Here is a 144,179-nt window from a genome sequence, read left to right as displayed (position 1 = left end):
ACAAACCCCCAAAGCATTCAATGTTATTAATGACCCTGGGAACTGGGTGTCAATACTCCACGTTTACAATTAAGGCAGGTCTGCTGAGGTCAAGGCCCACGTTCTATTTCCCCATTGCTGTGGCCCTCATCTGAGCACTTGTTCTCATACTGCCTTGCACCATTACCAGACTGTGCATTTGTGGAGGCCATGATAGCCCTAAGTAAATAACTGTTTGAATTAAATGCATGAATGCCTGTGTTTGTAAAAGGAGAGGAAATGATTTGAATTTGAGAGACAGCAAAAGTACTTATACCAGAGGCAAATAGATTAATTCATTTAGACAGTTAATATTTACCAAGTATTCACAGGGTACCCAGCCCTATTCATGCTGATTCCACAATTTTGGATACCTGGAGGGCATGGGGAAGGTAGGGCAGGGTGACTGGAAGAATGGGGAAGTTGGTCTAAAAAAGTCTGAATTACAATTAATATCCTTCTTTTCAGATAATTATAATCTTCAAGTTGGGTTGAAAAAGTATTGTTGGATTAAGTAAAAAAATGCTAATATCATTTACAATAGCTATATTAGTTATTGTTACGGGAAAACATTTCTGCCTCTTCTATCCCCAAATCCTAGTTACATGAATACTTTGCATAATCTCACAAAGCTAGTAATTTTAACTGTAAATTAGTATAGAGGCCAAGTGAAGTTTTTTATTGGACTCTTCCTATGGGCAGAAAGTAGTTAAAAAGAAGACATCATGCTAGAATCAGGGGACAAGATGCTGGAGAGCAGGACTTCTTGTCTTGAAGATGGTTTATGATCCCTGACTTGGTCATTCATTTGATTTAAGAACAGGACAAGTAGCACAGGTGGGAATCCCAAAGGTCACAGGCATCTGCAGTCAGTTTTGGGGAACATTGCCATTGCTATGAAGGCTTGATGCAGTCAGGGTTGTGGATAGATTGGTGAAGTGAGGGGAAGACATGGAGGATTCCAGGGCTGAGAATCCCTCAGTGTGGGCATCTGCAGGTTCAGACAGGTAAGAGAACAGACAGGTTAAAGCAGGTTGGATCACAGATGACATGGTGAGAAAGGACTCATAGGAGCAGGCCCCAAGCATCAGTTCTTGAAAGTAGTGTTAAAATCAGAGTGAGATGAATCTGGGGACCTCAGTTCTCTTGCAGTCAATCTTGAGTCATTAAATGGATTTTGTTTGATGCAAAAAGGGGACTTATGAAGGCAGCCTAGTAACGTGCCTCCAAGCATATATTATTTGAATCCCAATCTGTCACAAGCTGACTGATAGCAGTAAAGTATGTAATCTTTGGGCTTCCACTACCTCATTTGTAAGGTGGGGATGACAACAGTACTTGCTTCATTTGGATGTTATGAGGATTAAATAACTTGGCAAAGTTCACATGCTTAGCAGCACCCAGCACCTGGAAGGTGCTCAGTACCAGGCAGCGATGATTATTATGAATGTGTAGGACCTAGACTTGCCACATTTGGTTTGTGAATTCCTCAAGGGCAGGTTCTATGATTTTGTCTTTAAGTGCTCATCAAATTACTTAGTTCATCACCCTTATTGTCATTAATAAAATAACTCTCAGCTGCTTTGAAACATGGCTTCTGCTTCCAGTGGTGACTACTGTCTGATACCAAGCAACCTCTTCATGGACCTGGAACCAACTCTTCGAGATTATTTCCACCAGCAGCGAGATAGCTGAGCCATAGCAATGTGCACAAGCTATCACGTGAGTGATCCCTGTGCCCATCACATACCGCTACACTATTCCCTGGACCTCAGATCCCAGTAAAGGCAACAGTAGGGAGTACTTCTGAAAGCAGAAGTAGAGAATTGTGGACTCAGAGGGTTGGAAGGGATTTTGAAGGTCCTCCAGACCAACCACCGCACAATAACAGTAAGAGTAATTAGAGTAACGACAAGCAGGAAATGGAGAGTAGTGAAGGGAGGAAGAAGGGAGTCCTCCAAGAAAAGGCAAATGTAAAGGTCCTATGGTGGCTCAACGAAGCCTTGCTTCTAATGATGAGGTTATCAACTATTCTCCTTTAATGTGGGTGGTCTAGGATCCCTGGGGAATAGACAGGCCATTTCTTCAAATACTGAGGTCTCTGGCTGAGAATTACTTTGCAAAGAGGCAGCTAGCATCTCTTGTGGATGTTCTCATCAGATAATCTTAGTTAAATTATGGAGATTTATAACTTTTTTTAACCCTACTCTCTTTTGTGTAGCTTTCTTAGTATGTAATGCATGTTACCATCTTTCTTTCTTTGCAGTTTTTAAACGTTAAGCCTCTCTACATCTCATACATTCAGAGTAGACTTTTTAAAAAAAAAACTCCCTTCATTTTCTTATTTTCTCTACTTTGCCTCTTCAGTTCTTTATTTTCTGCCCTTTTGCCATTCTCTTCTTTATTTAGTTTCTTTTCTGTCTTATTCTGAGTTCATCTTGCTCTAATATTGCACATGAGTTTCTATTCAGTGAAGGTTTTTATTGGACTGTTGCTATGGGCAGAAAGTAGTTAGAAAGTATCTTCAGCTCAAGACAACTCCATCTGTTTATAGAGAGGGAAAGCTGGAGGTTCACCCTTGACTGGAAACCAGGATTCTGGCCCTTCCCTTTTTGTGTGACTCTGACATTCCCTTAGTGCTTTCCATTCTTAGGTCTTAGAATTGAAAAGAGAGAATAAACGAGGGCATTGCTCAGTAATGCGCTCCATGGATCACCTTTTTATGAAAGTCTTAGAAGACACAGCTTCACCATTCAAGGTGCAAGATGTTCCAGGCTGATATTATGCTCCCAGAGAACTAGGTGTTCTGGCTGAAGCCCAGTCTCTGCTGCTCTATTGCCCACAGGCATTGTGACACTTTGTAATTCTGGGCAGGCTTTGCTTTAGAATCAGAGACATTGTGGGAAAGGTTCTTCAAAGTCATGCAGTCCATCTAGCCATCTGATGTCTGAATCTGTGAATCCAGGGAAGGGAAACTCACTACTTCCCAAGGCAGCCCGATTCATAACATGGCCAAATAATAAAGCTGAATTTTCAAAGAAAACATCTCTATGTGGTTGTTTGCTTAGCAGACACTCCTTCCATTAATTACAAGGTTATCAACTGTTCTCCTTTGATTTGAATGGTCTGAGACCCCTGGGGAATAGATAAGAGGTCTCTTCTCCAAATACTGAGGTCTCTGGCTGAGAATCACTTCTGCGAAGAAGCAGCGAGCACCTCTTGTGGATAATAACTATTCTTAATTTTTAGTAGCCATGGCTCATTTCCTTTCTGTTAAGGTTTTTGCTGGGTGCAGTGGTGCCACTTGAGCCCAGGAGTTTGAGTCCAGCCTGTGTAATAAAGAAAGACTCCATGTAAAAAGAGAGAGAGAGAGAGAGAGAGACAAAGGGCTTTAAAGTTATCAGAATACTGGATTAGTATTGCATTATTTTTCTTAAATTTAGATATGGAGGTAAAAATGTGTCTCTAGTGCATGGATCCATGCCCATCATCCTTATCATGTCAATGATAATAGCTAACACTTCTATAATAGCTTCCACTTCTATAGACACTAACAATTCTAACACTACTATGTGGTAGGCACCATTCTAAGCATTTTGCAAAATTAAATCAAGAAAACATCATTTTTCTAAACAACTTTCCTTATTTGCTTCCCTTCAGGGGCCCAGAATATGATGCCACACCAACAAAAGAAAGAATCTGATGTCATCTAGTCCAATACCAACTGTCCAGATAAGTGTTGGGATATGTATCTCACTGAAGGCCACACAGCTATTAGGGGCAGTCACATCTCCTGGCATCTGGGCCAGAAAATATCCTGAGCACTTCAAACATCTTAACAAGAACAAGCTAACTATTCATAACCGGGATCAAGTAAGGTATTCTAAGAACCTGAAATTCTTTTATCATAAGAATTGGTCTCATTTTGCTCAACATATGTGCAATACACTTCCACAAGATGGCAAAATCACCTTTCTATTTTTCTGAATGTTTTATCTTTAAAAATAAGCCCTTCTTTGAATTTCCCTTTAGGCCCTTGTATCATCTCTTTCTATTTCCCAGGCTCTTTAAAAACCTTCTGAATGTAGCCCAGTGAATTTTTATTCAAGTTAGGACAGGGGTTTCTGGATTGGGAACAAAATAGTCATTCGAATTTCTCTACAATTGATTCTCTTATCAGAACTGACACACACAGTTTGGTTGACCTATTCAAGATCTGTTGCATCTTCCTCCTGTGTGGCTTGTGGTGAAGGACGTAAGAGCAGTGCAGGGAGGTGCCAGAGAGAGGGAAACCCTGGGTAGAAGAGTGATGAGGATAGCATCTTAGCTGGCTGCATAATGAACAGAACACCTCCCTAGAGGGAGAGAAGAGCTGGCTCCCTGGCTGTTTGCTTCCATGGAAATCCATCTGATACCTGCTTCTGGGGCTGACCAGGAGCACCATATGGAAACTCCCTGACCAATTCTGCTTCTGAACATTTCCTCCCAAGAATCTCTGCCTGTGCCCTGTCCACATTTGGAACCAGGCCTGGCAACATCAATGAAGACGAAAGACTTTTGTCTTCTCAGAACATGGGGATATTCTAAGTTAACAGCAGCTTTTCAATAGCGGTTTGATGAATCAGCAGTATGTGGATTACATAGAATATTCTAAAAATCATATTTGCCTGCAAGAAGTGACAGCTTTATAAACAGCATGGACATGGATGAATGAGTCAAATTCACTTTAAAACATATGCTAAGACAATATCAAAATGATTTTGTTGTATAAGATATTGTCCAGAATGTATGGGTTTGAGCTTCTTTTAATTTTACAAAGAAATTATTATAGCTATATTTGTTGGGGAAAAATACTGAAGATAGGTTGGTTGAGTTTTAGTTAGGTTTGGGCAAAACATATGTTTTCTCTAATTATCTGAACTTTTCTCCACTTTAGTAACTAGCAAGATGGGATTTGTATGGGTTTTAGAGTCACACACACCTGGAACTTACAATTGTGGGAGCTTGTTTATGTTACTTAACTCTCTGAGTCTGAGTCTCTGCCTTCTTACATGTGATAGTACTTACCTCACAAGCCACGGTGGGTTTCAAATAAGAAATTGCACATAGAATAAGTTTGTACAGTACTAGGTATACAGATGCTTGGTAAAGGTTTCTCTCTCTCTGTCTCTCTGTGCGTGTGCGCGCGCGTGTGTGTGTGTGTGTGTTTGGAGAGAAGAGGAGGAATTGAGTTGATGAGTATGAATTGGAGGACCATTCCATAAATAAAGGATCTGTAAACATCATAAGTAACTAAAAACCAAATACAAACCCAGAAAGGAACAGAGATGAGAAATGGAAAAAAGAAGTTTGGAAAAATGCTGTCAACAAAAAATATTTATTAAACACCTGCATTCAGGGTCCTTTGCCAGGTAACCTATGTATGGGACTGAAGGATAGTTCTTGTCCTCGAGGAGTCTTTAGTCCATTTGAGGATGCAAGACTTATTCATGTGCAAAAGACTTAATTAAAATGCAAAGGAATCATTACTGTTACATTTGAGAGGAGAGAACATTCTCTGTATTTATCATGTCTTTGGAGACCATATAGAAGTTCAAGGGTGCTGTGGGCAGAAGGAAAGGGCAGATGTGAACATTTTGAAAGCACCAGCCATATGAGTCTGATGACAAAGACTCACAAATGTCTACACATTTAGTTTTGTTAAAACAGCAGCGGTGAAAAATTATCTTAACAATCTTGGAAACAACAGAAAATCTCCAAACAATGCTAAGTGGGGCCTGGTAACCTCGCTGCACTTATGCCAAGTGGGAGGGGACGGGTGGACAAGCTGAAGATGTTCAGTGCATACTCCTGGCTTCCTTATTCGGTCTAAGAGACACCGACACCGTTTGTAGAGTTATTTACCCAGATCCTCTTTAAGCTCCATTTCTTTCTCTTCCCAGCAGATCCCTGGAGAGATGCCCTTTCAACCCTCCATCTCTGCTAAATGCCTGTTGGATCCCAGCAGTGGAGCCTGCTAGATGGTTGGATTTACTTAGAACAGACTATTATGAAGGTCTGTTAGGGTTGGTGAAAAGAATTCTAGACAAATCTTCCAGGTTAGAAGATAAATGACAGCTCTTCCCAAAGGTATTCTCACGAGAAAGCACAGCAACCATCCTACAGAGGGTTAATAGTCTCCCCCCTCTCCAACCCCCAACTTGCTGTCAGAGATCAGCTAATCTGATAATTACGGCAACAAACACAGTTTAGACAAACAAGACCTGACCCTGAGGGTTTGGAATGAAAACATTTACTCTCTCCCTCCCCAGAGAGACGGTGCCTGGAGCATACACACAGAGAGACACTGGGAAAATACCCTTGTGCTGGAGCAACAGGGTGAAAACATCTGTGTTCCTGAGCTGCTTAGGAAGATAAAGTTGCTGGGCAGGCGGCTCGGGTGGGGGAGGCAGGAGGAGCGGGGAGTGGTGCAGTCCAAGGGTGTGCATGTTTGGAGCAGATGGAAAATGTACCCCCATAACTGGAGATGTAAGCAAATTGTAATTGATTTTATAACAGAGACAGAGTGAGAGGAAAGGTACAAAGGAGACCCATGCAGGATTTGAGTGAAAACCTGGGGAGTGGCTAACAGAAGAGAAACAACTTAAAACACCAAAGTAGGATTTATTCCCGAGAGCAAGAGGGGAAAGATATTCACAGCGGTCTTGATTCTAAGTGAATTTAATATCCGCCTGCCAGCGAGGAGACCCAAGCTCTAACAGTCTAAGCTGGCCAGTCATCCTCTTCCCATCCCCTAGTTTGGCTTCTAAACTGAACAACATGCCCTTTCCCTATCCCTGCCAGGCCTCAAAAATTATCAAGCAATTTTTTCCCCTTTTACTTATAAAAGCAGCTTCCTAGAAGAAATCTTTCTGGGTTGCTGAAACCAGAGATTCTGACTTGGATCTGCCTCAACCTGGAATTCCAACAGTTACTCCTTTCTCAACTCCAGCGTGAAGTTTCCCACACATCCCCGTCCTAGTGGCCACACATCATTTTGGTTTTGCCCATGACTGAGGGTGAGTCAGCCGGCAAACACTCCTTGCCCTTTAGGATTCTCCAAATTAGATCTAGGCATCCACATCCTTGGGGCATTTGCAGATCGCATGTATGGATGCACCAAGCTAAGAGGATAACTGCTGTGATTGATGATAGGATCAAGATTTTAAATGAATTCCATAAGCTGAAAGATGGTCTCAAATCAATAAGAATGCACCAGGAAAAAATGCAAAGCACTGCATTTAGACCCAACAATCAATTGCACAAATATAGGATGGAAAACAAAATATAGACCTACAAAACAACAATGTATGACAAAACAGACCAGTTCTTGTTCGGCAGTTGGCTCAATATGAGACAGCAATGAATCTATCTGCTTAAATAGTGAATGCAATCATGGTAGGCATTAATAAAAGTATTGTGATCACATTAATAGTTGCCTATGTTCTTAACAAGGGAAAGGTAGGATAGGACTAAACAAATCCTTTTTTTTTCTTCCAACTTTAGCTGTTGGCTGACCAAGTACGTGGAGTCCTGTAGGTTGTGCAGAGCAGTTTTGTTTTTTGTTTTGATTTCAGGTTCAAGTCCCCTATTGCAATCTATACAAGGTCCACCTTGGCAATTGTGAGTGGCTCCCACATCCTGTTTATCCTGTTTACCCCACTTGCTCCTGTGTGTTGAGGCTCACTTGGCTGCTCCTCTGCTGGTCTGTTGGAGAGTCCCCTAGTCCCAGAGAGAGACACCTCTTTCCAGACAGAACAGTCTTCTCACTGTTCCTCACACACACCATGGTCATTTGTTCGTTCATATATCCATGGAACATCCACTGTGTGCCAGGCACTGTTCCAGGAACTGAGGATTCAGTGGTGAACAGTAAAGACAGAGTCCTTGACCTCATCAAGCTTCCATGCTCATGGAGGTAGGCAGGCCCGAAACAAAAACTTTAAAATGTCAGAAAACAAGAAGGTATGAGAAGTTACCTGGTACTTGAAAAGCCTTACACCTTCTGCCTAGACTTTTCAGAATGTGACTTCCTGCTTCCTAACCCAGCTCAAGTTCCACTTTCCCCTTGGAGGCAGAGAACTCCTCTGAGCCGTCATCCCGAACTGTTGCCCAGGGGCTTGTACCACATAATTTAGCACTCAACCGTGCTCTAATTGTTTCCCTAATGCCAATTATGCTTCCCCAACAGACTGTAGGAGACTGTTAACTCTTTGAGGTTATAGGATATGCCTTCAATTTAAATACATTTAGTCAAGCTCTAGCTGGGATGCTCTTTAGAGGGAAATGAAAAGCACAGTTCAAACATGACTTTAGGTTTTTAAGCCGATTCCCAGATAACAAGAGAACTTCTTCCTGTGCTCCCGAAATCCTCTAAAATAAGAATGTAAAGTTAGGACAATAGTTTGTTTATTTGTTGAACTTACATCCCCCAAAAAGTCCTAGACTCTGTAAGGAAATCTTTAAAACAACAAACATACCTTAAATCAGGCAACAGCAAGATTAGAGGGACCAGCAGGAGAGAAATATCCAACAGGCTCAGAGAGGGAGGAAAGGTAAGTACAAAAAATGTCAAATTCCAAAAAATGCTTAGTTTAGAGTTTAGCCCAAACAATATTCTTCTGGGCCCCCTCACACTCCGTGGAATCCAAGCAGGCCAAGAAAACCCAGAAACAATACAAATGTCATCAATAAAAGACTGGTTAAAGAAGTAATGGCGCCTTCATACTGTGGGCTGGTATGTGGAAAAAATAAAGTAGGTAAAGCTATATACACGGACATAAAAAGTTTGATCATTATATAGTTTAAGAAGCAAGTCTCAGAGCAATATAGATAATAGAATCCTTTCAATTTAAAAGTTGTATGTATATATGTATGTGTGTGTGTGTGTGTGTGTGGGTGTGTGTGTGTATATATATATGTACACCAAATTGTTTGCCATGGATATTTCTGGTAATGGGGTTACAGGTAATAAGTTGGGGGAGACAGGTAGGAGAATTTAATAACTTATTTTTGCTTTATACATTTGTGAAATGTTATATATCCTACATTTGTTTTATTTAGAATGAGCATGTATTGTTTTGATAAAACAATAAACAATAGAAACAACCAGAGCATCCATTGATCTTTGTTTTGGAGAAGACACACATGTTGTAAGGAACATGATCATTACTACTGTTTGGTTTGCTCCTTGGAGAATTGTCGGTGCCTTGTGTACCTGTGGGAGCACTTCTGGAGAGAAATCCTAAGCATTTGTCAATGGACTGTATGTGGTTATCCCTTAGGGGACACTCCTAGGGGGAACAAAAGCATATCCAAACTGAAGACATGGCAGGGCACACCAGGGGAGAAATGTGGAGGCAGCTAGAGGCAGGTTTCACAAGTTTGCTTCCTAATGCAACTCAAGGATGCACTCAACAAATGCCTTGACGATTTTTTTGTTGTATAAATGAATTCCTAGAAAAATATGTATAAGTAAAATTTTATATCAACTGTAATTTTAAGCAGTAAGGGAAAACAGTATTTAAGAGATGTTGAGGTTAGGAGCATGGCTTTGGAATGTTACAGATGTTTTGAATTCTAAGTTTGTCACTTACTAGCTTTGTGATTTGGGGCATATCGTCACCTCTCATGTTTTCTTACTACCTCTCTGAGTCTCTTTTGGGGACTCTTCCTTCTCTTTCCATTCCTGAAATGCTGGCACTTCTCAGGCTGCTGGCCGAGGCCCTCTTTGGTCTTCTCTGGGTAATGTCATCTTCCCACAGCTTCAGTTCCCACTGCATGCCCATGGCACACATCAACTCACGTCAAATCTCCTCAGCTACATGCTTTGACTAATACCTAATGAATCTCCATAGACACACAGTAAAACCCTTTAAGATATTTTATAGGGTGCTTCTAAATCTGGGTCCAGTATATCTTTTTAAAAATTGATACAAAATATTTTACATATTTATGGGGTACATGTGATATTTTGTTACATGCATGGAATGTATAAGAAGTCAGGAGTATTTATTATTTGTAAGTGTTGGGAACATTTCAAGTCCTGGCTTCCAGCTATTTTGAAATATACAATACATTGTTGCTAACTATTGTCACCCTACTCTGCAACTGAATATTAGGACATATTTCTTCTAACTGTAAGTCTATATCCATTGACCAACTTCCCTTCATCCCCCTGCCATCCCACACACCCTTCCCATCCAGTGTACCTTTTCAGTCTTATTGCTGAAACCTCTCTTTCCTCTCCACTCTAAGCATATCAAATCACTTTTCAGTTCTTTGACCGTGTTATATGCTCTCTTAACTCTAGGGCTTTGCAACTGCTATATCCTCAGCCGTGAGCCCCCTTTCTCCTGCTTTTGTGTTGGCTAATTCGTGCCCATATTTAGATCTCAGCTTAGACCTCACTTTTTCTGAGAAACCCCTCTTGATCCTCCTTGTCTAGGCTAGTGTGTTAGCACCTAACCTAGCAATTTCCTAGAACTGCTCTCCTCACACTGCAAGGAATAGTTCATTTATACATTTGGATTGCTCTCAAGATTGTTAGTACCATGAAGGCCAAACAGCTGTGAGTCCCTTGGTATCTGGGGGGAACTGGTTCCAGGACCCCTGCAGATACCAAAATCTGGAGATGTTCAATGCCCTTATATAAAATGGCATAGTATTTACATGTACATTCTCTCATATACTTTAAATCATCTTTAGATTGCTTATAATGCTTAATACAATGTAAATTCTATACAGATGGTTGCTATACTGTATTGCTATATTTTTATTATAATTTTTAATTTTTTTGTCCCAGATATTTTCAATCAGCATTTGATTGAATTCACGGATGTGGAAGCTGCAGATTGGGAAGACCGACTGTATTTGTCTTGTTTGTCGCTGTATGCTTACAGCATAACCCCTAATCTAGCACTTAATAGTCCCATCATAATTGTTGTATGAATTACTGTTATTACGAATATGAGCAAGGTGATACAATGGTTAAGAGTTGAACTCTGGTTTCAAATTGGCTAAAATCAGCAGCTACTATGACAAAGTCATGTGTCAGCATCGGGCTCAGCAGGGACTTTATTGGGAGTTGCCTTCCAGATGGGCATCCGAGAAGTTGGCACTGGATGGTCTCTGGGAGATGCTTCTGCTTCAGGGAGTGGTCTCTGGGGACTGTTGTTATCTTCAGAAGAACCCTGAGGATGAACTGGCTCTACCTTTAACAGGAAAAGCTGCTGAGAACCAAGTCTGGGCTTGGCAGCCAGTGGGGAGGGGAGCTGTCCCCAAGAGGTGCTGCTTGAGGATGCTGTTAGGAACCCTGGCTGGAGGTGCTGCCCTGGGCAGCTGCAGGTAGTAGCATTGCTTCTCAAAGGGGCCCCAGGATTACCTGCAGCTAGATTCACCTAGAGAGTTTGTTAAAAATGTCTATTCCTTGGCCCTGCTCCAGATCTTCTGAATCAGGATCTGTATTTTAAACATCTTTTTAAACATCATTTTAAAAGTCTGCTTCACAGATTTTTCTGAGGTACGTTAAGGTTGGAGAACCACTAACAGAGGCTGAGTTGAGGAGACCTTGGGATAGCAATGCATCCCAGCCTCTGCTGTCTGGAGTGGAGAGGCATTTTTGTTTCATTACACTCCCCTTTCTGAAAATCCAGCAAAATTAGAGTCCCAGGCCCTCTTTGTGGAACTTCAGACTGACTTCTCAGAACGTAAATGGTCGCCAGCCCTCAAAGACCAGCTGGAGGATGTAGCCTGGAAGAGATGTTTGTAAATCAAAGTATAACTTTCTTTGAATTATTAGGCATTATATGTACTTTTCTGAGGAGAACTTGAATGAGCATTTGGTTTGCAGCAACTGTCTTGTTAAAAATGATTTTCTTTTGCGAGAAATCTCAATTATGGTAGACGAGCCTTGGTCTGGATTCTTCCTTTTGGGTCCTTTGAAGGCGACAGGGCCATCCTGGCACACTTGGTTCAGGTGAGTGAAATGTTTTGTAGGTGACATCTACTCTCTGTATCTGTCAAACAAAGATGGATGAGCAGGGCCTCGGCTGCCGCGGGGGACATTACCGCCTTGGTTTTTCCATCAAACTCTGTCAGGCTTTGTAACTTGAAGAAATGAAACAGGAGCTGGAGAGGGACAGTTCCTAACGAGCTGTCAGCAGGGCTGCCACGGGCTGGAAGCCTCCCTCTCTGTCGGCCTGCCTCGGCCCTGACTTTGTTCCAATGCCATTAGGGCAAAATCCTTGATTTTCTCCTAGAGAAAAAGAAATGGCCTGGAACTGAGAGGCACAGATTTATAAGTAGTTTCTCTCATTATGCACTTCCAATGCTTAATCACCATTTCAAAGAGGAAGAGCTATCACAGCAGACTTCGAGGATTTCTCCTAGACAGGATGCAGATCCCTTCTCCTGCAGCTTAATCAGTGTACTTTTCTCACTTGCCTGAAATGGAGGCGACCTAACTCTCAGCGAGGCTGAGTTGTAGATGGCTGTCTGTCCCCAGTGATTTTTAGGGCTGGACCAAAGAAGAATTTACAAAGTACTAACATCAAGATCCTCCTAGAAGTACAGTGCTTGCCTGGGTGAGTTTTCCAAGGAACCAGAGAGGCTGTTAGAGTCAATGCTAAGCATAACGTTGGATAGGGAGGGTGTCCAGAGAAGTCAGGGAAATACAGTCCCAGGCATCTGAGGGTCAAGAAGTGACAGGCTCCATAACAAAAACCCCGCGTGTCCTAGGAGCTTTTGTTTTGAGTTTATATTTAGATTTGCTTTTTTTGTCAACCACTATATTATTTATTATAGAATTATTCATTCAAAATCGTAATATTAAAATAATAGTTTAAATAGTCTATTATCCAGGATTATAGATGGTATGACAGCTGACAGCCCTGGAATATGTTTTGAATAGTTACGCAAGTAGTACATGAATATGTTTTTGTTGTAAAATGTTTAGAGGTTTACATAGCAAAATGTCCCTTTCCTTCCCATTCCTATTCCCAGATGTAACCACTGTCAACAATTTGGTGCACGTCCTTCAGTAATCTTTCTAGACGTTTATGTATATGTGCATGTATATATGCACTAGCTTTTACATCAATGAGTTCATGTATCACATATTGTTATGTAACTGTGTTTTGTTTTACTTAATTATATATCTTGGAGATGTTTCCACAGCAGTACATATAGGTCTGCCTCATTAATTTTAACAGTGCAGTACTGCGTCATATGGATGTGCCCTACCTATGTAATCACTCACTAATTGGTGGACATTAAAATTGTTTCCATTATGTTTGTTATTACAAACAATGTTGCCACGAGCCTTCAGGCACATACATCTTTGTACAATATTTTGGCAGGACACATTCCTGGAGGTAGCCTTGCAGGGTCAGTAGCAAAGCTCAAGCGATATTTTTCAAGCAATTTAGAAATGCTAAGCCCCTTAGCATTTCTGTGTTTGCTTATTACACAATGGATCTAACTCTGCTCATCTCATGACTCATCACTATCAGTGGTTTTCAACTCTGGCAGTATGTTAGATTCATTTCCACTGAATCAGAATCTTTTGAGAATAGGGCTCAGACTTTGGACTTGCAGAAAAATTTAGAAAATTCTAGTGTAGCAAGGATTGAGAATCATTGATCTAAACAAAATAAAATAGAACTCTAGAACATTTCAAGATAATATTTAATATAACCAATTATGGAAACAAATAGTCATTGATTAATCTTTGTTTACTCTAAAAAAGTTTGAATAAGTCAAATTGTCCAGGTGCAAATACATTTGGTATTTAATAATTCTATGGCACTTTTATCTTTTGAAAATGATCTCTTTATTTATTTATTTATTTATTTTTGAGATGGAGCCTCACTCTGTCACCAGGCTGGAGTGCAGTGGTGCGATCTCGGCTCACTGCAACCTCTGCCTCCTACGTTCAAGTGATTCTCCTGCCTCAGCCTCCCCAGTAGCTGGGACTACAGGCACGTGCCACCATGCTCAGCTAATTTTTGTATTTTTAGTAGAGACGGGGTTTCACCATGTTGGCCAGGATGGTCTCGATCTCTTGACCTTGTGATCCGCCTGCCTCAGCCTCCCAAAGTGCTGGTATTACAGGCATACCTCGTCCAGCCAAAAACAACAACAACAACTACTACTACTACTACTACTACTACTATTTTTTTAAGTCTCAGAGCATCTTCCCTTCAAAGCTGTGAGCAGGGTGGATCAGGAATGACCTTGTCCATTTTACAGTCCAGGAAGCTCAAGGGGATAAAATGATGCTTCTTAATTTACTGTGCTTGGGTAAAATCTGAGGATCATCTTAAAACACAGATCCTGATTTAGTAGGCCCAGGGTGGGGCCTGAGATTTTGCATTTCTAACAAGCACCTGGGTGGCGCTATACTGCTGGTCTGAGGACCAATCTTTGATTAGAGCACCTAGATAAAAGTCAGCTCAATACAAGGAAGAAGGAAATTCCCTAGAAGAAACTATATGTCATTGAAATGATAAATACTTGCCATAACAAAGGAGAAGGAAATACAGGGTCGGGAAGGGTGGGAGACAAAGAAGCCCTTCCTCTACATCAGCTAAGCAAGGGTGTCCTTCATCTTAGGGTCCCTTGCCCTAAACAGGGGCATGTCCTGAATATGGCATTAAAGGCATTCTAAGCTGTTGGTTGTCACACCATCTATAATTCTGGAGCTTTTCCAATATTGTTTCTTGCCTCTGACTATATATAACCTTCCCTTCTGGGGGATGCTGATGGAGCTCATGGACCCTTTAGTTCTCATTGCACTGCTTTCCATGCCTCACTCACAGCCCAGTCCTCCCTTGGGGGAACCAGAGGCCCCAACTCTGAGCTTGACCTGTCTGTGCCCATTACCTGCTCTTTTGACACAATGGTCTTCCAGAGGAGAATCTGCTGCCTAGCTCTGGCCCCCATGCCCATCACACATGAAGGAGATGCTGCGTGTCACTCGGTGGTGTCCACGTACCACCAATGACAGGGCTGTCCTCTTTGGGCAGTGCCAGTATGTTTTCCTTTTAACCTTTGGAGATTCTTGTCCTATGTAGAATAAGAATAACAAACACAAATAGATGTTTCTGGTTCTACCTTCTCTTGATATTTGTGTCTTTAACTTGATAAAAATCTATGTTATTCTTACAGGAAATGTCTCATTCTTCACATTTCCCAACAGAAACACAAAGATAAAAGTACTTATATCTTATGAATGCAAATTAGATTTTTAAAGTGATATTTTTGTCTTTTGGGAAAAAAGCTAGAAGCAATAATAAAGTGACAAGACAATAAATTAAAAATATTATTTTTAATGGGCCATTTTCTCTTGAAAACATTGGCTGCCAACATGGACTCCAGAACTTTGTCATATGTGCAAACTGTAAGGTCTAAGAGGTATAGCTGGGGTAGGAATTAGAAGTGGAATACTATCCGTGCTGGGTGGAAGATTCTGAGGGGTAAAGAACTGGCCTCAACTAAATTAATTCCCTCTATTTTATGCTTTCATGGACTTTTTCCATGAAGATATGTGGCACTTACCATGGCTGTATCTTAGTAATCTCAGATTACTAAGATCTGTAGCACTCATATATGGTTACAGTTTAGTAATCTTAGTATTTTACTTGTGCAATACTCCTATTGTTTTCCCATTAGATTACAATCCGTGAAGAAAGGGATTTTGTCTTTTCGTTCACTATGTTATTCTTAGCACCTAGTGCAATGCTAGAGCATAGTAGATGGCCAATAAATATTTATGGAATGAATGAATAAATGAATGAATGAATCATGAAAAAAAGAAACACTGGTATTGTTATGGAATGGAGTTAAACTAAGGTTAAAATGAAAACTGGCTGGGTGCGGTGGCTCATGCCTGTAATCCCAGCAGTTTGGGAGGCTGTGGGCGGACCACCTGAGGTTGGGAGTTCGAGACCAGCCTGACCAACATGGAGAAACCCCGTCTCTACTAAAAATGTAAAATTAGCCGGGCATGGTGGCACATGCCTGTAATCCCAGCTACTTGGAAGGCTGAGGCAGGAGAATCACTTGAATGCAGGAGGCGGAGACTGCGGGGAGCCGAGATCACACCATTGCACTCCAGCCTGGGCAACAAGAGCAAAACTCCAACTCAAACAAAAAAAATACCAAAAAACGAAAACTAGCCAGCAGGTGGGTTGTGCTTATAATCCCAGCTACTTGGGAGGCTGAGGTAGAAGGTCTGCTTTTGCCCAGGAATTTGAGGCTGTGATAAGCTATGATCACGCCACTGCACTCCAGCCTGGCAACAGAGACTCCATCTTAAAAAAGGAAAAGCCTACAAAGCTTAGATACAAAAAAAAGATTATTGATTGAAAAAGTTGGAGACTCATTTCTTTAGTCACGCAAAAGATTAAAAGACACACACACAACCTTACCCCTTTAAACAATTTTGACATTGTTATGTAATTCTCTGTAGGCCCCATGCCTCTTCCATTTCTAGAGCAAGATGTTTCTGTGTTTGGAACTTGGAACTGTTGTCATGGAAATGAATATGATGTCAAAAAACAAATACTGTGACTTTATCACAGGAACAATGACCTCCCATGTTCTTTTTAAACACAACTAGTAAACCAGTAATATACTAAAACATGATTTTAGAAATATGCTCTACCTCAAAGGGAGTTGTGGGAATGATTTTTAGGCATGGTTTGGTATAAAATATTCTGAGCTCTCTGGGGCAAAAGCATAATGTAATTTCAAAAACAGTAACATTTTATTCATTCTTACATTTAGTAAGTTTTTACCATGTGGGATGCAATATGGCACCGTGGAGAAGTGACCCTGGAGGCAGACTGTGTTCATATCCCCACCATTGTCTAGCTGTGCCATCGTGGGCAAATTACTTAATTGTTCTTTGCCTCAATTGCCTCATCTGTTAAATGGAATAGACCACCTACTTCACTTGATACAACTTGAATGAGTTAGTGTTTGTAAAGAACTTAGAACAGTACCCAGCATATAACAAGCACTATATAAATTCTTTTAAATAAATAAAACTTTGTGATGTGTTAGGCAAGTATAAGTAGTGAACTAGTATCTATTAAACACTTGTTGCAGACCAAGTAATAGTCATTAGGCAATTTTACATCTATTCTTATAAAAACTCGGGTGCAAATATCCTCATTCATCCCTTCAGCCAATATTTATCATCTGTTTGATGTCAGGAGCTATTCTAGGACTTTGGATCCAGAATTGTGGTAGTCATTTTTTTTCTTCAACTCTTAAGTTCAGGAGTACATGTGCAGGATGTGCAGGTTTGTTACATAGGTAAATGTGTACTGTGGTGGTTTGCTGCATAGATCATCCCGTCACCTAGGTATTCAGCCAAGCATCCATTAGCTATCTTCCTGATGCCCTCCCTCCTCCTACTCCCACCCGACAGGCCCCAGTGTGTGTTGTTCCCTCCATGTATCCATGTGTTCTTCATCATTCAGCCCCCACTTATGAGAACATGCGGCATTTGGTTTTCTGTTCCTGCGTTAGGTTTTCTGTTCCTGCGTTAGTTTGCTACAGATAATGGGGATTCATATTTTTTTTTTTTTTTTTTTGAGACGGAGTCTCGCTCTGTCGCCCAGGCTGGAGTGCAGTGGCGCGATCTCGGCTCACTGCAAGCTCCGCCTCCCGGGCTTACGCCATTCTCCTGCCTCAGCCTCCCGAGTAGCTGGGACCACAGGCGCCCGCCACCTCGCCCGGCTAGTTTTTTGTATTTTTTAGTAGAGACGGGGTTTCACCGTGTTCGCCAGGATGGTCTCGATCTCCTGACCTCGTGATCCGCCCGTCTCGGCCTCCCAAAGTGCTGGGATTACAGGCTTGAGCCACCGCGCCCGGCCGTGGGGATTCATATTTTTAAAAATTATTATTTTATTAACTAAGGAGCGTCAATAGCTCCCCAGGTTTCCAGATCAACTCTAAACTATAGCACACCACATTGTTCTTTATTTAAAAATAGTTTCTCATAATATCTGAAGTTTTAAGTTACTACACACATACATACTTTGCTTTGGAGAATTACTTTTTCCTGTCTGTTCTACTTCATTATCATTGATAGAAACAGTCTTAGTTTTCTATTCCTGTGAAGTGTCTCTCAAGCCTGTTTTTTAAAAATTTTTATTTATTTTTGTTGACTCAGCAGGTGAGTTGTTACACATGCCTTAGTGGATTCCAACTTCCATGGCCACTGTCCTGCTTCAAACCTGTCATTTTTTCTTTCAGTAAAAACTTGATTTTTTTTTTAGGTTTCAAAAATAATACGTGTTTACTCTTTTTCTATTAAAGCAAAGCTACAATGCATAACTGTATGCCTACATACCTATCTTTGAAAACTTGTATAAATTTATTTAGGATAGACTCCTAGAGGAGAAATTGCTTGGTCAAATGGTATCATGTGCATTTTAATTTTGACTGTTATTACCAAAATGCACTCTAAGAAAAGGCTTTATTGATTGACAGTCTCCCCAGTAGTGCATGTCAGTGCTCTTTCCCCTCAACACTATTTTTTCAACATTTAAAATGTTTGTCAGTCTAATGGGTAAACATTGATAGAGTGGCTTCAATTTAATAATGAGGATGATTTTGGGTATGTTTATTGGTTATTTGTATTTATTCTTTTCTGAATTTCTTTATATCCTCATTTTCCACCAATACAGTGAAGCTCTGAGTATATAATAGATGTGACTAATAAGCATGTTGCAAATATTCTTCCATGTTATCACATATTTATTTATGGTGTCTATAGCCATGCAAAGTCAATTATTTTCTTTATAGCTTCTGAGACTGTGCTATGATTAGGAAAGTCTATTCTACCCTAATACTATGTTTCTAAAATATTATTTTCCCAATATTGTTTAAAATATTTCAATCTATACATCTAGAATTTATTTTGTGCAAAGGAGAAAACCAATTTTTAAATATATCAAACAAATTTGACATAATTGATAGTCACGACATCAGATGAAAATCTGTGCTTGAAAAGGTGCATTGTTTTTAAGAGTTAAATACAATCTTGCCATCCTGAGCATTCCAGAACTCTCTACAGCCAATGCAAGGTCCTTTTCTGGGACAGTTTTCCTCCATACTCCAGGCCTCACACATACCGGCCAAATAAAAATGCTATTGTGATACCAATAGTGATTAGAAATAATACTTTATTTTCAGTAATTAACAAAAGGCAGATATCCTGAAAATCAAATAATTGGCAAGCGAGTTTATATTTTAACCTGATAATTTCCTGCTCATAAATGTTTAATTGTATGTTAGACATAAATCACTCATGAAAGCATTTTATAGCAGCACCTTCTTTTCTGGCATCTATTTTCAGGTTTATAGAAAATGGCTAGGCCAGGTATAGTTGCTCAAGCCTGTAATCCCAGCACTTTGGGATGCTGAGGCGGGTGGATCACTTGAGGTCTGGAGTTCCAGGCCAGCCCTGGCCAACATGGTAAAACCCCATTTCTACTAAAAATGCAAAAATTTGCCAGGCATGGTGGCAGACACATGTAATCCCAGCTACTCAGGAGGCTGAGGCAGGAGAATCATTTGAACCTGGGAGGCAGCAGTTGCAGTGAGCCAAGATGGTGCCACTACACTCCAGCTTGGGCAACAGAGCAAGACTGTCTCAAAAAAAAAAAAAAAAAAAAAAAAAAAAAAGAAATCTGGACGAAAAAGTCCTAGAGATGTGTTGCACAACAATGTGCATATAGTAAACACTAATATACAGTATACTTAAAAATGGTTAAGATGGTAAATACATGTTTTTAACCACAATTTTAAAAAGAGTTAATTATGTCTTGCGGTTTATGTTTTTAATCAACCAACAAATATTTGAGTACCTAGATACCTTGTTGTGGAGGATACCAAGAAGTGCAATTGATGGTTTCAGTTCTCAAGGAACTAGCAACCAAGTTGGGAGAAAATATTAAGTATGCATAAAAGTTAATTAACAATCTCAGGCAATAGAATGATACCAAATGAGAAGAGTCATAAAGTCTTCTAGGCAGGAATCTTTTTCAGCTACAGGGATAGAAATATTTGTTAGGTACTTAAGTGGCTTTCAAACCATTTTAATATATATTTTCTAAATTGACCCTTTTAATAAATCTAGGAGGTATTATCTCCATTTAACAGGCGAAATAAAAGCTCAGAGGTTGTAATTTGCCCAACTTCACATGGTAGAGCTGGGAACTAGACTCAATGTCTTTCAGTGCTTATTCCTAGTGGGATTTATCTAAATTGGCATTGAAGATTTGCTGCCAAAAGTGTTTTCAGGGTTAAACAGAATCCAAATGTGCTAGAATTACCATGGTTTTATATTTGCTAAAATTAGAATTATTCTGTCATCCTGCTAAAGAGCATCAAGTAACTTTTAGTACAAAATAACAGATCTTTTTTTTTTTTTTGGCTATTTACTGGTTAGGGAAACTCAAATCATACTGTGATAGAATGAGGACGAGCATACAAGGCTTCAATTTCACTATTTATACACAGCCATTTAGCCATCTGCAGTCCCATGAAAGACATTCCTTACCCATCATGTCTGACACCATTTCTTAAAGTCATAATACACATACTGTATTTGAGATAGTTCTGACCTGACCCATGTATAACAGAGAGCAACACTAACACAGCAGAAAGGGCTAAGACTATACGAGTTACACACATTTTTTAAAACCACATCCTGCTATTTCAGTAGATTGACTTCTATCCAGAAAGTGCAGGAGCATTAAGTCTGTTCATACGATAACCCTATCTGATTACCCAGGGTCAAGCTACTGTTTATCTTTGCTAGACAGAACCCATATCCTGAGTGGGGGACCTCAAACCTTCCGTGTTTTTCGCATTACCTGGTGTACCACTTCCAGGCAATCCAGGCTCTGACATTCTTTATACATCATCACCTAAACCATAATAAAAATACTCCAATTCTTTTTTTTTTTTTCTTTCTTTTTATGGTAAAAGTAAACACAGATAGAGGGGTCAGGAGCTTTGCCTTTCTTTTCCTTCTCGAGTGCGCAACATTTTGCAAAAGGACAGTGCTGCCCTCTACTGCTGAATGTTGAAATATTATTAATACATGAGATTTCTACTAGCTTTGTGTACTAGATTACCACAATCTATTACATTGTTCTAAACGAACCCTTTAAGAGTTATTTAAAAGACTGTGTTCTTGGCAAATACATTGAATTTGTTTTCTTCATTATCTCTTCATATACCTTCATCTTGTACCATCTTGCATCTTAGGACATGATGCAACCAAAAGGACATTACAACTTAGGGGAAAAAGGCTTAACATGGCTCTAGAAGTAAGAGACTGTACTGGTGATCCATTTAAGGAGAAACAGGGCAAGGAGAGGAAATTTTCTTCTGACTTCAAGGTCTGTAGCTTTCCCATTCTTCTGTTATTTGGAGTGTCTTTATTTGTTTTTTTGCTAAGGCAATTCATTTCCTTCTTTGTGTTTCTTTGGAGAAGGCTGCGGCCCCAGGATGTGGAGAGAATAGTGTTTCTAAAACATTTTCTATTATTCAGAAAAAGATAATATAGGTATACAAAGGGCTATCATTAACATTTACATTTTAATTATTAATAAAGTTGTCTTATTACCTTTAAATTGCCTTGAGATTTTATAGATCTCTACAAAGACTTCTCGGAGGCCTCTAGATATTTTGAAAATTGTGTTCTCTGCCTTCTTTTCCATTTGAAAAATATTTCGGAGTACATGCCTGCAAGAGGCCAGATCAAGCAGACTTCAAAGAGAGTTTGCCTAACCATTACCACCCTCCAGCAACCCAGGGGCTAATTTCTTATCTATGACAATAGTAAAAATAATAATTTCCATAACTGTGTTAAACGTGTGTATATCAACACTAAGCAAAATCCTTTTAAAAATAATTTACATATAAGAATATTAAAACTCAGACACATCAAGTAATTTACTCAAAGTTTCAAAACTAGTAACAGGCAAAGCTAGAATTTGATTCCAGGCCCAAGCCTATGTATTGTTCTACTATGCCGCTCATAATTTAATAAAAAAGCTAAACAAATCTCAAAGGCAAGTGCTTGTAAACAACATCTGTAATGATAATGATGGGCCCAGTTAATATTTGAGTACTAAGTGTCAAGTACAATTCAGAGTTGTATGAAATCATTTAATTAAATTAAATAATTTAATCCTCATAGCAACCCCATGAGGTAGAACTATTATTATTCCCAGATGAGGAAACTGAGGCATACAGAGGCAATCTAGTTCCAGAGGCCATGCTTTTAACCATTAGGCTAAACTGCTTCTTAAGCAACATACAAAAACTATACAGCACAATTTTAAAATGGTGCCATGGAACTTAATCACGTTCAACAAGTAGGTAAAACCATCAGTTTTCAGTCCTATTGATCTATCTGTTATACAAAAATTTCAGCAGCTTTACATAAAGTTCTGCATGTGTGGGTACTCAGTTCAGGAACTAACCTTAGACCCTGTCTACTCTATGCCCTTCTATGAGGTAGGAAGCAGATAAATATCCTCACTTGGTTCAATCCATGTGTGTGGATTATGGGAGGAGTCATACATAAGGGAGGGAAGGAGAGAACTGAGGGAAGAGGAGACATGGTTCCATGAAGGCACACTCAGGAAACAAGCCAGTTCATTTGAGAGGAGAGGTTGATAAAGGATCACTTTCCTTAGCAAGAACAGTAAACTCATTACAGTGGGAGAACAGCACCACCTCAGGAGCCCTATGCTTATCTTATAGCACACTATTTAGCCACACTGTGACTCTAGAACAGATCTCTTCATACAGCTTTGATTTTTAAAGAAGTATTTGCTCAGCACACAACTCAGCTTCTAAATAATATCCTACTCATAGTGCAAGCACTCACCCAAATATAACGACTCCAAAGCACTTTGTGCTTGAGTGCAAAGAATGATAAACTCATCCCTCCCCTGACTTTTTCCTAAGTTTAGGCCTTCTGGGTATTCAGGGGCAAGACTGAGTAAAATAAGCATGTGTGGCCTGGTGCAGTGGCTCATGCCTGTAATCCCAACACTTTGGGAGGCCGACTGCTTAGCCTAGGAGTTCGAGACCAGCTTGGCCAACACAACGAAACCCCATCTCTACAAAAATTCATTGCGCATGTTGGTGCACACCTGTGGTCCCAGCTACTTGAGAGGTTGAGGTGGGACAATCACCTTGGCCCAGCAGGCGGAGGTTGCAGTGAGCCAAGATCGTGCCACTGCACTCCAGCCTAGGCAACAGAGTAAGACTGTCTCAAAAAAACCCAAAAAACAAAAAACCATCCACATGCTGATTTGCTTATAGGTTCATGCAGTGCTCACTGCTCTTCTTGCCTGTCCAGCCCTGCAGGCTTTAGATTTCCAAGACAGTATGTTCTAAAGGAATTCATTCCAGGTGATGCTGTTGCTATACGGGTTCCCTGTTCCTCTTTTCCACTTCTTTTGAAGAAAAGGTTTCAGGAAAGGGAGCACGGCAGAAGGGAGATGCTAGGACGACTCCTGAACAGACAGTCATAAGGAAGGCAGGAGGCAGTGACAACACCAGCCTCTTTCTCTTCTGACCCTTACTGCCCTTTCCCTGGGCACTCACTTCATCTGGCTGCCTACCTGTCTGGGTAGCATCCAGCTCTTGAGTCTTTTGCTTGAATTATCCATTCAGCAAGGAGGCAGTGTTGAATCAATTCTAAGCCAAAGTGTTAAAATTAGCGATGACTTGGAAAGCATTCTGTTTATTTCAAGACTGGCGTTAAATTAGAAGGGCAGCCTACAGGACTCAAGACAGAAAGGTACTGCACTTAATCTCCAAGAACCTCACACTCCCTAGGAAAGCAGTTTGAGACTTGGATCCTACATAATATATAGGCTTCCTTCTCCCCCAGTAATTGCCCTTTTTAAAATTCAGATCAGATATTGCGGGGACATAGAGAAAAACTGCACATGGCACCTTCTTTGTCCCTATCAGCGTTGGCTTGATTATGGGGCTGCTTAGGATGTTAATAAATATTTGGTCTTAGCCAACAGTGTTTAGGTAACCTAGGGCTGTTTTTCTCCCAGGGAATGACGTAGGGAGTGACCATGATATTGCTGGCCAACGCTGTGAAGATCATACTTTTAAATCAAATTCTGAGAAGGTTAGGCTATACAATGTCCCCCTCAGCAGTTGCCCTCTGCCCCTGCTTTTGGAAGCACTGAAAGTTCATTGTCATTTGACCTTCAGTGTTGAACTTGTAATGCTTAAAATGTTATTAGTGAAACACTATGGGCAGTTACCTTTAAAACCAGAAGCAGTGTTTCGGAAAACAAGTAGATAACACAAAAAGTTGACAGATGTTACATATCTACAAAACTTTGGCTTGTGTTTATTACTCTGAATGAAAATTCATTTTAAGATTTATAGTACTATCCATTGGAGAGGGGCTGTGATATTGTTTTCTTCTGAAACACCAAGAGAATTGACTCTTCTACCATTTGTTGAAGGCTTAGTAAGTGCAAGAAACTTAGGGAGACTTACAGGTCCCTAGCCAAAAGAAGCTACATGGCCAAGAAGCATATAAAATACTCAACATCACTAATCACTAGAGAAATTCAAATCAAAACTACAATGAGATATCATCTCACACCAGTCAGAATGGCTACGAATAAAAGCCAAGAAATAACAGATGCTGGTGAAGTTGTGGAGAAAAGGGAATGCTTATACAATGCTGGTGGGAACAGAAATTAGCTTAGTCACTGTGGAAAGCAGTGTGGCGATTTCTCAAAGAACTTAAAACAGAATTACCACTCGACCCAGCAATCCCAGTATTGGGTCTGTACCCAAAGAATACAAATCGTTCTACCATAAAGACACATGTACATGTATGTTCACTGCAGCTCTATTCACAATCGTAAAGACATGGAATCAACCTAAATGCCCATCACCTAAATGCCCATCAGACAGGATGAAGAAAGTACGGTACATATACACCATGGAATACTATGCAGCCATAAAAAAAAAAGAGATCATGTCCTTTGCAGCAACATGGATAGAGCTGGAGACCTTTATCCTAAGTGAACTAATGCGGAAGAGAAAACCAAATACTACACGTTCTGACTTATAAGTGGGAGCTAAACATTGAGAACACATGGACACAAAGAAGAGAACAAGACACCGGGACCTACTTGAGGGTAGAGGGTGGGTGGAGGGAGAGGATCAGAAAAAGTACCTGTCAAGTACTATGCTTACTATCTGGGTGACAAAATAATTTGTACACCAAACCCACCTGACAAGCAATTTACCTATAAAACAAACATGTGCATGTACCTCTGAACCTAAAAGTAAAAAAAAAAAAAGTTTACCATCTACGAAGGGTGTGGCAGATATGCAATGGTAACAATAGCTGACATTTAGAGAGTGGTTCTTATATGCAACTAACCACTTCGTATATGTAATAACTCACAAAATCCCCACACCAACTCTGAGGAAAATACTATTATTTCCACAGAGCAGGAACTTCCACAGAAAGGTTAAAATAACGGGACTAAACCTGCCAAGATCGTAAGCGGCAGCCAGAATCTAAACCTAGATAGTCCAGTCCCGGGGATAGGTTCTTAACCACAAAGGCATTTTCTAAAATTGTTAAAAGTACAGAAGCACAGGAAAGAGACATTTTGGCCAGAATAAGGGTTAAGGGAAGGCTTCATGGATGAAGTGGCATTCGCTCTGGATCTTGAAGGTCAACAGATGGACAGGGCTCCTGGGGAGGAAGCACTCGAACGGGGAAGGAACAGCCTGACGAAGAGGCACTTTGGGTACCAGCCAGCTGACGACAGCAAGATCTGGTCCGGTGCGCGCGGGTGGAAGCTGGGAAGGGACGCCGCGCCCAGATCCCGAGGTCCTTGAGCACCAGGCCCTCTGCAAGGAACCGGGGAGGAAAATCTCAAACTATTAATAGAAGAGCGGCAAAAAGGAATTCGTGGGCACCCCTTCCTGTTGGAAGGACTTTCCCTGCCAGAGACCAAGGCTGGCAGCACAGCTACACTTCCCTCAGAGGGAAACAGCCGACCAAAGTGGTCAAGGTCGCCCGCGCGGGCTCCGGAGCTGTACGTCCTGGCCGAACACTCGCGTCCCGAGCACAGACGCTGCGTATTTGGCTGCTAGCCCGTGCCCGCCAGGCCGGGCCTGGCAGCGCCAACACCTGCTCGGCGGGAACAGGAAGACCTGTCCTCGAGAACTCCCTCCGGCCACCTCCCCGTATCCTCCAGCTCCTCGAAGGTCGAAGAGGCGTCCTCTCCTGGACACTCGCCGCGCGCTCGGCTCCTCCCCTCCGCGGGGAGACTGAAGGAATAACAGCCTCTGCGATAGGAGCACGCTCTACCAATCAACCGTAGTCTCCGCCCACGCCTAAGCCGGAGTAAATTGCATTGGTTACATCATTCTCGGCCGCCGATAAGATTGTTTTCTTGGATTGGCTAATAGCGTTCCTTCCCGCCTGTCTCTTCGTCGTCACAAGCTGCCGATTGGTTAATCGCGTTGCCAAGCTCTGGACGCGGCTCGACCATTGGAGGCCGCGGGCCCGCCCCCGTCGGCTAGGTGAAGGTGAGAGTCTCCTCCAGTCGCAGCGGCCAGACCTGACAGGCCAGCTCCGGGCGCAGGGTGAAAGCGTTCGATTCCTGCTCTTTCGATATGGCGCCTCCGTCAGTCTTTTCCGAGGTTCCGCAGGCCCAGCCTGTCCTGGTCTTCAAGCTCACTGCCGACTTCCGGGAGGATCCGGACCCCCGCAAGGTCAACCTGGGAGTGGGAGGTAAGGATGCAGTGCTCTGGAGTGTGAGCAGCTCGGGGAGTGGAGCGGACCCACCCCAGGTCGTGGACATTGTGGGAGAAGCCGAGGCCCAGTGTGGCGCTGCTTGAAGAGGGCGGCGCTGGAGAGGAGGCTGGATCCACGAAGGCTTCCTAAAACCTGCCCATTTTACAGATCCGGGTGTGGAGTCCCTGGAAAGGGGTGATGTGTCCGAGGCCGCACAAACCAGATGTAGCAGCCAAGACACAAACAGTCTTTCTGATTACCCATTTTGCGTTCTTTATACTACAGCCTCATAAGAAATGGGGCTGCCGGAGCTTGTAGAGAGAGGGAGAAAAATAGGAAGCCTGATAGGCTTAGGGTTCTGGTTGCTGGGAAATGGGTAAAGGAGAACTTTTAACGCTAGGAAGCTCTGTTCTGGGTCGGTAAATATTTGAGTGACCACTGAGTGTCAATCAACTACCTTATTAAGCTTTGTGGGGGGAGACTGAGGTTTGATTTTTGCCCTTAAGGATTTAAAAATCTGCTGATGTTACACATGCTTTGAGACAGTTTAATGCTGCCCCCAGAGGGTCTGGGGAAATGGTTCTGGCCCTCACAGATGTGGTAGGAATGAGTAGAGATGGTGGAAAGGAGTGAAGTATGGATAGTAGAAGCTTACTTTCCACACATCCTGTCTTCATTTCTTGATTCAAGTGATTCTCATCTGTACCTTGGACAGCTAAGAGCATGGGTCTCAGTTTCCCCATCTGCCAAGAAGAAGATTTGTATTGGAGTGCCTCTCACATTTTTTACCCCTCACCGTCTCTGATGAATTTGTTATTCTTCTCACTGTCATTTGGATGTTTGAAGCCCCACAGACACTTTCTCCGTTTGGATTTTGCCACATGCAAAGCCAGAGGGATGAAAATGGGTAGGATAAAGCCTTATGCTAGGGAATAGACTTAGAATAAAAGGACTAGAAATTGTGGAAAGAGAAGGTGGAATCATTTTGTAGCAGAGTGTGATATGAAGGACGCTCAGAATCAGGTTTCTCATAGATGATGTTTTGTCTGTGCATAGCATTTGTTAAAAAAAAGAAAAAAAAGTCGGCCGGGCGCAGTGGCTCAGGCCTGTAATCCCAGCACTTTGGGAGACCGAGACGGGCGGATCACGAGGTCAGGAGATGAGACGATCCTGGCTAACATGGTGAAACCCTGTCTGTACTAAAAATACAAAAATTAGCTGGACGTAGTGGTGAGCGCCTGTAGTCCCAGGTACTCGGGAGACTGAGGCAGGAGACTTGCTTAAATCCGGGAGACGGAGGTTGCAGTGAGCTGAGATTGCACCTGGCCGACAGAGTGAGACTCCGTCTCAAAAAAAAAAAAAAAAAAAGTCTTCCCTAAGGAGTATGGGGAGGGGTAAGGAAAAATCCATTGAAAAGTGATGGTTTGTTGAAGCTGGTAATTTGTTGAAGCTGGGTGGTGGGTACATGGGCATACGTTATATTATTCTCTCAGCTTTTGTATAGGTTTCAAATTTTTCATCATAAACCTTTTAAAATAAGTCAGTACTACATAGTTTAGTCCATTGAGGGAAAATGATGTTTTTAGCAGGCAACAGAGTGGGAGAAATGTTGAAAGATTGCCTCAAATTGAATTTGAGTGGACACCATTTGGTCTCTTAATTTAAATCCCGTCCAAAACCTCCAAGTGTTTCTTTGCAGCCAGATATATACAAAGAACTAGTATTACTGTCAGTGTAAATACATCTTTTTAAAACGTCAGATTTGGCCAGGCGCAGTGGCTCACGCCTGTATTCCCAGCACTTTGGGAGGCCAAGGCAAGTGGATCACCTGAGGTCAGGAGTTCGAGACCAGCCTGGCTAACATGGTGAAACCCCGTCTGTACTAAAAATACAAAAATTAGCCGGACGTGGTGGTGCACCCTGGTAGTCACAGCTACTCGGGAGGCTGAAGCAGGAGAATCTCTTGAACCTGGGAGGTGGTGGTTGCAGTGAGCCAAGATCACACCAATTGCACTCCAGCCTGGGTGACAGAGTGAGACTCCATCTCGAGAAAGAAAAAAAAAGAAAAAATCACGTCAGATTTATTTTATCAATTCAGTTTACCTTTGAACTATCTTACAGGGTTCCTGTGAGGATTAAGTACATTTAAAGTGTTTAGAGCTGTATCTGGCACATAAGTGGGGTTTATATAAGTGTTAGCTATTACTGTTATTGTTGTTCTGGCATTTCTTTGAGTGATTCTCATAAAAGATATTGAATAAAAATTTTCAGTTCAAGAACTGCAAAATGAACTAATTTATGACATTAGTTTGGAAATAAACTGCTCATGCAGAGAAAAAGCACCCCAACAGCACAGGCCAGAAGCAATGGACTCAGGATTGGAGTCCTTGGCTCAGACAGCCACCCCAGCTGTGGTGGTGCCTTTGTCATGTTTTCCAGGAACTCCAGTTCCTTACCATGAGCAAATGATTTATGCATGTAATCTCGTTTAATGCTCACAGCTCTGGAGGGTGGTTTATTACTATTACTGTTTAGAGGCAAGGAAGCCGAAGACTGGAGGTGAAGCAATTTGCCCCAGGTCGTTTGACCACTGGGTGGTAGAGCTGGGAATCTAGGCCAGGCCTCTCAGACCTCAGAGTCTCTGCCTGCACCTCTATTTCAGGTACCTCCAGGTGGTAGCCAGTACACTGTAGTGGGAAGAGCCAGGAGACCTAGGTACACGCCCAGCACCGTGGTCCAGCAATGTGACCTTGGAAGGGTTATTTAACATCCCTGGGGCTCAGTCTGTTAAACGAGGAGCCAAGACTGAATGACCTTCTCTCAAATTCTACTCTTAAGATTCTACTGTACTAAAAGTCTACTTCACAATTCACCAGCACATTCTATGACTATAGTGTAGGATAGTAATTTTACTGGCCTCATCAGTTGTCTGAGGATTAAATGAATAATTATGTGTGAAATGTGATATGTAAACGAAAAGTGTTATATATAAATGTTATTTTTGATTGTCAATGTGACCCGTCTTTTTGTGGATAGCAGGTGTTTGGATAAGGATCTAATTAGAGTAGAATAAAAGGGCTCCTTCCAGCTTTTATATGTCCTAGCCTTATTTATACCCATCCCCAAGTATACCCCTTGTGAAGAAAATGTAATTAATCACTGACCTTAAGGAAGATACTTTTTTTCCCCCAAGTTAAGATAAAACCAAATGGAGGTTATCTAGTTAATATACCAGTGATTTTGGATACGTTTAGAATAAACTACAACTGTAATCTCAAGTCAGTTTCTACTTGGAGCTAGTTTCCCCAGAGTTGTTGTTCTTGCTGTGATGATTTAAATAATTTCCTTATAGGTAAACAGAGGAGAGTATCACATTTTCCACTGCTAGGCACAATGCTTTCTAAGTTGATCATTTTAGTGCTTCTCAAAGCTTCAGACTGAAGTGGCTTTAAGGACATGGGAGATGGATCCAACCTGGTGCAACCTGTAGCAAGAAGTTTCTTCAAAGACTCCAGTCCATTTTTTCATGTGAGCCTAGCTTTCTTTTGGCGCAGATATACTCTGCTAGCTTTAATATTTCTTGTTTTCAACATGGTTTCCTAGCATCTTCAAATAAAATAGTTGGAAATATATACTTTATCAGGTGTTTCTGAGTACCCCTGGCCTTCTCCCTAGTATCCTAGTTGGGCTTTTGAGTGGGGATGGATGAGGGAAGTGGAGATCTTAGGAAGATGAGGGTGATGGTTTGACCATTTAAATCTCCGTCTTCTTTCTTCCTTTCCTTCTTGCAAAGCAAGACTGCTGGGCCCACATGGGCCCACCTGTAGACTTTGTGAGTCCCCTAAAAGGGCTTGTACCCAAGAAGAAGACCAGTGGGGCATGGAGCTGGGGAGCATGCTGATAAAAAGGCCGCTGACATGGTCCCAGGGGCCTGCTTGCTTCAGGCTTTCTCTAGACATCTCTTGCTTTTAAAAAAGCACATGGATCCATGAACTGACAGCCTAGCTCTTGTTATCTCTGTGATCCTGGGCAAATCATTTGACTTTTCTGGCCACAGTGGCCAGATCCTTAAAATAGACATCACAGTATCTATTTTGTGGATTGCTATACAAATTAAATGAGAGTAAAGAAATGTATTTAGCGCAGTACCTTGTATGTACAAAGTAGTAAATCCGTGTTATTATTCTGCCCTCAGGTTCCATCAATGTCTTTCTCCATGTCCCAGACCTCATCTCTGAATGTCAGGCCTATAGTGGACACATCCTACAGCTCCCTCAAATTCAGCGTGTTCAAAGCACAACTCATCATTTCTACCTTCCCCTTGATCTTTTCTTTTATCTTCCCCTTGTGTTCTAGAGCTTGGTCCACCCCCCCCAACCACCACCCACTCATTATCCAGACGTGAGGGAGACCTTGGAGTTAACAGCAGTCCTTTCCCCAGTCCCCTGTCTGTTTATTTGGTCAATAGGTTCTGTCTTTTCTACCTCAAATCTATTTCCAGTGGCACTCCTTTTCTTTATCCCTGCTGCCATTGCATGAATTCAAGGCCTCATTATTTCCCTTCTGGAATATTGCAGTAGCTTTCTACTGCTTCTACTTCTAGTAACTCACCCTTCTTAACTACTGTCTCTGTCCTTCTCTCCGGTTTATTTTCTGTGGTGTCACTCAAATCATCCCGTTAAAATGTGCAACTGTTCACGTCACTCGCTTGCTTAAATGCTTTCAGTGATTACCCATTGAAACTGAAGTTCCTTAAAAGAGACTCCAGGATTCTTTTAGCCACTCCTTAATAGTAATAAGCTAATAATTAATAATAAGCTAATCCTTAATGGATTCCATGTCAGAGTCGTGAAAATGTAGATCCTCAAAGACCTCATGCTCCCCAGGCCTCTGGGGCCTTACACAGGTGTGCCCTCTGGCATGCCCTTCTTCCCTTGTTTACCTTTTAAACTCTAATTCATCTTTCATTCTTCATCCTCTGCAAAATCTTCTTTGACTCCTCAAAGTAGAATTAAAGGCTCTATCTATGCTCTGTGTTTCTTGGAGGGCAGACGGGATCTTATTGTATCAATCTCTGTAGCTTCTACGAGCCAGTGCCTAGCTCATGGTGAGACTTAGTATTTGTTATGTGAATGGGTGAATGAAAGAGTGAATGAGAAACTCAAGGATCCAACAAATAGGAATAAAAATTCTTGGGGAGAGCAGTAATAGTGGTTGCTGATAATGCCTGACCTCACTGCTCCAGTCACCCAAGAGGAATCTGGTTCTGCTTCACTAGGGCAGTAAGGAGAGGCATTGGGAACAAATCTAGAACTCAGCCTGGGAAAAACTGGGCAATGGAGAACTGGTCAGTTTTTTTAGTCACAGTATAGACGCAATGCCTCTCCAACCATCCCCAACCCAAGTAGTAGGAATTTTAGAGTTTCACAAAATATTCAGTAGTGGTAAGAACAGCAGTATTCCAGTCTTTTCTTTCTCTTTCATATTTTATTTATCTGTAACACATTATTTAGAATGACATATTATCATAAATATAAACATATAGCCTAATAATGTTATAGAATAGATATAACACCCAGACACAGAACTAAAACATAACAGAACTGGTTTTTTATAAGCACCCCGAATTTTTGTGCATCTAAATAGTATCCTTTGTAGGTAGTTCAAATATGCTTTTCTTGTTCCAAGATTTCTGGAAACCCCTTTTAGACTGGCTGTCAAGGCATGTAGGACCCACACAAGAGATCATTTTTTAAAATAATTGTTCTCCGTGAGTTTTACCCAGTTTATTCACTCACGCTCTTCAATGGAGATGATGCAAATGCTATTCCCAAAAAATAATTAACTTTGAAAGGACAAAGATTTGGTACTATCAAGGATATTCAAAATAATGAGATGTGGCTTCTAAAAACAATTCCAAAAGAAGTTTCAAGAATATTTTGAACAATGGTAGCATTGTGATCATAGATAGGTTGATGTGCTTTAGGGACAACTCTTACTTGGAAGTAGTTATTTTGGTACATCTTTGGAGAAACCAGACCAAATCCCAGCTGACGAAGGAAGCTTTTTGAACTTGTTGAGAAGTTTGGTGGACTAAGGGGTATACTATGAATGGTATGAGAGTATTGTGAGTTGGGCCAGGCATGGTGGCTCACGCCTGTAATCTCAGCACTTTGGAAGTCTGAGGCGGGAGGACTGCTTGAGCCCAGGAGTTTGAGACCAGCCTGGGCAACAAAGTGAGGCCCTGTTTCTATGAAAAATTGAAAAAAAAAATTAGCTGGTCATGGTGGTGAATGACTTTGGTCTCAGCTACATGGGATGCTGAGGCAAGAGAATTGCTTGAGCCCAGGGGGTTGAAGCTACAGTGAGCTGTGTTCGTGCCACTGCACTCTCGCCTGGGCAACAGAGTGAGACCCTGTCTCAAAAAAAGAAAAAAATATTGTGAGTTAGATTCACTAGAGACGGAAGGTAGACTATGAGTGATATGAGAGTATTATTTGATTCACCTACCCAGAGGCATTTGGTCAGTGGCTCTCAGTCCATAGCCCTGCCTACATTTCTATTACTAGCTTGAAATGTTTCTCAGATTTACAGATGACACATTCCTGGAGGGTAGAGTTAGCTGATAGAAGACATTCAAAGCGATCTTATAAAGTCTTTTATTTGCTGTATATCCTGTGACCTAATAAATTAACATTTAGATATTTTTCCTAAGAAAACACTCAGGAATATGCATAAATATGAGCATTTATCACAATGTTTATAATAGCAAATAATTTAAAGCAACACAGTTAATACATTATATATAAAAAGAAATATTATTTAGCCTCTAAAATGATGTTGTAAATGGCTCATATGTATGAAAAATACCCAACTGCATTCATAATAAGAGAAATGCAAATTAAAACTACTTGATATATTATATTGGCAAAAATTCACTCAGTGCATAAGGCTATGTGGAAGCAAACACTCTTAAACAGTGCTGGTGGGAATGTAAACTGATATAATTCCTGTATCAATTTGGACAATTTGGAAATATTTGTCAAAACTACAAAAACACATACTTCTTAGCCCACCCTTTTGTTTTCCACCTGGCATCTTACAAATATATTTGCATACGTGTGAGATGACGTATGTACAGGGTTGTTCACTGAAGTATTGTTTTAATAGCCAAAGATTGTAAACAATTCAAATGTCCAACAAGAGACTGACAAAGTAAAATATGGTACATTCATCAGTTAAGGAACTGTAAAAAGAACAAGGACACTATGTGCAAATGTAAAACAATCTTCAAGTGAAAAAGCAAGGAACACAAAACAGTGTATAGTACGCCGTATGCTACCTTTTGTTTAAAAAGGCATATGTAAGAAGCTGTGTTTGCTTGTGTAAGCATAGGGAAATGCTGGAAGGATATTTAAGAAACTAACAGTTGTTATTTGGGAGGGATTTGATAACTAGGTAGATAGAGGATAAGAATGGGATGGAGACATGCAAACATGTCACCTATTAGAAGAATAGTTAATGAGGAAGAAAAATTCATAATATATATTTAAATGGAAAAAAGCATGTTGAAATTCTATGTACAGTATGATCCATATTTTATAAAAGAATATGGCCATTGAAAATAAAGCTTAGAAGGTTGTACACCAAAATTTTCATACTCCTTGTCTCTGAGTACTGGGATTATATGTTATGTTAGTTCTCAACACTACTATAAAGAACTACCTGAGACTGGGTAATTTATAAAGAAAAGAGGTTTAATGGACTCATGGTTCCACAGGCTATATAAGAAACATGGTTGGGAGGCCTCAGGAAACTTACAATCATGGAGGAGGGGTGAAGGGCAAGCAAGCACCTTCACATGGCGGAGCAGTAGAGAGAGCAAAGTGGGAGGTGCTACACACTTTTAAACAACCAGATGTAGTGAGAACTCACTCGCTGTCACAAGAAAAGCAAGGGAGAAATCTGCCCCCATGGCCCATCAACACTGGGGATTACAATTGAACATGAGATTTGGGTGGGGACACAGAGCCAAACCATATCATTCCACTCCTGAGCCCTACCAAATCTCATTTCCTTCTCACGTTTCAAAACACAATCACACGTTAATTATGTTTATTTTTTATCTTCTGGGCTTTTCCCAATTTTCTGCAATCAATGTGTTGTTCAGTAAACAATAACAACAACCCTAAAATGTGATTTTTTTTTTTTTTTTTTAAAGTCAGGGATTAATGTTGGGCAGAAATCAAGAAAATAAAAATCAGAATCAGTCTAAAATTTTGTTTCCATTTCAAAATTACTTGCATAAGTATAGGCTTATTCTGGACCTAAACATTCAAGCAGAGAGGCAAACGACCCCTGCCAGGAGTCCTACTTGGAGAGATTATTGACGTGGGTGCAAGGCTAAAGCAACTGCCCTGTAAAGCTCTAATCCTAACATAATCATAGAATAGTGTAGGGAAAGAAATTGGTGATGGATAACTCAGAGTGACTTAAAAATACTTTCAGAGGAAGAGGAAATACTTAGAGGTTTACTGTAGAGCAAGATTAAATATTGTGAACCAGATCAATTTAGATCAATGAAAGGGTGAGGCAGATGAAGTGGGATGAAGTTGGAAGGGTAAACACTGGCTGAGGTCAGAATACAGAGAGGATAAAGATGTGTTTAAGTGGGTCCTTGGGTGATTGTGTCACCTGTTGTTGAAATCCTCAGGGCATTTGCTTATCATTCGTCTTATTTCTGCTCTTCTAGGACAGGAGGAGTGGTGGGCCTTCTTCTGCTCCTTCTCCATGTTTGTGTTAAAGGTGCCAAGTTCATGTGGAAGTAGCACCTAGGCTTTTTCTGGAAGTCTCTTGGGGAGATGCAGAAGGAAGACTGCTGGGCCAATGGCCTAGAGACTTCAATGCAATAGCGATATTGACATGACATTTGCAAGTTGCTTTTTACTTTGCAGAGTGCTTTTCTATGTACTGTCTTATGTGACCAGGCTCTGTGATGTCCCAGTTTCATTTCAGCATTCTACTTTTTGGAGGTCACATAGTTAAGAGCTGTAAGTTCCACAAGGATGGGGACCACATCTGCCCTTATGTTTGCCCAACACCTACCCCAGTGCTTGGCTCAAATTAGGTACTCAGTAAGTGAACGAACTTTTCTCCAATTTCCTTCACTGTTCTGTTTTGACTGGAAGGTGGTGGGATTCTCCCAGTTCACAGTTACAAACTCTTACCTTGGATACAGCCTGAGCCTCCTCTGTGTATAACCCTTTTCCATTCTCCAGCATATCGCACCGATGACTGCCATCCCTGGGTTTTGCCAGTAGTGAAGAAAGTGGAGCAGAAGATTGCTAATGACAATAGCCTAAACCACGAGTATCTGCCAATCCTGGGCCTGGCTGAGTTCCGGAGCTGTGCTTCTCGTCTTGCCCTTGGGGATGACAGCCCAGCTCTCAAGGAGAAGCGGGTAAGTTTTGGGTGAGAATGTATTTTCTCTTTAGAAACTGAAAGTCATCCTGTTCTTACAGTTGGTGACTTCCCCTCACTCCACTAGAGGTCCTGCCATTCTAAGAGCCTTGCTGTTTTCTAGACTTACTGGGCCCTGCCATGACTAAGAACCTTTGCCTGGCCCTACCCTCCACTTGGAATGCCCTCCCTTACTTCTCTAGCTCTGCAGTCCCCACCTCTAAGTCCTTCAAGAGCTGATCAGGGGTCACTTCCACACTGAGTCCTTAGGTATTTTAGGCAGAGCTTGTTGTTTAAGCTCTCTGAGTTATCACAGGACTTTGTTCACAGCTTGGGAATAACAGTACTTAACTGTGCTTACTATAGTGGACAATTTTATAAGTCTTCATCTCCCACAAGACCCTAACTTTCCCCAGAGCAGGGATCATTGCTTACTTATTTACCTTGCAGATTTTCAGCATTTGGCTCTTATCCAGGTACCTCAGATTACAGAGGTTTGGATTCATTCATTCCTTCAGTCATCAGATGCCCACTACTAGAGCCAGGCACTGTTCAGATGCTAGAGCACAGCAGGGACTCAAATATACAGAATCCTCTACCTTTGCTTTCAGTTTTGGGGAGAGGAACAGACTACAAATGTAATCCTATTGACTATATCAATAAGAAAATGGTGTAGTATACTAAAGATGATAAATGCTATGAAAATAGAGCAGGAGGAGGCATGTGAGGAATTCTGGGAGTGGATACAGTTTTAACTAGGGTGGTTATGATAGAAATAGAAATGACATTTGAGCCAAAACTAAAGATGAGACATAAATGAAAGAATGAATGAACAAGAAAACCAGCAGTAATCATTTCTTCCCTTAGATTTTTCTTCTCCAGATTCAACATTTCCAGATCCTTTACCCATTTTGTGGAGACCTATTTTCTAGACTCCTCACTCCCTTGTACTACTTTTCCACTTTTAGATCTTAGGATCCAGACAGAAATGTTCATTTTTCATCCCCAGCGTAGTACTGTTTCAGCTTTGAGATTACTGAGCATTGTAGAAAGGAGGGCTCGTGGGCCATAACTCATTGTCACATCATGACATCCCACTCTCGCTTTGATTGCCTGTAGGAGACTTGGGGCTTTTGCTGTGGCTCACATCTTTTCACCACTTGCCGAGACCAGCTCGGATGGGGAGACCCAAACCCAGCGGCGCTAGAGGAATTAAAGACATACACACAGAAATATAGAGGTGTGAAGTGGGAAATCAGGGGTCTCACAGCCTTCAGAGCTGAGAGCCTCAAACAGAGATTTACCCACTTATTTATTGACAGCAAGCCAGTGATAAGCATTGTTTTTATAGATTATAGATTAACTAAAAGTATTCCTTATGGGAAACAAAGGGATGGGCTGAAATAAAGGAATGGGTTTGGCTAGTTAACTGCAGCAGGAGCATGTCCTTAAGGCACAGATCGTGCTTGCTGCTGTTAGTGGTTTAAGAATGCCTTTAAGCGGTTTTCCACCCTGGGTGGGCCAGGTGTTCCTTGCCCTCATTCCGGTAAACCCACAACCTTCCAGCGTGGGGGTTATGGCCATCATGAACATGTCACAGTGCTGCAGAGATTTTGTTTATGGCCAGTTTTAGGGCCAGTTTATGGCCAGATTTTGGGGGGCCTGTTCCCAACAACCACTGTCTTCTTTCTTCGTCTAGTTCAGCACATGCTTATGTAGTACCATGTGCCAGATGCCGTGAGAGATGCTGGAGCCACCCAGATGAATGCAGTATGGCTCTGGCCACAGGCAGCTCCTGGTTGCTCTCCTAGTCCTCACAGTGAAGTCATAATATTGACAAATAGTTATCTCAGACAAGGGTTCTAGAATCCAGCAATCATATGCTGACATGTCTAGCAGTGGCCTGCTCTGTCTAGCTTCATACCAAGTCTTCCTGGATTTCCCTTCTTCTGGATACTCCTGTTTACCCAGGTCCAGTTGCCTGGCTCCTTGAGAAGTCTGTACTTATTTCCTTTGATGTTGTGATTTTCCTTTATAACAAGTACATTCTTAGGTTGTAGGACAATTTGCCAAAAATCAGTTCGGAGAATGACCAAATTGCTATGTTATTGATTCACCAAAAACTTGTTTCTGTTAATTGCTGATATTTAGAGCAACTTGTGTTTCACTGAACCCATCCAGTATTTAATATAGTTTTAGGGAGTGATAACTTCTTGAGAATTTGATATTTCAAGTGTCATATATATCATGGATGTCAAGGATTAGTTAATGTGGAGTGGGTTTATCTCTTCTAAGCACATTTTTAAAGTATTCTGACTTTTTAAAAAATGAATTGGCTTTCTGTAGTGGGAGAGAATGGGTGGAGTTAAAAGTTGGGCACCGGAAATGAAAAATTATGCCTGGAAATGTTTCTACTGGCGTCTGTCATGTTTCCAGAAGTTAAAACCATGTTCAAGGGAAGTCTTGCTCATATGCTTAGGAAGTATTAGCACTCCAGAGTGTCTTAGGTATCTGAAATGTGAAGTCATGTATGAAATTGACATTCAACTTAGCTGGATGACAAACCTATAAAAAATAAATGCACATTTGTGTTGTATCATCTTGGTAGCAATTTGCATAAAAAATTCAGATAAGCCACAATGTGGGGGCAAAACTTTTAAAGTAATAGCAAGGGATGAGTGCTCAGTAAAGATCACTGTAAAGAACAGAGAAGTTAGCCCACCAAATCTGACATACACTGAGCATTTTCACCCCAGTGCACTGCCTTCGCTCCTCTCTGTAATGTACAGCTGTGTTTACTTCTGCATCCCTTTGAGTGTCAACTTTGCTTATGTTTCATATTTCAGATAGTATTCTTTCACAGATGCTCACACCTATAAATACAAACAGAACATTGGTGCATAATAGTGCCGATAATTGGTATCATTGCCTTGTTCCTGGCTTAAATGGGGTTTCTGCTAAACGATTTATTGTTTTTAAGCTGACTTATGGGTTGAATGAATTTTTTTCAGTCATTTTCAGGGAGTATCCACTGTTTCCTATATTACTAAGCATTTATCTCAGGAATAGCCAAGCTTTTCTTATCTGTTGTGATGATCATTTGGGTTTTCTCTATCTAGCAGCATGGCAGGTTTTATGTCTCTTATAATCCATTCATGGGATGACTCTCAATCAAGGGGGTAATTTGAATGTACTGCTGGATTAATACTGTTCATTAGTGTTTACTTGGGAAGTTAGTATCAAGGTACGAGCTAGGATTCTCATTCTACTTTTTTCCCTTTTGTTGTCTTTTAGCATCAATGTTATGTTAGGTTCTTAAAAAGATTTAGGAAGCTTTTCTTCTCTAAGGAGAGTTTTAAAACCTTTTTATTGGCCAGCTGCGGTGGCTCACACCTGTAATCCCAGCACTTTGGGAGGCCGAGGCAGGCGGATCACCAGGTCAGGAGTTCGAGACCGGCCTGACCAACATGGTGAAACCCCATCTCTACTAAAAATACAAATATTAGCCAGGTTTTTTTTTGGTGTGGTGGCGCATGTCTGTAATCCCAGCTACTCAGGAGGCTGAGGCAGGAGAATCACTTGAATCCAGGAGGCAGAGGTTGCAGTAAGCCGAGATCGCATCTCTGCAGTCCAGCCTGGGCAACAGAGCGAGACTCTCTCAAAAAACAAAAAGCAACAACAAAAAAAACCTTTTTATTATGGAAAATTTCAAATCTATATGAAAGTAGAGAAAACAGTATGAAGAATGAATCCCTGCTAGTATGAGGAATGTATCCATCACCTAGCTTCGACAATTATCTGTATAGGTTCAATCCTGTATATTTCCCTCTACCCCACTCCCTGCCTCCCTGCCTCCCTGCCCTCCACCAGAGCTGGATTATTTAATAGTAAATTTCAGACATCTAAATAGATGTTTTAAATTGTTGTAAAATTTTATGACTAATACATGAATACATTCATCTTATTTTTAAAAAAACGACTTACAGATTAGGCCAAAGTCCCTTTCAACCACTACATCCTTGGACCCCTCTCCAGAGGTTGCCACTGTTAGAAGATTGGTGTGTGTCCCTCCTTGTATTTATTTATTTATTTGAGACAGAGTCTCGCCATGTTGCCCAGGCTGGAGGGCAGTGGTGCCATCTTGGCTCATTGCAACCTCTACCTCCCAGGTTCAAATGATTCTCGTGTGTCAGCCTCCCAAGTAGCTGGGATTACAGGTGTGTGCCACCATGCCTGGCTAATTTTTTTGTAATTTTAGCAGCGACAGGGTTTCACCGTGTTGGCCAGGCTGGATCTCAAACTCCTGGGCTCAAGTGATCCACCTGCCTTGGCCTCCCAAAGTACTGGGATCACAGGCGTGAGCCACTGCGTCTGGCTAGATATACTTTTTCTTGTGATCTTTTTCTTCCTTTCTCTTCAATCCTTGAGGTAAATTGGGCAACGTGGTTTATGACATTTTTCTGCTGACTTATGCTGAAACCTAATTAGAATTTTGAGGAAGCAAAGTCAAAGATCTATAGGCAAAGATCTATTCTAATAACTACATCATTAGAATGTAGTGACTCGGTCTAGAATGGAAAACCTGGATTTGTGCTGAGCTGTGCCACTCACAGCTGTGTATCCTTTGGGAAAACATGTCTCTGAATCAGTTCCTCATGTGTCAGGGGATATAGACTTGACTTTTGAGGGCATGTGGGCATTGAATGTACGTGAAAGCATTTTGTAAATGATAAAATATAGGAATAGGAAACCAAACACCACATCTTCTGACTTATAAGTGGGAGCTGAACAATGAGAACACGTGGATACAGGGAGGGGAACATCACACACCAGGGCCTGTCAGTGGTTGGTTGGCAAGGGGAGGGAGAGCATTAGGACAAATACCTAATGCATGTGGGGCTTAAAACCTAGATGACGGGTTGATGGGTGCAACAAACCACCATGACACATGTATACCTATATAACAAACCTGCACATTCTGCACATGTATCCCAGAACTTAAAGTAAAATGAATAAATAAATAAAAAGATAAAATATGACTTTTATTGTTGCCTATGTTAGGTCACTTTAAGATGAGAGGAAGCCGGCCAGGTGCAGTGGCTCACACCTGTAATCCCAGCAGTTTGAGAGGCCAAGGCAGGTGGATCACAAGGTCAGGAGTTCGAGACCAGCCTGGCCAAAATGATGAAATCCCGTCTCCACTAAATATACAAAAAATTAGCAAGACATGGTGGCGGGCACCTGTAGTCCCAGCTACTCAGAAGGTTGAGGCAGGATAATCACTTGAACCTGGGAGGCGGAGGTTGCAGTGAGCCGAGACCATGCCACTGCACTCCAGCCTGGGCAACAGAATGAGACTCTGTCTCAAAAAGAAAAAAAAAAAAAAGAGAGAGAGAGGAAGCCAAGGAGAGGAAAGTAGTATTCATGCATCACCTCTGTTTTGTTAGAATGTACTTCTAAGGATTAATAAGCCTGAATTCTAGAGATGAGGAGTAGTACAGATTGATGTCAATGACAAGTTAGGAACACTGTTTTAGAGGCTTATGCTAGAGGGTAAGTTTGATCTTAGGATGGGTGCTGAAGAGATGGGTTTGCCTTCTAAGGCATGTGCATGCTTGCACACGTGTGCGCACGCGCACACACACACACACTGTGGCCTTGGTGTGTCCTCTACCTCTGTGTTCAGAAAGGAAGCTTCTTCTAGTGTCAGACCTCCTGGGTTGAAGACTGGCACTCCTGCTCAGTAGCTGGTAACTTTGAGCAAGGTTCTTTACCTCTCTCAGCCTCAGTTTCCTCAGTTGTAAACATGGGCAAATCATAGTACCTTTTTTATGTAGTTGTTGTAAGGTTTTGATGAGATAATATGATTAAAGGGCTTAGCACAGAACAGGCACAGAGTAAGTACTCATTATTACCTTATTTTTATAAATATTATCTAACCTTACCATTATCAGCCTGTGACCCTATTTCTTCTCTTTCAGGTAGGAGGTGTGCAGTCTTTGGGGGGAACGGGTGCACTTCGAATTGGGGCTGATTTCTTAGCGCGCTGGTACAATGGAACAAACAACAAGAACACACCCGTCTATGTGTCCTCACCAACCTGGGGTGAGTTTTTCAGCTGAAGTGAGAGGAAAAACAGAAACCAGAGAGAATTATCCTCATGACTCTCCCTGGTTACACAGAAAATGTAATCCAGCCCTGGAACAACTGACCATTGGGAATGGTTTGAACAGTGGGTTATGGCAGTGCATGAGAAACCTGCTGCTCAAAATCAAGTTAAGAATACTCTTTCTCAAGACTCTTGGTAGACTTGTATCTACCAAGGCTATATTGAAACTCCCCAGAGGAGGCATAGAATGTAGATGTAGGAAGTATCATTGTAGTAGAATATAAGTCTGGCATTAATGTGACTGGTTGAACTTGTTCTTGGTTACAGTCATTCCTCTACATCTTAACCCCCAGCCTGGATGATGCCCAGTGGACACTGAGCCTGGGAGGGCCCTGGAAGCTGACTTGCATCCTTTGCACTCATGCCTCCTAGTGTTTGTAAAAGTGCTTAACTTTTTACTCCTTTGCATGCAGAGAATCACAATGCTGTATTTTCCGCTGCTGGTTTTAAAGACATTCGGTCCTATCGCTACTGGGATGCAGAGAAGAGAGGACTGGACCTCCAGGGCTTCCTGAATGATCTGGAGGTGGGTGATTTAGAGGAAAAAGTAGAGAATTGCATGGTGTCAGGAATAGCAGGCAAAGTCTTTGGACCAGTTGCTAAGTGAAGGGGTCTGAGACACCTTCCCCACACCAGATGGTGGTTTCTGACAGAGCACATAAGAGAGAGGGCACAAAAGAGACATGAAAGAGTGACAAGAATATGATTGCCCTTTGCCCTCCATCACTGACTGATCTGCTGCTGTCTCCCAGTATTCCCGTCAGTGTCAGAGCTGACATAGCTTCCTTCTCCTCAGAACGCTCCTGAGTTCTCCATCATTGTCCTCCACGCCTGTGCACACAACCCAACTGGGACCGACCCAACTCCGGAGCAGTGGAAGCAGATTGCTTCTGTCATGAAGGTAACTGCCTCTTCTGAGCATCTCTTAAAAAATAATATGTTTTCTTATTTAATGTATTCAGAAGTAATACCTGTTTGCTGTTTGCTGAGGAATTAGGAAAATGGGAAAAGTCCAAAGAAAAAATAAGTATTAACTGTAAATTTTATTATCTAAAGAAAGACACTGTTAATGTTTTGGTAGATGGAATGTCAGACTGTGTGTGTGTGTGTGTGTGTGTGTGTGTGTCTAGTTTTATATATATATGTTTTACAAAGATGAGATCATTTTGTCTGTACTGTTTTTTGCAACACAATTTGTTTTTCATTTTCACTTCTTTATATACATGTCATTGCATATTTTGCAGCATCATTTTTCATAGCTATATTATATTCCTTTCATGGATGTGTCATATGAGGGATGGGGTAAATCATCTGATGAATATTTAGGTTTACTTCAGATTACTTGATCTGATGAACAATTACATAACAAAACTTCCCTTTATGATTTCTTTGGCGTAATTTCTAGGTGGGAATTCCTAGCTGAAAGTGTCTATTCTTCGTTAACGAGTCTGTAGAATACTTACTGAGGAACTGCTGTGTATTGGGCACAGTGGGAATACAGTATTGAACGGAGCAGATGCAGTCCCTACCCTCAAAGACAGACAGCCTGTTTGTGGAGATGGACGAGTACTAAGGCAGCTGCGATACTGTGAGATAGCTGTGTTGATGGTGTTATATGGGGGTACATAGTGCAGACTTTGGGCAGTGTATATGTGGGAGTTGGGGGTTGGTGGCAGGAACCTTCCTGGAAGAAGTGGTTTCCATGTTGAGTCCTGTAGGATGGGGAAGAGTTAAGAAGGCATCAGCAGACAGGCGTTGACAGGGAAGGGATGTACTCTGCAGAGGGCAGAGCATAGTCAGAAGCCCCAGGCAGAGATCATGGGGAGTGTGAGAGATGAGGCTAGAGTGAATAGGGGCGGCCTCTGTACTGAGGCTTAGACTTTATTCTCAGGGCAGTGGGGAACCACTGAAATCTTGGATGTCGGGGAGTGACATGATCAGATGTGCATGATCTTAAGGTCACCTTGATGTCACAGCGGGGAATGGATCAGAGAGAGGCAAGACTAAACAGGCTGTGGGAGCAGTTAGGAGACCGTTGCCATAGCCCAGGTAGGAGTTGATGGTGACCTGGATGAAGTAGGTAGCAGTGGGGACATTGAGATGGAAAAGGATTTGGGAGCTCTGAAGAGACAAGACTGATAGGACTTGGGGGGTGCCAGGATGTGGGGGATGAGCTGTAGAGGAGTCATCCTGGGCTAGGAGTCCAGACACCTCCCAGTCCCGCCTAATCAAGATACACCTAAGAGATGGGAATCAAAGTATAACCAAAGGCTTAGACAGTTCTAGAGAGGGAAGCGGTGTCCACTCAGAGAGCCCAGCTGTAGAAGCAGGTTCCCTGTGGAGAGCTCTTTGAGGAGATGAGTGACAAGAATGGAGGCTACTCTGTTCCCTTCCTCTTGAGTACCTAGTAGAATCGCCTTGAGGTTGTGAGGAGCCCTGGGGATACCAAGCCTACACTTGACTAAGGCTCTCACGCCAGAAATTTACGGAGGAGAATCCACAACGTAGGACACTGCCTCCTTGCATCAGAAGTAAGCCCTGTTTAAGCTGAATTGGGATACTCTAGGACAATGTACTTTTAAAAAGTAAAGTTTACGGAAAAGGTTGCACTTGCTGGTTGTAGAGAGAAATGGATGTAAAGTGGTGTTTGGGTGCGTATAGTCAAGAAACAGGAGAAATGGACAGCGTTTGAAATTCCCTCCAGGCATCAGCTGGGGAAGGAAGGCTGGTGTCTGAGGTTGGTGCCAGAAGGATTTCCTGCCTTGACTCACTTTCCTTCCCCGCAGCACCGGTTTCTGTTCCCCTTCTTTGACTCAGCCTATCAGGGCTTTGCATCTGGAAACCTAGAGAGAGATGCCTGGGCCATTCGCTATTTTGTGTCTGAAGGCTTCGAGTTCTTCTGTGCCCAGTCCTTCTCCAAGAACTTCGGGCTCTACAGTGAGTGCTCTCCCGAGGAGTTACAGCCCCATCTCCCCGCATCACTCCCCGCTTCGGCAGCCACAGCTGATTGTGTTCCCTCTCTTTAGATGAGAGAGTCGGGAATCTGACTGTGGTTGGAAAAGAACCTGAGAGCATCCTGCGAGTCCTTTCCCAGATGGAGAAGATTGTGCGGATTACTTGGTCCAATCCCCCCGCCCAGGGAGCACGAATCGTGGCCGACACCCTCTCTAACCCTGAGCTCTTTGAGGAATGGTAAGGGGCTCCCAGTTTGGTGGGCCAGGGGGTGGAGAGTGCAGAGCAGTAATTGTCCCAGTACATTTAACTGGGTCTCTTCCTTTCATTTTGGCAGAAGCAGGATCAAATTACGTTAACTTCTTTGACTCTCAGATATTTGTAAAACGGGCTGATACCTACCTCACATGTGCATAACACAACACCTGGAAGAGAGGAGGGGGCACTCGGTGAATGGCAGTTTTCCCCAATTTCCCCTCCACCCAGTCTTCCTCCCCATAAAGTTTGAAAACCCAGGAAGGCATTCCCAACAGAATAGAATACCCAGCCTCTAGGCAGTTTAACAGTTTGGGAGCTCTTGGTTTTTATCTGTAACTTACCTACACTTTATCTTATTTTAGAACAGTAATTTTATATAGTAGCTACATCTGCAATCTCTATTTAATAAGTCCTGATGAAACATATTACCCTATTAATATCTATAGCAGCACCTCGGTGAAGCCTGAGTTGAAACGTGAGTGTATTATGGCCAGTATACCCAAGACCAGCACTAGACTCACTAGGAAATGTAGTCCTCTCCTTCTTCCCCCGAAGTGTCTCTCTCTCTGGTATGTTCATCCACCCATCCAGACATCCACATGCCATAATAGGCAGGTTATGATCCCATTGTCGGCTGTCATTTAAATTACGGTTTTTAAACCTGTGTGTTTTCGGGTACCATCTTTCCTGTCTGGATTGGTATTTATGTCACTGTCCATGCTTCAGGAAAGGTAATGTGAAGACAATGGCTGACCGGATTCTGACCATGAGATCTGAACTCAGGGCACGACTAGAAGCCCTCAAAACCCCTGGGACCTGGAACCACATCACTGATCAAATTGGCATGTTCAGCTACACTGGGTTGAACCGTAAGTGGCCCCCACCACCTCCAGCACATGTGTGCATGTAGACACACAACATTCCTTTCAGTCGCTGGCCTTGAGCTCACCTTCACAGCCTTTGCCTAATTGGGTAGCCGTTGCTTTGGACCAAGACAAGTTAGGTTTTCTTACGGTGTCCCACGGTCTCGTAAACTCTTTGGGTCTCAGAAGAGTATTGTGGTCTGCCCTGCTGACCCACAGCCAAGATATTTCCATTTTTGTGGGCTGGGAAGTGGCTCAGAGCCAGCCAGTAGGTAACAGGATTGGTAGCTGGGAGCCTTAATTTATGAAAGGTTCTTATAAATGCTCAGGTACATTTTGGGTTTGCCTTAATCCTGAATATAAATATGTATGATTATTCAGAGACCTGATTTCTTAACAGATCTTTCCTATTTCTAGGTATTATCCTCAAAAAGGGGTTACAAAGTTATCTCTGCATTTCATAAACAAGAACCTAGATTGGGCTGGGCGCAGTGGCTCACACCTGTAATCCCAGCAGTTTGGGAGGCCAAGGCAGGCAGATCACGAGTTCGGGAGATCAAGACCATCCTGGCTAACACGGTGAAACCCTGTCTCTACTAAAAATACAAAAAAATTAGCTGGGCATGGTGGTGGGCGCCTGTAGTCCCAGCTACTCGGGAGGCTGAGGCAGGAGAATGGTGTGAACCCGGGAGGCGGAGCTTGCAGTGAGCTGACACCACGCCACTGCACTCTAGCCTGGGCAACAGAGCTTGACTCTGTCTCAAAACAAAACAAAACAAAGAACCTAGATTGGTGGTTGGAATTAAAGCTGATTGAAAATCTAGTAGGCGGTCATGCGTGATCTTGGTCGGTTGTCAGTAGGGCACATCTGCCATCTGCAGTCCCGTCTGATGACAGAAGAGGCATTTCTTCTTTTTTTTTGAGATGGAGTCTTGCTCTGTTGCTCAAGCTGGAGTGCAGTGGTGTGATCTCGACTCACTGCAACCTCCACCTCCCGAATTCAGGCGATTCTCCTGCGTCAGCCTCCCAAGTAGCTGAGATTACAGGCGTCATTTCTTTAGTAATTCCCACAGTGCAGATGTGGCCACTCACCTGTGTGTCCCAGTGACTCTAGGGAGGGATGTGTGGCTGGCTTGGTTTGTAGGTATAACAGCAGAGGCCGTGGGGAGGTATTTAACTGGGGCCATCACAGTGCCAGCGTGAAGTGCTCTCAGAAAAATCCAAAGGAAATAAATATAAATGAAAGTTAATAGAGCTTGTATTGTGGACCCCTCAAAATACTTTGGGGTAAAATGAAGCTACCTAAGAAAGTAAAGAAATAGCTCAGTTAGCTGTAGATGTCCTCTTGACTGTGGAACGGAGAATTAATTCACTCACAATTGTAAAAATATTATAAGTAACAGAAGTATTAATAATCTTTAGTAGTAATAGTCTAAAAGTTCACAATATGGGAATGTCTCCCTATAAAATATTCATATCTTCCCATTATCCACAGGAGGAAATTAGTTTTATTAATATTATGAATTGGGGAAATGATGAGAATAGAACTGTGCTTATAACACAAAAGTTGTATTTTTAGCACTTGACATCATTTGCCCTTACTAAAAACAGGGGTTTTGTTTTCCTCCCAACTTTTTTTTTTTTTCTTTTTGAGACAGAGTCTTGCTCTGTTGCTCAGGCTGGAGTGCAGTGGCACAATCTTGGCTCACTGCAACCTCCACCTCCTGGATTCAAGCGATTCTCCTGCCTCAGCCTCTCAAGTAGCTGGGACTACAGGCATAAGCCACCACACCTGGCTAATTTTTGTATTTTTAGTAGAGACAGGGTTTCACCATGTTGACCAGGCTGGTCTCAAACTCTTGACCTCAAAGTGATCCACCTGCCCCGCCTCCCAAAGTGCTGGGATTATAGGCATGAGCCACCATGCCCGGCCTTTTTTTTTTTTTTTTTTTGAGACAGGGTCTCACTCTGTCACCCAAGGTAGAGTGCAGTGGTGCAATCTCGAGTCATTGCAACTTCCACCCCCTGGGCTCAGGTGATCCTTCCACCTCAGCCTCCGAGTGGCTGGGACCACAGGCGTGGACTACCATGCCCATCTAATTTTTTTGTAGAAACGGGGTTTCACCATATTGCTTAGGCTGGTCTCAAACTCCTGAGCTCAAGTGATCTGCCTGCCTCGGTCTTCCAAGGTGCTGGGATTACAAGCGTGAGCTACTGCACCTGGCCGGAAAAGTTTTAAACATACAGAAAAGTTGGAGGAATTGTACAGTGAACTCCCATACACTCGCCATCTAGTTTCTACAATTCTCACATTACAACACTTCCTTTGTTATCTTTTTTCTGTTAGAATGGGGCTTTTAACCTGGAGTCCCTGGATGTACTTTTAGGAGAACTATGAAGCCCCTGAAATGATGTTTAAAAAATTGTGTATGTGTATTTTGGCCCTACTCTAGGGAAAGAGTCCGTAACTTTTACTGGCTTCTCAAACTCTGACACTCCTTTCTTTGAAAAAGTAGAAAGGCCTCAGTTTTACTAAAACAAAACCAAAAACCAGTGTAGGAGCCGTTACTCACTGCCTCAGGGCACAGGTTTTTAGAAACAGTGGTGCACCCGGGGCTGTGCTGGCTTGAGGCTCTATCGCCTTGGGTGACCAGTTCACACAGGTAAACCACTTCTGAAGCTTGCTTTGTTTGTTTGTTTGGAGGGGTCAAGGGAAAACTTACCCTTTGCCCTCTGAAAGTTTGCTGGAAATCAGCTGACAAAAGATTAATAGGAGAAAAGTCATACAAATTTATTTATTTATTTATTTATTTATTTTTGAGACAGAGTCTCACTCTGTTGCCCAGGCTGGAGTGCAGTGGCACGATCGTGGCTTACTGTAGCCTTGACCTCCCAGGCCCAAGCAATCCACCCACCTCAGCCTTTGTAGTACCTGGGACCACAGGCGTGTGCTGCCACGCCCGGCTAATTCTTAAGATTTTTTTTGTAGAGACGGGGGTCTCCTTATGATGCCCAGGCTGGTCTTTAACTCCTGGGCTTGAGCAATCCTCCCTCCTTGGCCTCCCAAAGTACTTGGATTACAGGCATGAGCCACTGTGCCTGGCCAGCATGCAAATTTATTAACTTGCACAGGTGTCTTACAAAATAAAACTAAAATAAATGGCCAGATGATTGATGCTTTTATATCATCTTGGGGTTACAGAAAGAATGGAAGCTTGGAGCTTGGCAAAACAGGTTGTGGCAGACAGAGAAGAGAAGGCCTGGTTAGCAAAGGTGGTCTTGTTATATTATGTAGATAAGTCACAGGTAGCAGCCCTCGGAGAAAATAGCTGGTAAAGGTCTATTTCATTTAGACCTTTAAAGGCACAGACTCTCAGTTAATTTCCCGTAGATCTGGACAAGGGAGGTCCTCAGAGAAAGTCTAGCTGCAGCCATGCAGATTTTCTCTACAGATACAGATCTCTCTCACAAAAGACAGCTTTGCAGGGCTACTTGTGTATGTAGGCCCTCTGAACAGCCATCTCAAAATATGTCAAAGTATATTTTGGGGTGAACTGTTTTGGTTTCCCTCAAGGAGTCCTGAGTCCAGGGTCCAGAGTTTTTACTTCCATAGAGAGGCAGTGTAGCATCACAGTGTACAGCCTGGACTTAAAATCCTGCCTGAAAATCCCACATCCACCACTGACCAGCTGTGCGACCTCGGAAGGCCATTTAACGTCTTTATGGCCTATTTATAAGACAGGCACGATACAGTTATTATCAGGATGAACTAAGATGCAGTGCTTAGAACACTGCCTAGCACATAAGTGTTCGCTCCTCTGATTATGATGATTTTATTATTTCCATTTCCTCAGGTTGGTGGTATCTTAAAAGTACTAATTACTTAAGCAATAATTCACTAATTTTTTTTTTTTTAAATGTTTTCAGACAGAGTCTCACTCTGTCACCCAGGCTGGAGTGCAGGGGTGTGATCTCGGCTCACTGCAACTTCCTCCTGTTGGATTTCAAGCAATTCTCCTGTCTCAGCCTCCTGAGTAGCTGGGACCATAGGCACGTGCCACCACGCCCAGCTAATTTTTGTATTTTTAGTAGAGACTGGGTCTCAGCATGTTGGCCTAGCTGGTCTCGAACTTCTGACCTCAGGTGATCCATCTACCTTGGCCTCCCGAAGTGCTGGGATCACAGGCGTGAGCCACTGTGCCCAGCCGAATTCACTAAAATTCTATCAATGGATTTGCCAAATAGCAAAACTGCTCTAGAGACTGTTGTATAAAGGAAGTACAGGTAGTCTGTTCTTACTCATATGTGATACATTTCTGCAAACATGGAAAAACTCTGCTGCATCTGCGAGAGAGCTGAGAAATGAACAGAAGTCTGATGGTGCTGGGTCAGAGAGGTCTGTGTCATTTCTCAGCTCATTGGTTAATTCACACAGTATTGATCAGGTACCTCATGCCTCGGGCCTTGTCCAGTGTACTGTAAATATGAAATGTCAAAGGGAGGCTGCTGCGGGTGCTCAGTGTTAAGTCCAGGTTAGGGAAGAACTAAAGGAGGCACTTCATAGCCAGCGTTTCATAACGCTGTCCATCTGATGGTTGTTTTTAGTTGATAGGGGTGTCCTGGTGGATGTAAATGTATAAGGCTTGGTTGGAAGGCAATCCCAGATTAAAATTCCCATCAGTAGTAGCCATATTGAATTTTCTGGGGCTTCAAAGGTGAACTAGTAAGAGTACTTTCCAGAATCTAGTGAGTATATTTTTCTGTTTGTCAGTTGGTCAAAATAGCGCCTTTTGTTTTGCTTCTCTCTGTTAAGGGGAAAGAAGGAAAGCTGTAATTGCCATACAATTGCTGAGCCTCCACTGCTTTAAGGATCCCCTCTGCTCTGATTATGTCTCCTTTTGGTTTTCAACAGCCAAGCAGGTTGAGTATCTGATCAATGAAAAGCACATCTACCTGCTGCCAAGTGGTCGAATCAACGTGAGTGGCTTAACCACCAAAAATCTAGATTATGTGGCCACCTCCATCCATGAAGCCATCACCAAAATCCAGTGAAGAAACACCACCCGTCCAGTACCACCAAAGTAGTTCTCTGTCATGCGTGTTCCCTGCCTGCACAAACCTACATGTACATATCATGGATCAGAGACACTTGCAGGACTGAAAGGCTGCTCTGGTGAGGTGGCCTCTGTTTAAACCGTCCCCACGTGAAGAGAACATCCCTTGAGACGAATTTGGAGACTGGGATTAGAGCCTTGGGAGGTCAAAGCAAATTAAAATTTTTATTTAAGAATAAAAGAGTCCTTTGATCATGAGACATAGGTATCTTGTCCCCCTGGCTAAAAGGCAGGAGTATTGCGTGTGGCAACCACGTGCTTCTGTGTGGTGTTTGACTCTGTACAAAGTCTAGTCCCAAAGATCAAGTTGTCTGAAGGAGCCAAAGTGTGAATGTGGGTGTCGGCTGTGGCATTAAACTCATCATCTCAACCCGGAGTGTCTGGTCTGCCTGCTCTTTCTGCATGGTTGTGTCCCTAGTCCTAAGCTTTGGTTCTTTAGGGCGACTGTGTTAAGAAGGATATTTAATCATGACACACACATATTTAACTGAAACAGAAGTTTGACCAAACAGTATTCACTCGTGATGTGTGTAGTGCGTTCTATTTTTGAGCCATTCTACTGTGTTCTACTTCACCTAAAAAAGTAAAATAAAAATGTTGATCAAGACCCATGGACTTGATTTTGTGACCATTAATAGGTTGTGACCCCCAGTTTAAAATGAATGCTTTCGAGGGTTTTACTAGTGGCTAAAGGAATAGCTTCCTTCAGTGAACTACCATATAACTCCCTGGCGATTTTGCGGGCTTGTCATTTGGAGGCCAGCCGTCTTCTTATGTTACTTAAGAAACTGGACTTCTTGGACTTGTGAGAGGGGATGACATCACTTAGGTTGATTATAGAACATCAGCCTGTCCCCTGCTGTCAGAGTCCCTCCTGGTTTATTGAAGCAGTTAGAACCACAGAAACATAGATCACAATTTTCAGAGTCCAAGGGCCACTCCAAGTGGCCATTTTGTAGAATTTGGTGGGGTTGGATGTTACTTAACATAAGAGGTCTATTATTTGGAGTTTTTAAATATTTAAAGTTAATTCTTGTGATTTTAATAGGATCTGCCACTTTCTAGGACTCATCTGGGTTGTTAGAAAATCCTACAGTCCTGAGGGATGATTGGGGTCTTAGAAGTCATCAAGTCCTGCCTCTCCCCCAGTGACATAGTCTCTCCCGTATGTCTCTGACTCATCCATTTAAATTGGGGGGTGGTGGTGGTGGTGATGGATTCTTTAAATACCTGGTGAGGCATCCCATTCTGCTGGTGGAGCCTCTTAATTAAAAAAAGAGGCTCATTTACCTTTAGCTCATGGTGAAAGTTCATCTACCTTCAACCAGAATTTGATCTTTGTCCCACTCCCTTGCCCCTCCTTTCCTTCCTTTAAACCACAGATAGTAAATCTACTGGCATTTCTAATCTACCACCTTTCAAGTATTTGAAAGTAGCAGTTGTCATTCCTTGTTTACACTTTTCTATGTGAACCGCCTCTCCCCCACCACTTTTGTTTCTGCACAGGATGTGGTTTCCAGATCCTTCCCTGTCTGGCCGGAGCCCCGGGAGTCCTTCAGAGGGCACTCACTCTGCCAGTGTGTGGTTGGGCTGGTGGAAGTTCATGAGTGAACGTGATTAGATGCCCTCCCACCCATCTCTTCACAGCCTTCTGAACAAATCAGTCTTTGTTCTCCTTCCAATTTAAAGATGCTTGTCATTAGTAAGGGAAGGCAGCCAATAGAGAAGTCGAAGGATTCTACCTTCTGTCAATCTGCCATTCTCTCCAAACACTTTAAACCACTCATTCTCCATGGGGATGATACTGCCTCCATGGGGACGAAAATTGGTTCTTTGGGGGCAAAAAAAGCCTGAAATACTAAAATGTCGCCTTCCAAAGTGCAATCCTACCTGACCATCTTATTAGTATTTAATTTCTCTTGTTAGGGAAAATTAAAATTTTCTCTTTAGGGGGCTGCCAAAACTATTAAAGATAAACACATCTTTAAACCTAAGTGACAGTACCAAAGTGCTCAAATGTTTTTAGCACTTGAAAAAAGCCCATCTCAATGGGAATCTGGCCTTCTTACTTCTATTCTGACAGATATGTTGGTCGGTGTGGCTCCCACTGCATTCACCTGAAGAAGGGTTGTGAGTTTGGGAAGCCAGCAGGACTCCTCAGGCCTCTGACATGCCACTGAACTTCAGAGGTGGGATTGTTTCACCAATTTTGCCCACTCAAGAGCAAGGCACTCCGACCTCTAGGCTCTGCCAGTTCCCAGGTGTGTAACCGTGAGCAAGAAGACAGTAACCTCGCAGACAGTAACCGCTCCGCCACAGGGTGGTTGAGAAGGAAATGAGCTAATGGGTACTTGGCACAATACTTGGAACATAAAGCCCTTGGCAGAATAGTTGTTTCTATCATTTATTATTACTGTTAGTGAAATGAATAGCCTCTACTGAGGTTCCTGAGAAGAACCTTAAGAGGTTTTGGCATAGGCCCCTAATCCTCCTGTTTGCTTTGAGAAATTAGTAGTAGGTGTCAGATTTCAGCCTTCCTTCCACACAGGCATTAAATGCCCAAACACACCTTCCCACCTGCCTGGCTGTTCCCTCCCTCCAGCATCGGCTTAAAACTGACCAACAGGCCTGGCTCATTCTTGTGTTCTGTACCCTAGCCTTTGGTTGCAAACTGCCAGAGTCATGCCACTTGGACTCCTTTCCGAAGGTTCTGCAGAAGCCAGCTAGTGTGACCAACATTCTGTCTCGGGGGCTTATCTGGGTTTAGGCCCCAAGACCTTGAATTTGGACGGCACCCAGCATAGCACCTCACCCCTCACATGGGTTCAGCAAATGCCAGCCCTTCTCACTGTCATCTTAGTGTTCCTTCCTTGTCTTTATGCACACTGGCTTCTCGTTTGGGTTTTACTTCTCATTTCTGGCATTCACTCCTGAAAAATCTTACCATCTGGCCTCCCAAAGTAGTGTGCCAAGGCTTCCCCGTGACCTCACCGCAGCCTCACACCTGGCCCGGAGCGGCATGCCTCTTCATGCAGGTGGGCCACAGGTGAGATCATTACACGTGGGCATCACTCAACCTGTATCTCAAATGAAGCCACGTCAGAAGATTCCAGGGGCAAGGAAAACAGCCACGTTCCAGGAAAGGCATTTTCATTTTATTTAAAAATTATTTACAATTTATTGAGCCTTCATAAATGCTTTATTTTAAAATCTTTTTTTAAACCATTTTTTTTTAACCTGAAGAAAATCTTTGTGGGGTGGGGGTGTATAGGGAGGGGAGTGGTGACAGGCTCCATAGGGATTTTGCAAAGGGATGGGTGTAATGCAACAGCAGTGGCTTGAGTCTGGTGGCCTCAGGGGTGATGAAGACCAGCCAGGCAGGCACCCCCGGGGCCAGTGGTCAGCTGGCAGGAAGCCTGCATGATGGTGGTTCTTGCTCAAAACTCACCATTTATTGGTTTGGGTCTAGGTACCCAACGCTGAGGGCTGACACTTCGCCTATTCCTACCAGGCAAGAGCAGGTGTTGGGACTGGATGGCTGTGAAGTTATCTACGAGAAGTCATGCACTGCTGAGCCTCAGGCCAGGCCAGGCAAGGGGTGTGGTGAAGTCAATAATCATTGCAGGAAAAGGCATCTCTAGCTCCAAAGTCTTTACTTCCACATGCTGTGGCCCTCCTGTCTGCAACACCTGCTCTGGGTTATTGGGAAGAGGGGACAAAGTTAAGTGGGGGTGTTGGTTGTGCAATACTGTAGGGTGTGCCAAGAATTTCTGAGGACTTCCACTTCTTGGTGGGTGCCAGCCTTCCCCATCAATTGATGGACACTTGAGAAGACCACTTATAATTAAAAACCTGTCTCGAACTGCCCAGTTTCCACTTCACTCTGCATTATAGAAACCCTGGGCTGAAAGTTACACTATTTAAAATAGTGGTTTTTTTGTTTGTTTGTTTTGTTTTTTGTTTTTAACTCTTTGTAGGTCTGAGACCTTTGAGAACCTTATGAAAGCTTTAACGCTGTGGAAAAAACATACAAGAATAAATACATTAAATACTAACAGTTTTAGGGGTTTCATAGACCCTCTGAAGTCCAACTATGGACCGCCTGGGGTGATGGACCCCAAGTTAAGAACCCCTGAGTTAACGGTTCCTGTGGGTAAGCATTTTCTTCTGAGATGCAGATAACCCAGAGGAATGCTCGGTTTCCCTCCTCCCTGTGAATGACTGAATGGGTGTGGGGAGGTGGGAGTGAGGGTTTTGGAGGAAGGGGAGGGACGCTGGATGGTATACCACGGGGAAAGGTTTGGGAATGGTTTGGAGATTTAGCAGACAGCACTCAATCAATGAGTTCAATGAGTACCTGACTGAGAGCATCTAAAGGGTAGGAGATAGATTGGAAAGGGAGATATGTATTCTGAAAACAAACTTCACTTACTTCCAAGTTTTCCCTAAGGCTGGCTGTGGTGCTTTTCTTTTTCTTTCTTTCCTTTTTTTTTTTTTTTTTTTTTGGAGACAGAGTCTCGCTCTGTTGCCCAAGATGAAGTGCAGTGGTGTCATCTCAGCTCACTGCAACCTCTGCCTCCCAGGTTCAAGTGATTCTCCTGCCTCAACCTCCCAAGTAGCTGGGACTACATGCCCAGTAGAGATAGGGTTTCACCATGTTGGCCAGGCTGGTCTCAAACTCCTGACTTCAAGTGATCTACTTGCCTTGGCCTTCCAAAGTGTTGTGATTATAGGCCTGAGCCACCGCGCCCAGTTTTGTGGTTGCATTTGAGAACTGTTTTATTCTTGGAAGCAGGTCTGTGTGGTCACTCTGCCATCTGGTGGTTATGCTTGGAATTGCACCTGCCCCAACTTCAGGAGAAACACCAGAGATCTAGTAAGTTCTTGGAATACAGTACACTCAGCTGGTCTGCTAGGGTGTAGTAAGGGGTGGGAGAGGGACAAATGCATGAAAAAGAAGAATGATTCTTCAACATTCCTGTGTAACTCTCACTGAAGTCCCATGAGAGTATGTATCTTTCTTGGCTGACCTGGGCACTCTTTGGCTTGTCATGGCTAAACTTGCTTTCAGCACTTACAGTTTTTCCATGTAAGTTTTGTTTGTTTTTTGCTTTGATTTGCACTTAAGACCTGAAGTTCCATCTCTGGCTCCCAACGGGGTCTCTCTGCATCCTGTTCCTTCTCTTCCAGGGCAGAATTATTGATCTATTGAAGACTGCTGATTGGGAGCCAAAACAGATGTGTCCCTGGTAAAAACAGTGACTTGAGGTTCCATCTCACATTCTTTCCATTCCAGCTGAGACATATTTCCCCAGGCTTCTGGAACCCTTATCTAACAGGAAACCAGTCACTAACAGTTTTCTGTGCTGTAATGTCAATCACATACCAACATGGCTGAGTCCCACTTCTTTAAAGCTCTGGGGGGAATTCTTGGTCCATCCCCTGAACTAATCTTCAGACTTCCTACTGCAGCCTCCCATGTGCCTGTCTGCCAGTGGCACCTTCTGAGCCAAGCTATGCATGAAATATATTAGAAAGTTAACATTTTGTTCTGGAGGAAAGAATGGCGAGTTCCAAGATGATAGGTCTCCTGTGGCATCAGGGGATCCCCAAGAACAAAGAAGAACATTAGGGGTCCCAGAGTGGCATTATCAGCTTGCAGTCAGACATCTCTTCTCCAGTCCCAGACTATGCTGTGGAAAAGACCATTTCTAGCATGTTCCATTAGCGGCACCTGCTTCTGTTATGGCCATGTCAAAGTTGTGAGTCAAACTGGAGGTAATGAGGGAAAATCTGCCAAACTGACAGCTAGGGAGGAAGAGATGGAAGGGAAGGCAGAACGTTCTGTCACCTGTGGGAGGCCTTGGGGGAAGCAGATGATGGGAGGGTGGGTTCTCCCTCAAAGCTCTGGAATTTCACACACCCAATGAATGCTGGCTTCGCCCTGTCATGTGATCAGAGGTGTTAAATTGGAGTTGTCCTCAGAGCTTCTCTCTCCTTCTGGTGACCTCTTCCTTTTTCGGCCACCTGAAAAAAAACAGGTTGCAAGTATCAGCCTGTAACACTGGAGGAACATTCATAATTGCTTGGCAGTCTGAGTTATTTTCAAAACAGAAGCAGAAATGGAGACAAAGCCCTTGACAGCTTGGCTAGAACTAACCTGCATTGTATGCTGGTGCTGATATTGGCATATTTACATCTTGAAAGACTAGGACGTACTTTTCACGTAAGATGCCATCTCTGAAAAGTCACAAACCCAGGCTAGTGCCTGGAATTGAGATTTCCTGGAGGGGACTGAGTAAAGCCCATGTAACACCTCAGGCCTATGCCTCCCGTGCCCCTTGGGGGCCAGCCCCTCTGACTGCCAGACACCCTCAGAGAGGACCAATCTCATAGGCTTTGATGTCCCATGAATCAGGGTTGATGGCTGTAGCTGGGAGCTATTTCCAGGGACCTGCATTCTCTAGCTCTGAAGCAACCTCCTTTCTGCAGTGGGGCAGGTGGTCATAATTACATAGTTGTCCTCAAGGATGAGAGAGCAATCTGTTCCCAGGTCTGTTTTTAGGAAGGCATATCTTCACCTTGTTCTCTCCACCATTGACTTCCGTGTGTGGAGGATATTGCTCGCTTTCTATTGAGTCTCCTGGACACTAATTCTTTAAAGAACCAGACAGTAAATATTAGAGGCCTGTGGGCCATATGGTCTCTGTCACAATTACTTGTCTCTGACATTGTTGCCATAGATAACAAATGGATCTGTCTGTGATCCAGTAAGTCCTTACTTACAAAAACCAGTAAAGGAGGGAGGTCAGAATTGACCTGTGGGCATGGTGTGCAGTCTCCTGTCCTAGAGGAAAACAACTGAATGGGACAGATCCCAAAACTATCAAGGGTGCAGTGCTGGCCCAATCCCTTTTGCGGATTTCCACAATTGTACTTCATTAGGGTTTCTAAGAGGAGTCCCTGGCTCCTCCCTCAGGAGGAAGATGCTAACATGTTTTTCCTACTAACCATCAGCAGGGTGGCTTTCATCTGGGTGAAGAACTAGCTACTCACTCAAGGTTCTCAGCAGCTTCTTGCCCACGTTTTCCTCAAAATCGCTACTGCAGGGGCTGGTCTCTGTATCCAGGTTGATGTTACAACATTCGCTATCTGATGCTGAGAAAGGAAAGAAGAGAGAACTCAAGTTGTCTCAATCTACACACTCAGGCATCAAGACAGGGTGATTCTGAGTGACATCCCTCAGCAGGTGAAGTTTAAGACGTGAGCCAAAGCGAGGGTGGTGTAATAAGGCAGGGATGCCCAGGAAAGTGCTGGGTGTCATTAGTTAGCAAGAGGCATTTTAGTGCCACAAAAGGAACAAAAAGATGGAGAACAGGAGCAGGAATGCAACGATCCATGCAAAGTCAGAAATCATTCCCTCTCCTCAAACACTGTTTGGCAAGAGAGAGGGGTTAGAGAACAACGTGTTCTCCATCCAGTCTATTTGCCAGACTAAAAGCACACGTGAGGACAGGTGGAGGTCTCCTTGGTCTATTTGCACAAACCCCAGAAAGCCACAGGGTTCAACAACAATGTCCCTGTCTTCTCCCGCAGGACTCAATGGGAGTTCAAAGAATTACAGAACCTGAGAGCCCAGAAGGGGGCCAAGCCTTACCAGCAATGCAAATAAAAACCTAAACAGAAGGCAGAGTGGTGTGCTGGAAACTGCACTGCACTGAAGCCATGAGGCTGAGCCTGCTAATGATGCAGTTTTTGGACTTGAGCAAGTTGTTTCCCCTCTCTAGGCCTCCAGGGTCCTCATGTGTAGCAGGACGAGGGTGGACTAGATGATCTCCAAGACTACTCCATCACCTTCGTTCTTACTCGTTTGTTACATTTTCTTGCTGTGTGCTTTAGCTACTAGATTTGGTGTTGAGGGCAGAAAAAGAATATCAGTTCTAAATTCAGGTCCTGGAACAGTGACCATTTATGTCTCAGATTTTGTGGGTCAGCCACAAGTTCAAGCATATTGTCTTGTTGACTTTATTTTTTATTTTTTTATTTTTTTGAGACGGAGTCCGCTCTGTCGCCCAGGCTGGAGTGCAGTGGCGCCATCTCGGCTCACTGCAACCTCCGCCTCCCAGGTTCAAGCGATTCTCCTGCCTCAGCCTCCCGAATAGTTGGGATTACAGGCGCCCACCACCATGCCCGGCTAATTTTTGTGTTTTTAGTAGAGACGGGATTTCACCATGTTGGTCAGCCTGGTCTCGAACCCCTGACCTTAGGTGATCTGCCTGCCTGGGCCTCCCAAAGTGTGGGATTACAGGCACGAGCCACCGTGCCAGGCCAACTTTAAAAATCTTTGAGCACTTTTCAGGTTGTTGCTCTGGACTTGAGGAGTCTTATACTATGGATTGGAGTAGGTCTGGCAGGTCGGGCAGGGGAACTACTGGCTTGGGTGCAGGCTTAGGGGGCTACTGAAAGCTTGGGGAAGTACATCTTAGTGAGGCAAACACAGAAGCTTCTCAGGACTGCTGGGACCCTAGGCGCTCAGAGCAACACCACTGTCAAGGCAGCAGTGTTCAGCGTCTCGGAGGTGATATGATCCGAGACCTCAGGAAAAGTCTATAGACTACACCTTTGGTCAAAGCCACAGCTAGTTAGAATGTTTCCTAATCAGTTTCCTAATCTGTGAGGTAGGCCTAATAATAGCTACGTAACATTTATAAAGCATGGTACTGAACACTGTGATATGCCTTTTATGTACATTATCTCATTTATGCTCAAAGCTACTTTATAAGATAGCTGTCATAATTTATACCTATTAACATAAGGATACTTATCTATTCAGACAAAAAACACTGAGTCTTAGGTTTAATAACTTGCCTAAAATTGCATAACTCCTAAATGAAGGAGCCAGGGTCTGAATCCAGGCAGAAACCCAACTCCTAATACTGCCCTACACAGTTTTCCTGGGAGAATGAATCAGACAGGGCCTGATGCATGGTAGGTGCTCAGTAAATGTTTCCTTTCCCTGGCTGTGTAAGGAGGTTGGAGTTTTAACGCAGGGGCTGCGGTCCCAGGGCTCCCCTCAGCCAGCTTTCCCTGGGCCATCCCAGTACCCAAAGGCGATGATCCCCCTTGTTCTGCTAGGCCCAGTCGGCCTCCCTGACCTGCTGTCGTGGGAACGGCTACCGGAGACAGTGTGAGCTGCTGTGTGCTGTGCTCCTCGAAGTCAGTCATTTCTTCCTGGGTGAAGGCCAGCTCCTCCATCCTCAGGTACACTACCTCGCCGGGGCTTCTCAGCCCATCTGAGCGGCTGCCTGGGGAGGACAGCGCGTGCATCACCTCTCTGCTTTGGAGAAGACCCAGGGCTCAGGTGGTGTGAGCCCTGGGCAGGGCTAGAAGAGGAAGGCAGGGTCGTCCTCACCCCACACCAGCCCGGCCTGCCCGTCTGCCCAGCTGACTTACACGGCAGGCTGTTCCTGTTGTTCAGGAGCGTGATGGCGGGGTCATCCTTAGGGGTCTGGGGTGTGCCCCGGGTTGTGGGGGCCTTGGTGGAGTCCCCATCTGTGAAGGCCTCCATGTCAGGGGACTGAGGTGAGCTGTCCATGTGGCAGGCAGTGAGTGCATTCTGATACTGCTGCCGTGTGATCTGGAAGGAAGAGGGCAGGAGCTTAGGAGCAGCTAGGCAGAGCCCTCCTGGATGCAGCCAGCCTTCCCAGGCTCAGGGGCAGCCTCGCTGGGGTGCTTGGAACCCTCGGCCTCTGAGGCCTGAGATCCACCAACGGGGGCCTTACCCACGCTGTAGCAGTCCAGCAGGGACAGTGAGGGGCGCTTTGCTGGTCTGCCACCAGCTCCCACTGTTCCTTTTTATTGGCACCTGGAAGAACCAAACCTTCTGAGACGCTGGAGAGGATGGAGGGCATCTTCAGAGAGCCGGGTGGTTGTCCATGGAGAAGTTTAAAACACACATTTATACTATTGCCAAAGGCCCAAAGGGTCAGTCGGGGGTGACTTGGTGAGAATAAGGTAGGACTCCAGCAGCGAAGCTCTCATGCCCCAGGTCTCAGTGTTGGGAAGCTGGAGGCTAAGGCCTGAGAGAACACAGGCATTTCTGATTTGGACTAAGCCCATCCCTGGATGTAGGGTCATGCTCCTATGTTGGCAGGGACCACAGCAGGGAGGTCTCCCAGCTGTCTCCTCAAATCACAGGAGTCAGACTTGTGATTTTCCTGCTGTGTCAAACGTCAGCCACAAGTGAAGGCATCTGGAGGGTCAGGCTGCAGCCAGACCAGACAGGAGTCTCCATGATTCCAGGCAGGAAAAATATAGATCAAATGTCTCTTCTAAAAGGCAGGAAGGTGTCTCGGTCACCCCTGTTCTCTGGGTATACAACACAGACGGGCACTGTGAATCCTTGCTAGCAGTGAAAACAGACTAGGTAGTGTGCCACTCTGTACAGGGATGTGAAACTGCTCATCAGTGGCTGGCACTGGGGGAAGAATGGAAATGGTATGTGGCATAATATCCTTCCCAATCATAGCATCTCCTAAAGCGTTTTCATCCCCCCTTCACTGCATTAGCGCTAGAGAACGAACAAATTCTGCTCATTTTGCCTTCTCTTTCCTTTGGGGCAGAATTGGTATCACATGTTGAAACAGGAAAGATTTCTGCTGGCAGTAGGAGGGGGATGGTTGAGGCTTACACACTGTGACAGAGAGTAGGCTTGAAGTTGGCTTTGTATCTGGTAAGGTCTCAACAGTGGCTCCTTGTCAACTACTCACAAGACCCATTATTTTACTGGACACGATCAATCCTTTCTTCAACAAACTTCAGGATATTTTGCAAGAGAACCAAGCAAATTCTAAGCACAACTAATCTAATCACAAAACACCAGTTAAGAATGCATGCCTTTTGCAGAGCATATGGGACACACATATACAGAGATTCCAGGCTTCTAATCATACTTCTGCCCATTCAGGTGGGCAAATAGAGTTTTCTATTGATGGTTTAAATCAGTGATTCTCAAACCTCAGCATCAGAATTATCTGAAGGACTTGTTAAAACAAGATTGTTGGGTTTAACTCTGAGTTTCTCATTTGCTAGGTCTGGGGTGGAGACTGAGAATTTGCATTTTTAGCAAGTTCCTGTGTTCCTGGTGCTGCTAGTCTGGAGATCACACTTTGAGAACTGCTGACTTAAGACCTAGTTAAAATCAGGTACTACTCAGGTTTTGGTTTTTTTCTCTGAAGGATTTTTAAGGACAAAGCAGCAAAGTGTTAACAACTGGCTTTGATATTTTTTAGGTCAAAATGGTATGTTCTTTGCTCTATGGCGTGGAACCACAGGTCTCCACTTAGCATTTATCCAACGTCTTCAATCGATTCAATGAGCTTGTTGAGAACACCTGACTTTTGCCACGCCCTCTGTTGGGAAGTGAGAAGTCAGGTTCCAAAATTTCCCCCAAAGATGAGGAAATTTGGCTCTAACACCAAAGGATGGGAAAATTCCCTAAATGACACTCGGTAAGCCCAGTAAAGCAGTTGATCTTACTCTATTTGGGTTCTTTAGTTATTTAGATTTGGCTTCTACTTTAGTCAAAGGACAAATGTCCCTTCACCTAAGAAATATGGCAGGAAACATACTGCCAATAACTAAAGTTCAAGTCCCAATTTTGCCACTTTCAAGCTGGGAGACCTTGGCCAAATATATATACATTTTTAATCAGCCAATGGGCAAATGAATACACTGGCCACATTGTTAACCTCTCTGATCTTATAAAAGAGGCCCAGAGATAATGAGATAACATGAGTGAATCTATTATACAAAACTGTTAGGAATGGTTGTTTAAAACATGCCCACATGCATGTCTCACCATTTGACTTTATAACGGGCATACATTTCAAAGACAACTGTCAAGCTTACTATCTCATTATGTCTAAATTGCCCATGGCACACAGGGTGGAGGTGGGGCAAGGAGCAGTGTCCCCTTTGCCCCCAGAGTCAGTGTGACTGGAGATGCTGTGAAAGCAAGACTAGGTCTTGGAAAAATAAATCCTTAATCAAGAAAATAAAGCAAAAGGGAAAGTAGGGGAAGGAAGGCAATTCCAAGTATGGACAGTGGAGAAGGGGGACAGAAGGAAAGGGACAGTGAGTGAAGAAAGGAGAGGAGGAAGAGAGAAGGAAGGGGCTGTTTCAGTAGGCTTTGAAATGGATTTGCTGGCTCAGGGCCCCTCTGAGTTGGTAGACTGGCTGCATCCCCCAAGCTGGAAGTCTCTTGGGAATGACTATTGTTGCAAAATGCTCTATATTATTCAACTAATTTATTTTTGGAAAAGTTCTGCCCAGATTTTATCTTCAGTGAGTTGTACCAGTCTTTTAAAAAAATTTTTTTTTGAGATGGAGTCTTGCTCTGTCTTGCCCAGGCTGGAGTGCAGTGGTGCAACTTCTGCCTCCCAGATTCAAGCAATTCTCCTGTTTCAGCCTCCTGAGTAGATGGGACTATAGGTGCACACCATGACGCTCAGCTTATTTTTTTGTATTTTTAGTAGATACAGGGTTTCACCATATTGGTCAGGCTGATTTTGAACTCCCGACCTCAGGTGACATCACCCTCCTTGGCCTCCCAAAGTGCTGGGATTACAGGTATAAGCCACCATGTTTTTAAAAAACAATGATAGGCCCCTCTTATTACCCGGTATCAAGGATCCAGGAACTCTAACCCTCTCTTTAAGCATTGTCAGGGAGAAAAGGATGGGAAGAAAGTAGTTTTGGTAACAATACTGAGTGAATGGGACACAATTCCTTGTAAGGTACTGAGTTCCTCATCATTGGAGGCATTCACACAGATATTAAACCACCACTTGTCAGTGATGCTAAAGAGAAGATTCAGACAGCCACAGCCAGGGTCTGCCATTAGTGGGAAGAAGCACAGCAGTATACGGCAGTGAGAGTGGGGAGGGGCAGGGGCTGGAGAGGGTCTGCACTGTTGGTGGGTGTTTATATAAAAGGAAAGGTACCACCCAATGGCTAAATCATCTATGTGACTCACGGCCTTAACAGCCTTGCTTTCACACAGCTCCATTTAAAAAAAAATTTTTTTTAAAAATCATGAACTCCTGCCATGTCAATGTGTTGCCTTAAAAGAAATAGTTGACAAACTGTCAATGTATCCAACTCTGCTCTGCTTCTTCCAGAGGCATTTCTAGGTTCGGGTATCACTTCTTGTCAGTTCCTTCCCCTTGTTCAACAACTTACGACAACTTCTTTTAATCTAGCATAATACTGCTGAAGAGAAATATAACGTGAGTCCCACTTTGAATTTCTGCTGAAGAGAAATTCAAAGTTTTCTAGTGGTCACATTTTACAAAGTAAAAACAGGTAAAGTTAATTTTAATAACGTATTTCATTTAACCCAATATATCCAAAATAATTTCCCATCATCATGTGATTAGTATAAAGTGATTAGTGAGGAATTTTACATTCTTTTTTGTACTGGTCTTGAAATACAATGTGTATTTTGCACTTATAGCACATCAGTTTGAAAGAGTCACACTTCATGCGTTGAACAGCCACATATACTAAATGGCTATATTTATACATGGCTACTGGCTACTGTACTGGATGCTGAAGGTTTAGTGGACCGCCTGAACGGCTGTGCCCAGTTTCCATGACCTGGCCTCGCAGGGCCAGCAGCACTCCCACTACTCACCAGGACAGAACCACTGGTCCCGCCCAGCTCCTCTCTCTACCCAGTCCCTTGAATGCACCATGCCTACTTGCCTTCCATACGTGTTTAAGGGTGTCCCTTTGCATGGCATTGCCTTAACTCTCCTCTTGTTCTTTCCAAATTCCTAAAGTACATTGTCCAGCCAATTAGTGCTTAAAAAATTCCAGACAGTGGCTCACGCCTGTAATCCCAGCACTTTGGGAGGCCGAGGCAGGTGGATCACAAGGTCAGGAGTTCGAGATCAGCCTGACCAACATGGTGAAACCCTGTCTCTACTAAAAATACAAAAATTAGCCAGGCATGGTGGTGCATGCTTGTAATCCTGACTACTCAGGAGACTGAGGCAGGAGAATCACTTGAAACCAGGAGGCAGAGGTTGCAGTGAGCCAAGATTGTGCTACTGCACTCCAGCCTGGGGGACAGAGAGAGACTCCACCAAAAAAAAAAAAAAAAAAAAAAAAAATTTCCACATAATTTTGTAATGAATTAGATAGTACCCTGCATTGGTCACTATTATTTAACTTACCTTAAGCTTCCTCTCTCTAACTAGGTCTTAATCTACTTATAAGGCAGAGAATATATTTTTATTAGATTTATATTTCTATAGTATAGCTCATGGCACCCAGAACCATTGTTAGTGCTTAACAAAATACTTATTGATTAGCTGATTGAGGGAATCAAGCCACTTTTCAACAGACACCATGTTTTTGTTTCCTCTTCACTGCAGTAGATATAACCATTTATTAGCAACAGCTTTAGCTCAAATTGTGTTCTCTTATAGAGTGGCCAGTTTAGAATCCAAGCACCTACTAAGCTAAAAAGGAAGCGGAGGTCTGTTTATTCTGAAACTAGCAAAAAGCAAGGGTGCCTTTCTGGACATTTTGACTTAGCAGCCAAGGTGTCCGGAAGTTAACCTTTAGGCTAATGTGATGTCTCTTGTCATTTTATTTTAGAGACAGGGTCTTGCTCTCTTGCGCAGGCTGGAGTGCAGTGGCATGATCACAGCTCGCTGTAACCTTAAACTCCTGGGTTTAAGCAATCTTCCTGCCTCAGCCTCCCGAGTGGCTGGGACTGCAAGTGCATGCCACCATGCCTGGCTAATTTAAAAATTTATTTTTGTTGAGATGGGGTCTCACTTAGTTGCCCAGGCTGGTCTCACACTCCTGGCCTCAAGTGATTCTCCTGTCTCAGCCTCCCAAAGTGGTGGGATTACAGGTGTGAGCCACTGCACCTGGCCTCCTGTCATGGTATGATGTTCTGTTTTCACTTTCAAGTGGTGTATTCCTCCCTGAAGACACAATGCTGCAATCTAGGGATTTGGCCACCAGATGGTGATGAGGAATCTTGGTCAAGGTTATGCAGTCCAGACTGTAAGACATCTGCCAAGTATTCTTAGCTTAATGATGACATAGAACACATTTCAAAAAACCTTCATGAGAATTCTTTGGTACCTTCATAACTTATTAACTACTATTAATCATGGCTTTGTTTAACACCTTTCCCAGATAACTATTAGATGCACCTTTCTATCCCATTTTGTAGCTTATCTTGAAGTTCAATTACTCCTGGACCTTCAGTCTGCTGGATATAAAAAGCCCTTGCAAAACCTTCCAGCAGCCAACCACAGGGGCTTCGACCTGTGAAAACACTTATATTGCAGTCTTCTCTTTAGCTTCCCCGCAAACCCTCATGTTAAAAAACACAGTAACAACAAAAGGAAACGGGGAGAGACGGGTGAGGGAGGTAGATAAATGAGCAGCCTAAATAACATCCCTAACACAGTCTAATCAATCAGGGGGAGGTAATTTTCAATGTTAATCTAAGGTAGAATTTTACATTAAAAAAAAGAAAAGAGAAAATCAAGACAAAAAAGACACGTGTTAAAACAAGAGTTTGAGCTCACAGAATTCCTTTTTGGAGAACTACCCATTTTAATCAAAGTTTTTTTTTGAGACGGAGTTTCGCTCTTGTTGCCCAGGTTGGAGTGCAAAGGCGCCAATCTTGGCTCACCGCAACCTCTGCCTCCCGGGTTCAAGCAATCATCCTGCCTCAGCCTCCCGAGTGGCTGGGATTACAGGTGCCCGCCACCATGCCTGGGTAATTTTTATATTTTTAGTAGAGATGGGGTTTCGCCATGTTGACCAGGCTGGTCTTCAACTCCTGACCTCGAGTGATCTCCCTGCCTCAGCCTCCCAAAGTGCTGGGATTACAGGTGTGAGCCACTGTGCCTGGCCTAAAGAGGTTTTTGCATAACACTTTTTTTTTTTTGAAGACAGACTCTCACTCTTGTCACTCAGGTGGAGTACAATGGCGTCACCTCGGCTCACTACAACCTCCGTGTCCTGGGTTGAAGCGATTCTCCTGCCTCAGCCTCCTGAACAGCTGAGATTACAGATGTCCACCACCACGCCTGGCTATTTTTTCTTGTATTTTTAGTAGAGACAGGGTTTCACCATGTTGGCCAGGCTGGTCTGAAACTCCTAACCTCAGGTGATCTGCCTACCTCAGCTTCCCAAAGTGCTGGGATTACAGGTGTGAGCCACTACGCCCAGTTGAATAACACTTAATTGGTTTCCACTTTCCTCTCAACTTCTCTACTTTTGAAATTTAGTCTTCTTAACTTCAAAATATCCAGATGGAAAGAAAGACCAAGTTCTGTGCTGCTCAGCTGCACTGATCACAGCAAAGTCTTCTGTTTGGACAAAAAGGACAGACACACTCGAGAACTGACCTGGGATTTGGGGTTCTCAACACTGCCACTATCTCACATTAGGAAACAGACTTTTATGTTCCTTGTGATTTGCAGAATGTTCCTTTTCCTTATGTTCTAGGGTTGGAGATATGAGATCATTGGCAAGTTTTGTTTTTGTTTTTGTTTTTGAGACAGAGTCTCCCTCTGTCGCCCAAGCTGGAGTACAGTGGCGCGATCTTGGCTCACTGCCATCTCTGCTTCCCAGGATCAAGTGATTCTCCTGCCTCCGCCTCCCGAGTAGCTGGGATTACAGATGCCTGCCAACATGCCTGGCTAATTTTTGTATTTTTAGTAGAGATGGGGTTTTGCCATGTTGGCCAGGCTGGTCATGAACTCCTGACATCAGGTGATCCACCCACCTCGGCCTCCCAAAGTGCTGGGATTACAGGCGTGAGCCACCATGCCCAGCCCATCGGCAAGTTTTAAGAAAATCCTTACAAACTTAATGCTAGGTAATCATCTTAGCACATTCCCCTGAGGAGCTGCCAAATCCATCTCCTGAAAGTACTGTCCAATCTGTAAAGCCTAATGATGTTTTGCCCATTGAACATGACTCTTCAAAATCTCCTTCACTTTTCTACTCCAAGCAGCAAACCAAATCTTCATACTGATTTTCTCAACTTCTGATATGAACGGTTATAGACTGAATGTTTGTGTCCCCTCAATATTCATACGTTGAAACCCTAACCCCAATGTGGTGGTATTAGCAGGTGGGGCCTTTGGGAGGTGATTAGGATATAAGGGTGAATTCCTCATGAATGGGATTAGTGCCCTTATGAGAAGAGAGCTTGCCAGCACTTTGGGAGGCCAAGGTGGGAGTATCACTTGAGGCCAAGAGTTTAAGACCAGCCTGGTCAACATGGTGAGACCCTGTCTCAATTAAAAAAAAAAAAAAAAAAAAAAAAAGGAGAGAGTTTACTTCCTTTCTTTGCTCTCCACCATGAGAGAATACAATGAGAGGTAATCTGAAAACTAGGTAGTGAGCCTTCATCAGATGCTGAATCTGTGGGCACCTTGGACTTCCCAGCCTCCAGAATGGTGAGAAATAAATATCTGTTCAAGCCACACAGTTCATGGTCATTTGTTACAGTGGCCAAAATGGACTAACGTAAATGAAAAGAGAAACAAACATAAAAATTCTGGCTGAGTGCCATGGCTCATGCCTGTAATCACATCACTTTGGGAGGCTGAGGTGGGAGGATTGCTGGAGGCCAAGAGTTTGGAGTTAGAGCCCTGTCTCTACAAAATAAATAAATAAATAAATAAATAAATAAATAAATAGACAAAATAAAAATCCCACCACACTTAAAATAGAATCCAAATTCCTTACTATGGCCTAAAGATCCCAGGTGTCCACCTCTGATGTTACATTCTCATGGAGCCTCTGCCTTTGCACACCGTGGGCTGGCACTCAGAGCTTTAAACTACCAAACTCTTTCCAGCCTCTGTTGTTTCTATCTTGAACATTCTCCCCCTCCCCTTTCAAGTCTCAGCAAAATTGTCCTTCCTCAGCCTATCTGATAACCATTTCAAGAGCAGTCTCCTTGCCTTCTCTGCCCAATCACTGATCCCAATGACCTCTTTATTCCCTTCACAGCCCTTATTACTACCTGAAATTACCTAGGTTATGTGTATGGTTATCGTCTTTCTCCCCCATTAGCCTGTAAGCTCCCGAAAGGCAGCAGCTTGCTATCTTCACCACAGTATCTCAACAGTGCCAAGAACACAGCAGGCCTCCATTAAATATTTGTTGAATCACGTACTCATATTATGACTTTCCATTTCTTTCCTCACAGATCACATGTCCAACATGACAACCAACCAGACTTAACATATTAGAGTTCTTCTTTTCCCACTTTTTTCCCTACCTCCCCTTCTGGGGAAGGTCTGCATTAGCAATGAGAAAGATTCAGGGCTGGAAGCTATGAGAAGCAGAATCGTGGGCTATGGTTTTCTAAGGTTTAACCTCCTTGTCACATTAGACTTAAGTGTCCACAGTCATATGCACCCATGAGCATTGCCCAGTCAGCTTGTAAAGGCACTTCCCTGGGTTCCTTTAGCTCCGATGTCCTATCACTCACTCTAAAGCCCACTGACTTTAGGGCTTGGATTCTGGAGGCGGAAAGACCCAACTTTGAAGCTTGGCTGTGCCATTTACTAGCCATGTGACCTTATACTCCTCAAACCGCAACTCTTCATCTAGAAAATGGGAATGACAGCAACACCTACCTCATAGGGTGACTGTGAGATTAAATGGATAATTCAGACAAAGGACTCAGTAAAGTGCCTTGCACAGTTTACTGCAAAAAATAGTTATTGTCTCACTCGATCCCCCAGGTTCTATTCCTCCCTCTGGAAACATTCCATGGTTACTTTTCAAGGTTACTTTTATAGGCTGATATCAGTTTTAACTCAGGGCTGTCCGCAAAGTCCTGAAACACAGAAAACCAGCCAGCACACACCCCTCTCCAAATAATCAAGGCGTGTGTTCTGGAAAGAAGGACCTTCTTACACCCTAGTGATTTCAGTGCACCTCTCATGACCCAGCCTGCAACTGGTACAACAGCTACCAAGTGAACTCACTGGGTGTTTTGTTGGCCTGGGATAAATGGGGCTCTAGCTAGATCTCAGGCCAAAGTTTGTAATGGTTTGCAGAATACTAGGAAACAAAACAGGCTGGGTGCGGTGGCTCACACCTGTAATCCCAGCACTTTGGGAGGCCGAGGCGGGCGGATCATGAAGTCAAGAGATAGAGACCAACCTGATCAACATGGTGAAACCCTGTCTCTACTAAAAATACAAAAATTAGCTGGGCATGGTGGTGGGCACCTGTAGTCCCAGCTACTTGGGAGGCTGAGGCAGGAGAATTGCTTAAACCACGGAGCGGGAGGTTGCAGTGAGCCGAGATCATGTCACTGCACTCCAGCCTGGGCAACAGAGCAAGATTCTGTCAAAAAAAAAAAAAAAACAAAACCAAAAACAAAAACCAAACCAAAACAACAAGAAAAAACACCTATGGAAATGAGAAAAGGGGAAAATGTTAAAGCCTCCTGTGCGATGCCAATCCCAGTGAGGGGTATGAAGAAACAGCTCCCCTCCTCTTTAATTATGAGGCCATGAGCCTTGCTACCTCTCTCCTGGGCAATTGCACATGGTTCTCTTCAAATAGCTTAGTAATTTTCAAGCAGTCCTACTAGTGACTACAAAAGATTTTCAGTTAACACACAGGTCAAGTTGTGTTTTAGACTTTAAGGTATAAAAATATATTATCATATGTAAAAGTATAGCATGGTTCCTTCTTTTTAACCAACAGACAGGCAGATGTATAGCATGGTTTCTTCTATACATCACTTGGTTTATTCATCACCTGCAAACTTATCTTAGAAAAATCTTATCTTAGAAAAACCAACGAATAAAGTCAAACTGATGCCAATGGTAGGGGATCCAAAGGAAATGATTCTGGCAGCAACTTGTGTCAGACAAGCTAACCTATTGCTTTGTGCCTCATTTCCCCACATGATGAAAGGGGGCCAGGAGATGTCAAAAGAGTGACAAATAATGAACAGTCCTAAAGCTGACTGAAAACAGCCTTTATACAGCCAGTAGCAGTTACCACCCAGCAGTGTACTGGAACACAGGGGAAGTCTTCTTGTCCCGGTCACCCAGCCAATGCTGCCCACTGGGAGGGAGAGGAGAACCTTCCTGGGAGAGTTACCTTCACAAACTGCACATCGCTGAGGATGTGGACTGAGTAGTCGGGCGTGTAGAGGTTGTTGTTGCTGCTGTACAACTGGGTGTTGCTGCCCCCAAAGTCACTGCGCTCTCGGTTTGGAGACTCAGAGCGATTCAACCCACTGCAGCGGGAAGGGGACCGGTTTACTGCAGATGGTGAGAGATGGAGAAAAGACAAGGAGGGATGGGTGGGGAGGAAGAAGTGGAAGGGAGGGAGGGAGACAGGGAAGGAGGGGGAGACAGATGTTGTTTACTGAGGTCCCATACAACTTTCAGGCAATGGTAACACTGGGTGGTGGTGACGGGGCTCACCCTTCCCATCAGAGCCTGGGAAGCTGCTGAGCTGCTTTGTTGATGTTTATTCCTTTGAGGAACAAATGCCTAAGACAAACTCATGGCTCCCTTCCACTCGGGCTGCTCCCCACAACCTCTCCCAGCGAGGAGCTGGAGCATCTGTTTCCCCCAGACGGGGGATGGGTGGTTCACATCTTCCTTGGTTCTTGTCTTCAGATTAGGTGCACAAGGACCCTGCATGAGATGATGTCGGTACTATAAGCGTGGCTTGCTACCCTAGACCATGAGCCCCTCTACCATGGTGAGGTATTTTACATCAACTCCAATCACAAAACTTATTTTAGAAAGGCCAAGGCCTTGGGTTTGCCCTCAAAACCATCTGTCACAGCACAGGCAACCAATCTTCATGTGGCCTTACATTATAGTGGGAAGAACTCAGGCCTGCTCCCACATTGGCAGGGCCTGGGACAAACGGAAGCCCACAAACCACAAGGATAAATATTTTTAAGTTAGAAGTTACATTAATAAATGGTAAAAACAGGCTTATCCTCTTCCTTGACAAATGTTCATAGCAACCATGCCAGAAAACAGAGCCGTGGGTGGATAGCCAGCCCTGCCCCTAGGGCTTCTGGACCCCCGGTCCCCTAGGACTGTTTGCGTGGGGATTCCAGGATTCTGGATATCTGAAATGTGGTTTAGAAGGGAGGACACAGGCTTTGGCTCAGCACCTCCCTTTGGCCCTGAGAACTCCTTGCCCCATATAGATGGGCTGGACTGAGAAGGGCCAAGATGTGGGTCTAGGGCTGGGCTCCCTCTTGCATAGGCCTGAGGGGGGCACTGGGATAATTTGCAGGCCTTCTGTCAAAGATCTCCTGAATGCTTTAGCCAGGTTCTTTTCACATTTTTAAGAAACACTTCTTGGAAAAGTTCGATTGAGACCACGTCACTTGGTTTTATGTGAGCTGCCCTCTCCAGGAACAACAGAAAAGAGGATACCAAAGGTAACTCCAACATCATCTCAACCATGGAACCACCCCAAGTGGTAGACTGCAAAGCTCCCCCAATCCTTCTGCTTCTTCCAAAAAAGGGGATGAGGAGGCTGTCAGCTTCTCTTAACACAGATTTAGCTCAGGGGGCTCAAATGAAGAATCAGATTATTTATAGATTCTGCTCTTTCAGGGTAGAACCTTGGGAATTTAATCCTGTCTCTTGAGATAAAGCAAAATATTTGATTAGCATCTATTTGGAATGAGTCATGGAAAGTTGATGATCTATTTAGCTGCCAAGCTGTTGCCTGGCAAACCATGCAGCAGAAAGAGTAAAACGATAGGTTGAATCATTTTCTTATTAGAACCATAATCATCACTGCCTTGATCTGATTAGAGAATTAAGGAGTCCACTTCCAGTCTTCCCCTTCTCAGTAAGTGTCATCCACTTACATGCAGTTGCTGAAACCAGAAACCCCGGGATTGTCCTTGACTCCTGCCGCTCCCTCAGCCCCCCATGGAGCATCGCTATCCATCTGACATAATGAGCCCATCGGTCCTATCTCTGTCTCCACTCAAATCCCAGCTACCTCAGCCTCACCTGGACCAGTCTCCCCACTTACTATCTTATAATCTGTTTTCACCTCAGCTGCCAGAATCTCATTTTTAAAACACAAATCAGCTTCCTATTGTGTCTGAATAAAATCCAAATTCCTTGCCGTGACCTGTTCCCTGCTTTCCTATCTGATCTGATCTTGGGGCCTCCTTTCCCCTCTCTTGCTTTGCTTTAGCCACTGGCCTCCTTGGGTGTTCTTAACCATGCAGGCTTAGCCCACCTCAATGAATGCCCATTTCCCCTCCCCACCCCACATCCTCCCCCCTCAGCTAATGGCTGTCTGCTCCTCAGTCATTAGCTCTCAGCTGAGGCACCACCTTCTCTGAAGACCTTGTCTGGTCATCGCAGGAAGATTCCTCCTGTTCTACTCTATCATGATCCCCTGTCCATCCTTTCAAAGCACTTTCACAAGCATTAATTACATATTAGTAACTACTTGTTACATCTACTTAATTCAACTTTTAATTCCACGAGGGCAGAGACGTTGTCTTCTCTGGTTATCCTCATTGTACACCCAGCACCTAGCACCGTGCCTGGCCTAGAGAAGGTACTCAAGGAAAATGTGTAGAATAAATGAATCAGCACGTCAGGGTCCCACAGGGCAATACAATGACTCTTATAGTTTATGATCTAAATTTGTTGTAAAAAAAGGTTTCAGAGATCTTAAATCATCACAAAGCTAAAGTCATTAAAGCTCTTAAATCATCAAACTAAAGCTCTTAAAGTCACCAAAGCTCTTAAATCATCACAAACCTAAAGTCATTCTGGGGAAGCTGACTTCCCCAAGAAGCGAGGGTGGGGAGCAGGACCCTCCAGAAATGTGGCTGGATAGAGTAAAATAGTGTGCAGCTAGAATCAAAGGGCACCAGGAAGTCTAAGGCCTTGGCCCAGTAACTTGAGGAAGAGGCCACATGGAGCAGAAAGACTGTTTAATAAGGGTATGTGAAACAGGGGGCCCTGAAGTCAGATGCCTAGGGCCCTACCCATCCACTGTGTGATGAGGGACCAGATCCTTCTCCAGAGCGACTAAGAACTGACAGGGACAGGGACAGCGATGGTGCTGTAGAGGACAACATGCAGCACCAAGGTGATTGTAAAAAGCAGTAGTGTTGGATAGAAAGAGGTACATTTCACTTCCGGGCCTGATCCCTTGAAAACAAACTGACGAATTCTTAAAAATAGAACTACCATTCAAGCCAGCAATCCCACGGCTGGGTATCTACCCAAAGGAAAAGAAATTATGTAAAAAAGATACCTGTACATGTATGTTTATTGCAACACTATTCACAATAGCAAAGATACAGAATCAACCCAAGTGTCCATCAATGGATGACTGGATAAAGAAAATGTGATTTTGTACATACGTGTGTGTGTGTGTGTGTTTCTGTGTGTGTGTACACACAATGAAATATTCAGCCATAAAAAGAACGAAATCATGTCTTTTGCAGCAACATGGATGGAAATAGAGGCCATTATCTTAAGTGAAATAACTCAGAAAGTCAAAGGCTGCATTATTTCTCTTGTAAGTGGGAGCTAAATAATATGTACAAGTGGACACAGAGAAATAATAGACATTGAAGACCCAGAAAGGCAGGAGAGGGTGAGGGATAGAAATTACTTAATGAGTACAATGTATACTATTGGGGTGATGGCCACACTAAAAGCTCAGACTTCACCACTATGCAATATATCTGTGTAACAAAAATGCACTTGTATCCCCTAAATCTATAAAAAAAAAAAAAGAAAAGAAAAAAAAAAAAAGAACAAATTGATGAGTTCTGACTTGGCCAGACCCATCTGTGGCTGTTTTAGGGTGGCGGCTGGATAAGTCTGCGTTCTTTCCTCCAGGCTAGTTGCTGCAGAAAAGCGGGACAGGGAGTCCTGCCCAAGAGTAGCTTCTTTGGCCCCAGTGCAGCATCTGGAAAACCATACCTTGACCTGGTGGGTTTTGACCTCAACTCAGTTTGGACATAACCAAGGGAAGAAAGTGTGAGCAGGGCTTATGGCTTCAGCTGCCCAGAGAATCACCACCATTTCTCAACAATCCTCCACTTTGCCTGGCCAGACATGGGCTTCACACGCCCTACACCAGTTGTTCCATATCCTCATTTCTTACATCACAGTTCAAGATATGTTCAGGGAGGACAGCAGGGAAAGAGCCCTATTTTATCTACTAAACTTCTTCCATCTGTGGAAGCTTCTCCTGTTGGAGACAGAGGCAACAACTACATCCCAGTTCCCCCCAAAGCTCTCATCGTTTCACTGGCACCCAGTGTGGGTGACACCCACAGGGACTCACATGTCAAACACAAGCTACATCACTGTTATGCTGGGAGGAGGAAAAACACGTCTTTTTTTTTTTTTTTTAAAGTAAAAACAATGCTATTGAAAGTTTATTTATAAAATCATAAAGGATTCCCAACACCAAACGATACAACTGTCTTACAAAGATTGAGTCTATACAAGCAATTTTTAAAAGAAAAAAGAACCTTTACTCCATGAGAAAGTCCCAGCTCCTCTGGGTATTGTGCGAGATCAATGTTTTCGTGTCCTGGAGTCTGACATTCCTCAATGGGTGGGATGCTGATGACTTGGCATTTTGGTAATTGTGCACATACACTCAGAAGTTTCTGAGCAAGGGACATGGAAATGCTTTTAATAAAAAGCAGAAGAAATCAGTAACAGACGAGTGTCCTAGCAGCATGGCAAACTAGTTCAAGTTGTGTAATTCCCCTTGGCATATCCTAAAAGCACAGAGGCACAGTTTGGGGGAGTGAAGCAAGGAGGAAAATCCTAAGTATAGTGCAAGGAGGTCTGGAAGGAGACAGATCAAACAGTGATACGTAACACCGACCACCGGACCTGTCAACAGGCGGCAGGCTAAGCCACCAACCCATCCCTTGCCCACTCTTGCTCTTGCATCAGACCCTCAGGTTGGCTCAGGTGTAACTGGGTGATGAGGAGCAGGGTTTTTTGCTCTATGAAATTGTGACAAACCTCATTCCTGTAGCCTTTGAGTGGTCAGTCTGTAAGAGATACCTGTCCTGGGTTGGCTACTTGGATTGCTGAGGTTTGGGTGGAGAAGGCACCAGGGTAAAATCGGGGGCAGGGTGGCAAAGGGTATGGAAGAGGAATTCACACTGAGTTGGGGCTGGATGGAATCTCCTCTCCTTCTGCAGTCATAGTCAGGGGCCCTGGAAATCTGGACGCAGCAGCTCTGGGACTCTTGCTTCATTTGTGACACCGGCATCCAGGGAGCCTTCACAACCCTATCCTGGAAGCAGACCCCAAGATACAGAAGTAGAATGCTAAGCTCCCATTTTCCTTATGGGGATTTGAGGAAAAAGGAGGGTTCAGGGGCTGCCTGCCTACATCTTTTGTAGCATCAGTGAGGGATGAGGGGGAATGGCCTACTCTGGTCTGACTGTGATTGTGCCATGGGCCATCTCTGTTCTCCAAAATGGATCAGGAAGCTTAATTACATAGACCTGTAAGAGTACAAACTAGCATTATTAAAATTCGTTATACTGGGGCCACATTTAGCATCAGACAACCAAACACCAAAGCCAGCTGTCTGTCAAAACTACAGTGTGAACTCTGAGCCCAAGTTAGGATCCCAGATGAACTCACTCACTTTACACGGAGCTTTAACGGTTCCCAAATGCTCATCACACAAGAGCCGACCCGAAGGATTATTTCCACTTACCACATTTTGCAAAGTAGAAATATTATTTTCAGAGATTCCCTGTATATTTGAGGAGAAAACTGTCATTATTGATCTCAGTGCACATTATGAATGGATAACTGAGCACTGAAAAGAACCCTTGGTTCCAAAGTCTCTGTCTCTGTGCTTTTGTGGATTTGAAAGAACTGTCATGGGGAATTCAAAATTATCTCCACCACCAGGAGAAGAAAGAAGGAGCGAATCTGGGGAAAGGGAATGATAACTGCAGTGGGGCTGTGTACTTTCAGGGGAAACCCCTGATCAGAAGTTTCATTTTTAAATGAAAGCACCTGCCAAGTTGGTTAACCACACCACACCCTGGAGGTAATCTGCAAACCACTGTGCTCTTATTTCAAACTAAGGCTCAAATAGAAAGAGACTCCCCATGGATAATGATGGCAATATTTGGTGCAGAGACCTCTGGCCTCAATCTAGTGTGAGCACCAGATTTGTTATTAGCACTGCTTTCAAAATGCAAATAAATCACAGCCCTCTAGAGGGCACAAAATGTCTATATTCAGAGGTAAAGCAAGGTCTCAGGCAGTAGGTGGAGAGCACGATCTAAGACTTAGATTCCAGTCCTTGTCCCTCTACATATCTACTACACATACAACACTGACTGACTTTCTCAGAGCCTGTTTTTTTGTCTGTTGTTTTCCAATGACAATTCCTGCCTATCTCCCAAAGTGATTGTGGGGAGTCAAATAAGACAATGACAGTTCTTTTTTAGACCTAAAGACCCTACTGGTTTCTAGGATTTATTTTTCCCCCATATAAGATAGGGTTGAGATTTAGCATATATGTAAATTAATGTATCTGGATCAGAAATCAGTATTTCCACTCAGCACATTTCGCAAAGTAAAAAGATTTTTTTAAGGTACTTTGGCATATTCTAGGAGAAAATGGCATCATTGCTGATCTCAATGCACATTATGAATGGACAGTCAAGCACTGAATAAGAATCCCTGGTTCCAAAGTCTCTGTGCTTACAGGGCCAGAAGTTACTGGAACTTCTTTCTACAAAATCCCAGACCTCTGAGGCTGCTTCTTTTAATGATATGGAACAAAAGCAAGAATGACAGAGGAAATATCACAGAATAGGTCCTGTGGATGTCACCTGATCACTGGGAAGGCACAGTGATTAGCTCTAGATAGAGACCAGACATAAGGCGGAGCGGAATAAGCCAAAGGAGAAGCTAGGCACTCCCTACCTCTGGCTTTCTCCCACTGTACCGACCATTGCTCCACCCTGCACAGTTAAACCAAGGATGGGAATAAGCTTACCTCTTTATGAGTAGGGTTTGCATTGTGTTGACACTAATCTCTTGTTGTGTTGAATACCCACAGTCATGGAAAAGGGGGAAAGTTGAAAATACTCTCAGGGGCACGTGACAGCACCCAGAGTTGGATCAGAAGTCTCGGCACTTCCTGGAGGTTCTGCACAGCAGGAAGGTATCACTTTCATCTCTGTCTGATATTGGGTTATCATGAACTTTATCATAATCAATACAGATGAACTAGAATTAACCTTCCTTTAACTGGGAAGTTACAATTAACTAGGTCATCTGGTTAACTGAAGGTTAATTATAAAGGAAAACGCATCCTCGCTTTGATCTTTTGGGCTGAAAGTCTTTTAAAATGTGCATCTCCCCTTTCCTCTGAACCTTCACAGCACACTGTTGACATCACCAACATTCACTGCATGTGAAGGAACTTGAAGGTCCATCATGTGGTCATTTCTAATTTTGCTGGCATGTAGGAGTAGACCATTTAGCTGGCAAGGGCACCAGATTGGTATCTCACATTGACTGTCCGATCCTGTAGTCATCATTAAGGCATGAGCTCTCACAAGGCAAGAAAAACTATTTCTTAATGGAAAATCACCATCGAGAGAGAGAGAGAAAAAACGTCAGTGAAATTTGACAAGGTGGTTAACCTATCTTGTATAGATCAACATGAGGACCAGATGGTTTTTGATGAAAAAATTTGATTTTGGGAAAAAACAGAAGTCAACACAAATACTACTGAGGTTGCAAATTGGAGAACATAGCCTTTTTTAAATGTCGAGGATCTACTATACAGACTGAGAAACATAAGCAATTTCTCGATGACTGAGGATGTGGTGGGGTCTTAGTAGCATTACCCCAGCAATGGGATAAGGGATACAGATTTAGAGGGTAGAGGAAATGGAACTGTGCGCTAACTGCAGGGCAATTTAACAAATACATTCCTGGTTTAGTCATTACTTACTCTATGAGCCCAAGAGAACAACCTCTAGAAATGAAAACAAACAGTTGATCATTCAGATTTGTTGCATTCTACTCAGTCATTCAATTATTATCTAGCTCTATGAGGAATTGTTACCCGATTAAAAAGAAACCCAGTGACTATTTCACTTATTAACAAAAGAGGTTAAACCTAATGAAAAGTTGTTTTGAAAGTTTTACATACAGCATTCTTTGTATGAGCAGAGCTACTGAGAATATGATGATCACACAGTAACATTATTAGGAAGATTAGGACATGGAAGGAAAGAAAGGTAGAAAGAAAATAGGTAGAAATAAAGCATAGTATTCCACTATTCCCATTTCATTCATGCTGTCCTCCTCATCCCTCCATTCTGTAGTCAGACAAATGAGGAAAAACTCACACTATCCCTCACCCCCACCATTTTTCCATGTGCGTACACAGATACATTCCTGGGAGGTAAGCTCACAAATGACACCACTGAACCAGCAATGCCTGGGTGGTATGTGCAAATGAGTGCTGTTTGTGCAAAGTGCTATGCCTTAGTCACAAGAGTGCCTGTTGGAGAGATTAGTTCTCAGGCAGGAAAGTGACAGAGGCCAAAGGCTTCTTGCAAACCCCTCTGGATCTACGGAGACCCGAGACACCCATGCATGTTTACCTGGGGAGCCTGCCAGAGAGTCCCCTCTGCTGACAGCGAAGGTACGAGACACAGAGACGGGCACTAAAGAGTCAGGGGCCAAGGATTTGAGTTGCAAAAGGGAAGATATAAACACAAAAGGAAAGAGACAAAGAACAAAGTGGGTGAGACAGTCTGTTCCTGGATCTTCACAACATCACACTTCTCTGCAAAAAGGAATCTTGACTCTGAAAACACAGAAATCACATCCTCTTACAAAGTCACTCTCCAGAAAGACAAGAAAATAAAATGGATTTTGCTGAAAGTCATCTGAAAAGATGTGCAACACATCTTGGAATCAGAGGCACAAGCACAAGCCGAGCCCTGTGGGAAGCATGTAGGCAGCATTCTCTGAGGCTCCCATTTTGAGCCAGCAAACATGCTGGGAGCCCAGCGCTGCATTCCCACCAAGCTCTCCCAGCTCCCATGGAGCTCAACTGCCAAGGGCACCTGCATGGGTACTCAGAGGCCTGAATGGAAAGCGTGTGCTCCTGCTAGGGGCATCCTTGAGGAAGCTAGATCCTGCCTCTGACTCCTAGGAGCTCCCTCTGGTTACAGAACAATATCTCTAGCAGTGTTAATGTGAATCAACTTGAATTAAATCATAGCCACTTCGTGGTAAGTACCAGTGGTCCAAAGCATCTCTCTGTTCCCTTTTCCTTCTCTTTCTCCACAGAGTTGGAAATGCTGCTGGGTATCACTTGGGGGCCTGGGTAGAGTTGAGTGTGTACTAACAGTCCAGTCCCTCCCCCTTCAAGTGGTGTCTGGCCACGGGACCCATGGGAACCTGTCTTCGTCTCTCTTATCTGATCATTCCCAGAGTCCTTTTTAAGGAGCTAAATGAAACCAGTCTGCAGATGATAGCAGATGGAAATAGACAGCTTCTGCAGTTTTATTTGCTAAACCAAATGATTTTATTTGAAATGACCTACCTGATAATCCTTTACTCTGACATGAGATGTTAACGAATATTAGAATGGGCCTCCAATATTATGAGACACAATGGAGTTAAGAAACCCTCTATTCTCAAGAAGAATCATAGTTCTAAATGTAGAAATGTATACACCAAATTGTATACATTGTATACATCAAACTGTAAACACTGTATACAATGTATTATACAATGTATAAATGTATACACCAAACAGAAAGGAGACCTGCTCTTTCCACATCTGCACACCTGTGTGTGCACCTATTCCAGCTACCCTGGGTTCCTGGCAATCAGAACCAAGAAGACAGTCTAGATTATGTTCCCTTCGCCTCACACAGGAAAGCCAGAGACTTCTTTGTAGCCTCAAGTTCAACTTTGAAGCATAGGTCATCGTGCCAGTCTTCCAGCAAACTCATAATCTCACTCCTCATCCTCAAAGGCTGATCAAGCTAGCTTCAAGCATAGGGGGAGGGGGCTGGGCCAAGACCCTGTAAGATTTTATTGCCTTTTGGCTTAGACTTAAGCTCTTCCTCAACCTATAGGGTTGAGGTTCTTGGCCAATGAAAGATGCTGGGTGGCTGGACCATGGGCTGAGCCTTCACCTGGGATAACTGGGGTATGGCTGGCCTTTGCAGTTACTTCACACTTCACTACACTAAGTATGGATTCCAGGAGGACAGAAAATGTCTTTTTACCCCTATTGGCTAATAATATTTCTTTTTCCTTCTGAAGATTTACAGAGATGCTCAGTAACATGGGGAGAGAAAGAGAAAGAGTGTTATGCTTCTTTTCAGTTAACTAGTTTTAAAGGAGAAATCAATGTTGCAACTTTATTTCTATCTCGCTGATGCCATTGAAAGCTTTTGAAAGAAAGAACTAGAGACAGGAAGGAAGGAAAGGAAGAAATCGGATAACATATTCCTTCTACTTAAAACAAATTTTTTTTTTTTTTTTTTTTTTTTGAGATGGAATCTTGCTCTGTAGCCAGGCTGGAGTAAGGTGGCATGATCTTGGCTCACTGCAATCTCCACCTCCCCAGTTCAAGCGATTCACCTGCCTCAGCCTCCCAAGTACCTGGGATCAAAGGCATGCGCCACCATGCCTGGCTAATTTTTGTATTTTTAGTAGAGATGGGGTTTCACTGTGTTGGCCAGGATGGTCTCGAACTCCTGACCTCGTGATCCACCCGCCTTGACCTCCCAAAGTGCTGGGATTACAGGTGAGAGCCACCATGCCTGGCCACAGCATTGGGCTAGGAAGCCATATGTAGGCCTTTTTTCCTCAGAATTTCCACCTCTTTCAGTCTTCTGGAAGAGATCACAGACATTTCTAGGTAACATATTAGAATCCCAGGAGTAGTCCCTAATGTGATGGATGATGGAAATTTCCTTTAGAGAACTAAGGTTTGCCAACGTCATGTAACCCGTCCCTCGCCCATCGAGAGTTCTACTGAGCACCGATGCTTCCTTCATCAACCTTGATTGAGATTCGTTGTCTTAAGTATAATAATGTACCAGGGTCTTTTCGATTTTACAGATCTCCTCCAACTCAAGTTCTGCCACTCTTCAGGCTGGACAGGTACTTCATTTCAGCCACTGGCTGGGCTATTACACTGTAACAATTACACTGTAAATTGTTCCACTATTTTCACTTAGAAATTGCATTCCAGAATATGATGGATCTGAAACCTGTATTTTCTTGTGCTGTGTGAACTAGCCAGGACACCAGGAAGCATCTTGGCCGGTCACCAACTTACTGGGTGATTTGAAGCAAGTCATTTCCTTAGTTTCACTCATGTTAAAATGGTATCTACCTTGCCATGTTCCGGGGACTATGATATCAAGCTCTGGGACTCTCTGACAATTCCCACCACAAGGGAATACGTAAAATCTTTTTTGTGATGCGAGGAAAGACCCTATTTGGCATTGAAGTGGCCACTGTAAACACTGACAGCTGAAAGCAAAATTCAGATCCGTGAATCAGAAAGAAATGTGGAGAAATAATTCTTTCTGGATCACACTTTTAATCACAAGAAATGCCATGCCCTTTAAACACAAGTGCAATAACTACACAGGAAACAGCAAGAAGGCACAGCACAGAAGGGGCAGAGCAAACCAGCCATCAGCCCTGTGCCTGCCCCCCACCAACAGCATGCATGGCCAGCTGGCAGATACCTCTCCACTAGCTGAGAGGTGGAGAAGCAGGAAAGAGAAGCAGATAAGCAGCGTATTGCACAAGGGTGGAACTTACATCCCCAAATCTTGCAGTCACTTCTTACTGTGGACAAACCCCACAGACATAATAATAGCATATGAGAGTTTCTGAGTAAAGGCCATGAGTGAATTGTTATTGCACAGAAGGAAGGGCTGAACCTCTGCCCAAGCACACAAATCACCTGCCTGCATTTCCTGGAAGGTGGCAATAAGCAGTGCCTCCCCTCCCAACCCCTGCATCCCCCAACCATGTGAGCAGAGAAGCCGCAGAAGACATTCCAGACACAAGAACCTAAGCTCCCATGGTCTGTGGGTACCTGGCAGGAAGCAGTGCTCCTGGCAGAACATTACAAAGAGGCTGCCAGCATTTGTCTTAGCCCCAGCCCAGGTCCAGGTCCCCAGAGCGGGCTGAGGCAGGACTACGATGGGGAGGACGAGGAAGGGGTTTGAGAGATACATACGAAAGACAGAAGATCCAGCCAGACTTCCAACCTTCCGCACGTCATTATCTAAGGACAGAAGGATGCAGTGGGTTTCAGAGGCAACTCAGAAAACACACTTCTTATGGGAATCTTCCCTCTTCTATCCACCCCCAGCACCAATTAACCCTGTAAAAACCAGGCAATTAAATGGAAGGGTAGGGAACCAGTATAAAAAGCAAAATAAACTCGTCTTTTTACAGTGAAATCTACCACCCTAGATCCCTAACACTTGACAATATTACTGCTTTTTACAATTCAATTTTTGTCACTTTTCTTTAAGCACTAACTGAATGAAAAGTGATTCATACACCCATTTTGCAGAGGAAGGAACTAAAGCCAAGGAAGTTAAATGGCTTGTCCAGGGTGATTAACAGGAGTCAAAGGAGGAGTCAAGACTTGAACCCCTCTGCTTTTTCTACCATATCCCATTACTTTCCCAATAAACAAATGGAAACTAGAATACCTGAGCAAGCAGTGGTCATGATGGCTGGGACGCCATAGTAAGTAAAGGCTCCATTCTCAAAGCGAAGGCCTTCCTTACCAACCTCCACCTCCACTTTACCCTGGGAAAAAAAAAAAAGGAAGTGTACTATGAATGTATATGAGCACTTCCAGTTCTACTATTGACTAGAACCCTAAGCATTTCTGCTTGGATAACAAGTGGACTAGACCCATGTTCTTATCACAGAGGAATGTTAATTCTCTCCAGATTTACATTTGAGAAAGCACTTCCAACTTAAGTAGCCCTTTGCAGTAAATTCAGTGCTTCGTTGTTCATAAAACAGCATCCAGTCATGAATAACCAAGCTGTCCTTGCGTACTGTAATGGCCCTTCCACGATGCAGGCCTAAGCACCAGCTAACCCAGGGCCTCATAAACTGCCCCACTGGTTTAGTCCAAGACTGGACCATTTCTAAGTCAGGTCAAGATAAAATCTAGGCCAGGTGTGGTGGCTCACGCCTTAATCTCAGCACTTTGGGAGGCCAAGGCGGGTGGATCACGAGGTCAGGAGTTCAAGACCAGCCTGGCCAATATGGTGAAACCCCCATCTCTACTAAATATATAAAAATTAGCTGGGTGTGGTGGTGCACGCCTGTAGTCCTAGCTGCTCGGGAGGCTGAGGCAGGAGAATTGCTTGAACCAGGGAGGCAGAGCTTGCAGTGAACTGAGATCGGGCCACTGAACTCCAGCCTGGGAGACAGAGCAAGACTCCATCTCAAAAAAAAAAAAAAAAAAAAAAGATAAAATCTAATTCTGTGTGAAGCTTGTTTAATTCATTGCCAATAATAGTGATAGCTGACGTGTAATGCATAGCATGCATGGACATGACACTGTGTTATGTGCACTGCATAGATTCTCATGCAATTAGCCCCACAACCCCATGAAGCCCATGCCATTTTTATCCCCGATTTACTGGGGACTCAATTTTGAGGCTCAGAGATTGAATAACTTGGTCAAGGTTAGTTAGGAGATGGCAACAATGGGATTTTAAAGCCATAGTTTTCAAATTTCTGAGCCTACACTCTTGCTACTACATTTTATTCCATGTTTTATTTGAAAACTGTTAAGTTTATATTCAGTACAAGACATGAAACTATGTGCTCATTACATTATACAAACAATGTAACAGGATTCTTGTTGATTTCCAACAGTGAAGCACATGACTCCATTTTTTGGAGAAGAGAGGTCATTTTGTTCAGACCATTTGGAAAGATATATGTGAGGCAAATTACAGTGACAGAGCAGAGAGGTTGGAAGTGGACTGTAACAAGGAGACCATTTCTAAGTTCATGTGAGCTTAATTAAGATTCTAAAACACAATCAGCGTATTTAGGATTCACAAGGTTATGCTGGGAAGGGACAGGGAATCAGTGACAGAGCTAATGGTGAAGCCAGACAGGGCACCAGCAGTGTTACAAGCTGTAATCATGTCAGACACTTATTTAAGACAGGCCTATTCAGGTATCCAGAGCAGAAGGTGATCATACTTATGTGAGCACTGGGGAGATGTTGCACTTCTTTGAACAGGTCATTTTTCCCCTTCCTGGTCCTCTTAAGGGGGAGAAGATTCCAGGAACTACAGAGGCTGAAATGCAGCTGAGAGAATGAATGTGTCCCGTGCACCTCCAGAGAGCAGAGCAGGGACCAGTAAGGAAGTCAGAGGTGGTGAGATTTCCACTCGACAGAGAGAAGGGTTTAAAGAAGAGTTGTCTAAAGTTCAGCAGGCAGTGGGCAGTTTCATTTCAGGGGATGTTCAAGCAGAGATGAGGAGGTATTATAGTTTCTGCAGAGCAGCAGTTCTGGAAGTTTAGAAGCAAAACCCCTATTGGAGAGGTATTCACCCCACCCCAAACATTGCTGAGTTGTCAGACTAAATGTCAAAGATCCCAGCACTCCCAGGACACCAGTCTTCTGTGTCTAGCCCCCTCCTGTGGGTCATGAAGAAATGCCCACCCAGCTGGCCTTGTTCCTGAGGCAGCCAGCTAAGTCCCGGAACTTGGTGCTGAAGGAGGCATGGCCATTTCTTCACCCTGGAGATGCCCTCATCTGGCCCTTAGAGGTTCCCTGACTTTCCTACTCACCTGTAGAAGCAGCACAAAGTAGTCCACAGGGCGGTTGCGCTGGTAGAGATAGTGTTCCGGGGCCTTCTTGTTCTTCTCATCAAACTTCAGCTCCTGGATCACGTTGGGATGTTTCAGGAGCCGGAGCAGGATCTTCTCCGAAAGGTACAGAGACTTAAAGGGCTCCACTTCTAGAGGAGAGTGAGGAGGTAGGGAGGAATCAGCATGAGCTGTGTCCCACCCATTCCAGCAGTGACAGCTAGGAGGAGTCAGAGTGGGCACAATGAGGGCCCCCTATGCATGTACCAGGGCACCAGGCTGGCAGGGCTTCTGCAGTTCCTTTGGAGTGGAGAATCCTAATCCCAAGTGTGCATCTCAGGGCCTTACCCATGTCCTCTGGAGATGTGTGTCCCTGCACTGGCACCTCAGGAGAAACAGGTCTCCATCTGGAAATGTCTGTTTCATTACTAATTTTCTTTGATTTTATTTAAAATTGGACATGGATAGCTAAGCCACATAAACAACAAATACTTTAATGCTATAATTGAATGAAATGCAGATAATTTAATCCGGCTTATTTGTATGACATATATCTGCTGAATGAAATGAAATCCCACGTTACTAGAGACAGGCAATTACTTAAATAATAAGTTGTCAATAATATGAGGCATCCTTGCATCATATTTATATATTACAGCTATTACTTATATTACATATGTTAAACTTATATTATTTATATTACATATGCTCTGGGAAGTAGTTAAAAGAAATCTGTATTCAGAACTAGAAATTCTATCTTAAAGCAGCTCCAACTGAAAATTTTCTACTCTTTAGCACCTAAAACAGTGTTAGCGCTCATTATACACTCAATAAATACGTGCTGGATTAATTAAATATTGAACTTCATGATAGATATGATCATTCTAGGTCAGTACAATAATTAGGCATGGATGGTCAGAGGGTTCAAAGACAAACTTGACCTTCTTCACAAGAAGGAGTTTATCTTTGGATTTTCTCACTTTTTTTTCTTTCTAAAGATCCCAAGATTCACAATCCACTTCTGTATTTAAGCAGTTCATAGCTTCTATGGCATTGCTCTAGGGCACCGTAAGTCTAACAGACAGGGAGATGGCCTCAGGCTTCAGCCAGGAAGTGAGTAGAAAAGGGAAAAGTGCGGCAATGGTTTCTTTAGCTCTTCTCTCTGGTAGAAGAGTTGAATTATACTCATTTCTTCCTCTATAAGATCAGGCCTGGGGCTCAATACGACAGTAGGTGGCATCCATTACCCTATCTAAGGCAACCTCCTTCCTAGAACAGTGCTTCTCAGTCCTGACAGCATACTGGAATCAGGCTGGAAGATTTTAACAAGGATTGGTGCCTGGGTCCCACCCTAGAGATTGTGTTTTAGCTTCTCCGGAGTGGAGACTTGTCCTACCTGTGGCCATGAAGCGGTGTGTGGCCAGCAGAAGCTGTGGTGAGATCTTCACCCGCATCTCTGTGTCCGAAAGCTTAAACAAGGAGAAGTCATGCCGCTTCCGCTCCCGGTGTGGGACCCTCTGCTTTTTCCGATTGTCAGCTGCGGGGTCACAGAGGACAGATTGCAGCTATCTCAGAATCACTGTTGGTCTTTGGAGGTTTTCCCAGAATCACAGGGGACAGATAGAACATTTCTACAGTGTCAACTATGGGTGACATCACAGTATCACCCAGGAAGTAGAAGGATGTGGGTGAGGGATAGACAATGGGAGACTGCCATCATTTCAGTGTTTTCCACACTTAGCGGGTGTATAGTAGAAAAAGGAGAAAGCTGTCTTGGGGTACCCAAGTCTGGGGTTCTGGGGCTGGTTCCACTACTTACTCACCATACAACCTCTCTAAGCATCAGTTTTTATTTTAATCTGTACAAGGAGGCTAGTAATATTTAATATAGCTCTCATACTCATCTTGTGCAGTTAATTATGAGACTCCAACTGGAAGCTACGTGTGAGAATGCTTTTACACAAAGTCATACACACACAAGGGACCCGCATTCTTAGTATTGAGAGGGTTGCAGGGGCCCAGGGAATTTCTGACTCTGTCTCCCTCCTTTCCCCTGAACTGGCCTCAACTAGTCTCCTGCTGCTTATCTGAACCATGCTCTGAGTGGTACCTGAAGCATGCCACACAAGGGAAGAGGGCAGCCACTACCTCTTATCTCACAATTTCCCTGCTTCAACCCCAGTCCCTCCACTGGCAGGGAATCAGGGGAAATATAGGGAAGAAGAGAGGAGAAGAAATAAGATTGGACCTATAATCTCTAAAGGTGGGTTTTCTGGGTGGGGGGCCTCAGGCAGGGTCTGGTACCTCCCAAGAGCCTATATATCAGGCATGTAATTATTGGTTGAAAAAATTTGCTTTTTCCAATTTAATTTGTTCTCATTCTTTTTAAAGCTTATCTAAATATATCTACTTCCCCCCCCCCCCTTTTTTTTGCTTTCTCTTTTTGGTACAGGAAACGTTTCCTTTGGTTCTTTCTCTTTTGTTTTCCCTGAGTTTTGAGTAAAATTTTGAAACTGCTAGCCCATCTTACCTGCATTAAGGGGAACAGGAAAAGGGATTTGGGTTTTCTCCAAACTTGGCCTAAAGGGAAACAGGGCCATGGGGTAACATCTGGTGCAAGCTGAGTGGCTGCAGTGAGAATGAACCCTTGTGGCAGGAAAATAAGGCCCCTGAATCTGGCTCCTTGGTGTGCCCTCTCTCCTTTTCGGGCTTGCTTTTGGGTTTCCTTCTAGAAGGGACAAAGTGCCCTCCTGCTGGCGCAGCTCTTCCGTGGCCCGCTCTGACTCTGGGACTTCACAGTCATCTGGCCCCTGCTTTGACACTCCTTTTGCTCAAGTCACAGTGGGCAGACCTAGACCCAGGTGTCCAGATCACCTGAGGTCAGGGTCATGCAAGAAGAAAGATAGTATCCCTGGCTTCTGGGCCTTTTCACAGCTCTTAAGGAATCATGCCAGCAGCTGATTTACCCTAATCTGCTCCTGCAGAAAGAGGATCACTCAGCAAAAGAGTAGCAAACACAGGTTATCAGCCTCGCTCTCACTGGTGAGCAACTGTCCGATTTGTATAAGTTTGCCTAAATAGTCCCCCTCTCCCCCATCAGATTGCTACTTAAAATGGCATCATTAGGGAATCATTCCTCTGCTCGCCCCTTCATTCCTTAAATTTTAATAGTGTGTGCTTGAAGCCTTAATGTTGTTCAAACAAGTGCCCTGGGAGTTTACTCATTTAGACTATTATCAGCACCTAACACCTTAGCGTGAATGGCTTCACTAGTTTATCTGAGACATCTGGGATTTTTTTTTTTTTTTTTTTTTTTTTGAGACAGTCCTCCCAGGTTCCCATGGTGGAATGCAGTGGTACAATCTCAGCTGTCTGCAGCCAGGACCTCCCAGGCTCAAGGGATCCTCCCACCTTGGCCTCCCAAGTAGCTGGGACTACAGGCATACGCCACCACACCTGGCTAACTGTTATATTTTTTGTAGAGATGGGGTTTCACCATGTTGCCCAGGCTACACCTGAGAATTCTAAATCAAGAGTGGCAGGCAGAGGTGGCATCAAAGCTTATGGCATCAAGCTCTTTCTACCAGGAGCCAGTTTCTGAAAGGCCGCATCTCGCAAACTAAGGACCGAAGTCTGAAATGAGTTATCTGCAAGGAAGGAAAGGATGGCTATTCCATGAGATTAAATTCTGAGGAGGAAACAATTCCTGGCCTAGGGACTCCCATGGACTTAGATAACATTCCAACCTTAGAGACAAAGCATGCCTTTGTAGTGTTTGCAAGCAAAGTTTTGATAAGGTTCAGTAACCCAAAGTATTCACATCTGCATAGAAAAGCCTATATTGTTCCTGAGTGAGGGAGTTAGGATGGGGAGCAGACCAGAAAGAAGGAAACAGAGACAAGAGCAGGGATTCTAGTGGCAGGGAAAGAACAGAAACCCAGGGTGGTGGGCTGAAAGGCATAAGAGGACAGGGAAGTGTGTAAGAAGGAATATTCAGTTTTTGGCTTAGGTTGTGAGTAGGCAATCTCATGACCGTCTCCACTGCTCACTGCTGTTCTGGTGTGAGTGGAACCCCTGTTGGGGTCTGCATCTAGGTGGATGAAGCAACCAAACAAGAACACAGGGGACACAAACAAGGGCAGAGAGGCCTCTGGGCACCATCCTGGGAACACTGTGTTTCCTGTAGTCCCTTTTCTACCCAAAGGCTGGGAGGTCTCCTTTTCATAGTCTTAGCTCAGTTCCTGAAGCCTCCCTCCTGATAAACACTTAGCTAGCATGTTCCCAGTGACTCAGAAGTGATTCCAGCTAGGGTATCTTGCCACAGCAGCACCTGGCATAAGTGGCTGACACACATCAGGGCACAGAGTTTGCCCTGACACCCTTTCTATAAATCAAACAAGGCCTTACCTGAGAGTCTTAGAGGGAAATAAGATGACCCTGGGAACAGCCAAGGCTGTGCACTTACTGTAGAGATCCGTTTCATCCAGGATCTCTGACTTGATGATCTCCTCTATGATATCCTCCAGTGTGACAATGCCCATCACCTCATAGAAAGGGTCTCCTTCTCCCTCATTATTCACCCGCTGGACAATGGCCAGATGAGATTTTCCTAGAGAACAAATGAAATCACAGTTAAGTATCGGGGACATCTTCATAGATCTTTCTTTGTGAGAAAAATGATACAAAGTTGCGTCTGACCAATCTCAGGACTGCACTCATCCCTGGACCTCCTTAAAATATGAAGTTTTTATGCAAGGGCTTATAAATGCAAACCTTATTCTTTTAAATTTGTGTTTCTATTTAGGGAAGTTACTGAATATACTCAAAACCAGTTGATTTTTTTTCTTTGAACTTTTACATATTAGCAAGTGTGTGTTAGCTGATATAATATATACAAATTGAAAGAGCAAGAATTTAGAGTCAGAATTATGGTAAAAGTCATTCTCCTCCCCTAAGCCCCCTTCCCCATTAACTATCCCAGTTACTATCCCTTGGCAAATCATTTAATCTCCACTGAATTACCATCTCTCATCTAGAATCAGGAAATAACGCCAGTGTGGTGATTTTAAAACATGGCTTTCGTGGTATGCCTCCCACGGAGAGATGTGGTCTACAGCCCCTTCCCTTGAATCTGGGTGGGCTTGTGACTACTTCAACCAAAAGAGAATGTGAAATGAATGTCCATTATAAGATTTCTGAGGCTAGGTCATAAAAGCATGTGGCTTTTGCTGCAAGAACATTGTAAGAAGTCTGACTATCACCCTGAGGCCACCATAGTGGAGAGGCCACATGTAGGTGCTTAGGTGCCAGTCCCAGCTGAGCCCACCCTTCCAGCCTTCCCACCTAAGTGCCAGCAGCTTGGCGAAGAAGCCGTTTTGGAAGTGGATCTGCCAGTCTCAGCTGATCCAGCCCCTTGTCTCACTCACTCCCCAGCCAGGCAGCCAGCCTCCCTCCCTTCCTCCCTTCCTCCCTTCCTCCCTTCCTTCCTTCCTTCCTTCCTCTTTCTTTTCTTTCTTTCTCTTTCTTTTCTTTCTTTCTCTCTTTCTTTCTTTCTTCTCTCTCTCTCTCTCTCTCCTTCCTTCCTCAGCCTCCCAAGTAGCTGGGACTACAGGTGCCTGCCACCACGCCAAGCTAATTTTTGTATTTTTAGTAGAGATGGGGTTTCACCGTGTTAGCCAGGATGGTCTTGATCTCTTGACCTCGTGATTCTCCCACCTTGGCCTCCCAAAGTGCTGGGATTATAGGTGGGAGCCACCTCGCCTAGCCTCTCCCCAGCCTTTCAAGCAGCTTCTAGCTGTGGCCCCAGACACTGAAGCAGAGATAAGCCATTCCCGCTGTACATCTTTGGAATTCCTGACTCACAGAATCTGTGAGCATAATAAAATAGTTGTTGTTTTATGGCTCTAAGTTTTGGGGTAGTTTGTCAGTAGCAATGGTAGCTTGAATAATCAGGACCTATAAGGTGATTGTGGAGCTCCAATGGCCTAGTGAATATGTGAAAAGACTATAAACTACAAGATGTCACTGGCAGAGACTTCGCAGACTTCATTTTTATTGACCGATGACTGAATAATAATAGTTTCCATTTATTGAGGTCTTACTATGTGCCAGAGAACTCTAAATTTATCTATTTAATTCTCATAACAACCACTGAGGTAAGTGCTATTCTCCACATTTTACAGATAACAGAACAGAGGCACATATTGGTTAAGTGGCGTGTCTGAAGTTACACAGCCTGTAAGAGCAGAGCTGGATTGCAAACCCAGGTAACTAGGTACAGTACTAACCTGGGGACTGAAGTTTTGTCTAACAGTCCTGCTTCATATCAGTTTGTTTTCTTCTGCTGTATAGACACATTTCCTGGTCCTTTCTCTTTCTCTCTTTTTTTTTTTTTTTTTTGAGGTGAAGTCTCAGTAGCCCAGGCTGGAGTGTAGTGGTGCGATCTCGGCTCACTGCAAGCTCCACCTCCCAGGTTCACGCCATTCTCCTGCCTCAGCCTCCTGAGTAGCTGGGACTACAGGTGCCTGCCACCGCGCCTGGCTAATTTTTTCTATTTTTAGTAGAGATGGGGTTTCACTGTGTTAGCTAGGATGGTCTCGATCTCCTGACCTCGTTATCCGCCCACCTTGGCCTCTCAAAGTGCTGGGATTACAGGCGTGAGCAACTGTGCCTGGCCTCCTAGTCCTTTTTCTAAAATGAAAATCTGGTTGGTTCTTTTCCTTGGCTCAGAGACATTTAAGGAGAAAATCTGGGGTACTGACTCAGATGTTATTATGGAAAACAATAAAAAGCAAGTTCATGCTTTATTAGTACCCTTTATAAACTCTTCCTTGGCCATTGCTAAAAAATATCAGTCAAGAGGAGTCATCAGTTCGCAGGAGGCATAATTAACCATTAAAACGTAAATAAACTTCTTTATCAAATATCTGAAATCATAAGATAGCTACCCCTTGGAGTTTTTAAACCAAAACGAAATTGGAAAGATGGCATTCGTATCACCCAAGAATGGTCTCTAATTTCTTCCCCGCCTTCAACCTAACCTTCAGCCTACTTCTGTACTGATCTGATTATGTTACAGCTCTCCTCAAAAACCCTCTATGGCTCCCTACTGCTTACAGAATCAAGTCCAGGCTCATTAGTTTGGTATAATATCATCAAGATTCCACAATATGGCTCTTCCCTGTCTAACTGTGTGCGCTGCTACATCCCCCAATCATTCTACACTCCATGTGTACCAGGTTACTACCACTTCCTCGATTTCTCTTCCCCATTGCCGCCATCTCCCCTACCGCCAACTTTGAGCTCTAGCCCAGGTACCAGCTCTCCAAGAAAGCTCCCCCAGATCTACCCCACTCTGAATCTGAACCAACCTCTCTATTTCAGCATTTATCACAAATTGCTACTTCCTGTAACTAGCAATGTATGTGTCCTACACTAGACAGCATTTCCTCCTCAGATCATGAACTACTTTAGAACAAACGATCATATACTTAAATAAGGTTCCCTCCATATATCGGACAGCCAATCAGTGCCTGATGAACCAAAGGCTGAATAAAAACTCATAATTTATACAATAAGTGATATTAAAACTGGATACTAAAGAAAGCCTTTATTTTTTGATAAAATATAATAGTATGTTTAAATTAAAATTTAAATCCTGAATCAGTGATTCTAAAATTATCCTTCCTGGAAACAACTACATCCTACCCAGTTGGGCCAAAGTACTTTGTAGCTTAAAATAGATTATATTAATTGTTAGAATGTGCTCAATTTAAAGTTTTTCATTTCTAACACCTTTTTCTTAACTTACGGCACTGATTCTCACTTTTCTGCTAACATGTACTAGCAGATGACAAAACAAATGACTAGTATAATGAAAAGCCTTGGAAAAGTGATTTCTTAAAATCGTTTCCTATAATTGGATTTTTTTTGGTAATGTGAACCCTGGAATACATATAATACAGCCATACTCCCTACCACTAAGATAATTTGTTCATATGATGAAATTAAATGAACAGTTTTTGATATTTTGCAGAGCACGATAATTTCCACATGAAAAACCGCCATTGCTGTATACTCTGAAAGTTCAGTTTGAGGACACACTATGTTATCCCCAAGGAACAGAGACTTTCAGTTCTAATTATATCATATTTAAGATAATGTGCCCAAGTAAGCTATTTAGAAACATTTTATTATTTACTCTTGGCCTCTGAGCTTCCCTCCAAAGCCTGTCAAGATCTTCTACAAACAAATGAAGGAAGCCATTTCTTCTTACGTACAGACCGGGATGGGAATTGCCAATCACAATCCTTATTCCGAGTTGACACTCACAGAGACAAGAAAACCAGCTGTTTCCATGACACACATACTACACACACTCATGAAAGGTTGGTCTTTTAGAGCCCTATGCCTGCACCTTCCCTACTCCCTTCCTGGGCCCCAGAGGTGCCGGGGGGTGGCCCTATGTGAAGCCAATCTTGAGACAAGCGCAAGTCACTCCCTCCTGCCACAGCACTTTGCACACATCTCTGTACTGGCATTTATAATAACAATGATAGCTGTTATTATTATTATTGAAGCTACCTTTTGCTATGCACACTCCGGGGGCCAGGCACAGTGTTAGTCATCGCACACACATTATTTCACCCTGGTTGTTTTCTATTTATATGTGATCTCCACCCTCACCCGTGAGGGTAAGCTCCCTGAGAGGCAACAGGTATGCTACGTCCCATTTACTTCTGTTTCCTCAGAATCTAGAATAGCACCTGGCATATCATCAGTAAGGAAATACAAATCAAAATCTTACAACTCTTAAAAACACAACTCCAGGCCGGGCGCGGTGGCTCAAGCCTGTAATCCCAGCACTTTGGGAGGCCGAGGCGGGTGGATCACGAGGTCAGGAGATCGAGACCATCCTGGCTAACATGGTGAAACCCCGTCTCTACTAAAAATACAAAAAACTAGCCGGGCGAGGTGGCGGGCGCCTGTAGTCCCAGCTACTCGGAGGCTGAGACAGGAGAATGGCGTGAACCCGGGAGGCGGAGCTTGCAGTGAGCCGAGATGGTGCCACTGCACTCCAGCCTGGGCGACACAGCGCGAGACTCCGTCTCAAAAAAAAAAAAAAAAAGGCCGGGCGCGGTGGCTCACGCCTGTAATCCCTGCACTTTGGGAGGCCGAGGCGGGCGGATCACGAGGTCAGGAGATCAAGACCATCCTGGCTAACACGGTGAAACCCCGTCTCTACTAAAATACAAAAAATTAGCCGGGCGCGGTGGCGGGCGCCTGTAGTCCCAGCTACTCGGGAGGCTGAGGCAGGAGAATGGCGCGAACCCGGGAGGCGGAGCTTGCAGTGAGCCGAGATGGTGCCACTGCACTCCAGCCTGGGCGACAGAGTGAAGACTCCGCCTCAAAAAAAAAAAAAACAAAAAAACAAACAAACAAACAAAAAAACACACACACAACTCCAAAAGTGGGCAAAAGATTTAAGTAGATATTTCTCCAAGGAAGATAAACAATTGGTCAATGCACATGAAAAGATGCTTAACATTGAGAAGTCAACAACTAGTAGCTGATAACTGGATATCCACATGCAAAAAAGTGAAGTTGGATGCCTACCTCATACTATACATAAAAATGAACTAAAAATGGATCAAGCACCTACATATAAGAGTAAAAACTATAAAACTCTTAGAAAAAAAAAATAGGAGAAAACCTTACCATAGGCAGTGATTTCTTAGGACACCCAAAACACAATTAAATAAAAAAAAAATAGATCAAATGGACTTCACCAAAATTAGAAACATCTATGCAAAGTACACCACCAAGAAAGGTAAAAGACAATTCACAGAATGGGAGAAAATATTTGCAAATCATTAAAGGACTTATATCCAGAATATATAATGAAATATTACAACACATAAAAAACCAACTCAATTAAAAGGTGAGCAAAGGATTTGAACAGATATTTCTCCAAAGAAGATATACAATTGGTCAATAAGCAAATGAAAAGATGCTTAACATTGTCATCATGGGCCGGGCGCGGTGGCTCAAGCCTGTAATCCCAGCACTTTGGGAGGCCGAGACGGGCGGATCACGAGGTCAGGAGATCGAGACCATCCTGGCTAACACAGTGAAACCCCGTCTCTACTAAAAAATACAAAAAACTAGCCGGGCGAGGTGGCGGGCGCCCGTAGTCCCAGCTACTCAGGAGGCTGAGGCAGGAGAATGGCGTAAATCCGGGAGGCGGAGCTTGCAGCGAGCCGAGATCCGGCCACTGCACTCCAGCCTGGGCGACAGAGCGAGACTCCGCCTCAAAAAAAAAAAAAAAAAAAAACATTGTCATCATGAAGGAAATTCAAATCAAGATGCTAATGAGATACTTTATACCCACAAGATGGCGATAATAAAAAAGACAGATAATAACAAATGTTGGTTAGGATGCAGAAAAAATTGAACCTCTCAGACATCGCTGATGGGATTGAAAAATAGTCTGGTGGTTCCTCAAGGTGTTAAACACAAAATTATCAAATGTCCTGGCAATTCTTTTTTTTTTTTGAGACGGAGTCTCGCTCTGTCGCCCGGGCTGGAGTGCAGCCGCCGGATCTCAGCTCACTGCAAGCTCCGCCTCCCGGGTTTACGCCATTCTCCTGCCTCAGCCTCCGGAGTAGCTGGGACTACAGTCGCCAGCCACCTTGCCCGGCTAGTTTTTTGTATTTTTAGTAGAGACGGGGTTTCACCGTATTAGCCAGGATGGTCTCGATCTCCTGATCTCGTGATCCGCCCGTCTCGGCCTCCCAAAGTGCTGGGATTACAGGCTTGAGTCACCGCGCCCGGCCATGTCCTGGCAATTCTACTTTTAGATAAATGAAAATATATGTCCACACAAAAACTTGTACACAAATATTCAGAGCAGTATTATACCTAATAGACTAAAAGTGAAAACAATCCAAATGATTCCAAACAAAATGTGTTATATCAATACAATTGGATATTAACCTGCCATAAAAAGGAATGAAGTACACTCTACAACATGGATGACCCTTGAACGCATTCTGCAAAGTGAAAGAAACCAGACACAAAAGGCCCTATGTTGTATGGTTCCATTTATGTAAAATTTCCAGAACAGACTAATCTATGGAGGAAGAAAGTAGATCATGGTTGCCAGAAGCTGGGGAAAGGAGAGTGTGGGGCATGGCTAAGTGAGTACAGAGTTTCTTCTGGGGTGATGAAATGTTCTGGAATTAGATTAGTTGGGATGCTTGCACAACTCTGAATATACTAAAATGCATTAAGTGTGCACTTTAAAATGATGAGTTTTACGGTATGTGAATCTTATCTCAATGAAGCTATTATTTTTTAAAAAGAAAGCCAATTGGAAAAATTAAAAATCCATGCCTGAATGAGCAGGAAGTTGGTGTGGCTGAAAGTTACAACCTACAACACAAGTTGAGTAAAAGTAGGGACTGCTTCATAAAGAGAGTGAGTTGAAATGAGAGAAATGCTGGTTTGGACTTGGGTAATAATTTACAGCACACACTATCATTTTGTGCTCTAGGATGTGTGGAGAGTAAAAATGGTCTCCCACAGGTGAGGCCACTGGGAGACCAGAAATAGGGGAGAAGGCACCATATTGTGAGTTCTGTGCAGGTGGAAATGGTGAAAAGGGATGAGGGCTTGATCACAGACAGGAGAGGGAAAATATGAGAACAAAGAGCTGTTGGCCTGGGACATAGCGGGTTCACATCTTTCAGAAACCTCATCAACTCTCGGGGATGACTTGTGAATATTTACAACTCCTAAACTGGGTCCCACTGGGGCAGTGGGGGCTCAAATATCCCAAGTGTTTCCATCTTTCTCCGGGAAAATGCTCGTATCTAACACACATTATTTCTCCTCTCTACCTGTTCACTATTTCTACCTTTACTTCCTAATGGCATATGTCGTAGAGTGGCTTAAGTTTTGGTTTTTCTCTTCTGCCTTCCTATGAGATTATGTGAATGAGAACTGTGGCCTTTTCTGTTGAGCCATCCCTCTGCAAACTAGCAAAACTTCTCAAATGCCTTCTCACAACTATTAGTCCGATCTCAGTTTCCTTCCAACTTTCTAGAAAAGTGAGATGCCTGTGAAATAATTTAGGCTAATAATGAAGAAGAATATCATTTATACAGAACTTCATAGTTTGTGAGGAGGCTTTATACAGAGTACAGAAGAGCACTGAAGTTGGATATTCTTCAGGACTTCCTGTACCCCTCATGGTGTGAATCAATGATTGGACAGGCTCTCAGCTTTCTCCAGAATCTATTGAGACATGTGTCTTGTGCATATTTTTAAACAAGTTAATCTTGTTTCCAACTTCCATTAAAGGGTTCTGTCTCATTTGGTGGGCATTTTCCTTGGCGAGGGAGGTGCTGGTGGCGGCAGAGTGGAAGCAGAGACTGTATTCCCTTAGGATCATTACTGCAAACAAGACCACATGGTAAAGTCATATTAAGCTACAGATGTTGAAGAGCAGACTAAGCTAAGTTTGCTCCACACACTCTCAGTCTTGAGTCAGGTCCAAAACAATTGGGGCCCTGGCAAAGTCACCCTTCCAATTGCTAAAAATAGTGAAAGTGACAAACTTTAATCCTGCTAAGTCCAAGGGCATAATATATCTCAAAGATTCAGCAGAGGCAGAAGGTACTTCTTTGGGTGGAAAATTCTTGAATGATACTAGTTTATGAGGCATTTTTACATGTTTCTTGAGCATACTACTGTGCCATTGAACATCAATAGATGAGAAATCTCTGGGCTGAGTTGAAAAGTAAAGGAACAGTGGGTTTTATGAAAATGCACTTTCTAAAAATGAAGGCTACATCTGTCTCTGAGGTCTAAAGAACATATTTAACTCTGGGCTCACTGGTGTCTCACTTCGGATCTGGTGACTACAAACTCTTTGGCCTCTGGCTTGATTTTCTGCCATGTTCCTGGTGCTCAGCCTCAACAGAAGCCCAGCACTGTCCTGATGGCCTTTCCTGATTTCTACCAGCTGTGAGCTCCTCAAGCCTTAGTTTGCTTCCCTCAAGCCTTGACTACTTCTTCCCAGCCCAGCCTCTGATTTACAATCTCTGGCTCCAATCCTGCCCACATCTTGATGAGACACAACAAAGATGATCTGCAACTGAGATTTGAACCTTGTTTGGACTGCAGTGTTGAGATGCATTTGGGTGGAACAGGAGAAATAATCCTCAATGAAGCCTGAGGGGTTGGAGTCATACTTCTCTAGGATTAACTGATATTTACTGGTGATCTATCTTTTCTCTATGAAACAGGGCCACCTGGTAAGACCCTCCACTCTCAATGCTTTGGAATGCATCTCACCTAGTTCAATGGTTTTCAATGCTGGCTGTGAATTAGAATTACCTGAGAAGTTTTAAGTATAGTCTATTAATATAACTGGATCTCACACCTGGAAATTCTGATTTCATTGGTGAGGGGGTGGCATCAATAGTTTAAAATGACCCCCAGGTGAGTCTAACATTCAGCCAAAGTTGAGAACTACTACCTTGGCTTATGACATTGGTCCTCAAAGTGTGATCCCTGGACCACCAGCATCAACATCACTCGAACTAATTAAATATGCAATTTCTGGCTGAGTGTAGTGGTTCATGACTGTAATCCCAGCACTTTGGGAAGTTGATGCGGGGGGATTGCTTGAGCCCAGGAGTTTGAGACCAGCCTGGGCAATATGGGGAAACCCTGTCTCTATAAAAAAATACAAAAATTAGCTGGGCATGGTGGCATGTGCCTGTAGTCCCAGTTACTAGAGAGGCTGACGTGAGAGGATTACCTGAGCCTGGGGAAGTTAAGGCTGCAGCAAACTGTGATTGTACCACTGCACTCCAGCATGGGCAACAGAGCAAGACCCTGTCTCAAAAAATAAAAAAATAAAAATGCAAATTCTCAGGCCTAACCCTAGACCTAGTGAATCAGAATCCCTGGGGGCATAGTCCAGTGATCTGTGGTTTAATAAGCTTTACAGGTGGTTTTGATGCAGGCTAAAGTTTGAAAACCACTGGTTTCTGGGTAAGATTTGTTCAATGGTTATGAGGAAGAGAAATCAGTACTGAGACGTCTAGTAAATCCTGGTCCCTTTGGTATACCTAGCTTAAAGGTCACAAGATGCTAAGTACTCATGAAAAGAACCTCCCAAAACAAAGGGTAGCTGCAGTGGCAAGGTGATTAATGCTGTATCTTATATCCTGTGAGCGGCTGTAGTATTTTGTTGACATGGGCAAAAAGTAGTCATTGACTCTTCAACGGTTTGGGAGAGGGTCTCTTTGTGGCTTCTGTACCAATCTCCTCTGAGACACGCTTGAGATACCACATTACCTATTAGGCTCTTGGCACATTTGAGGTCAGTAAAATTACCCATTACAGGTCAAATTAGTGTTTTCCATTACTGCAAGAATCCAAAGGGCAGTCGTAGTACTGGTTACTGGCAGTGTTCTACCTAAGGTTTTATCATCACTACCTCATATCGACATACTCAAACTACAAGTCAGATTTCTTAGAAGATGAGGTTTTCAGGCATTGCTTTTAAAGCAGTGGTTCTCAAATGGAGGTGATTTTGCCCCCCAGGGGACATTTGGCCATGTATGGAGACAATTTGGGTTGTCACAACTTAGGGCAGGGAATGCTACTGGCATTTGGTGGGTAGAGGCCAGGGATGAAGCTAAACATCCTTCAATGCACAGCACAGTCCCCCACCACAAAGAATTACCTGGCCCCAAACATCAATACTATTGAGGTTGAAAGCCCTGGCCTGTTGGGGGTGGGGTGGGGTGGGGGGAGGGAAACATTAGGAAAAATAGCTAATGCATGCTGGGCTTAATACCTAGGTGATGGGTTGATAGGTACAGCAAACTACCATGGCACACGTTTACCTATGGAACAAACCTACACATCCTGCACATATAACCTGGAGCCTGAAATAAATAAAAGTGTGAAAATATACAGAAAGGCAGTGACAGCAACATCACAACTATATTTTGATATTTGAAGAAGCTAAAGTAGCTTCCAAAGTCTTTAATAAATATAGCCTCATCTCTTCTACATGGCTTAGGCACATCCATAGAGAAGAGCTCTCCAGGACCCCATTAGCATACCTCCGATGCCTTGGGGGAACAAAAAGGCAAATAATTGATTTGCTTCCTCTCTTCTTCAAAAATAGCTACAGCACTTTGGTAACTGTTCCCAAGATAAAATATAAAAGCTAGGAGGAAAGCATATTGCTTGGAAATAGAGAACTAAGCAAAATCGTTTTATGGTTTTATGGTTTCTGCCTCACTTGTGACCTTCACCTTATCAAATATAGTGGCTTTTGCTTACGTTCTTCTTCCTGGTGTGCTTGCAGCATCTTTTATTCACTTGGTAGACAGCATTGAGTGTCTCCTCTTTCTTACCTTGGTCTTGGTGACTCGGTACCAATGGAAATGTATTCCTTGGAGTAGCAGCATGAACACTACCTGGGCCTTTGTTCAAAATGCAAGATCTGAGGTCCCATTCCTGCCCTACAGAATCTGGATCTTGCGGGTCCAGATAGCTGTTTTTTTGTTTTGTTTTGTTTTGAGACTGAGTCTCGCTCTGTCACCCAGGCTGGAGTGCAATGGCGCAGTCGCGGCTCACTGCAACCTCTGCCTCCTGGGTTCAAGCAATTCTCCTGCCTCAGGCTGCCGAGTAGCTAGGACTACAGGTGCATGCCACCACTCCCAGCTAATTTTTGTATTTTTAGTAGAGACAGGGTTTCACCGTGTTAGCCAGGATGGTCTTGAACTCCTGACCTTGGGTAATCCGCCTGCCTCGGTCTCCCAAAGTGCTGGGATTACAGGTGTGAGCCACCGCGCCCAGCCGAAACGCTACTCTTGATATGTGCTACTCAAAGTGTAGTCCTTGGATTGGAAACATGGTATCACTTGGGAGCTTGTGAGGGAAGCAGAAATTCAGGCCCTCATCCTAGCTTTCTGAATCAGAATTTGCATTTCCTCAAGGTCTCCAGGTGATTCTTAGGCACACTTGGGTATCAGAAAACCTGGTCAAGACTACTCTACTTCTCTTCCCACCCTTATGACTGGAACTTTTCTGTTTCCATTGTGGATTTCTTTTTACAGTCCTCACCTATAGATAAATATCTCTTAAAGACTCCGACTCAGTGATTCTCAACCCTGGCTACACATTGGAGTCACCTACTGATGCCTATGTCCTACCCACAGAAATTCTGATCTAATTGATCTTGGATGAGGCTGGGACCCTGGAATGTTTAAAACTTCTTCAGGTGATTCTAATGGGCACTTGCAGTTAAGAACTTCTGCTCCGGTCCTTGATCTTCTGCTCATCTCTCCTGTTGATTAAAGATCCCAGCAAAGCCTATTAATTTAAGTATCACCATCACCTCTTTCCTGAGAACTGGATTTATATCTGAACATAGGTGTCTATTTTTTTTTGTTTTGAGACAGGGCCTCACTCTGTTGCCCAGGTTGGAGTACAGTGGTGCAATCTCAGCTCACTGCAACCTCTGCCTCCCAGGATCAAGGGATCCTCCCACCTCAGCCTCCTGAGTAGCTAGGACAACAGACTCAAGCCAGCAGGCCTGGCTGTTTTTTTTTTTTTTTGTAGAGATGGGGCTTTGCGATGTTGCTCAGGCTGGTCTTGAACTCCTGAGCTCAAGTGATCTGCCCACTTTGGCCTCCCAAAGTGCTGGGATTATAGGTGTGAGCCACTGCACCTGGCCTCGATGTCTATTCTGAACACCCGTCCTGTTTTAGATAGTTTGCCTGAGGGGTCCTCTTGTCAAAATCACTTAACCAAATAGGAACTCCTAATCTTCAAGACACACTGCCCCTGCTCTCCCTCCGTCTTTGACACACTCCCCCTGCTCTCCCTCCGTCTTCACTACAGTAAATGGTACCATTAACTCTAGTTACCCTAAGTCATAACCCAAGAGTCATCTTTTATCTTTCCTTTATGTCGGTTTAGAAACAAATCCCCACATTCTTTCAATTCTTCTTCCTTCATTCTTTCAACAAGTACTTACTGAATGACTACCACGTGCCGAGCACTCTTCTAGGCACTTGAAATGCAGCAATGAGCACAATGCACGAAATCATTTTCCTCCTGCGGCTTATACTCTTGTAAGCAGAGGTAAGAAATAATAAAGCAAATACATATGTAAAATATATAGTGTAAGGCTGGGTGCCGTGGCTTAAGCCCGTTATCCTGACACTTTGGGAGGCTGAGGCAGGAGGACTGCTTGGGCCCAGGGGTTTGTGACCAGCTTGGGCAATGAATCAAAACTTCATCTTTACAAAAAGTTAAAGCGGTGGCTCAAGTCTGTAATCCCAGCACTTTGGGAGGCCGAGACGGGCGGATCACAAGGTCAGGAGATCGAGACCATCCTGGCTAACACGGTGAAACCCCGTCTCTACTAAAAAATACAAAAACCTAGCCGGGTGAGGTGGCGGGCGTCTGTAGTCCCAGCTACTCGGGAGGCTGAGGCAGGAGAATGGCGTGAACCCAGGAGGCGGAGCTTGCAGTGAGCTGAGATCCGGCCACTGCACTCCAGTCTGGGGGACAAAGCGAGACTCTGCCTCAACAACAACAACAACAAATATTAGCCAGGTGGGGTGGCGCATGCCTGTAGTCCCAGCTGCTTGGGAGGCTGAGGCAGGAGGATTGTTTGAGCCTAGGAATTTGAGTCTGCAGCTAGCCATGATTGCATCACTGCACTCCAGCCTGGGTGACAGTGAGACGTTGCCTCAAAAAAAAAAAAAAAAAAAAAAATATATATATATATACACACACACACACACACACACACATATATATAAAAATATATATATAGCACAGTGCTAAGGCGAAAGCAAAGCAGGAAAGAGTGACGAGGGAGTGTGTGGGAGTGAGAGAACAGGTGTTACAATTTTAGGGAGTGGAGACCCGGGATGAACTCCCTGAGGTGATGTTTCAATAAAGCTCTGAAGGCGGTGAGGTAGGGAGCCCTGTGGAGATCTCTGCAGTAGAACAACGTGTAAAGGCCATGCACTGGGAGTGTAACTGATGTGCTTAAGGAATGGCAAGGAGGCCAATGCGGTGGCTGTAGAATGTGGGAGAGGAAAGTAGTGGGAGCCAAGGTCAGGGAGTTGAGGGGTGAGGGAGGTGCTGATGGGACAGAGCCAGGAAGGCCTTTGTAAGGACTTTGGGTCTTCCTTTTAGTGACATAAAAAAAAGCCATTGTAACATTTTTTTTTGTGTGTGTGTGTTTTGCAAAAATGTGATATGATCTGACTTATGTGTGTGTGTGTGTGTTTTTTTTTTTTGATACAGACTCTCACTCTTTCCCCCATGCTGGAGTGCAGTGGCGTGATCTTGGCTCACTGTAACCTCCGCCTCCCGGGTTCAAGTGATTCTCTGCCTCAGCCTCCCAAGTAGCTGAGATTACAGGTGCCTGCCACCATGCCAGGCTAATTTTTTTTTGTATTTTTAGTAGAGATGGGGTTTCACCATCTTGGCCAGGTTAGTCTTGAGCTCCTGACCTCGTGATCCACCCCCCTCCACCTCCCGAAGTGCTGGTATTACAGGCCTGAGCCACCATGCCTGGCCGACTTATGTTTTAAAAGGAACTCTAGCTGCTTTTTTTTTTTTTTTTTCTTTTAACTTTTATTTTAGGTTCAAGGGTATATGTGCAGGTTTGTTATATAGGTAAATTCGTGTCACAGAGGTTTGATATACAGATTATTTCATCACCCAGGTACTAAGCATAGTACCTAATAGGTATTTTTTTCTAACCCTCTCCCTCCTCCTTGTCTGCCGTTCCCCTCTTTGTGTCCACGTGTTCTCATTATTTAGCTCCCACTGATAAGTGAGAACATGCGGTATTTGGTTTTCTGCTTCTGCATTAGTTTGCTAAACTGCTGTGTTAAGAATAGACATAAGGCCCAGTGCAGTGGTTCACGCCTGGAATCCCAGCACTTTGGGAGGCTGAGGCAGGAGGGTTGTTTGAGCCCAGGAGTTCCAAGATCAGCCTGGACAACATAGTGAAAGCCCATCTCCATAAAAAATTAAAAATATTAGCTGGGCATGGTGGCTCACACCTGTAATCCCAGCTATTAAGGAGACTGAGGTGGGAGGATCACTTAAGGGGTGTGTTTGGCAAAAAGAGTAGGAGCTCAGTTTTGGGCAGGTTTAAGTTTGAGACATCTTTTAGACCTCTAAGTGGAGATGTTCACTGGCAATTGGAAATGTAAGTCTGGAGTTCATGTTGACAAGTTTGGCAGAATGAATGAAATAACCGAGGGAACAAGAGTAGACAGAGAAGAGTTCAATTTCTGAGCCCTGAGGCACTGTAACATTTAGAGGTCACAGAAATGCAATTCATGGAACAAATATTTGAGCATCTGCTATGGGCAGGCACTGTGCCAGGTGCTGAAGATACATCAGTGGATATGATGTAGGCAGAACCAGTAAAGGAGACTGAGGAGGAGTGTTTGTATGTAATGAAGTCTAAGAGATTTTTTTTCCTCTTCTAATTCAAAGTGTCCTTAATTTCTATGCCCTCATCCCATCTTGGACAATTGCACCAATATCCTAACCATTCATCCTTTTGGTTTTTCTAGCTCTAATACATCTTGTACACCAAAACCAGATTAACGATCCCCCAAATACTGCATTTGTGAGGTTACTCCCCACCTCAATCACACGTAGGAGGATCACATAAGACTAAGCAGGATCATTTCTGAACTCTTCTCCCTTGCATTAAAGGCTCCCATGATTTTTTGGTATATTTTTTGCCTTCTTTTCCACTACTATGTCAAAACGTATCATGCTTATTCTCCATTCATAAAATAGCTGGTCCAGAGGCAATCCAGAGCCAAGTGTGGTGGCTCATAATTCCAGCACTTTGGGAAGCTGAAGCAGGAGGATCACTTGAGACCATGAGTTTGAGACCACCCTGGGCAAGATGGTAAGACCCCACCATCTCTTAAAAATTTTTTCTTTAAATTAAAAAATATAAAAGAAAACAAAAATAAAATAACTGGTCCAAGAATACTCAGCCAATAAATGGTGAAGCCAAAACTGGGCCCTGGCTAGGATTTGCAGAAAGCTTCAAGACCCAACTAGAAAAGGCTGGATACATTAAGCTCAGGCCTCTCAGATACAGAACTGGTCTTGGAGACTGCCTGGGTGGCCAGTTTGACTCTCTCTCCAGGTTCAGACTAACCATACCCAGGATCCCCTGCTTAAAAATCCCATGGTGACCCAGAGTGATTTGGCTAAGCTTTGGCAGATGGTGTCATTCTCAGGACACAAACCAACCTCAGATATGAGGATGATACACTGAAAGGCAAATATGGCCAACTTTAGTCATCACTTAGTTCTGGGCCAGCCAGGGAGTGTGGTCAGTCTAGGCTCGTCCCTGTGAGAAGAGAGACATGTGGACTCTCAGGGGCACTATTCGAAGTAAGCTAGACACCTGAGATGATCTTTAAATCCACACTTTTGAAGGTTCTCATTGCAGCTGCAGACAGCCTACAGATTCTTCAGTGTTCTCCACATCATTTTTGGTCTGAACCAAGCTGAATCCTGAGACTCCATTTCCCAGTTTTTGCCATAGTAGTTTCTGCAATACCTACTGTACATTGGGTGCATATGTTACCTCTGGTCTTCATCATATCTCTGCAAAAGGGAGATTGTTATTACTAAAATATAGATGAGTAAACGGAGATTTGGAAAAATAAAGTGACTTATCCGAGGACAAATATTAGTACGTGATGGAGCCAGGAACAACCCCAGGTCTGTCTGCCTCCTGATCTTGTGCTCTTTCCAACACAATGCAGACTCCACATTCCAGGCCAAATCTCAGGTTTACTGTCTCTGACGTGTTAATGGCAATGGGCACATATTCTGTAAATGCCTAGAGGCTGCAGGAAGGCATGCTGAGCTAATGCCTGGCACCTCCCTAGTGATTAGCAAGGGAGGAGAAAGGCTTTGACCTGGGAAGGGGAAAGGAGTCACAATTCCACCTCCTCGCTACACTTATGCCTTCAAGTCCAAGCCTTCCTATGTTTAGCCTGATATTTTATTTTAGTAGACTGCTTGGAGCTTTGAGGAGTTTTGTTTATATGGCTGTGATATTTGTTTATATGGTCAGGTTTTTTTATTTGCCTGAGATGTCTGAGGAAGGGCAGAGTGATGGGGGAGGAAACTGAATTCTAACTGACGACAGGATAAAAGAAATAGAAGGAACCTCCCACGGCCCAATTTTCATCCCCTGGGCCCTACCCAAAGTAAACTGCTTTCAATTTTGTTTTCTTATTATATACAGTTTTACATGGGCTGGATCAGAGAGAGAAAGAACTTGTTATACAAGATGACTAACTGTATACAATTCATTTAACTAGATCAGGGAGGTAAGAGGCAAATGGTGGAGTCTCTTTAGGGCTATACAGGAATTGTCTTCAGCCTTCACAGTAAACTCACAATGTAGTATCACTATTCCCCCCACCCCTCCTTGTTTTTTTGTAGATGGAGTCTCGCTCTGTTGCCTAGGCTGGAGTGCAATGGCATGATCTCAGCTCACTGCAACCTCCACCTCCCGAGTTCAAGTGATTCTCCCGCCTCAGCCTCCTGAGTAGCTGGGATTACAGGCACCCGCCATCATGCTTGGCTAATTTTTATATTTTTGTAGAGATGGGGTTTCACCATGTTGACCAGGCTGGTCTTGAACTCCTGACCTCAGGTGATCCGCCCACCTCAGCCTCTCAAAGTGCTGGGATAACAGGGGTGAGCCACCACACCTGGCCTATCTTCTTTCTTCTTAAAAGGGGAATAGGCCGGGTGCAGTGACTCATGCCTGTAATCCCAGCACTTTGGGAGGCCGAGGCGGGCTGATCACCTGAGGTAAGGAGTTTGAGACCAGCCTGGCCAATATAGTGAAACCCTATCTCTACTAAAAAAAAAACAAGACAAAAATTAGCTGGGCATGGTGGCAGGTGCCCAGCTAATTTTCGTTTTGTTTCAGCTACTGAAGAGGCTGAGGCAGGAGAATCGCTTGAACCCAGGAGGCAGAGTTTACAGTGAGCCGAGACCATGTCACGGCACTCCAGCCTGGGCAACAGAGGGAGACTCCATCTCAAAACAAAAAAACAAAACAAAACAAAAAAGAAGGAAGACAAGTCTCAGAGTGATATAGTGAACTGCCCCAGTCATAGCTAGTCAACGAAGGTGCTGGGATCTGAGTTCAGGCCTCTGGGCCCCTCTGTCTGTGTCCATGACTCCATGGTCTGAGATGGCAAGTCAGACATGTGAGTTCTGGTTCCACCTCTGTCACTAACATTGAGCAGGACACTTCTGTCTTTAGATCTCTGGTGCTGCATATACAAAACAGGGGTAAAAAATGCTGACCTCACATTTATGGTGAGCACAAAATGAATTATTAAATTGGACATTTTGTTTATATGGCTGTGATATTTGTTTATATGGCCATTAAAAACATTTGCTAATAAATAAACGTAACGCCTTTGCAACCATGAGGGATTATCATTGCTCTTTTTAGTATTTGTCCTTTCTGTGCCTCAGCTTTCTCAGTCATAAAAGATGTACCAGCCGGTCACGGTGACTCATGCCTGTAATCCCAGCACTTTGGGAGGCTGAGGTGGGCAGATCACCTGAGGTCAGGAGTTTGAGACCAGCTTGACCAACATGGTGAAACCCCGTCTCTACTAAAAATACAAAAATCAGCCAGGAGTGGTGGTGGGTGCCAATAATCCCAGCTACTTAAGAGGCTGAGGCGGGAGAATCACTTGAACTGGGGAGGTGGAGGTTGCAGTGAGCCAAAATTGTGCCACTGCACTCCAGCCTGGGTGACAAAAGTGAGAATCCATCTCAAAAAAAAAAAAAAAGGTGGGACCAGGTTCCATTTCTGGTTCTAAAATTCTATGCTTTTATAAGTCTAAACAGCTCTGGGCTACAAAACAGTTCGGTTTCACAGGGTACTTCTTTGCAATGATATATACCAGAATTTTAACAGTGCTAACAGTTAGAGCCTCCTGTGTTTATGAAGGGCTCCGAGCTCCTAATCTTTGTATCTTAATATTTGAAAGCCTCCTTTGGAATGAGATGAGAAATAGCTACCCTGACACATGCTAGATTTTTTTTTAAACCTATACAATCAAGTGAAATCACTCTCTACTAAATCAGGAAGAGAAACACAAAAATGTTATTCTACCAATCGTGCAGCAACTACCTTGATTTGGAAAAACAAAACTGTCCCTTTCTGTAGCTTAAAAAAAAGGCTGTGCTTTATAGTAATTATCCTGCTCTACTTTATCAGAAATAATCAACACCTTTATCACAAAATAACTTCTTGAGCCACTAAAGGCAATTATAAAAAAGCCAACCGTGTCATCCAAAGCACCATGGTAACCAACAGCACTAGGGCATGAAAAAATAGTTGTTCGTCACTAGAATCTAAGCCAGTTGGTGGTTTGGCTTGCTAAGCAACACTGTAAAAATAGCAGAGTAACAACCCATTATCTGGAGGTCTGACTTCCCACTGTTTTGAATATGGTCCCAGAAAGAACTGTCCCAGGTCTCTCCATTGACTCCATACCCTAGGCTTATAGTCAAAACCTGACTAATCATTTAACCAACGAGTACTGATGGAAGCATACTGTATATCAGGCACATGATTCTCAACATGGTATTCACTTAGTTTATCAGTGCAACAGAAACTAAAGTGAACACAGGAAGAGTGGGTTTGTGGAGAATGGTGGAGCAGGGATTTGCTGGAGGCAGGTTCAAAGAGAACTAAGAGCTGTTAGCCAGAGGACAGAGAAAAATGTAAAAAATAGGAAATACAGCATAAAATAACTACACTCTCATGATCATGATCCTGCGTCATCAAGAAAAAATTAAGTTATATTTAGAATCCTTTGTTAAGGAAGGCAGGAATGGGTATAAAACATTTCAGAAATATCACCATCAAAAATGGTGAAAACATACGGTTTTAGCATTTGAAGGAAACAAAATTATGTTTGACAAATATCTCCTGCTGCCTAGCTCCCCATTTTGCTGGAATAAAAGCAGCATTATGATAATGGCTTTCCCAGTGTTCAGACACAGTGTCAGCTCCCTCTCTGCCTTTCTTTTTCACCTCAAACTCCTGCCTCAGCTGGAACGTTCTTTGCCTTCATAATTGCTTAGCAGGGTCCTTCTCCTTCTTTTAAGGCTGAGCTGAAATTCCACTTTCTCAGAAAAGTTTTCTCAGATCATCCAAGGACTATTTCTCCCTTTCCTTTTCACCCACAGATGTTTTCTGTGGTGAATTTCTGGATTCCATTGCCTGGACCCTAGGCTGCTTTGTATTATCATTTCCATCATGACCCTTCCTTCTTTCTTGTTCCTGGAGGGCAGGGTCAGCACTGCATTTATATCGATGTCTATCTGCCCAGCCTGGTACTCAGTACATGCTACTGAACTGATCTGCCCAGATGATGTTGAGAGTCAATGGGGGAAAATGGGAGGGTGGCTGGCAGAGGTGGTACTTTCCCTCCTGGATGTTACACAGCCCAAGAGCCTGGCAAGGCACCCATGCTGGCTCTTCTTCCTCAGGGCCTTTGTATGTCTGTTCCTGTCTCCTGGGAAGCTCCTCCTCTGATGAATGCCTTCTCACCGTCCTTTAGGATTCAGCTCAAATACCACTTGGTGAGGGACAGTCTATCTTTACCTATAAGACCAAGTCTATCTATTATATGTTCAGAGCTCCCTATACTTTTTCTTCAACTCACTTAGGACAATTTGTAATTATTTATGGCTTGGTGTCTTTCTCCTACTCGACTGCAAGCCCTAGGAGGGCAGGAATGGTGTCGGTCTTGTCCACACTGCATCCCCAGTGCCTAACACAGGCCTGACAGGGAAGAATGGCCATTCAATACAGGAAGGAAGGAAGGAAGGAAAGAAGGAAGGAAGGAAGGAAGGAAGGAAGGAGACAGAGAGAGAAAGGAAGAAAGAAAGAAAGAGAGAGACAGAGAGAGAGAGAGATGGAGGGACGGAGGGAGAGAAAGAAAGAAGGAAGGAAAGAAGGAAGGAAGGAAAGAAAGAAAGAAAGAAAGAAAAAGAAAGAAAGAAAAGAAAAGAAAAGAATAGAATTGAGGAGAATCTCATTTTGAAAAGCAGCATAACAGCAGCAAATAAAAAGAGAATTTAGAGTTGTTATTGAAGGTCTCAGAATCCCAACATGGGCCTAGAAGGAACTCAGTTTAAGAGAGTACTACTAGGAAAACCCACAGACCTTCCTCGGAGACACCCAAATGCTTTAAGGGAGCGAGAAACACAATCAAATGTATTTGGCAGCTAAAAAATGGAATTGAGATGAGCTATGATATTCTTCAAATAAAAGAATACTCACAAATGATGATAAATAGAAAAAATGGAATTTAACTGCAGCCTGTGGGATTTAGATAGATAATAAAGTTTGACAATGAAGGCTGGTATGGCCTGGAAAAGATAACTAAATTGGAAAAAAGTGTGAATGAGATTCTCTCACAGGTTTTATTAGTGCCCCTTCCAGTTCAGATTCTATTGTTACCTGGCATTTCTTTTGCCAGGCTGGAAAAAAAAGAATATAACAATATTATAACAATCACAATGAAAATGTTTAAAGGAAGAAACCCCACGTTTATCATCTTGAATATTAATTACTTTCCCTTTTTCGTTTCCTTTCATTCTTTCTCTGTATGTACAATGGACTACACTTTGTTTACTGTTTGCTCTATTGTTTAGAAAGTAAGCATCTCATTATACATTTTACTAATTATTATTTAGCAACATTTAACACATTTAAAAATGTAATACGTCTATTTACACCAGTGAAATGTAATTGTGAATGAAAAATTTTATTTTCTTTTATGGAAGACAAAGAATATAGCACTAATGTTTTGGCAGGTTTTTATAGAATTAAGCAATGGAATGGTTATTCTTCCTGAAAAAATAGCTAAGGTCAGCATTTGGAGTGTAAAGTAAAACATTGGCTTTTTGGACTAGATTATTCTGCAGTGAAAAGGTCACATTGTGTGTCTGGGCCAGGAGCACTTACTGGCTGGTTGGACATGCTTTAGGCCAGAGATCCCCAACCTTTTCGGCACCAGGGACTGGTTCTGTGGAAGATGATTTTTCCACGAACTGGGGTGGGAGGGGGGATGGTTTGGGGATGGAACTGTTCCACCTCAGATCATCAGGCATTAGATTCTCATAAGGAGCATGCAACCTAGATTCCTTGCATGGACAATTCACAATAGGGTTCTCGCTCCTAAAGCCCCAGTTGATCTGACAGGAGGTGGGGCTCAGACAGTAATGCTTGCCCACTGCTCACCTTCCACTGTGCGGCCCAGTTCCTACCAGGCCACAAACTGGTACCGGTCTGCAGTCTGGGGGTTGGGATCCCTACTTTAGGCAACAGACCACTTGCAGGAAGACCAAAGATGGAAGAGGATATTTTTAGCTCCATAATGTCTGCCTACCTCACCACTGTATTTCCAGAGTCTAGTACAATGCCTGGCCAAAAGCAGGAGTTCAAAAAATGTTTACTGAATGAATCAATGAATAAGCAAAGACTGAGTATGGATTGTGCAGTAGACTGTGTTACAGCCATGCTAGTGCATAGGTGGAACAACCTAGCATACATGAGTTGTGCTCTGTTGTTTGCAAAGATGGTGTTACTAGTCCAGCAAAGCTAAAATGTTTAATTGAGTTAAATGTCAGTCAGTGCTGTATTACTCAGAAGTCTTTGACTTCAGAACAAAGCTTTATTTCTTTCCCCTGTTGTCTATACAGGACTCGGTGTCTCCTAAAAGCAATCCAATAATAGAGTAGTAAATTTAAGAAGTATGATAAATCTCTACGGCTCCATTTTTAAAATTAGTCTTCCCAAATTATAGAACTCAACCCTGAGGAAACTATAGCAAAAATACCATCCTATAAGAAAATCACTGTTAGGATTAGAATGGGACATTTGATTTGTGCTTGATGGCAGGACAATGGGTTTTTCCTTTGTTTTCTTTTTAAGAATTTCATTAAGATTGTTATTATGTGCAATATATTTTTAATATGACAAAATATTGAGTTACTATTTCAGGACAGTACGATGATTATCCTCACATGATTTTCATACTTCTTTTTTCTACTATTCTATATTTAAATTTTTTTCTGTATAAATTATAGAAAGATAAACTTCAGTAAAAAATTTATAAAAGCAAAATATGACTGGATATAGTGGCTCACACCTGTAATCCTAGCACTTTGGGAGGCTGAGGCTGGTAGATTGCCCGACGAGCTCAGGAGTTCGAGACCACCCTGGGCAACACAGTGAAAACCCGTCTCTACTAAAATACAAAAATTTAGCCGAGCATGGTGGCACATGCCTGGAGTCCCAGCTACTCGGGAGGTTGAGGCAGGAGAATCACTTGAACCTGGGAGGCGAGATCATGCCGCTGCACTCCAGCCTGGGCGACAAAGTGAGACTCCATCTCAAAAAAAAGAAAATGCCACCTAGTCATAGTTATTGTATCCTCCATGTTCCCATTGCATTTTTGCATTTCTAGTATAGCACTTTCATTTTAATGCTTTATGTACCAAGGTCCGTCTTACCCATATCCTGTACTTATATACTGAGACGTGACTTGTAAGTTCAAGGTCACTGGAAGTCATGGGAAAGGTGAGTGTCCAGCTTGCCTTCTAGCTTTGCAAAGGGAAGTGCTACTCATCCACTATGCTCTAGGCTCCTTGGGAACAGAGATTTTTATCTCATACCCCTAACTCTTAGCACAGTGCTTTACATGTGAAAAGAAATTGTTGTAATAAATATTAATAGATGTACCTAAAGAAACTGAGAAACAATATATGCAACACTTTTCTTCTAACACTAACAAACGTCTAAGTTTGATTTGTTCTGCTGCATAGTGCAAAATGATTTAATTCATTTACTAGTGCTCTGCAGATCTCTTCCACTATATTAAAGTTTAACTCCTTTAGTCATCCATTCAGTCTTTAAACAAACATTTATTGAAAATGTACTATGTGTCATATCCATCGTTAGCTGCTGGAGCTACAAAGATAGATAAGATAGTCTTGCCTGGAGATGCTCATTATATGGGTGAGAGGTACTTATAAATACACACTGATAGTATAGCTTGTTAGTTCAATGATTGAGATATGCACATAAAACAATGAAGCTGGCCAAAACATCAATTTTTGTATTTTGGGGTTTATAGGAGAAGTTTCCCAGAGGAGGTGGCCTCTGAGCTGAGTATTAAAGAGCTGGCAATGAATTAGTCAGGCAAAGCATATTCCTGACAGAAGTCCAGTGTGAATAAAGGGACAAAGACAAGAATAGCACAGTGCACCACAGAGTTCAGCATTGCTGGAGGGTAAAGCTGTGGCAGGGAGTGGTGAGTGATGAGGCCGAAGGGGAGGGCAGGAAGCAGGTCATGAGTGCATTGCTGGCTGCCTTACCAGCTTAGCTCTTCTCCCGTAGGCAGCGGGGAGCTGCAGAATGGTTTTAAGCAGTGACGTTACTGGAGATTATTTTAGTGGCACTGGAGAGAATGAATTTGAGGGAGATAAAAATGTGAAAAAGTGTAACTTCTTAGGAGGCATTTGCATAAATGAGTAATAGACTTGTGTTTATATTTAATAATCATAGCTAACATCTACTTAGTACTTATATGACAGGTAGTAAGTTAGCATAATGCAATAGTCTTAATATTTCACACAATCTTATGAGTAAATATTAGTATTATTTTCATTTGAAATAATGAAACAGACATAAACAGTTAAGTAATTTGCCCAGGGCCAGTATCAACTCAGGCATTCTAGTAAGTCTTATGTTCCTTTTTTGAGACAGGGTCTCATTCTGTTGCCCGCACTGGAGTTCAGTGGCATGATCTTGACTTACTGCAACCTCTGCCTCCCAGACTCAAGCAAGTCTCCTGCCTCAGCCTCCTGAGTAGCTGGGATTACAGGTGTGCACCACTGCTGCCCAGCTAATTTTTGTATTTTTAGTAGAGACGGGGTTTCACCATGTTGGCAGGCTGGTCTCTAACTCCTGACCTCAAATGATCCACCTGCCTTGGCCTCCCAAAGTGCTAGAATCACAGGTGTGAGCTACTACGCCCGGCCAAATCTTATGTTCTTAATCACTATCCTGTTTGCTTAATTTCTGTCTCCTGTATTAGAATGAAGCTCTATGCAGACAAGGACTATGTTGGTGGTGTTCTCCACTGTGCCAACACAACTATTTGTTGAATAAAATCAGTGAATAACTAAGTGGAAGAAATAGTGGATTACATTATGTACGGGTTTAAGAAATCGTCATGTACTGCTTAACTATGGAGACACTCTCTGAGAAATTCATTGCTAGGCAATTTCATGATTGTGTGAACGTCGTAAAATGTACTCACACAGAACCTAGAGGATATAGTGCACTACACATATAGGCTATCTGTTATAACCTATTGCTCCTAGGCTACAAACCTGTAGAGCATGTTACTGTACTGAATACTGTAGGTAATTGTAACACAATGGTAAGTATTTGCATATCTAAACACAGTAAAGGTAATGTGTTGCCTTACAACGATGTTAGGTGTTATGACTGCTAGGATATGACTAGGTGATAGGAATTTTTCAGCTCTAGTGTAATCTTATGGGACCACCATTGTACATGCAGCCCATCATTGACCAAAATGACATATGACTGCAGTTGGATGCAATATTGGCATCCAATTATTTGACCAGCTTTGGTGATTGTTATGGACTGAATGCTTGTCTTCCCACAAAATTCGTATGTTGAAGCCCTAACAACCCCCAGAGAGGCCTCTAAGGAAGTACAGTGGTTAAGATTAAATGAGGGCATAAGGGTGGGCCCTAATCCAACAGGACTGGTGTCTTTCTAAGAAGGGAGGACCAGAACCTCTTGCTCTCTGTGGGCATGCACTGAGGAAAGGCCACGGAGAGAAGGCACCCATCTGCAAGCCAGGAAGAGCGTCCTTACCAGAAACTGAGTTGGCCAGAACCTTGGTCTTGGCTTTGAAGCCTCGAATTGTGAGAAAACAAATTTCTGTTGTTTAACTCACCAGTCTATGCTATTTTGTGATGACAGCCTATGCAGACTAAGACAATGATTAATAGGATGAGGTGAATGCAAAGGAGAGCGTTCTAGCCTGGGTGACTAAAGGCACAAGTGATGCCACTTATTCGGGATAGAGGCCCATGAAGAGGAAGAGGAGAGATTTGCTGAGACTAAGGAACAACATTAACTATTCTGTATTTAGAGGTCACCTCACTCAAACATAGAAATATAGAAGTTAGGTATTTAAAACCATTTATTCAATAAATGTTTATACATCCCCTAGCCATGGTGGTCACTGTACTTGCCCTGATAATACAAAGTAAATAAGATTCATTCTCTGCCCTCAATGAACTTACAGTTCAGTGGGGAGAAATATTGTTCCCTTTTGTAAACCTAGCACTCTAGTGTGAAAAACCATTTTCCTCTTCCCCACTGCTAAAGACTTGCAACTCGTAAGAAGTAAAAAGATAAAATCCCATATCATCACCTGTAACTGCAGAGTTGTTTAAGATTGGACAAGAGAAGGTATATAGAAATGTTCTGTCAAGCGCAATATGCATGTTAGCAATTACTGTAATTATAAAGCTACATCACTGACCTCCAGAAACTGGAGGTGAATCAGCCATGGGCAGCAATCAGAGGTGAAAAAGCTACCTTTGAACCCTGTGGGTGGCAGGCATTCCAGGATGGAGGAAGGAATAAGATGGGTGAAGCAGGGAAAGAACAGGCTTTGGGGTCCTACAGATGTAGTTCACATCACAATTCAGTTATTAGTTATGGAAAGTTGTACAAGTCATGTTATTGATCCGAGCTTTAGTTTCTTCAACTGTAAAATGGGGTTAATAACATCTACCCAGGAGGGTTGTTCTGAGTATGTAAAGGGCCTGGCATGGTGCCTGGAAGAACTGATAGTGCTCAATTAATGGTAACTGTGGCTTCTATTAATATCATTCTTCTACCTTCTAAGGGATTTGTTGGTGGTTAAGTTACTTGAGATGCAAGGAAGTAAGAAAAATGGAAGAGCTATTAAAGACCTGCTTTAAAAATTATTTTTTAATTAATTATTTATTTATTTTGAGACAGAGTCTTGGTCTGTCACCCAGGCTGGAGTACAGTGGTGCAATCTCGGCTCACTGCAACCTCCGCCTCCTATCTCAGCAATTCTCCTGTCTCAGCCTCCCAATTAACTGGGATTACAGGTGTGTGCCACCACACCTGGCTAATTTTTGTATTTTTAGTAGAGATGAAGTTTCACCATGTTGGCCAGGCTGGTCACCAACTCCTGACCTCAGGTGATCCACCCACCTCGGCCTCCCAAAGTGCTGGGATTACAGGCGTGAGCCACCGCGCCCAGCCAAAAAAGTTATTTTTAAAGGCAAAGAAAAGCAGTTCAACCCAGCTTTCATCTCCTAACCTATGGTGCAAATGTATAACTCCTAAAGAAAATGACCACTATGTTATACGGCTTGCAGCCTGAGGACATCCACCTTCTTCATTATGTCTCATATTCTATTCTAAGCAGATCTACCAAACACTGTTAATAAGGGGTCTCTGAAGGCAATGCTTCTCAAACTTTAATGTCACATAGGAGCCACCTGGAGGCTTGCTAGAATGCAGATTTTCATTCAGTGGATTTAGGGTAAGGCATAAAATTCTGCATTTCTAATATGTTCCCAGGTGAGACTCATGCTGCTCTTTCATGGACCTTACTTTGAGGAAGTAGCAAGGCTATGAAAGGAAGTGGAAATATCTTCCTTGGCATAGTATTCTCTATAATGGCTTGCTTCTCTTTAGTGATCTACGTAAAAACAAAGTAGCCATTAATAGAACACTAAAGGAACTTTTTTCAGACCACGTTTAGAAACTCTGAACAGGGATTCATTTCAGATCAATATCAACTTTTTGGAACAGCTTACTATGTACAAGGCACTGTGTAAGGTGCTGGGGATATAAGAGTTGATATGACAATTCCTACTTCAAAACACTGCTCATTATGCCCTGTATATTGCTAACCTCCTGAGGACAGTCTTCTTGTCTCCCCTGTTGCCTAAAACTGTACAGATGTTTAAAAAATACTAAATGAGGCTGGGTGCAGTGGCTCTCTACTAAAAATACAAAAATTAGCCAGGCTTGGTGCTGTACTCCTGTACTCACAGCTACTTGGGAGGCTGAGGCAGAAGAATTGCTTGAACCCAGGAGACAGAGGTTGCAGTGAGCCGAGATGGCGCCACTGCATTCCAGCCTGGGCGACAGAGTGAAACTCCGTCTCAAACAAACAAACAAACAAACAAAAAACAAACAAAAAAACCTAAACAAGTGAATGAGTTCATAGGAGTTTCACTTAAAACATCTTCTGCCAGCATATGACAATGACACACTGCTCTGTGTCTTAACTATCACTTTTAAGAGGTGACTGAGTTAAAATGAGGCCAGTAGGGTGGGCCTAATCCAATCTGACTGGTGTCCCTGCTAGAAGAGAAAATTTGGTCACACAAGGAGACACCAGGGATGCATGCATACAGAGGAAATACCATGTCAGGACACAGAAGGTGGTGACTGCAAGCCAAGGAGAGATGCCTCAGAAGAAACCAAACCTGCCCAGACACCTTGATCTCAGACTGCTAGCCTCCAGATCTTTGACAAAATAAATTTCTGTGGTTTATGCCCCCCAATGCCCAGATCTAAGACTCTACTTCTCTAAGATACACAAAATATCAGCACAATTCTAAGAGTGGATAGATGAACCTCAAGTTGCAGTGGGAGCTATGAATGCAAGGATTAAGGTGAGATGGACTGAACAGGGTGAAACAGCAGCCGAAAATGGACTAAAATAGCTGCCATATATACATTTCTCTCCCTTTTCATCATACCAACACAAAGTCTAGGGCTGTTCTCTCAAATCTGAGACTGAAAGTAGCTTTTAGACCTTTTCCCCCCTCCCAGGCTACATTTTAATATTTAATATGATTTCAAAATATTGTGACAGGAACAAGACCCCAGATTTGTTTGTATTCAAAGTTCTAAAGATTATTTATGATGTTAAAGTAGTGAGATTGAATTTTTCCTTTTCCTTCCTTCCTTCCTTCTTTCCTTCCTTCCTTCCCTCCCTCCCCCCCTTCCCTCCCTCCCTCCCACCCTCCCTCCCTCCCTCCCTCCCTCCCTCCCTCCCTTCCTTCCTTCCTTTCTTCCTTCCTTCCTTCCTTCCTCTCTCTCTTTCTCGCTTTCTTTCTTTCTTTTTTGAGACAGGGTCTTGCTCTGTAATCCAGGCTACAGTTCAGTGGCATAATCATAGCTCACTGCAGCCTTGGGCTCAAATTATCATGGATTACATTTTTGACAAAAAAATTTATACAAAATGCAGTCAAATGAGAGTACTGCTAGCCACAAGGAAGCTAGATCTGAAGCCTGAATCTAAAGTCAAGGGATTGATTTTTTGGTTTTTGTTTTTAATAAACATTCCAACTCATATCAGATGAGTGCCTCCTTCAAAGGAGTCATTCTGGAAAGTTCTACATTTATTCTAATTGTGTCCCTGTTTTCAAATTATGATGTCTGGAGTTGCTTTCAGGGTTTGTGAGATAGTCTTTTGAATGGTCTCAATGTTGATTCTTGAAAGTAGATTTGATTTTAAAAAACAGTCAAGGGTTCTGGGCGAAATCTGGTGAACTAGGGGGGCAGTCAAACTGTGTAATGCCAAGAAGAGTGACTCTAATGTACCCAGGCTGATTTTTCTTGAGTGAATTTATAGTCACCAGAAGGCACTTTCTGAAGACAAACTCAGACATGAAGTAAACAAGTTATAAGCATGACATCAAGCCTGAGTTTGGAGAGGAGGGTTGGAGGATGGTGACTGCACTGAAGGAAACCCCACTCATTTGGGTATGCAAGTTTTCTAGGATCTCCTCTACCCAGAATATTTCTTCAGGTTCAGATCTATCCTATTTCACAGGACCACAGTTCCCAGAATTACAAGGATCCTACTGCCTTAGTCAACTTTCAACCCCCAATCTGAGTACTTCCCTCCCCCCTCAAAGACAGCGTCTTGTTCTTTTGTACAGTGGTGGGATTACAGCTCACTGCAGCTTTGAACTCTTGGGCTCAAGTAATCCTCCCGCCTGAGCTTCCCAAAGTGCTGGGATTACAAGCATGAGCCACCGCACCAGGCCCTGAACCTGAGTACTTGATATGTGTGCAGCCAATACCTGATGGGAAGTTAAATATGGGGAAGAATGTCTAAGGTGTTTGGGTTTAGTCTACATGATTCAAAAGGCAGAAGAGTTAGGAGGATTTGGAGACACAAATTTCTGCTCTATATGGGGAAGACATTGTCAGCCACTGGAGCTGTCCAGCAATGGGACTAGTTTGCTCTGTAAATAGCTTTCAGCCCTGGGAGTTTAAAGCAAAGGCTACTTGTATGGGAACCTGTAGAGGTGCCTCCTGTAATAGGTGGGGAGCTATGCAATGACCTTCAAGGGCTATCTCCGACCTACACAGTATCTGACACTTGGTAGGCGTTGGAAAAACACTGGTGGAATGGAATAAATAAGGAATATGTTGCATCTTGTGAGTCAAGTAGAGGGGAAGAGGCCTGGGGCTCAATCAGGAGCAAGAAGTGAGGTAGAAGTGAGATGAAAATAGCCAGGGAGCCAAGAGGTAGAGTCTTCCTTGGGTTTTTGGTACCATAGGAGAGAAAGTGCTTTGGGTACCTAGAGCCTCACGTGGTTAGGAAAGGATAAAACCTTTGAAGGGGATAGGAGTTGGGGGAGAAGATAGACTCCTGCTCACCCTTCTTAAACTCCTCCAGTACCGTGTCCAGTCGGGTGTCATTGAAAACACAATGCAGGGGCCGGTTGTAGAAGCGGGTGACAGTGAGGAGCGGGGTGCAGTCGTCGGGGTCCACGAAGGCCAAGTCCTTGACAAATAAAATGTCCACAATGTTGTGCCGCTGGTCGCCCTCATACACTGGGATGCGAGTGTAGCCGCTGCGCAGGATCTCGGAGACAGTGGCGAAATCGAGCACCGCGTCTGAGCGCAGCATGAAGCAGTCTCCCAGGGGGGTCAGCACCTCCTCCACCACTTTGGTGCGCAGCTCCAGGGCACCCTGTATGATGTTGAGCTCCTCCTTCACCAGGTCGCTGTAGGGGTCTGCGGCCCGCAACGTCTCCAGCAGCTTCTCCCGCGTGTAGAAGGTGCTTATCTCCTGGCGCAGCGCCCAGTCCAGCAGGCGGCCCAGCGGGTAGCACACGGGAAAGGCGGCTGCCATCAGAAGCCGGGTCAGGCACACGCTGTGCGAGGCGATGGCCAGCCCATGCCGCGAACACACTGAGTAGGGGCAGATTTCGGCGCCCAGGAATACCGCGCCGGTGCACACGAGCGCCGGCAGCCAAGGGAAGTGGATCCCCTCTTCGCTGTAGTCTTCCCCGGTGCCCCCGACGCCCGGCGGCAGCGAGGCGTACAGCCAGCCAGCCAGGGCCGCGTTGGCTCCGGCTTGGCCCAGGAGCAGGGTGCAGAGCAGATGGGTCCCCCTGCCGCGAACGGCCTGCACGCGGCGCGCCTGCTCCTGCTCGGCGGCCGAGCCGCTGTTCCGCAGCACCCGTAACTCCACCGGGTCCAGCGACAGCAGGCTCAGGCGCAGGCCGCTGAACAGGGCCGACAAAGCTAGCAGCAGGAGCGCCCCGAGCGCCCGCAGCCACGCAGGAGGCAGCAGGTCCCCGCCTGGGCCGTACAACCGCGGGCGGACGCGCAGCAGGAAGCCGCCGGCGGCACCGTGGTGGTGCCACGAGCGCCCATCCCAGGCGCAGAGCGAAAAGAGCTTCCCGCCACCGCCCGCGCCGCCCCGCTCCGCCTCGCCCTTGCGCAGCTCCCGCACTCGCACCTGGACCAGGGCCGAGCCTGCCACGCCCCCGGGACGCAAGGGCCCCAGGACTTCCACGTCCGATGCCCAGTCGCTCTGCTCCCGGCAGCGCTGCGGTCCCGGGGGGCGCGTGGGGACCGCGCTAGGGGCCACGCTGCTACCGCCCGGGGGCTCCTCGATGAACACGAGCCGCGGAGCCCAGTCGCCGGTGCCATTTTCCCCCGAGGAGAGGGTCGGTGAGGGCACCGGTGCGGCGGTCGCCGGCGGTCCTGGCTGGAAATAGACACGCAGGAGGAAGCTGGTGCCTTCGGCGGCGCGCAGGGTGCCCCCTTCCAGGGACACGCGGCCTCCAGCAGTGTCCTCTGGCCGCAGGCCCAGCAGCCAGGCGGCGGCGGCCGGGGGCCGAGGAGACAGGGAAAAGAAGAGCAGAAGCACAGCGCCTCGGCTGCAGCAGTCCCGGAGCCTGACACCCACCGCTGCTGCCGCCGCCGCGGCCGCCGCCATCCTGCAACCAGCGCTGCTGCACGTGATACTGCAGAAAGCCGAGCGAGAGCTGGAGGGAGGAGGAGCCGGAGCCGGGAACCCAGCCGCAGGCAGGTCACCACGTGTACGCCCACTGCGCGCGTGGGCTGGTGGCGGTGGGCATTCAGACTCCGCCTGGGCAGGGGGTCCCCGCGGGAGGCTGGAGGTGGCCAGGCATCACCACACTGTGCGTAGCCGAAACACACTTCGGTATATCTGGGCTGCAGCCTGAAAAGTCTCGGCTTGCAAGACGGCCTCCTACTCCAAAAGTAAGGTGCCCCTCTGCGAACTCCTACCCGGCAGTAATTCCCTGCCGGCTCCACTGCTTCCCCATTGGCCCGGGAAATTTCCCAGCTTTTTGCTTCTCCTGCCACTTGCATTCCCCCTTCTGGTCAAAAGAATATTCTGGAGTCAAGTCTTGAATATGTGAAAACTTTTAGCCTCAACTCCAGCCGACCTTTCATTATTGTAAAAATTTCTGAATTATTTAAGTTCAATTCTTAGTTAAGATCCGAATGTCTATCAATATGAAACTGTTGAAATAAATGAAACCACTGTGCAATGGAATACTATATGGTAAGAAAAAATAATGAGGTGGATCCATTGTATATGTGATGTGGAAAAAAATCTCTGAAGTAATTGTAGAAACAAAGTAAGGTGCAGAACAGCAAGTATAATATGCTACCATTTGTGTTAAAATTATTTATGTATAAATTTGTACACACACATTTATATGAGATTTATTTATTTATTTATTTTGAGACGGAGTCTTGCTCTGTTACCCAGGGTGGAGTGCAGTGGCACAATCTTGGCTCACTGCAACCTCCACCTCCCGGGTTCAAGCGATTCTCCTATCTCAGCCTCCTGAGTAGCTGGGATTACAGGCGTGCGCCACCATGCCCAGCTAATTTTTGACTTTTTAGTAGAGATGGGGTCTCACCCTGTTGGCCAAGCTGGTCTCGAACCCCTGACTTCAGATGATCCATCTGCTTTGGCCTCCCAGAGTGTTGGGATTACAGGCTGAGCCACCATGACCCGCCGGTTACATCTTTTATTTAATTTAATTTATTTATTTATTTATTTATTTATTTATTTATTTATTTATTTATTTTGAGACGAAGTTTCACTTTTGTTGCCCAGGCTGAAGTGCAGTGGCGGGATCTCGGCTCACTGCAACCTCCACCTTCCAGGTTCAAGCGATTCTCCTACCTCAGCCTCCAGTAGCTGGGATTACAGGCGCTTGCCACCATGCCTGGCTAATTTTTGTATTTTTTTTTTTTTTTGTAGAGATGAGATTTCACCACATTGGCCAGGCGGGTCTCGAACTCCTGACCTAAGGTGATCTGCGTGCCTCGGCCTCCCAAAGTGCTGGGATTACAGGTGTGAGCCACCGCGCCTGGTCGGTTACATCTTAATGATAGTACAATATCAAAAGCAGGAAGTTGATATTGGTGTAATGTGTGCATGTATAGTTCACTATCATTTTATCACATGTGTGGATGTATGTGACCATCACTGCAACCAAAATATAGATCTATTATCACAAAGACCTAGGAGGGAGAGTTTCTTATTAAATTCCTTGTATTGTTTGAATTTACCCTGGGACTATATTATTTTTATACATTTATTTTTAAACTTTATATAGTAAAATTCACTTTTTGGTGTACTGTTCTATGACTTTTGACAAATGCATATACATGTAACCATCACAATAAAAAGTAATCCCATCACCACCCCCCCACCCTGCCAATTCTCTTACTGTCCTGTTGTAGTCAACCCCTCCCTCTGTCTTATCTTCTGGGAACTACTGATCAGTTCTCCCCTATAGTTTTCTTTTCTGGAATATCATATAAATGGAGAATACAGTCTGTAGCCTTTTTGAGTCTCCATTCCTTTACTAAGTTAGCATAATGCATTTATGATTCATCTGTTGTGATTTTCAGTAGTTCATCCTTTTGTATGGCTGAGTAGCATTCCATTATATGGATGTATGACAGTTTGTTTATCCATTCAATAAGGAATATTTGAGTTATTTCCAGTTTTTAGCAATTATTAATAAAGTGGCTATAAACATTTGTGTGATGGTTTTTGTGAGAACATAAATTTTTATTTCTCTTGGGTAAATTTATCATAAGTCTGTATTACATTTTAAAATATAGTAATCCCAGCTACTTGGTAGGCTGAAGTGGGAGGATCTCTTGAGGCCAGGAGTTAGAGACCAGACGGAACAATGAAGGGAGACCCAGTCTCTAAAAAATTAAAAATTAAAAAACTTAGCCAGGCATGGTGACACATGCCTGTAGTTTCATCTACTTGGGAGGCTGCAGCAAGGGGATCACTTGAGCCCAGGAATTCGAAACTGCATTGATCTATGATAGCATCACTGCACTCCAGCCTGGGCAACAACATGAAACCTTGTCTCTAAAAATAATTAATAAATTAAAAAGGAAGAGTTATTTTACATACGACCCTTGGCACCTCTGTTTAGTGTAAAAAATCATCCCTGTGTGTGAAATCTCATTTTCCATGGCATTTGTGACATGCCATTGTCTCAAAATACACTAGATCCTGTCCACTATAAGCTGCTTCTTGCATGGGCTACTTAAGAGACAGAAGGGAAGTTTAATCTTAAGAGGGAACATTGAGGGATTTATTGGAAGTATAGGGGAAGGAGAGAACTGGGGTCAACCATATGATTGTTTTACTTTCTTTTTTTTTTCCTTGAGACAGAGTCATGCTCTGTCACCCAGGCTGGAGTACAGTGGTGCGATCTTGGCTCACTGCAACCTCTGCCTCCTGGGTTCAAACGATCCTCCTGTCTCAGCCTCCCAAGTAGCTGGGATTACAGGTGTGTGCCACCATGCCTGGCAAATGTTTGTGTTTTTAGTAGAGATGGGGTTTCACCATGTTGGCCAGGCTGATCTTGAACTCCTGACCTCAGGTGATCCACCCGCCTTGGCCTCCCAAAGTACTGGGATTACAGGCGTGAGCCACCTACCTAGCTGATTTTCTTAAGAGCAAAAAAACTCTTACTTCTCTCCTGACATTTAGACTTCTTTCCCTTCCCAACCTAAACTTCTTAGCACAAAGATACCTGCTATCCTAAGGGTTTTCCCACCTCTTTTAGGCCACAGAACATTATCCTCATTACAATACCACTTAACATCTTTAACAAGCTTTAGAGTTATGAAGGAATTTCTTATTTATTATTCCAATACACAAGAGCTCTGGGAAGTAGCTATAATTATACCCATTTTACAGATCAGGTTAAATGACTGGTAGAACTTCTTTGGAGCCTAGGTTGGTGCTCCCTTTACCTGGTAGAGCTGACTGAAATAAAATGTTTAAAAACAATTAGAGCAGGAATTAAAAAACTGAAATTTCTGGTTATAAAATATTACATGCTTATTAACAAAAGTTTTAATGCAGAAAAACATAAATAAAAATACACTATGACCCACCAACCAGAGGTAAACACTGTTAACACTTTTTATACTCCTTTTCACATTTTCTACATAGATAAGTAATTGAGAAATACATACACACATACACATATGTGCTCTCCATATAATTATATATTTTATAATTGAATAGGTATTATATATATAATCTAGTCAGCTCCTGTTGCTTAACACATCAAGGGCTTTTCCCCCAATGTAATAAAAAATCTTTCATAAATGTAATTTAAATAAATCAAATATATGTGTAGTACAGATGTATTGAGAAAGAGAGAGAAATGTAAGAATGAGCCTATTCCCAATTGCACCAGCTCTATTATTAACAAGTGTTAGGCTTGGAAAATCAATCCACTTTTCTGGGCTCATTTCCTCATTTGTGAAGTGAAAGACAGTTTTAAGCTACCTACCCTTTCATGAGTCAGAGAGTAAGGGCTAACATACACTGTGTGAACATAATCTAGAGAGACTGAGTACTTTTCCTTTTACTGAACAGGAGGTTCTGGAAAAGTACTGGGTTTCCAGAGCTCTGCTGTAACTGAAGGGATTCCTGGGGACAGGTTCAGGCAGTGTGATTCTCCTAAGGAAGAGCTGCCAAAAATAGCTCCCCAGAATCTGAATGGTTACTGTCTTCTTAGCTTACAAGATGGGCACTTCCTCTCTTCTTGGAGAGACGGAGGAAATAATACTTACTTTTAATATCATGACTATGTTATTTCAGAATGTACATGTTAAAATGCTTTTGTTTATTTCATTTCTTGTTCATCCATTCCATAAATATTTGTTAATCAACAAAGTGCCAGGCCTTGTGCTAGATATTGGGCATAGCCGACACCATCTTTGTCATCTTGGAGCTTAGATTCTCCTGAGGAAGACAGACATAAACCAGAAATTGCCTACCTGCCTAATTAATTAATTACTCCCATGAAGGAGCTGTTCAAAGTGCCCTGAGGGTGTATGGGACTCATCATCTAGAGAAGAGGGTCTGAGAACTCTATCCACAAAAATTAGATGTTATAAAAATGGAAGAATTTATACATAGGAAGAACATAAAATTATTAAATTTTGTATCTTCTATTCCTTTTTTGTACTTTAAAACTATGAGAGCATATTAGTAATATTCCTAATAATATAATCTGTTAGCTTTTTTTTTTTTATTTTTATTGAGGCAGGGTCTCGTTTTGTTGCCCAAGCTGGAATGCAGTGGCGTGATCTCTGCTCACTGCAACCTTTGCCTCTGGGTTCAAGCGATTTTTGTGCCTCAGCTTCCTGAGTAGCTGGGATTACAGAAGCACGCCACCACTCCCGGCTAATTTTTGTATTTTTAGTAGAGAGAGACGAGGTTTTGCCATGTTGGCCAGGCTGGTCTCGAACTCCTGACCTCATATGATCTGCCCACCTTGGCCTCCCAAAGTTCTAGGTTACAGGCATTAGCCACCATGCCCGGCCCGTTAGCATTCATTGAGTGTTTGCCATGTGCCAAGAACATTATCCCTTTTATTTCTCACAATAGATGAGAAAATTGAGGTTCAGATTGGGTGACTTTGTGAAAGTCACATGATTAATGGCTAGTGGAGCTCAATGAGACACATAGTTTGAGTCCAAGGTCTACAGTTCCAAAAGTTAGGAAAACAATAATACCAGGTAACCTTTACAGAAGGCTCACTATATATTATGCATAAATTAACTCATTTAATTCTCATAAGAACCTTTGGAAGTAGGTATTATTATTATAATTTCCATTTTACATGAGGAGGCTGAGCTACAGAGAAATTAAGTACACTGGTGTCCAAGATTATACAATGGATGGCCAAGGCACTGCCAATACACCACACTATTTTACACAACACTACATTATAGCAATCTGTTGTACTTTTGTTTGTTTACATACATCATTTTACATAGTTGCACTCACTTTTTTTTTTTTTTTTTTTTTTGAGAGAGTCTTGCCCTATTGCCTGGGCTGGAGTATGGTGGGGCGATCTCGGCTCACTGCAACCTCCGCCTCCCAGGTTCCAGCGATTCTTGTACCTCAGCCTCCCAAGTAGCTGGGATTAAAGGCATGCACCACCTTGCCTGGCTAAATTTTTTTTTTTTTGTACTTTTAGTAGAGATGGGCTTCCCCCATGTTGGTCAGGCTGGTCTCGAACTCCTGTCCTCAAGTGATCCGCCTGCTTCAGCCTCCCAAAGTGCTGGGATTACAGGTGTGAGCCACTGCGCCTGGCCAGTTGCACTTACAATGTTCTTGCCACTGTAGGCTCTAAACTTTTTTTTTATTCCTGATTATAGCACATTTTCCCTCACTAAAACTATAAACTTGCTTTTCCTTTTTCCTTCCCTCCTCCCACCCTCAGTTGTTGTTGTTGGTGGTGTATGTTTGTTAGTTTTATCACAGGCACAGAGAATTGAGTTAATCATCTTCCTCAGTTGATAATTGATGGTACACTAGCATCATCAGCTATAAAAAGCCTCTCTTACCCCATTCTAATCCCTAATCTCATCCCTTCCCCTTTCAGATAGCCACTCCAATATTGATTGATATATCCTTAAGAATGTATGTATCCTTGTAGAATATTTAGTATTGGTTTGTGTTTTTCCTTTATTGAGATACAATTTACATACCATAAAATTCACCCTTTTATTTTATGTTCTGTCTTGTTCTGTCACCTTGCCTGTAGTGCAGTGGCATGATCATAGCTCACTGCCCTCTTGACCTCCTGGCCTCAAGTGATCCTCTCCAGTAGCTGGGACTACAGGTGCACACCACCATGTCCAGCTAATTCTGTTAAAATCAAAAAAACTTTTGTAGAGATGGAGTCTCTCCATGTTGCCTAGGCTGGTTTCAAAGCCCTGGGCTCAAGTGATTCTTCCACCTTGGCCTTCCAAAATTCTGGGATTACAGGTCTGCACCACTGCACTCAGCCAAATTGACCTTTTAAAGTGTAAAATTCAGTGATTTAATTTTTAAAGAATATTTACAAACTTGTTCAACAATCACCATTGATCTAATTCCAGAACATTTTCATCACACCTAAAATAAATCCTGTACCCGTTCAGTTTCTCTCCAATCCCTGCCCCAAGCCTCCAGCAACCACTAATCTACTTTCTGCCTATAAATGTGTTTTAAATTTTCATAAAATTACTATAGAACTTGTGCTGTTTATTACATTTTCACACAAAACTCTTTGTGTAAAATCTGTTCATGTTGCTGAACATACACCTGGTTTGGTGTTCTAAATGCTGCATGGTGTTCCATAGTGGGTAGCCAGAATGTTATTTTTATCCATTCCTTTGGAGATGGACACTTAGGTTACTTCCCACTACTACAAACAGAGCCACAGGGAAATCTTTGACCATGGTCCTACTGGATCTGTGAGGCAATTCCTTTAGGATGTAGCTGCCGTGGGACTGTTGGGCCACAGTGTATGCATTCACTCAGAATTGCCTCTCCACCAGCAGTGCCTAAGGTTTTCTGTTTTCCTACTTCATAGCCTGCATTTGGTTTTGTTCACTTTCCAATTTGGCTAAGCTGATGGGCATGAAGTGTTATCTCATTCTTTCAATTTAAATGTCCCTGATTCCTAGTAACCTTGTGCCTCTCTTCATATATTTGTTAGACTTTCAGGTGTGAAATTGGGAGCTAAAGTTTTGAATTGGCATTTAAAATACATCTGTTCTCTTTTATAGGACATTCCACATTCAACAGAGCTTCACATATGGAAACATGAACCTATGCTTTACTGTGCTTAAATCTCTGGACCCAACTCAGGCAGAAGCTGAGAGATACAGCTTCCATTCCACAGCACAGAGCCGGCTGCTTCTACACCTGCCAGTAGAGCAGGTACAAGACAATCTAGACTTGTTAATGCCCACAATAAACGATTAATTTTGTGTACAGCATTTCTGAGATATGCTGTTTTCTATCAGTTAGTAAGAGAAGCTGCCTAGGCTAGGGAGGTTTTTTGTTTTACCAAAAAGGCTAAGAAGTTTTTCTGGAGGGAAAGAGTAATCCCCAGCATTTGGGCAGTCAGAAGGTCAATTCCACTTTGGCTACCAGTTTATTCAACACCGAATCAGGTGACCTATCAGACTAGGTCAACAGACAGCCAGAAGCAGAGGTGATAAACTCTAACCAAACAGAAAAAAGATTGAAGACGCTTTCTTTACTGAGAGGAGATGGAAGAATGGAAAGTTGTATACATGTAATTGGCTTTGAGTGTTGTTTGTCAGGATAATTGGGCTCTTAAATGGGTAGGGGAAAAGGTCTGATTGAGACAGTCTTTAGCGCAGTTAAACATTCAGTCTTTTTCTCTACAGAGCAATGGTTCTCAAATTTTACTGTCATAAACGTCATAGAAATCATGTGGGGAGTTTGTGGTGGTGGCTGTTGTTGTGTTCTTTGTTCTTTTGTTTCTTTCAGGTTCTAAAAAAATACACAGAAAACCGGTAACAGTGGTTGCCTCTCTGAAAAGAAACTGGTAGCTAGGACACAGGGATAGGAGACTTTTTTGGCCTTTTAAATTTTGTACAATTAACATACTTATCCCAGTCAAAAATAATTGACATTCCTATCTCCATTTCCATTATGTATGTCTAGAATAGGACCCAAGAATCTGCATTTTACTAAGCATCCCATGTGATTCCAATTGAGCTGACTGTTGGCTCAGTCTTTGAGAAACAATGATATAAAACAATGGTTCTTAACCTTTTTGCAGTTTACACACTCCCATGAGATTCTTTTTTGTGTGTGTGAGACAGAGAGTCACTCTGTCGTCCAGGCTGGGGTGCAATGGCGCCATGTTGGCTCACTGCAACCTCCGCCTTCTGAGTTTAAGTGATTCTCCTGCCTCAGCCTCCTGAGTAGCTGGAATTACAGGTGTGTGCCACCATACCCAGCTAATTTTTTGTATTTTTAGTAGCGATGGGGTTTCACCATGTTGACCAGGCTGATCTTGAACTCAAGTGATCTTGACTTCAAGTGATCCACCTGCCTCGGCCTCCCAAATTTCTGGGATTACAGGCATGAGCCACCACACCTGGCCCTCCATGAGATTCTAATGAGAGCTATTGGCCTTTTCCCTAGAAAACTGCATATCTACTCAAGGATACAACAACATGAATTTATTGTGAATACAATCACAGGGGTACATGGGAACCCCAGTGTGCTATCGTGTCTGTGATCACCATGTTAGGGATCCCTGATACAGAGGTTTTGTTCACATCAAGGAGTGTGTGTGTGTGTGTGTGTGTGTGTGTGTGTGTGTCTAAGAAAAGAGTAGAGACAAATTCTACTTTTGACGAATGGGCTCCTTCTCCATTTCTAGAACCAATACCTAACTAATAAAGGAACAGAAGATGAGTCCCTCAGCACTTCCCTTCTAGCTACATCCTGTTCACAAACATGTTAATGAAATTTTCAGATGACCCTAAGAGAAGACATGTTGCAAACACCAGGAAAGCCAAATAAATTATATAAAACATTAACAATATGGCAGAGGGAATGACACTCAACTTGGAAAAATTTCAAGCAGAAGCATCTGGGGAAAAATAATTGGAAAGAAATTTTTTTCATGAGGCGGGCAACACCTGGAAAATAGTAATAGCTGTAAGAGGCCCTAGGGTGATGCTAAACGGCAAATTAGATACATGTCTGCTGTATAATATTGTGAGAAAAATACGACACTGGTCTCTTGTCAAAAAGCAGGGAGATAATAGCTCTTTCTGTTTGGCCCTAGTGAGATAGCACCTGGGATGCTGTTTTTAGTTTTGGACACTTCATTAGCAGAAAATTGTTGATTGGCATTTGGGAATTTGGAGGCAAGAAACAAGAACAATTAAAGGCATTTATTTGACATGACTCAAGCATTTAAAACCAATCGCACAAACAGAAAAAGAAATAATACAGCTCTGTACTTAGATTGTGTTGCTGAGAAATCAAAGGTCTCTTCAACTTCAGCATTGAACCACTGATTATTAGAATAGGAGGGACTTTGGAGATGAATTTTCATGAACTTTAAGTTCCTGGACAGTGCTAAAATTTTGTTACCTGAGCAGGTTGCCTGGGGCAATGCATTTCACAGAGATCTAGAAAGGGTCTTCTTAAAACATAGACCTGATAATATTATTTACCTGCTTAATACCCTTCAGTGTCTTCTCATGACATTGAAAATAAATCCAGCCTCTTAACAGGATACACATAGTTCTGCTGAATGTGGCCTTCATGTAAATGTTGACTTTAGCTTACCGCCACTCTCCCCTGAGCTCACCAATCATCAGCCACACTGGCCTCTTGTTTTGAGAACTCTCCAAGCTCTTTCCATCCTTTTGATGGTTCTTATGGTCTTCGAATTTGTTGCTTATTTCTCCAGCTCCTTGCATTGTTGATTCCATCTCATCTTTCCTCTGTCCATGACCATCTAACCTAAAGCCTCCGTGCTCACTCCATTATTCTCTTTATAAGATTATCATACTCTGCAGTTATCTTTATTTACTTGATTGTTTATTTTCTTCCCCCTCATTAGGATATAAAGTCCAAGAGAGCAAGAATCTTTCCTATCTCACTCATTGTTATATTCCCAGTGCCCAGCATACAGTAATAGCCAGCACTTACTGAGTTCTTAGAATATTCCTGACTCTGTTCAGTATTTTACATATATCAACTCACTTAACCCTCAGAGTAACCCTATGAGACAGGACCATTATCTCTAGCTTATAGATAGGGAAAGTGAAGTGAAAAGCAACTAAGTATAACTTGCCTAAGGTCACACAGCAAGTAAGTGGTTGAGCTGGGATTTGCATCTCAGCAGTATGACTTGCCCAGGGTCCAGAGAACAGGCAATGAATTAATTACTTGGATATTATGGACTATTATCTTTTTTCCTACGAGAAATTCTGGTAAATAAGAATTTGCCTCCCTATTTGAGAATGTGTGATCTTAAGTCATTTCTTTTGGGGATAATGAGGAAAAGAGACAGTTTAGGGAGAGGAAAAGGGAAAAAAAAAAAAAAAAAAACAGGAGAGAAAACATACAGAAGAACCAGATTTGAACTTTTTGCGATACAGTCTTGGGAGAAGCAAAGAAAGCTAAGACGAAGTAAAGCAAGGATTTGTTTTCTGGTCTATTAAGAGGCAGGGAGTTGGGTTGGTGTAAGAAGAGTTGAGGGCATGTGCCTTGTCATGAACTTATGCATCATGGGCTGAAACAAGACCTATAACCCTGTATTCTGGTTAAAGGATTAAGAAATACCTCTTCAGCTAGGCATAATAGACTAAAGTGTGTTGAAGGCCTTTCTGTACTGAGTATACATGTGACTCTGTCTCTGTGAACTTGTGGGATCAAGGATAATGGGAGTCAAAGACAATCCTGTGTTACAAAATCAGAAAGACATATTTGGATGGAGGAGCCAATAGGGACAACATCTTCTTAGTTTGCAGATTATCTGCAATGAAGCAAAACAAATTTCCAATCATCTTGTCAAAACTGATAAGTTTTTGGCAAGTGAGGGATGATACATTGAAATTATTTGGACACACTGCTATTATTCATGTAGGTGAATGTTAACATTAACAGCCTTCACTGTTTTATTAGCAGGAATGAAAACATATCTATGAGGGGTTTCATTGGTTCACTCATGCTGGCCTTGGCTTCTTCAAGTCTATTTTTCCTGACTCCAGTCTTGTTTTGTTTTTCTCCTCCATTCTTTACAATGCAGAGAGTAATCTTTATACAATATAAATCTAATTATGTTAATCCCCTGCTTAAAACCTTCCAGTGGTGCTCTATTGTTCTTAGGATACATTATAAACCTCTTAATATGGCTTACCCAAGTCCTTCACAAGCTGCCTTTTCCAATCTTTTAAAGATATTTAATTTTATTAATTTGATTTTTTAAATTGACAAATAATAATTGTATATATTCATGAGGTACATAGTGATGTTTTGATACATATACTGTATGGTGATCAGATCAGGGTAATTAGCATATCTATAATCTCAAACATTTATCATTTCTTTGTGTTGGGAACATTCAATATCCTCCTTCTAGCTATTTGAAACTATATATTATTGTTAACTATAGTCATCCTACAGTGGTATAGAACACAATAACTTATTTCTCCTATCTAGCTGTCATTTTGTATCCTTTAAAAAATCTCTCTTCTATCTCCTCTATCCCTTCCTTCCTGCTTCTCAATAGTGGCAAGTGGGATTTGAACCCAGATAGGCTACCTCCAGAACCAACAGTCATAACTACTCCCTGCACGGCCACCATTCAGCCATATTAGTTTGTTTCAGTTTCTCCAATGAGCCATGCTTTCTCTTATCTTCTCTTGCTACACGCTGTGGCTTTTGCCTGGAATTTTCTCTGTCCACTTTCCTTGGCTCAGAAAACTCCTCCTTATTTATGTTTTAGGTCTCAGCTTTGAAGTTTCTCTAAGCTTTTCATGATTCCCCAAGTATGGGTCAAAAGCATCCCCATGTTGCCAAAGATTCTTCTTGTTCTCCTGGCATTTATGATATAATTATTATATCCATTATAAAATAATTATATGTAAAAAAAATATAAAATAATATAATTATTTTATAATTTAATTATAAATGTCAGGAACACTCCCATATTCCCACAGATTCTTGTTCTCCTCCTGGCATTTATAATTAATGGATAATAGCTTATTTTTATTTAATGGTAAGTAAACTGGCCAGTAATAGCCAGTTTTATTTATTGGCAAGAATTTGGATTCTGTCAAATTCTTGCCAATAAGTGATACATATGATGATTCCATGGACATGTATCATTATATTTCCAGTATCTACCACACAGTAAGAGCTGGGAATATATTGTTTGTATAAACAAACAGAAGATTTAAAAATCCATAGTAGGGGGTTCTCCCACTCTGGGAGTTTAGAAAGTACACACTAGGTGTCCAGGCGAGGTGGCTCACGCCTGTAATCTCAGCACTTTGGAAGGCGGAGGCGGGCGGATCACCTGAGGTCAGGAGTTCGAGACCAGCCTGGCCAACATGGTGAAACCTTGTCTCTTCTAAAAATACAAAAATTAGCCATGCGTGGTGGTCGGCACCTGTAATCCCAGCGATTGGGGAGGCTGAAGCAGGAGAATCGCTTGAACCCCGGAGGCGGAGGTTGCAGTGAGCGGAGATGGCGCCACTGCACTCCAACCTGGGCGGCAGAGGAATACTCCGTCTCAGAACAGCCACCACCACCACCACCGCCCGCCCCCCCCCAAGGCTGGGGTTGGGAAAGGAATACTGGAGTTATTTTCTTGTTTGGCTTTGAGGGGGCAGAGGAACATACTCTGGGACAAATGGAATCCGGCGCCGTTTTGCTCCGAGGGCTTCCTGGTCAATGTCCCTTCTCTGCTGGTGAATCAGTATTTTGGCTGGGTGGGGCTGAGACTGATAAGGTGAGAGGCTGCGAGCGCGGAGCAGGCTGCTTACCCTCAGCCAGGCCCGCCATGCGCGGAGCCTCCTCACAGCCCCGGAACTTTTCTCCTTCGAAAGCGCTTCAACGGTCATGGAAATTCGAGAGCTTCCTCATAGGCTGTGATTGTCCAGCGACCTTCTAAGACGTGTTCAGCCTCTGCCCTCACATTCCGTGGCTTGAACGCCCCAGAACAGCTGACTCGAGTCGACAGAGCCTGCGGGAAGAGTGGTGGTCTCTGGAACCGAGCTCCTGAGAGGAAAAGGCCCCTGAGCGCACCGGAGCCCGCCTGAGCCCCCCGCGGAATGGCATTGAGGGCAGCCACCCGGGGCCTGGCGGGAGCCTGTGCCCTCTGAGGGGCAGACCGCGGAGGGTCCAAGAAAACCGATGACTGATGTCAGAGGGGCGAGAAGGCTCTACTTCCAAACAAGAGGGGCCAGAGAGGATTTTTTTTTCAGCGCCCCCGGGTGGGTGGACAGAGGAGGCTGACCACAGCGCGGAACCACTGGCACCTGACAGTGGGCTGAGGGACCCAGGGCTGAGGGACCCAGGGCTGAGGAACCTGGAGCTGAGGGATCTGGAGATGTGGGACTTGGAGCTGAGCGTCCGAGAGCAGCAGGTGGCGGCCGAAAAGAGAGGTGAGTACCCCCTTCTTTGAGGACTCCTAGAGGGACTAATGGGGAGGGACTATCCCAAGAAAATATGGACTCCCTGTTAATTAAGGGCACAAGATTTGGGGCGTGGCTGTGAGGATGCCGTTTGGGGAAGACGCTGAAAATCCTGGTTGTATTGGGACTTGCAGTTCTGCAGCCGGTTGACCCTATTTATGGAACTGAGGAAGAGATTAGTGGGTAGAATTCAACTGAAGAACCTAGTTGTTACAAGATATTACTATAAAATCACCATAGAAATAACCACAGCCCTGGCTGTGAATCTGCAAGCTTTTTGTGTAGCCCGAGCCCAGAGATTGAGATAGATTTCCTTCTTGCCTGTCTTCATTCCCTCCCTTCTACCTGTCCTCTCCTCCTTTCCTCGCTTCGCTTTTCACCTCTCCCCTGACTGCTTCTCTTCCCCATCACTCCCTTCTTCCTGACATTGTTCAACTAGGAGTTCTTAACCCTGAAATTCTGGTCGTCTGTGAACGAGGGTGGAAAGAAAAGAACATCTTTGTTTTGTCTAATATCTGAGTAAGTGTTAGCATCTTCTTCAATTATGAAAACAATCACAAAGCACAGTAATATTAGCGGTACCTGTGACTGTCACCAGTAGAAATCACAGGAGTGTTAACAGTACCTGTACCCTTGTCACCATGGAAATCACGGAAATGTCACGCACCTTGTGGCATGTAGAAATATTTTTGCTCACGGCTGTGAAATTATGAGGTATTTGACCTGCTGCCTGATCTTTTACGTAGTGCATTAACATTAATGCGTGTTTAATACTATGTCCCTAGTTTTAAAAATATCTTGATAACTGTATTTAAATATAATTAGCGTTCTTTGTATTATTCTCATCCATTCCTACTCTTGCTAAGGTGCATGGAAGGAAAATTGGTGCTGGTTCTGAAGTGATTGACTCAAATCTTCGAGTAACAAATCTTTTTCAGTTTAAGTGGTTTCTTTCAACAAAATTTAAGAAAGATCTAATGTAGGATTTAACCAATAGATACTTAAACATAATTTTAAATCATAAATCACCATGGGATGTTTGGCATATAACTCTGAGGAGATCAAAGAATTTTGTGACATTGTCATTAAGGAAATGGTCACTTTTCCTATCTACTTATTTATGTAAGCAAGCTTTCTCAGAGCTTATATTTAAAAATAAAATAAAAAATGATTGATTTTGTACATTGACTAATACTATTATAAGTGCATAGATTTATAAAATAAAATCCACATTAATTTCATTAAGAGATACAGGCAAACCTCAGAGATACCGTGGGTTTTGTTCCAGACTAACACATTGCAGTAAGTCAAAAGTTTTTGGTTTCCCAGTGCATATGAAAGTTATGTTGGCCGGGCGCGGTGGCTCAAGCCTGTAATCCCAGCACTTTGGGAGGCCGAGACGGGCGGATCACGAGGTCAGGAGATCAAGACCATCCTGGCTAACACGGTGAAACCCCGTCTCTACTAAAAATACAAAAAACTAGCCGGGCGAGGTGGCGGGCGCCTGTAGTCCCAGCTACTCGGGAGGCTGAGGCAGGAGAATGGCGTAAACCCAGGAGGTGGAGCTTGCAGTGAGCTGAGATCCGGCCACTGCACTCCAGCCTGGGCGACAGAGCGAGACTCCGCCTCAAAAAAAAAAAAAAAAAAAAGAAAGTTATGTTTACACTATATTGTAGTGTATTAAGTGTGCAACAGCATTGTGTCTAAAAAAACAGTGTGCATACCTTAATTTAAAAATATTTAGCCCGGGCGCAGTGTCTTATGCCTGGAATCCCAGCACTTTGGGAGGCTAAGGTGAGAGGATCGCTTGGGCTCATGAGTTTGAGACCAGCCTGGGCAATATGGCGAAATCCTGTCTCTACAAAAAATACAAAAATTAGCTGGGTGTGGTGGCCTGCATCTATAGTCCCAACTACTTGGGAGGCTGAGGTGGGAGGATGGCTTGAGGTCAGGAGGTGGAGGTTGCAGTGACCTGAGATGGTGCCACTGCATTCCAGCCTGGGCTGTAGAGACAAACCTTGTCTCAAAAAAACCAAAACCAAAAACTTTGTTGCTGAAAAATGCTAAAGCTCATCTGAGCCTTCAGCAGGTCATAATCTTTTTGCTGGTTGAGAGCCTTGCCTTGATGTTGGTAGTTGCTGACTGACAGGGTGGTGGCTGCTGAAGGTTGGGGTGACTGTGAACATTTCTTAAAATAAGGTAACAGTAAAGTTTGCTTCTATTGACTTACAAAGATTTCTCTGTAGCATGTGATGCTATCTGATAGCATCTTACCTACAGTAGAATGCCTTTAAGAATTGGAGTCAATCGGCTGGGCGTGGTGACTCATGCCTGTAATCTCAGCACTTTGGGAGGCCAAGGCGGGCAGATTATGAGGTCAAGAGATTGAGACCATCCTGGCCAAAATGGTGAAACCCTGTCTCTACTAAAAATAAAAAAATTAGCTGGGCATGGTGGCGCTCACCTGTAGTCCCAGCTACTCAGGAGGCTGAGGCAGGAGAATCACTTGAATCCGGGAGATGGAAGTTGCAGTGAACTGAAATTGCACCAGTGTACTCCGGCCTGGTGACAGAGTGAGACTTCGTCTAAAAAAAGAAAAAAAAAAAGAAAAATTGGAGTCAATCCTTTCAAACCCTGCTGCTGCTTTATAACTAAGTTTATGGAATATTCTAAATCTGTTGTTTTTATTTCAATAATATTCACAGCATCTTTACCAGGAGTAGATTTCATCTCAAAAAATAGCTTTCTTTGCTTATCCATTAGAAGCAACTCTATTCATTCAAATTTTATTCTGAGATTGCAGCAGTTCTCTCACATCTTCAGGCTTCACTTCTAATTCCAGTTCTCTTGCTATTCGCACCACATATGCGGTGATGGGAATCTCCACTGAATTTTGGAACCCCTCAAAGTCATCCATGAGCATTGAAATCAGTTTCTAAATTCCTGTTTAAGTGGATATGTAGTCCTCCCATGATTCACAAATGCTCTTAATGGCATCTTGTATTAGTCTGCTCTTGCATTGCTAGAAAGCAATACCTCAGGCTGAGTAATTTATAAAGAAACGAGGTTTACCAGATTTAAAGCCTGCACAGTTTTGCAGGCTTTACAGGAAGCATGATACTGGCATCTGCTCATCTTCTGGGGAGCAGCTTACCATCATGGCAGAAGGTGAAGGGGAACAAGTTGCACATGGTGAGAGCAGGAGCAAGAAGGGAAGGGGCGAGGTGCCACACACTTTTAAACAACCAGATCTCATGAGAATTCACTGACTCTCATGAGAACAGCACCAAAGAGATGGTGCTGAGCCATTCATGAGAAACCTACCTCCATGATCCAGTGACCTCCCACCTGGCCCTACCTACAATATTAGGGATTGCAATTCAGCATGAGGTTTACATCTAGAACTTTGCCTAGACCTGCCAAAGGAATTGCTGTCATAGCCTTATGAAATGTATTTCTTAAATAATAAAACTGAAAATTAGAAATTATTTCTTCATCCATGGGCTACAGAATGGATGACGTGTTGGCAGGTGTGAAAACAACATTAATCTCCTTGTATGTCTGCATCAGAGCTTGGGTAACCAGGTACATTGTCAATGAGCAGTAATATTATGAAAGGAATCTATTTTTTCTGAGCAGTAGTTCTCAACAATGGGCTTAAAATATTCAGTAAACTTTGCTGTAAACGGATGTGTTGTCATCCAGGCTTTATGACAACAAAATGGAATATTATTTATACAACACAGGCAGAGTAGATTTAACATTCTTAAGGGCCCTAGGATTTTTGGAATGGTAAATGAGCACTGGCTTCAACCTAAAGTCGCCAGCTGTATTAACACTTAACAAGAGAGTCAGCCTGTCTTTTGAAGCTTCAAGGCCAGGCATTGACTTCTCTCTAGCTATGAAAGTCCTAGGTGACATCTGCTTCCAAGAGAAGGCTGTTTTGTCTACATTGAAAATCTGTCGATTAGTGTAGCCACCTTCATCAATTATTTTAGCTTGATCTTCTGGATAACTGGCTGAGGCTTTTACGTCCAGCACGTGCTGCTTCACCTTGTAATTTTATGTTATGGAGATGGCTTTTTTCCTTAAACCTCGTGAACCACACTTTACTAGCCCCAACTTTTCTTGGGCAAGTTCCTCACCTCTCTCAGCCTTCATAGAATTGAAGAGATCTAGGGCCTTGCTCTGGATTAGGCTTTTGTATAAGGGAATGTTATGACTGGGTTGATCTTCTATCCAGACAACTAAAACTTTCTCCTTATCAGCCATAAGGCTATTTCAGTTTCTTATCATTTGTGTGTTCACTGGAGTAGCACTTTTAATTTCCTTCAAGAATGTTTTCTTTGTATTGATAACTTGGCTAACTTTGGCACAAGAGGCTTAGTTTTCAGCCTGTCTCAGCTTTTGACATACGTTCCTCACTAAGCTTAATTATTTCTAGCTTTTGATTCACAGTGAAAGATGTATTGCTCTTCCTTTCATTTGAACACTTAGAGGCCGTTGTAGGGTTATTAATAGGACTAATTTCGATATTGTCGTGTCTCAGGGATTAGAAGGTCTGAGATGAGGAAGAGAGATGGGGGAATGGCCAGTCAGAGGTGCAGTCAGAACACACACAACATTTATTAAGTTTGTCATCTTATATGGGCATGGCACCCCCAAACAATTACAACAGTGATACCGGAGATTACTGATTACAGATCACCATAACAAACATAATAATAATAATGAAAAAGTTTGAAATATTAACGAGAATTACAAAAAAGTGACATAGAAACATGAAGTGAGCACATGTTGTTGGAAAAATGGCATTAATGCAGGATTGCCACAAACCTTCAGTGTGTAAAAATCACAGTATCTGCAAAGTGCAATAAAGTGAAGCACAATAAAATGAGGTATGCCTACACATTGCCAATAAAATTTTTATGTTCAATATCTATACACATTATATGATGTTTATGCTATTTTGCTCAAATGGATACTAATAATTGTCATGACGATATGACTCAGAAGACTTTTTAAAATACTCGAAGCTTTATGGTCAGAAAAGTTAAAATATTAAGTTTATCATACTTTTTTGTATCAGAGAATTATGATAGGATGATTGATATATCTCCAAATATAAAAGTATAATACACTCAGATTAAATGCATTAGGAAAAGTGGAATGGAAAATTATGTTATAGGAGAAATAAAAATGATATGAACTTCTGAAGATCTTGTTCTTCTATTTTTAAAATGGATGATGGGTGGCTCGTGCCTATAATCCCAGCACGTTGGGAGGCTGAGGCAGGCGAATCACTTGAGGTCAGGAGTTTGAGACCAGCCTGGCCAACATGGCAAAACCCCATCTCTACTAAAAATACAAAAAATTAGCTGGGTATGGTGGCTCGTGCCTTTAGTTCCAGCTACTCAGGAGGCTGAGATGGGAGAATTGCTTGAACCCCAGAGGCAGAGGTTGCTGTGAGTCGAGATCACGCCACTGCACTCCAGCCTGGGTGACAGAGTGGGACTCTGTCTCAAAAATAAAAATAAAATGGATGATGGTGGATGGGTATTAAATCATTACAATATTTACATTCCACTGGGTAGATGTGAAGGGGTGATATAACAATTTTCTTTAAAAATATCTTTAAAAATTAAAAATTATGCTAAAATTCACTGTATATCCAACTATTTATACTTTACAATGAAAAATTTCAGATATTAATTAATGATGAGCAAAGAGCACTATAGGTTTTTCTTTTCTTTGAAGTATAACATACACACAGGAAACACTAATCAATCACAAGGTTACAACGCAATACGTTTTTATTTTAGTGATTCTATACACCCTGGAGTGGAATTGTTGGATGGATATGCTGATAATGGCTCCCAAAGATATGTCTATGTCCTCATACCAGGAGGCTGTAAATGTTACCTTATTTGGAAAAAAGGTCTTTGCAGATGTAATTAAATTAAGGATTCTGAGATGAGGACATAATTCTGGATTTTCCAGTTGGGCCCTGAAAGCTGTCATAAGTGTTCTTATAAGAAGAAGCTGGCAGGAGGTTAGAAACACATGGAGCAGAAGGCAATGTGAAGACGGAGTGATATAGCCACAAACTAAGAATGCTGGCAGCCACCAGAAACTGGAAGAGATAAAGAATTTCCCCCTAGAGCTTTTGGAGGGAGTGTGGTCCACCTGATACTTTGGTTTCAGACTTCTGGCTTCCCAAACTGTAAGAGAATAAATTTTGTTGTTTTAAGCCACGAAGGCCATGGTAATTTGTTACAGCAGCCTCAGGAAACTAATACACAAAACATATAGATATGCAAATGTTCAGTTACAGTAGATACTGCCAAATAGTTTTCCAGAGTGGTTGTACCAATTTATAGCTCCAGTAGCAGTGTATCAGAGTTCCAGTTGCTCTGCCTCAAGGGTGGTGGGCCAGATATTAAAAAGCTAGATAATAGATACTTTAGGTTTTACAGGCCATATGGACTTGTGGCAGATACTCAGTTCTGTCTTTGTAGAATGAAAGCCATAGACAGTACATAAATGAATGAGCATGGCTGTGTTCAATAAAACTTCATTCAGAAAAGTAGGTGCTGCATAATAGTTTGCTGACCCTGCTCTGTGTCTTCATGAACACTTAGTATTTTCTGTCCTTTTCAGTTTAGCCATCTGGTTGATGTGTAGTAGTATCTCATTATGGTTTTACTTCACATAACCCTGATGACAAATGAAGTTGAGTACCTTTTCACAAATTGACTGTTTAGTTGTACTCTTTTGTGAAGTGCCTGTTCAAATGTTTTGCTCATTTTAAAAGTTTTATTGAGATATATTCCACATAATATAAAACTAATCCTCTTAATGTATACAATTCACTGGTTATTAGTATATTTACAGAGTTGTGGAACCACTATGACTACCTAATTTCACAGCATTTTCATCAACCACCCCCAAAAAATCCTACTTATACCTATTAACAGTTACTCTCCGTTCCTTCTACACCCAGCCCCTGGCAACTACACATCTACTTTCTCTTTCTGTGGATTTTCTAATTTTGGAAATTTCATATAGATGGAGTCATACAATGTGTGGTCTTTTGTATCTGGCCTCTTTCACTTAACCTTTTTCTTGTTTAGAAAAAAAAAAAAGTACAACTCTCTGCCAGCACTCATTTAATTTTATGTAAACACACTCTTTGAGGCTGAAGCAAATCTGCCTGATTCTCAATGTGAAAATAAAATACAAAAACTGTTCTTGGAGCTATTTCTAAACCAAACTAACATCAGCATCGTCTGACTCATCAGAATCACCTATTTTGGAAAAATTGGATTCATCAAATGAATCTTTGGCCAAGAATTGTTCAAGAATGATGTTAACATCACATGTAGGAATGCTATGTTTTCTAGGAT

The 144,179-nt window shown here is 43.2% G+C and overlaps 2 protein-coding genes across 6 annotated transcripts; one reads left to right on the top strand and one right to left on the bottom strand.

The window, feature by feature from the left end:
* The first annotated feature begins 26,514 nt into the window (after positions 1-26,514).
* Positions 26,515-52,321, top strand: GOT1 (glutamic-oxaloacetic transaminase 1). The gene is made up of 9 exons (XM_025395703.1): positions 26,515-26,896; positions 36,178-36,359; positions 42,340-42,463; positions 42,941-43,053; positions 43,324-43,428; positions 45,314-45,464; positions 45,554-45,719; positions 46,464-46,606; positions 51,513-52,321. Exons 1-9 carry the CDS (start codon positions 26,779-26,781, stop codon positions 51,650-51,652), a joined length of 1,242 nt encoding a protein of 413 aa, XP_025251488.1. The 5' UTR covers positions 26,515-26,778; the 3' UTR covers positions 51,653-52,321.
* A 2,526-nt stretch (positions 52,322-54,847) lies between these two features.
* On the bottom strand, positions 54,848-123,485 carry CNNM1 (cyclin and CBS domain divalent metal cation transport mediator 1). 5 transcript variants are annotated; one of them, XM_025396718.1, is made up of 12 exons: positions 121,624-123,485; positions 91,150-91,293; positions 88,081-88,221; positions 86,667-86,836; positions 84,548-84,647; positions 84,064-84,111; positions 80,441-80,503; positions 71,896-72,059; positions 61,168-61,351; positions 60,870-61,019; positions 58,771-58,872; positions 54,848-57,741 (listed from the first exon to the last, which is right to left on the bottom strand). In XM_025396718.1, the coding sequence occupies exons 1-12, from the start codon at positions 123,194-123,196 to the stop codon at positions 57,662-57,664; spliced, it is 2,919 nt and encodes a 972-aa protein (XP_025252503.1). In that variant the 5' UTR covers positions 123,197-123,485; the 3' UTR covers positions 54,848-57,661. The 5 variants fall into 5 exon arrangements, 4 of the variants coding, with proteins under 4 accessions (XP_025252503.1, XP_025252505.1, XP_025252504.1 ...); XR_003121137.1 differs by lacking the exon at positions 80,441-80,503 and having other exon boundaries at positions 60,870-61,015; XM_025396720.1 differs by lacking the exon at positions 60,870-61,019.
* Between the last annotated feature and the right edge of the window lie 20,694 nt (positions 123,486-144,179).

This window comes from Theropithecus gelada, chromosome 9 (assembly GCF_003255815.1).
Source record: "Theropithecus gelada isolate Dixy chromosome 9, Tgel_1.0, whole genome shotgun sequence".
Taxonomy (NCBI): Eukaryota; Metazoa; Chordata; class Mammalia; order Primates; family Cercopithecidae; genus Theropithecus; species Theropithecus gelada.
This window is presented reverse-complemented; position numbering and strand designations above follow the sequence as displayed.

Coding starts and splice junctions, on each gene's coding strand:
- CNNM1 (XM_025396718.1), bottom strand. CDS start 123,196: ATGGCGGCGGCCGCGGCGGCGGCAGCAGCGGTGGGTGTCAGGCTCCGG. Junction 84,112..84,547: donor CATGACCACTGCTTGCTCAG/GTATTCTAGTTT, acceptor TTCTGTCCTTAG/ATAATGACGTGCGGAAGGTT. Junction 61,352..71,895: donor GCGATGTGCAGTTTGTGAAG/GTAACTCTCCCA, acceptor TCTTCCTTCCAG/ATCACACGGCAGCAGTATCA.
- GOT1 (XM_025395703.1), top strand. CDS start 26,779: ATGGCGCCTCCGTCAGTCTTTTCCGAGGTTCCGCAGGCCCAGCCTGTC. Junction 36,360..42,339: donor CAGCTCTCAAGGAGAAGCGG/GTAAGTTTTGGG, acceptor CTTCTCTTTCAG/GTAGGAGGTGTGCAGTCTTT. Junction 46,607..51,512: donor CAGCTACACTGGGTTGAACC/GTAAGTGGCCCC, acceptor GGTTTTCAACAG/CCAAGCAGGTTGAGTATCTG.